This window comes from Ixodes scapularis, unplaced genomic scaffold (genome assembly GCF_016920785.2).
Source record: "Ixodes scapularis isolate PalLabHiFi unplaced genomic scaffold, ASM1692078v2 PGA_scaffold13__105_contigs__length_92229423, whole genome shotgun sequence".
Classification (NCBI taxonomy): Eukaryota; Metazoa; Arthropoda; class Arachnida; order Ixodida; family Ixodidae; genus Ixodes; species Ixodes scapularis.
Genome location: NW_024609839.1, coordinates 80,096,169 through 80,240,347, shown reverse-complemented (window position 1 = coordinate 80,240,347; position 144,179 = coordinate 80,096,169). Strand labels below are relative to the sequence as shown.

Genomic DNA, 144,179 nt, shown 5'->3' with positions numbered 1-144,179 from the left:
TGATGAAAGGGAGGCGGCTGATTGGTCCGGCAAGCGCGTAGCTTCCACCGCAATGTTAGCTTAGGGCTAAAGGGATTAAGTGAGGTCCGGTGTCGTGTGACGTGCGCTTGGGCCCTGGTGACGCGCTGCGGGGGCCCGGTTATGGTGGCTAGTAGCCCGGTGACGCGCTGCGGGGTCCGCGGATGTATCACAGTGAAAAGGCGGAGAGTTTACGAAGGGAAGGAGGTACGAAATAGTCCGCTATGTTTTGCAAATTTTCGTAGCGAAAGTCAGGCTTCTGACTTTCTACCTTTGTTCTTTTGGCCCACTGAACGATGTGCTATTAGTAAAATCCCAATATAAATTGATTTACTCCAGCCAAAAATTCGTTTCATGGGTCCTTTAACAGACAGGGATAAAAACACGCTGCTTCCTTCAGTGTAGCGCGCGTGCGGCCCCGGACATTTAAGGGCATCACAGACCTGTTATTGCTCTGTTTCGTGTGGCTAGGAGCCGCTTGTCCCTCTGAGAAGGGTGCAAGGAGCAGAGAACCACGCATCTACTTAATAAACTAGAGTCTCGTTCGTTATCAGAAATAACCAGACAAATTCCTCCACCAACTAAGAACGGACATGCACCACCATCAAGAATCAAGAAAGAGCTCTTAATCTCTCTACCCTCCCAGACATTTAAAATGCGGCACACCGTTGTGAATGCGCCCACCATATCCGAAAACACTGCCCCTTGGAAGAAGAATTGGGTTGTGTGTGTGTTTATACAGCCTAGAACTTGGTCTGCCTCACAGGGGCGACGAGTCTCCCAGCTGTAGATGAGAAATTTAGCCAGTGCGGTACAGCCGCTAGCCTGGGGTCTTTAACGTGCATCACGCAGTAGTGATACACGACCGCACGCCGGTACGATGCTCATCCAGATCGAAACGGGCAGGGGTGGGGTCTTTAACGTGCATCAGAACCCAGGATCCCTGGGTTCTGCAGCGCGAGCTTTCGCTCCACGTGCTCCGAGCTGGTGTGCGCTAGACCACTCGGCCACCGACCGCGCCTGATCGCAGCCGACCCCGAAATCACACAGAACAAAAGCAAAACGTTCTCTTCTTTTTTTTTATTCTTTTTTTTTAACCAGCAACTACGCGAAGGACTCACGGCTACAGCCACAACTGCTACAGCACGTCCGCCATTGCCTACGCCGAAATGTTTACATTCACGACCTCCCCCACCGAGGAGGCGAAGCTTAGATAACCTCCTCTCCCACCTTCACATATCCATTTCCATGCGCAGAAGGCCGAAATGCGACCACTTGCAAGGCGCATATTAACTATGAGTAAACGAACTTTACGAAGCTTCAGCTAGGCTTCACTGCGGAACGATTGGCTGTCTTCTGGCTTCACAGGGACCAAAATGGCCAAACAAGTGCCAGATTCAGGTTTCACTGCCGGTTCTTTGGTTCATATGGGGCAACTTTGACTCAAGACTGGCGCTTTGGCAGTTACGTGGCGAGCCAGAAGAAGGCCATAGTACTGTCAAAGAAAGAGTACTCTGGCACCCACTAACCTTTTAGAGCAAAAACGCATTAGGCACAAGTTAGGCAACCAGAGGATTGCCAAGTTTGTGCAAAGTTAGGCCTTTCTCTGGCGTCCTACCTGCAGGTGGTTGCCAGTTTTCTTGGAGCTTCGTTTGAGGTAACGCTCTTTCGTCATCCGGACATCTTAAAACAGCCGGCGGCGGGCCAAAACGATATCGTGAATCGTGACAAACGCGAAGAGCTTCCGCCCCGCGCCAGGCACCAAAATGGCAGCGCCTACACGCGAAAAAGAAAATAGAGTGCCCATACTCTAAGCGTAGCATTTCATCGGGTCACATTTTCCAGAAATATGTGCCTAAAGCGACACGGACACATCTTTCAGGAAGGCGTACCCACGTTGCATCCACGCTGTCCTAAATGTTTATTCTTTAGTTTGTTTCCCGTCTTAACAACCTGTTGTATCTGTCTGTCCCTCGACGCTGAGGGTATTAAAAAAAAAAACGATAAAAGTAAACATAACGGCGATTTTTTTTTTTTCGTGCTGTATATTTTGTTTATGTTGACTAGGGGGCGAAATGTTTTAACGTGAAACGTTCTTTCGCTAGGTGTTCGGCATTTCGTGAAGCCCAGGTAAAAGCGTGGCCGCGAGGCTCGACTGTGATTGGTTTAGCAGGTGGGAGGGCAGGAGTAAGGTGTTCGATGCTGATTGGTTAACGGGGAGGTCATGTGTTCAGTGGGATAGGAGAGGAGTAGTGAGGTAGGCGAGGACGATATCGACCACCTGTTTGCCCTGAGGGAGAGGATCTCGAGAGTTTGAACAGCTCTGGAAGATCGCCAGCTTTATCACCCCGATCAGCAGTAGTATCGCTTCATCCTAGGGACAACTATCAAGTGTATAGACCTTTCCATCGCTTATCACTCTGGCGAAAAATGCTGAGTCAGTGAGCTGTGGACGCATGCGCAGTGTCTGATCAGCAGAGGAACAGCGCTTGCTGTTCCTCTGCTGATCGTACTCCAATCAACCCTCCTTCGTGCTCTACCTCCTCTCCTGTGTGGCTACCTAGAAGTTCACTGACTGCAGGTCCAGATTTCAGTGACGTCACACCAATGACGTCACAAATCAGTAAACAAAGAGGATAAAACGCCACAAAACTAAATAGAATGAAGGCGATATTTTTACTTTTTTTGTTAACCAGCCAACGCTAAAATATCGAAGTTACTATCGAGACCGGTTATAACGAAGTCGGTTATAACGAAATAGCTGCTACAGCGAAGCGATCACGATTTTCCATTCCTTTTTGCCCTTCGTTATAACCGAAGTCGGTTATAGCAAAATAGCTGATATAGCGAAGTGATTTACGATTTTCGTTGACTTCGATATATAACCCGTCTCGACAGTACAGTGTTTTCTTAATATATTGTTGATGCAGCTCTTTTAACTGCGTCGTGTCACCTTACCTCCACGCACGCTAAATTCTCGAGAACCAAGGTACACACAAGACTCGGAGATAAATTAATTCAGTAAATCGTTTTTTTTTTTTTTTTTTTTCTTAAAGAGGGAGTTGTTAAAACTTAGAGAATATTAAAACCTAAAAGAGGAAATTAGGTCTACACTTTGTCTCACCTTAAGATGAAACTCAGCGGTGAGTACACGAGCCAGCCTCATCAATCCAATTCAAGACGCCCACATCAAATGACATTGCGGTCCATCACGCTGCCACACACAGAGCCTCCGGTCACGTGTCACTGTCTCGACGCTCCATTGGCGCGGACGACTCGTAGCCTTCCCGGCAGTCCACCGCAGCGCCTGTAGAAATATACAGAGTTCGCTGCCCGAACGTGGCCTCGTATACGCATTTATAGAAAGCTTTGCAATCGCTCCTTAATTCCTCGAACAGCAGCGACCAAATCCGAGCAAGTTGAGCAAACACGAGAGTGTCGAAACGACATTTTAAAATGGTAAAGTAAGATAAACTGACACGCGAGGGTTTTTTTAATCCCGTAATTTCATTTATTTATCAAACCGGGCGTCCTCGAAAGAAAATTGAGCGCGTCCCGTAACCCGGCGCAGTGCATCGAGAGCGAAGCTTGAGGAGTCTTTAGAAATAAAATATTAATATATATATATTTTTGTTAGCTTGCCTTTTATTAATTTTTTAACCGTTATTTTACGATTAAAAAAAAAAGTTCGCTCGCAGTTTTTCAGTTGTAATCTGAAAGGTACTGAAGAAGCGAACGAATATCAAACTCTCCTTTTGCGCTCGCTCTCTCCCCCCCCCCCCCCCCCCCCCCCTTTCTTAAATATGAATACGTGTGTTTTTAATCCGCAAATGTACGTAGCGCGAGATTTTAGTTTTGCATTTCTGGGAACATTTTTTTTTTTAATAATCTTTCTTTTTTATTACTACGATTAATGTTTGTTCCGTCTCGATTAAAAACTAAATCGGCTCCGCGAAATATGTGTCAACAAAAGGATTGAATCAGGGTACTCGAGGTCAACGAGGTTTTCGTGTTCCGCTGATACATCACACTTTTTTCCCGCGGTCTCGCCATAGAGATTTTTTTTTTTTTCATATTTTACTTCTTTTTTTTTTTTTTCTAAACTCACATACGTATACGCGTTTTGGCACTCATAAATACACTTCCACCAATGTCAACTCACGGCTCTTCCGCCTCTTTCGTGTTTGTTTTTGTTATTATTATTATTATAATCCTTACAAAACTGTACAGTCTGCGCAACCAATTTCTTGTTTGTTTGTTTGCTACTTCTCTTTTTTTATAAGCCGAAAACGCGAAAACATACATTTATTAATGTAAGCATCTAAGCATATAATTTAGGTTATGTTTGTAATAAGAGGAGTCTTGAGCTCAAATGACAGCTAAAGTTCAATAAAGCAAAAACAAAGCAAAAATGTTTCCGGCTGCATTCTTACGGGGACTATCATACTCAGTCGCTACATGCACTCGAAGTAATGGAGGCTGACTAAATTGGATATGCCGCCACAATCAGTGTCAATGAAGTAAAACAAAAACACTAATTTAAAATGCAACGTTATACTTCAAACAAAATCGCCAATATTACACTAGTTCGTAAGTAAAAAGCGTTCGTATTTCCCGTCCCATGAAGCACTAATTCTTAAAACTATGTTGTTACACTTCAAGAACCAGACGTTGATCCTCTTCTATGACTCTATAATTATTGAAGTAAAGAAATATAATTCTACACCTAAATCATGTCAATTAATTATAAAGTTAATCGAACATCAATGAAATTGTGAAAAAAAATTTAAAACCTCCTTTCCATAAAAAAAATATGTTACATGTTTTATATTTTTACGTTTTTTCTCGATAGAAATTGGAACCAAAATAATTTGATGCTTGTTCAATAATCTCAGTTAAAGAAGATTTAGAAAGAGGGATCGCCTCGTTTTTACTTTAACGTTAATCCTCGCGGCCTTAAAGCCGCAATCAAACTTCTCCCTGCAAACAAAAAAAAACAAAAAAACACGGTGTTCGTTGCAAGACATGATGATATAATTATCTACGAGCATATCTCAAGCATGTCTGAAGCATGTTTTGCTTGATACACATGAATTCTTCGAACACGTGTGTGGACAATGTTTACGTGACCAACAAGGCAGGACCGCGCCTTACAAAGGACGAAGCACGGCTCGCAGATTGTCTTGAGACTGTTTTTTGTCCGCCGTATATTAGCAGTCTGACCCTGGGTATACCCGTCGTATATCCCGTGCAGGTAAACCACTCCCGGGCGAAGAAGACCTTCCGGGAGAGGAAAAGAGCGGAATTCGCTCTAAAGGCCGCCGGCGGATGGAGTCGTTCCAACGAGTCAACAATGACGGCACTACATCGGGCCGCCACCGCCGCAATCACGGCCACTGTTCGGCCCTCTCGACCAGAAAATCCCGGAGCCATCGACGAAACAAGCAGCCATAGAGCCCCGAACATAAATCAAACGCGCTGCGTTATCGATCCGACAGACGCCAACAGGTGAATTACGACCGACCTCCTCTCCCAAACGTGATCAAGAAGACACGTGGTCTCACAGCAGACGCGAGAGAGAAAGAAGAAAGAGAGAAATAAAAGCAAAACCGAAACAAAACAAAAATGGCGCTCCTCCTCGCCGGCGGCAAAAGCGCGAGCGGCATCACCATCAGCGCCGATGACGTACCACCGCGCGTCGACCAATGACGAAGCCGCTAATGAACCCGTCCGTTGTAGTCCGCTTGTTCGAAAATGTGTGTATCGGTCGTAACGATGTGAGCATGCCGGTATTTAAAATACGAGAGGAGGATCCTTCGTGACGTCAGTCACGCCAGACACGATCCCGCTAGAGCCACTAAAAGGGGTATAGGCTTCGGCTATGGGCACGATTCTCTTGTGGGCGCCGCCATTTTGGTGCATAAAGCTCAGGAGAGAGGAGAAAGGAAACGCGTTTCCTGTGATTTAAGATAAAACTTCAGAGAACCGGCAACCATAATTTTAAACGTCAAGACGGCTGAAGTGGCGTTACTCTGAATCCTAACTTATTATAGTGTCTCGAGATCCCGTTAAGCTCGTTGTTATTAGGGGTGTCGCGAACCTGCGGGTGTTCGAACTTGAACAAGTTCGACTTTCTCAAACTTGTGTCCCCGCGCCGAAATTATCGTGCTGCACGGAACACGTGGCCCATCTACTGCGGAGGCACCATAGTCTTCTGTTGCAGGTCGAGAAAATGGGGACAAGACCCTCCCGCAAAGCTCTCTGCAAGTCACGATTGGTAGTTCCCTCCTCTCCATTCGCATCCTCTCCAGCGTTCGCTGTGCTCAAGTGGTAAGAGTGAAAGACTTTGTGGGAGGAGGTTGTGCCGATTTTCTTAACCTAAAACAGTCAATGCGGAGCCCAAGTTCGTCTGCTTCTTTTGCAAGGCCTGCGGTGACGTCAGAAAAGCGCCGAGCTCTGATTGGTTCAGATTGAAGGATAGCGGCTAGACCTCAAAGCACGCTTCCTTGAGGCCTACCCGCTATCCTTTCATCAGAGCCAATCAGAGTTTGGCGTTCTGACGTCATCGCAGCCCCTGCAAGAAAAGCAGGCGAACTTCCGGTCTGCATGGACGCACCCCTGAAGCAGACAAACTTCCCGCCGTTTAAGCCTTTCAACATCAAATTTGACACTAAATACCACCAGGTGGGCACGTGATAGGGCACGCGATTTGTTGGAGGATCTATTGAGATGGCGCCAGGGCCACTTGGTGCAAGCGTGGAATGCGATCCTAGATGGGAGTCGATCGAATTGACCGATCGATATTCTAGGGTAAGGGTTGAGCCGTTTAAAGATATGGGGAAAACTTTTTACGTTAGTGCGCGATCACTGATTCGCACGAGCGAAAAAGAAACACGCTCCCTTATTAAAAGTTTAGAACTTGAAAGGTTAGAAATGTGTACTCTACTTTTCATATTATTATTATTCACACGCGAATATAAGGAGAAAAATTTAGTATTTAAAGTAAAAAAAAAAGCAAAAAGAAACAAAATTAGCAGGTATACACGATATTAGGCTCGAAATGTTTTTCAGGACAAGTATCTTTTTTTTTTTCTCTCCCCGATGGAACTTGAAATCCTCTGGTTAATCATGCGAACAAATTCTACCACACGAGATTTTCACACAGGAATAATAATAAGGCTGAAAGAATAACAGCAAAACAGCTAGAGAGCTGGAGGAATCCTGAATCTTCGCACTACTTAGCCCCCTTCCCCCTTTCTCCCCCCAACCCGATGCTTTCTGAACCGAGGAATATAATTGCTGTAATTTATGCGGCTCTTTTCCACGAGCAGAATAATAAAAAAAAAAAGAAATGATGGATGCGTAAGAGACGTCTCTTCTTGGTTGGACGGCCGCTTCCGCCGTCTGGCGGGTGCGCATAGAGACATACAAAACATAGTATTTGGTGCCGACGCGGTGGCACGGGACGTACCTTGAAATAAAATAAATGGCATATATGTTGTTTTTTTTTGTTTTTTTCAGGCGCATGTTAATTTGATCACACTATCATAAAAAAGAAAACACGGTGAGTTGATGGATGGAGACGGTTGAATTCTTTTAATCGGGCGGCCGCTTGCGCCATCTAGCCAAAGCTTTAAATTTCACCGATTAAGTAATTGAAACGAACTAATAACTTATTGCCACTAACTGACAGCGGCTCGTAACTATGACAATTGCTGTCATTTTTACACCTTAAGCTGCCTGGTCACACACCAGCGAAATTCTGCGTTATCCAAGGTGAACTCATTATGCGGTACACTAGCGCGAAAGTCAATCACATATAAGCAAAGTGATGAGTGACCGAAATTTTGTAGAAGGGCCATGTACAGCGACTGAGAAAGGCTACCGCCTGTCTCTTCTCTAACATTGACTTCCGCTTACAATTAGTGTCCCGTCCCGTAGCTCAACGAATGATGAGGCGGAACATCCGTTTAGACCTCGCAATAAAGACTGCGCTGTGGCATTACGCAATGCAAAGCGTCATGCTTGCATTGCGTAATGCCGCAGCACTGACTTAATTTTGAGGTCTAAACAGATGTTCCGCCTCATCATTCGCTGAGATGGTTTCGTAGAACGCAGAGATTGGCTATTCGAGTGTTCTGCGAGTAAGGCATTTCTTAGAGTGTACTTACACATTCGAGAGTCGACTGGGAAACGCAAGAAATTTTCATCCTCCCTTAAATTACACTGAGAAGGGCAAATGCCCCGAGTTGGTCCTTTCTGTCGACATTTTCGTCGAAACGTGCCGCGTTCGATGGAGACGTAGAAGTGCAAAGCGAAGCTTTGACAGCGGGAGCTAGTACGAGATTTGCCGTCAACTTGAGGGCCGTCAACTTCTGCGTACCTGCGTGATTCTCAACCTGCTAACGCTAATGCACCACAAGACCTTCACTGGCATGAAAGTTCATGCCGCTGCCAGGAAAACTGCTAACCGGAGGGAGAAACAGCTAAGGTAGCTGATGTCTGACGGCACATGATGACGGAGGGGGGGGGGGGGACAGAAAAGTTGCAGCATACAGTGGTAGACGGATTTATTAAAGCGAAAGCCTTGCATGTCTCATCGTTCAGTCGACCTTCAAAGTCCTTGAGCAAAAACACGTCGGCGACTCGAAAAGTACCAAAACGCTTACGCGACCACTCAGGGGATGACTAAGCGAATTAAGATGATGACTCAGCACATTGTAAAAAATGACTCAGTACATTAGGAGGGATGACTCAGCGAGTGAATCATGTGACTATCTTTAATGCATCGGCGCTAACCTAACCTAACCTAACCTAACATAAGAGACTCTGGGAATTTTGACTCTGAATGTTTCCTGAATACCCTACTTATGTTCTGGCCCTATTTATTGTAATTGCGGACGCTATTTGTAGAGCATACACCTCTTGAACTTTCAAATGCATTTTTTTCGTTTTGAAACTTTGGGTTGTCATTACAGTTTGAGCAATCAGGTTTTGATACTTAGAATCTTCTCATCGCAATAATATTTTGATGTATTATCTTGAGGATACGTAGAGTGCCGATATCTATTTGAAATTGCAATATCTTAAATATGGCATTGCAAATTTTAACAAACTTTCAGAGGGCTTTGAAAAAGAAGCTTCTTTATTGCGTCTTTATTTTTTTATTAAATTAATGATATGTACACAGCTTTTGGCTAGATACTGGCACTCTACACTTCGTAAAGGCATATTTCGACATGAACGTTACAAAAAAAAAATGACGGTGCCTAGATGTCCGAGCAAAGAAACCTTTCTATGTACTTGTTTCTGCCTGTGAACGCAAAACTATATACGCTACATTAAATCGAATAACTGTGTTCAAAACATATGACAAAATCTTCATAACTATCGAAAGTTTAATTATTTTACAGCAAACAAAATAAAGTGTCCCCGACCCGCGTCTTCGCTTAAAATGAACTTCACCTGTTGGTGAACCGCCCTGTATATATGTCCGCGGTCTGCTGTCTCTATAAGCTCTTCAAGAATAAAAAAAAAAAAGAACAAACATTGGAAAAATAACTACTACACTGTAACGTGTACAAAAACACGAACATCGACGATAGTTAAAAAAATATACCTTAAAAAAATGAGGAGCAAGAAATGAATGCATTACTATACTCTCTCGACTTCAAAGGATACAGGGGGCAGCCGCAACGTATGTGCACCAGTCGCTCTTTCGGCCCGGAGAAGATTAGATGTTGGGCCTGCGCTCAATTGCAATCCCTTTCTCTTTTCTTTCTTTTCTTTTTTCATTGTTTGGAGCACAGCCATCAAAACATGATACTTGGCAAGCACTCCGCGCTCTTTCCGCCTCGCTCCTTTTCCTCGGCTTCCCCATTTTCTCCCTAGCTCCCTTTCCCTTGTTAGGAACTGTGCAACAATTTCGGTGCTTTGCTTAAAAAGTTTGGGAGGTTGTGCCTCGACCTTTTCGAAGTGAAGAACAAAAAACCGCTTTTACCTGCATGTCCTAGTTTTTTGTTTTGTTTTTTAATTGACAAATATTGCGGTATTTGGCACCTCTCAACTCCTTCACCATCTTCCCAGTCACGTGCGCTGTGAGGTGAAAGGTGGACGCGCGGGATTTCGGTGAAGATCTCTCTCTTAAAAGCCATCAGTGAGTAGCGAGAACTCAGCCGCTCGCGACCACGTGACCACGTGCTTGCGCAGCGCGGTCAACAAGCCGAAAGGAGAAAAGTGCCAACGCGCTCGTCCGGGTCGGGTCATCCCCGTCCGGCTCTGCCCCCGCCCCTTTCCGGCTTCTGGTGGCTTGTTTAGGTGTTAAAAGCGCTAAAAACAACGGTTTAACCTCTAAACATGTTCAACCAACTAGCCCAAGTCCAAACCGTTCTGGTGGCTGTTCGCGGTAGTAGATAGAGCTGACGGTGTTGTTGACCTCGGATAGATGGCGCCACTAAAACTCCCTATAATAAAAGTTCTGTCGTTGATGCCGGGTTTTTGGCGTGTTTATATTTATGTCGGAACGACGAGATTTATAGAAAAATCACCTTTTATCGAGCAGGTGTTTGCAAAACTTGCTATCCTTTTACAAGTCCCCTTTGACGTCACGCCGTGTGGTTCTCATGGCCGCCGCTCGCGGCTGCACGTCGGCAGATATTCTACTCTTTGCCTCGCGATTACGCCGAGGAATCACAACATTTCGAAGGAAGGAGATGTGTTTTCTATCTCTTGTGACAAGATAAACAATAACAAAAGTAGAAGATGCGAATTCTTTCAACGTTAAAATCGTTCCGCAGCTCCTTTAAAGCAAACCGTCACCCGTTTCTTCGGTGGTTAGCGGTACAAGTGACTTGCACGTGGTGTCGTCGCATCACGCTGGTAGTCCTTCCTGCTGAAGAGAAAAACAAATTTGATGGTGCGAAATGTACGTTCCAGAAGGTAAGCGCTCAGCAGCAAGATCACCTCAATGGCCGTTCATGAAAATGAATCAACTGGCCCAACTCACCATTTTGTTCATGTGACGGCCATGTAAAGCATGTACGACGTTACTACGGGGATTCGTGAGACGACAACGCTAGCGGTGGTGATAAAATGCGAAATGTGAGCCCGTGACGTTACCTGGATCAGGAGATACTAAAGGAAAACATCGTTTTTTATGAACCCATGTCCACCTGAGCCTAATACTCATCAAACCGAAATTTCAAGCTGGAAACCTGTATCCTATATTTCACTGAAAAAAAAAATTGTCAGTAAGAAAGACGATGTAGTTTTCTTTCTTCCTGACAAATTATCTGACTGAAATAAATTCTGCAGGCGCCTATAATATCAAGTTTCGGTTTGATGAATATTAAAACTTTAAAAAAATCGGCTCACAAAAAAAAAAAAATTTGTTTTTTCTATTTTTTGATTTAGGTCAGGTCATGTGCACGAACTTTCGCATTTTATAACCACCGCAAGAGTCAAATTTTCGCAGATTTTCAGCTTTGTGTGACGCGTACTTTCTCTAAGCGGGCCGGAAAGCTAAGTTGCATTTTCTTGATCGATGCTGGTAGATTAGATCAGTTGTGGAACTCCTATGGAACTCGTCCCCTCCAGCCTGCCTACTGCGGAGCCTACCGTCGTTTGAAGCGCCATCTGGAATTTCATTCCAAAGCTGCATTCCATAGAATACACTCCAGTTACCATGGCAGCCGTCCACAAAACAGTGGCGCGTCGTACGACGGGAGGGGGACCGCGGGAGGAGAGGGGGTATTGCTCGTGGAAGCAGAGTCTATAGCAGTTCCGTAACTGAGTTGATCTACTAACGTTGACCATGTATGACATGACTCTGGTGGTTCCAATCCCTGCAGATGAATATTTACTGCTCAGACGTGCCGTTTGCCACATTTACAGCGATAGCTTCATATGGACACTCTGCACGCCCCTTGCTTGCTCGTGTTGGTGCTGGCCGCACCGTAGTAAGGTTATGAGAGGCAGTACCAATAACGGAGCACAGCTGTTTGTTTGACGTCATAGATCTCGCGACCAATGATGTTTCGCCGCGCGAAGCGGGGAAAGGGGGAGGGGGGTATAAGCAGTGCGCTAACGTTGTCCTCTCCCCCCTTTCTCTTTTCCTCCACTCCGTAGGGTGAGAACAGAGTATTAATGCTATCGCACCTTCATCGTAGTTGACGGAATCTCTAAGCCAAGCAATTTATTTTAAATCGTCGCTATACAGCAAGTGTTTTTGTTTTTAATGCTGTCTGTGTCCTGGAGGCCACTGCAGTCTAAGAGTGAAACCCTCTCTAGTGGCGGGTTTGTGCGTGTGTGTGTGTGTGACCTTGCAGAATTTAAAATAGGATCACGCTGTATTGTGTAGCCCCAGCGACGACACCGAGAAAGATGCTGCGAAAACAAAATTTAAACAAAATAGCACTCAATCATCTATATTTGGCATTTCACATGGCTGCACTCCTCACATTTGAGAAAAGCTGCCGGTCTTAACAGCCTTTAAATGTGAACTCCTCCTGAGCATGCTCTGTAAAGAGCATACGCAAATATGGCGTCCGGTCAATACTCCTTATACTTGCACACGGAAATATAAAAATGCACATTCTATTGAAAAGAACCCTTCACCCTTGTTGTGTTTGGGGCGCTTTCAGCCCTTCAAACCTCTTCAGACCCCTCACCTTTTAAACCCCTTCAGCCCTCTAGCCCTTCGGACCTTTTAGCCTTTCATACCTAATCAGCCTCTCAAAGTTCAAATGAGTGTGAACTATAGACCAAAGATTCAGCTGTTTGAAACGCAATTGGAAGTTTACTTTAGAGATTGTGTTTTAAATGCATGTGTAAACTTAGACGATAAGGACCAACATACTCAGACCCGGGCTCGAGTAAAGCCCCTTCATGTTTCAAAAGTAGCGCAAGGTGCGTCGATGCACGAGGCACGTGCAACCTGCAGCCCTTGAGAAGAAGATCATGGCGGCAGAGCGCAGCACTGAGCTAGATTTTAGACGCCATGTTCTTTCCAGAAGTGGCGCGCGGCACGTGTCTAGAGCATTTCCACAACAATAAATGGCGCCACTTTTCCCAGGATAGAGGGGCTTTAGGCTCGAGCAGCTCTAGACAGAAGCGACCAGACCACACAGCGGCAACCGAGTTCCTTGTCGCCAAATATCTTTTGAGGTACTCACAATGCCGCTGAGAAAATTCTGAGGTGTACGGTAGTGCAACTCCTAAAACCGAGCGGGTGAACCACAAACACACATATAAACGCGCACGCAATCAGCAGCACGCTTATCGAAAACTACGAACGCGAAACCAATATCCGCCGCCGTTAACGAAATCCTGAGCACGGTCAAGGTGTCAATCATCCCTGGTGCTGTCGCGGTGGCCTCCCCGGCGTCTTTTCCGCTCGTTAGACGAGCTTCTGAAGCCGTGCGGACCAATAGTTGCAAGAAACTGGGACTGAAAGATCTTTTCTTTTATGCGCACACTGAGCTGCTTTAGGAGATATATCTACGCGTGGGACGGGAAGTCGACATTGATCGACCGTTCGTTGCGGCCGTCCTATTCAAAAGTGTCAAGTGGTTTCCTCGACGCATATATCATTGACGGTTACGTGATCTCTCACAGACCCGTTAAACCTATTTTGGTAGGCCATGTGATTTTCCGATAAAAGGTTTTCACAGGAACCCCACGCCTCTCAAAGAACTGTCGGACCTCTCACATCCTCCAAAAATTCTTGAAGGGTGTGAGAATGAAATTCAGACCTCTTAGAAAACTTTGATGGACATCTCAAACCTTTCAGAAAATATTGAAGGGTACGTCAATACATCTTAGAAATAGTGGTAGGTTCCACAGGCGGATTTTCAATTAGAATACACTTTGAAGTAGAGATGTAAGTATTCTAACTTTTGTCGATCCTGGCGATCGATGTCTAACCTCGAGGTTCAAACGGTTCACCAAACCTTCGGCTTTTTGGGCAAATTCGACGAAGTTCGACTTTTGAACATTATTGCTCGACTTTTACACAAACGTCGTAAATTTTATTGGGTATAAATACATAACTGTCTTAATTATTTATTTTGTGTTTACCTTTCTCCACCAGTTTGTTTGATCTCGTTTATCATTTACGCACATGTGCATATAGTCGAATTTTAGTCGAATCTTTCTCGAATATTCGGTCATAGTTTCGAAGAAGTCGAAAACGGTCGAACTCAAACTTCCTCAAGGTCATGAGATCTCTACTTGCACCTTAGAAGCCTGCGAGCCAAGAACACACACAAACACCTTCTTTCGCCCAAACACACAGCCACTAGGGTGCGCGCACACATGCACACACACGCACACAAGCAAAGACCCAAACACAAGAAGCTACATGCGCGTGCATGGAACAGATACGTCACGCGCAGCGCGTGGGGCTCCCACTCTCCCAGCTAAATGAAGTTACTCGTTCACTTTGAGCGGATGATAAGGTATCATCTTCAATTAATTGCAAGTCGCCAGGTCAAGATAAGAATTAATCACCAAACGCGATAATAAAAGGTGGTAGGAAGAGGGGTATAATACACCGAGAGAAACTAAACGTGCCTCCCTTTTTTCAGATTTTTAGGGAACAAAAAGACCAAAAAAAGGGGGAGGGGGCGCATCTGTAAAAGGTACCGCTCCAATTTGGAAACCTAGCGCGTAGAAATTTGATTAATGGTGCCGGGAAGTGGGGAAGGGGGGGGGGGGGGGGTTGGGGAGGAGCAAAGAATCGAAAAAAATACTCTCGTGAATAAAAATAAAAGGGATCCGATAGAAAATATTTTGACAAGGTTGACGACAATTGCGGTCGACGTAAAAGCGGCCCAAGAGCTTGCGTGGTAAAAATAATAAATAATAAAAGTTTTATTTTTGAAGCAAAGAACAAATCCAGAAGATAAAAAAGGTATAACAAAGAGTCGCGTCCTAAAATGAAATTGAATTGCCCTCTTTGACGTGGACGCCCTTTTGACGTTTCGATAGAAGAAAAAAACGGGGGGGGGGGGGGGGGGGGGGGGGAGAGGGGACGCTGGCACGAGTATTTTTCGAGTGGATTCGGCTACCTAAATGATCCTTACAAAAAAGAAAGGAAAAGGAACATGTTTTGGACAGAGCCATGAAAACACACAAGAAAATAAAACTCAAACTCAAAAAACAAAACGGATGATTCGAGAAGAAAAAAAAAATAGTAAGGGAAGGAGGAAGTCAGCGCACGCATCTCAGGAATCCAGCGACTGTCTATATTCTCCTCGTTTGATTCCTATATGTATTTCTTTATGCATTTCTTTATCTATTTCTTACGATGAAATGAACGCTGTCTCAAAAAAGATATCTCAACGTCAGTCAATGTGATCTTGGCGACAGAAACTTCTACAAATATGTGATATACGTCTCGGGGAAAAAAAAAAAAAAAAGAAAGTCGAGCTCCGTTTTCTAAATGATGCCCATATTTGATTTCAAACTCTAAAATTTTGAAATCCGAAGCGAATGTGTCTGCCCTTCTCTCTCTCTCACTCTCTCTCTCTTTCTTTCTTTCTTTATCTTCGTCGACCCTTTTTTTTACCCCCCCCCCCCCCCTTTCAAAAAAAAAATTGAAGAATGCTGACGACGGAAAGCTTAAAACAAACAAAAATTTAGTAAAAATTTCACATTAAAAAAATTAAAAAATAACTATGCGCGCAGAAACTGAGGAGACGACAGCGTGCCCTGAGGTCAGAACGTCGAGCTATGATTGGATCGATTAGTGGGTAGACCTAAAGCTATAGCTGCCTTTGTCTCCACTGCACTCGTCGAATGCGTTCGAATGCGAGAGCCGAACGCCGGACGCCGGCGTTCCACGTTGTAAAGCGTTCGACTGCGTCTAGAGCACAAAGCTGTGGCGGCAGGTTCGCTCGCCAGCCTTATCGAGCGAATCGAATGTTCACACCACCTCGAGGGTCAAAGGACGAAGCCGTGAAAGTAGGTTCGAAAACACGCGGCGAAAAAATCGCCATTATAGACGTACGGTTCTACGGAGGGATGTGACCATCTACGTTCACTATTTCACGCGCTAACAGTTCACTCGCGTGGCGTCGCGTTCGGACAACACCATCGAGATAGAAAAGCCCTAGTGCGAAGCTGAATTTTTTATGTCACTTGGTGAGGGCCAGCGCTGGGCACATATTCAAAACGTGCGAAAACACAGTAGCGTCGCGGCGCGGATCCTAGCAGAACCATTTCGCATAGACCACAGCCGGACTGGTATGCAGAGCGCAAGTTGGTCAGCTTCTTTTGGAGGGGCTGTGGTTAAATCAAAAGGCCGAGCTCTGACTGGCTCTGATTGAAGGATAGCGGGTAGACCTCAAAGCAAGCTACCCACCATCCCTCAATCGGAGCCAATCAAAGGTCGCCGTTCTGACGTCACCACAACGCATAGACATCCTGTGTAGCAGCCAAGATTTCTAATCAGTGTCGGCTTACCTGAGCACAGTGCTGTACAAAACGTTCCGGAACAGAATCAACGCTCATATTTATTTATTTTTTTTTACGCAAGATTTGGAACTTGACAACACAGATCCCCTCTCTGCGGCGGCTAAAAGCGCCACGATCATCTCAATCTCAGTACGTCTACTCGATTCGCTATAGGCTAAGGTGTGCTGCCGTCGTTGCCGCCCACAACCGCGGGACACACGATTGAAGTTTGAACCCGAGCTCCGAGCAACTTATGACAGAAAACGCATACAGAGCAACGCTGGGCGTGGGTAAGTTTCGAACGTCAAGGTGCCAAGCGTTTACTCCAGAGCGAGATTGAGAAACACGGCCCCGCGGGAAGACGAAGACGCGGCGGAAATGCTGCGGGCGCATTAGAATGCGGAGGGCAAGTTCGTCTGCTTCTTGCTCAGAAGGTTGCGGTGACGTCAGGGCGCCAAGCTCCGAATGGCCCAATAGGAAGAATAGTGGATATACCTCAAGGTAGCTAGCATGGAGGTCCACCCACTATCCTTCCAATCAGAACCAATCAGAGCTCGGGGTTCTGACGTCACCGCCACTCCTCTGTAAGAGGCAGTACTTCACTGTGCGACGCAACGTCCACCCTGTCACCTAGTGGCGCTGCCAACCAGCTGCCAAGGCGAACCGGCGCGCCCCCTATAGGTGTCGCACGATCGCAATTGGACGTATAAAGACGCCATCATGACGTCATCTGGACGTTACCGTAACATCGCCCATGGCGCCATGATGTAAGAGCGTGATGTCGTGACGTCACGTGACGCCATGGTCATGTGACATTATGACATCGCGTGACGTCGCACGCAGAGAGCGCGGGCCTAGCTCATTTACCATATGCTATGCGCGCCCCTGCCCTTAGCTGTGTTCTTTGAGAACGTTGAGACCCCCTGCTTGAATAAATATCTTGTGAACTAACAACTTGATTGAAAAAAAAAACATATTTCGTCTTGAAATAAGGAAGTGCAATTAGAAGTTTCGTTATCTTTTAGCTCGTAGTGCCGTCGTACTGTTACAGATCGGCCCTTGTCTTAGAGGACCACTCTAATTTGCACGAGAAACTTCTCTGGAAGACCTTCGCCTGGCTAAGAGCGAGGACGCAAGTCGTGCGGGAAGGTGAGCCTAATATGTAAGCAGCGCACGACAACAGGTCACGACAAGAAACGCCTTTTCACACCGCGGGGACAAAGAAAGACTAAGTAAATTTGTGCCCGAGGCGTCCCCGTCTCCTCTTTAAAATTTCTGGCGGCTGTAACGATATTCAAAGTCAACACCGAAGCAGACGCGTGCACACACGCAAACAGGTAGCCTCGGAGAAAACTAAAAACACAAGCGACGAGGGCGCCGCAATTACCTAGCGGCGGACAGAAACAAAAGTTGCCAGAGGGGGCGCTCGCTTCGCAGGTTTCGCTCGCTGCGCGTCGCTTCGTTCTCTTAGAGCGCTCTCCGTGCCCCAAAAATTAATGCTCGAAACTCAATTAGTTGTTGGATCCTCGAGTGAAGTTTTGCTTCCAAGCAACACCTCTTTTTTTTTTTTTTTTTTTTCTGCTATTGTGCGCTTTATCGTCTGCTCGTTGCCGCATCGGAAATTGCCGAGGGGTGTTGAAAGAATCCTGTTCTGTTGACGGATCTTGTTTTCTCGGTAAACACGCTAGCGGGCGACTTCGAAAACATGGCGCGGGAAGAACGCGGAAGTGTCGGCAAGGATTGAAAACGACATAACGCGGTTGCCTCTCGGTGAGGATAAATTACAGTGGGGTTGAAAAAGGTACCAACTCGTTTAAACCGACAGCCGAAATGGATTACACAGTATAAGGCACATACATTTTTAGAACGGTGCAGCTGGGTGGTGGTTCTTGCTTTGGGGAAAAAAAGATTTCCATAAAAGGTTACAAAATAGAAATTGAAATGTTCCGATGAAGGAAGCTATGTAGATGAACCTATTTCTTGAGACGAGGAAAAGTTCCGTTTGTGGGATTTTCATTCTGTTTTAGAAAACGATAATAAGAATAATTGCTCGTTTTGTTGAAATTGCTGTTGGTTTCAATGATTTGTACCAATATTGTTGATTGTCTGTTTTTTTTTCTCCAAAGAACATGTTTGGCCCCTACACACTGGATACCTCTATCTACTGTCATAACACGTGTTTGCTTGTAAACTATGAGTTTGTGTATAAAAAATTTATATTTCTATAGTGACTAGCATATGAATATTTTTTAATTGCAGTCAAGTAGTAGTGCGTAACATTTCACAGCGATTTTGTCATTGTAGCATTTAAACGTCGTCATATCATCCTTTTTCATTGTTGTACTTTATGTAGTAAGCGCAATACTGCAGTCGCTGCCACTATAGGTACGACTTCCGTCGCAATCAGAAAACAAAATCACCAGTAGAGTAAGCAAACAACTCATGACTCCTGAACAGGCTGAGGTTTTCTTCCCGGAAATATTAATACTTGTCCAAACAGACGCAACGGTTTTCCGAAAGGGGAGGAAGAGACAAATGGGGAAAGGAGACGCGAAAGAAGGTAGACCATGAACAGGAAATGAAAGGAGGAGACAAGCTGGGGAAAAAGAAGACGGGAAAAGGGGAGAGGGATGAGGGTAAGAGGAGAGGGGAGAGAAAAGGGAAGGAAGCACTCGAAGAGGGGAGGTGTAAAGAGAGAGAGATGGCTTTGAAGAAAGGGGAAAATGTCGGTCATTATTAGAGAAAATGAAAGGGCACACACAAAGAAGGGAGAGAGAAAAGGGACGAACGAAAATGGAAAAGGGCAAGGGCGAGGGCAGGGGACAAAGCGAACGACGACTTGGGAGGTTGGAGCGGAAGGGGAAACTCAAAGGATTGGATGAAGAGAAGGAAGGTGTAAAAAAGGGGAGACGAGAGAGGAAGAAGGAAGAAAGAAGAGGGGGTGTCGGAGAGGGGAAAAGAGGAGGTGGGGAGCGAGACGTTGCCATGACGACCGGCGGCAATCGTCGCGATGTCGGGCTCCAAAATCGCCCATCAGAACAACTCCCCTGTCCGACCATATTCGCAATCGAGTGGGACACAAGCGATCCTCCGCCGTCTCGCATCGTGCCGGCGATGTGTCTGCTCCAAATGACGCTGGCGAGCGGCGCGGAATAAGCAGTCGAGAATAACGGCGCGAAGCGAGTCGGGAGGGTCGGGGGGGAGGTCGGGGAATGCGGAAATGCTTGCCGTTGAGGGGAGGGGATAAATGGTAGTGTCGAGAAAATGGAATCGTAAAAATACTACGGGAAGAAGTTGTCACTGTGCGCAGAAAGTTTACTTTTACATATGTAATCTGGAAAGACACTTCCGGAGGACATGTGCCCTCTAATATTATATTTTGTTGGATGCCAAAACATACTACCTCTTTTGTAGTACTAATACTAGTACTACCACTACTACTACTGCCACTACCATTACTAGCAATAATACTACTACTATTGCTACTATCACTACTACTACGAATACCACTACCACTTCTACTAGATCTATACTACTATTACCACCACCACTAATAGCACTACTATTACTACCACTATTAGCAATACTACTACCAGCACCACTAAGAAGAATGAGGATGCTTTTATTTCCCTTTGTAATTTATTCAGAAAGGTAAAAACAAGGACAAAAAGATACACTGTATTATTGTTTCGTAATATAACAGAAAATTTCCGGAAAACTTCGATCAACATAAGCAAACGGTTCCGTTAGATTAAAATACAGAAAAGCTTATCGGTTAAAAAGCAGGGCTTATGTCAAGAACACCAAGTTTTGGTAAAAACACAGTCTAAAGATACTTGTATTATCGGTAAACAAAAAAGTTTTACTACACTAAAAAAACGTCGTTTTTCTTTAAACAAACACTGTACAAAACGTTTCGTTATTTGTAAGAAAAGAGACCTTCTGTTATTCCCACATCCCAAACATTTTTGGCGAATAAACAGGTTAAACAAAGTCAGATTTCTGTGAAAATACAGCACTTTCCTCATTCCTGCAAAACCGATTATCAATAAATCAGTAAGCGAAGTCGTAGCTGAAAGAAATTATTTCACGAATGAATGTTTCTTCGCGAGACATGGCAATTATTGTGCAATGTCATAACGAATTTCAAAATATGCGTTCATCAAACTTTTTTTTTTTCTTTTTTACTCTAACTTTCGATATTGCACTTAAATGGTTATCTAGGATAATTTCTCGAATATTTCTTCATTTATATTTTACTTATTTATTTTTGCGGCACTCGATACTAAGGCAGCTTTCCCCCACTCTGCCCCTTAACCGGAAAGTTTGGAGACCCCCGACCTACATAACAGTCACACAGATAGTTGCGGCACGTCACGCCGAAGTCGTTGGTCATCGGCGTCGCGTTCAAGCACCGTGTGGTGCGTGAACAAAAGCGTACGGAACAAAGCAGACGACTGACCATTTCGTTGCAAACGCTTTTGTTTCAGTTTCGTTCCGTAGCGCGGGAAAGCCTGTCTGCCTATACACGAGCTCTTGGCATTGACAAGTGCCGCCGGAGACTGACACTCGAGGCCGCTGTTCGTGCAGAGAGTACTTCTCGGAGCGCGCGCGAGTGACTCCTTCGCGCTCCGTGACGTCACGTCCACAAACAAGATGGCTGCGCTGACAAAAACGTCGTCGAGACAAAGTGCGCTCCCGGACCGCTGCCCCATTTTCAGTTGGATCGTGCCTAAACCAGCAGGTGAAAAACGATTTGATTTCAAAGCCAAGAAAACAATGAGCCTTCCGGAAGAAGTTTGTTCGTGCATCTCGCCTGAAAACGATATTCATCTACCAAACGGTAGCGCACCGATAACTCAGCGACGGAAAAGTGGTCGAGATGAGAAAACGGTGGGGCCGCTGCCCTTTTTCGAGCGTTTAGCCCAGCGAATGAAGATACCACGATTGGACAGCCGCGCTGCAAGACGGAACCACTAAACCTCGCCAAGCTTGAGGTATTCCTGCGTCGACAAGCGGGTTCGAGAATGTTATCTTTCATTTAAATCTGAACAGCACGCAAGGTCGATAAATAGATCGGTCAAGGTACCTTTCCGCATAATATCTGCTCGAAGCGAGTCTTCAAACCTTTCAGGTATATTTAAATATTTGCACAAACTTCCTGACGACACCGATTTTGATTTTTTTTTTTTTTTTTTTTTTTGTCTTTAAATATGTTCTTTGGCGCTCCACAGAGTCTTCAATTAATTTATCTTCGAAATAATTTCGACTCTTGCCACACGTATCCATGAGATGCCGGGTTCGTCACAACCCTGCGGTCGGAAGTGACTTGTGCGGCTCGTCGATAGTTTCGGTGTGTCGCGCTCTCGTACGCTCTGCTCCGTTTAGTTGCTGGCTCGGAGAATGAAACTCGGAGCGTCGGAGAAGGAGTAAAGGAGCGCGAACTTAACGCGCCCAGTGCTACAACGGCATTTTGTTATCGGATATCTTTCTCTTCTTTTTTTTTTTTTTTTTCAGATAGCGCGTGCAGTGCGCATGGGGTACTACGAAAACCTTAAGTATTTGTTGTTTGTTGTTAAAGGGGCACTCAAGTGGATTCAGAGTTTGTCTACTAATTGTCATAACTGAATCTGTGGGCTCTAAAGGCCCGTTCACACTCTTGCGACCTCTTAAACCTGGGTGCCTGGGTTCCTTAAAACTTCTTAAACCAGAGAACACACTGGCGCCATCTATTGGGAAGCAGTGTAAACTCGGCGGCCCGGCATATTTTTTTTTTTTTTTATTTCTCGCGCATTATCCTTTTTTTCTTGGCTCGAAAAACTTTTGTCAATGTTATAAACGAGCCTTTCTATGGGTATTACGCACATTTGACCTCGAAAATCCCGCAAAACCTTCGCTCTTGTGAAATGCAGTTCCAGGGTCACCGCATAGATGGCGCCACAATGTCAGGTGTTCCCTCATTCTAAAAACATTTAAGAAGTTTTAAGAAATCTCTTCTCTCTCAGTCGTACTCGGTCGCAAGAGTGTGAACGGGCCTTAAGCTTCACAAAAAACCCAAAATTACATTTTTGATTTCCCTATTCAAAAACCAATCAGACCGGTTTCCTGCGCCGTGGCGCAGAACACTCGGGGGCGCCACCGGACGGTAAGTCAGCAGGGGAGGGCACGCGACAGCCACTCACGAATAACGGCTTCCCGGCGAACTGAATTTTCGAATACGCGCGCCTTCAAAAATTTAGTCCGCCGGGAAGCCGTCACTCGTGATTGGCTATCGCGTACCTTCCCCTGCCGCCTTCCCGTCCGGTGATGCCCCCTGGTGTTCTGTTCCACGGCGCAGAAAACCGATCTTTGATTGGATTTTTAAAAGGGAAATTGGCCGCCCTTGAATGTAATTTCATGTTTTTTTTTAAGGGTGCTCAGAGCCCGTAGATTGAGTTATGATAACAAGTAGACCATCTCGGAATCAACTTGAGTGCTGCTTTAATGCGCCCAGTGCTACGACGGCATTTTCTTACCAAAGATCTTCGCTTTATTTATTTATTTTTTTTTTTTTAGACAGTGCGCGTGCAGTGCGCATTGGGTATTACAAAACCCTAAGTATTTGTTGTCTATTGTTACTAGTTATTGTTAATCTTGGGGCGTAGCTTTGTGGTAACGTTCCTTCGCACCCGGCGGACCCGGGTTCGTTTCCCGTAGGCGGCGGGCAAAGTTGTTCAAGTATTTCTTAACGTCGACGACGGACACCCTTCGCCCCACTACGCCAACTATAGCATCGACCACAACTACAACTACACTCTAAAAAAAGGGGGAGGAGAAATGGAGGAGAACCATATTTTGCTCCCTTTCGTCAAAGGAAGGGAATCAAGTTGCTCCCTTTCCTCCATTTCACCAATTTACGTTTCAGCGCCGTCTGGTGGCGTGTGAAAAAGGGACGAAATCTCCTCCGTGTTCGCAGCGGCAGCGGCGGTAGAACAGTGTGAACTGCCCCAATGATTCAAACGCCAACCTTTCGTGATATTTTTCAAGTTTCGAAAGGAGGTAGAGAAGACTTGCATACGCTATGGAAATGCCCAGGCCCCAGCTTTGTCAGAATAAAACGGGAGGTTCAGATGACAAACAATTTAGCGTTCGCGGTTTACAATGGATCGATAGAGGAGTACGGTGTACACATACAAAAATGTGAGAATGATTTCTCCTTTTGTGGTTTATTCGTAGCCCATTGCAATTATCCGTAAGTGCGTGTTATTTACGGCAATACACGGGTAGTTTGATTCTAAATCGAACATATTTTATTTTTTCATATAAAAAGAGGGTATCAAGGTTACATTAAAGTCGACTCTGCCCTGTGTGGTTTGGAGCTCGGAGGGCGTTAGATGGGAGAATATTCGTCGCGCTAATTGAATAATTATCTAAAATCGAATAATGTTTATAGCATCTAATAGAAATCCACGTCAATTGTCCATTTAAACATAATTCATCAAATTAATATTAACAGTTAATAATTTGTTTTAGTTAATTAATCTACTATGGCTTTTATGAAGGCGCCGGATTAAAAGATGTCAACTATACACTATAAAATTTTCAAAGAAATATTACGTAGGAGTAATATTTGGTCAGCCTATACGTGTTTATGCGACAAATGTCGCAGTCACCGGCCAAGTCTAATTCAATAATAAGGCTGCCATTTATAACGATCGGGTGAACGCAGTATGTTTGATTGGTTTGGCTGTCGTGTTGCTGTTTTTTGTGTGTATTTCCGTATATATGGTGAGTTCATTGTATCATATTTTGTCAGCTTTTCTGAGTATTTACATCATGAACAGCGAAGTAAATACCAGGGGCACAGTTCGTTGTAAAACTTTTTTCATAAGCTTAAAAAAACAGATTGTTTTTTTCTGTTTTTTTTTAACAACTTCCAAAACAAAAACACGTTTATTTTACGAAATTCTGATATTTCTAAGAAAATAAACTCTCTTTTCACAAACTTCCAGAACTGAAATTCGCTTTTTTTTTTACAAACACTGGTATTTTTTTTTATTTTTGAGAGCAGGACCTGTTTTTCTGCTAGGCTGGTAACAGAAATTCAGTCATTTTACAGAAAGGACAAAAACCGAAAAGATTATTTTTTAACAAAAATTACGGAAACAGAGAAAGAGACGAAAATAGATAATTTCTGGCAAGAGAGCTGCCAAGCTTTTTCTGTTGTTGTTGTTGTTGTTGTTTTTTTACTTTTTTTTTTACAGTGTATCGCTGCAAGCCCGGTAACCCCAGAGGAAGGGGAAGGGACGGACAAGCACAAGACTACCAAGTTTTATTTCATTTCATTCATTCATTGGTTTATTTTGATTTGTTTATTTTCTGTGCTCATGAACAGCTTGACGCCTTGGTAATGATGCACAACAAAATGTTTACAGATTAGTTACAAAAGTCTTAAAAGCTACAAAATTTGGGTTAAAAACATCAATATCCGCTCCCCTGAGGGTATTGTAGAAGTGTTGAATACGGGTAATGGGACTGGTTTGAATGATGTGATTAACATGGAAAGTTGGAGAAACCCGCAAAACTCGACTCGGAAGGTGAATATTAATAGCAGATGTGAGATCTGGGCAATCAATTAATCCATGAATACATTTATACAGGCAAACAAAATCGCGCTTCCGCCGTCTGAAACTCAAAGTAGGGCATTTGCATCGTTCCAAGTGTCTCGCATAAGAATAATAAACAGCACGACCAATGTAACGAAACAATTAAAAAAAAACGCTTTTGAACATTTTTAATCATCTCTTGGCTCGTAGAACTAATACAATTCCAGACTACAGAGGAAAACTCCAACTTGGTCCGGATTAACGAGAAATATAACCGAATAATAGAGGTTGATGTGGAGAACTCACGCGTGTTTCTAGAAATTACTCCCAGCCTACGCAAAGAGCCATTTATAAGGATGTTAACATGTACAGTAAAGTATAACGAAGAGTCCATGTATACACCAAGATCACGCGTGCACTGAACTCTTCGTAGAGGATCATTGCCAATCTGGTAACAAAAGTTAATTTTTTCTACCTTTCTAGACAAAGACATAATTACGGTTTTAGAAGGATTGAGCGTTAGCATGTTCTGACGACACCAATTCCACACACGCCTAACATCCTCCATAAGTTATTCACAGTCTTCCAAGGATATGATCTGCCTAAACAAGTGAACATTATCTGCATATTGCAAGACGACCGAATTGCGAACAATCAAGCTCAAATCATTAATAAAAACATTAAAAAAGATCGGCCCTTGTAGCACACCCCAAAGAAGAAACATAAGGCCGGGAGTGATGTCCAAGAACACGAATGGTCTACTAGGTCAAAAACCTTAGAGAGATCAAAATATACAACGTCTACCTGTCCACGTTGACACACAGTAGGCGAAACAAAATTTAAAAAAGGCACCAGATTTGTCTCAACAGACCTTCCACGCATGAAGCCGTGTTGTGAAGGGCTTATCTTATGTTTCAGAAAGTTTGAATTGCGCTCAAATCAAACAATTTCATAGACCTTAGCAAAGGGAGATAGTAACGACACAGGTGTGTAATTTTTTATGTCATCCGTTCTGCCATTCTTACGTACTGGCACAGTAATAGAGTACTTCCACAGGGAAGGAAATGTAAGGCTCTGGCAACGACAAGTTAAAAATATACGTTAAGACGGGCGCAAAAATATAGGAGCATCCTTTAATAATTAAGCTTGGATTGCCGTCAAATGCTACTGATAACTTCGGCTTCCGTTTCCTGATAGCAAGTTCAATATCAGTAATTTCAAAAGATAGAATTGACAGGTGATCACCGGCATTATCGCTGACGCCAAGCACAGGCAGTGCAGTTTGGCCGCAAGAATAAACCGAAGAAAAATAACTCGCGAATGCATTTTTGACACATCTTCGGTCTCAGACAGTATATCACCTAACGAGTCAGCTTTGTTTATTGATGACGAAGTTGTAGTTGTGCGATCCTTTACATATCGCCAGAAAAGCATTGGGTCACGATTTGAGCTGCGCTCTACTGAATCATGGTGCAATATTTTATCACGCTTCAACAATGTCTTAGCTAGCGCACGCGACTCTGAAAATTTTAGGTATTAAAAAGAGGAATTCGCAACCTTATATTTCCTATGATAATGCCATTTTTTTTTTCTTAGAACTGACCTAAGCTCCTTGGAGTACCAATGCGGATAACGACTTGTGCAAAGACGCTTTTTGGGAACGAACTTTTCAAGATCATCTACGATATAGTTTGTAAACACTTCAACGGCACGATTTACATCGGTCATACTATACATGGAAGCCCAATCTGCATTATCTAAATGTTGATAAAGGCCAAAGTAATCGCCTCTTGAGAAAGCAAGCGACTCACGGTTTTTGTGCTTTACTTTCCCCACAGAAATTATAAAGGAAACAGAAAAAGAAACGTGCCAAACCTCCGGTAAAACAAGCGGATTGGAAACAGACATCAGGCTGTCGATAGGAAACCTGGCCAAGGCCAGATCGAGCACATGTCCTGCTGAGTTATGAAGACCGTTCATTTGGGTAAATCCGAGAAAGTTAAGAAATGAAAAAAGGGCCTTCGTTTTAAATGATGCACTATGAGCAGACAGTGCAGGGTGTACCAAATTCCGGTTTATTTCAGGAATATTGAAATCACCAAGTATGAGTATACGATGTTGATCTTCATCCAATTTATCCCCCAGCATATCTAATTGGTCAGAAAACGTAGATCCGTCGAAATTAGGAGGAAAATAAAAAGTCCCTATAAGCAAGCTATTGTTATCGCGAAGACGTATTTCAATCCAAACGGACTCGCACTCGAATTCGAGATTAAACCGGCGAATAGTCCTTAAATATTTCTTAAAGGGGCGGTGCAACAATTTGCGGACTTTGGCTAATTAATTGCGGGAATTGATCCCGGCCACATATAAAACGAAGGATCGAAAACTATTCTTTCCTGCTTGCCCTAGTTTTCATTTAAAAAAATCAAAGAAATTGGTATCTCTGGCACCCCTCAACTCAACATTGAAGCGGCACCAGCTTCGCCTGTGACGTCATTCGGAGTGGCGTTGGTTTCCGGTTGGGTGCTTCTGGCTCCCGTGTCCCCAGCGCTCGCCGGCTCGCCAGGCTCGCCGCTCTCCCGTCGATTCCCGGCCAACATGGCAGCATGGGCGGACGGCCTGAGCGACGTCGAGCGCAAGATGCTTGCGTATAGTAAGTCGGTTGGATTGTGCGGCGGGCAGTCGAAGTCGAGGTCGAGACACCAGGAACAATAACGATACCACAATACTACGGACCACGACCAACGCACTCCGTCGAACGAGGGAAAGACAAAACGTCCGGGTTGCTCGTGTAACCGCCGTAGGCGCCTCGGGCGTCGACGGATGACGGTGACGGCAGGTTTGGTTGACTTGCGGTAGATGGCGCCACAAATCTATTAGAGCCAATATTAGGCTTTTGAAGCGTTTCCGCATGCCTGAACAACAAGATTTTTTAAACTTCACCTTAAATCAAGCTTACAATTGCCTAACACTATCACTTACAAAAACCACTCCGAGTGACGTCGCACCACAGGTTCCATTTGCGGCCACCATGTGGCCGCAGGTTGGGAAAAAAAGTGTTTTTTATTTTGCGATTACGCAGCGAAATAGAGGTATTTTGGGGTATGGTGGCACTTTTTCTCTTACTTATGCCGAAGTAAACAATATAAAAAATCCAAGCTGCACATTCGTTCAGTGTTAAAATCATTGCACCGCCCCTTTAACTGCTATTAGTACTCCACCACCGAATTTAACGGAAAGTTTTTCGTAATCTCGATCCCGACGAAACACTACGTATTCGGGAGGGAAATAGTCCAGGGATGCAAATGGGCTATTTAACCAAGTTTCACTTAAAGAAATGATATCATAATCACCTAGAACAACGTTATTGAAAGAAAAATAGGAGCCTTCGTACGCAGGCCGCGGACGTTTTCATGTTTTTAGTCTAAGCAGTACATGGGCACATTCGCAACCCCCCCCCCCCCTTTTTTTTTCTTTTTTTGTTACCAGAAAAACAAAAGCAAATTGTCCATAATGTGAGTCGTCAACAATAAAGATACAAAAAGTCCGTATATTTACCAAGTTCGTTCCCGAAAATCTTGTATCCAGAGAGACTCATGTTAACGAGATATGACTGTATTTTGACACGACGCATTTTTAGACGAGGAACGACGCAATGCGATGCGATGCGCAAGCCAGCTGATTTTACACAGAAATAAAAGCGGAAAGTCCTCTTACGTGTGGAACATTCATGTTTGGTCCAGTAAATGAAACTTTCTAGCTAATAAGTTATGTCCTTTCTTTACCTATTGTCGTATGTTCGTGCCCGGACGCCCAAACAATAGGTTGTAGATTATTTTGCACTCTTTAAACGTTGCGATTAACGTTAGCTGGTATTCTGATAGTGATGATGCCTATGATAAGAACAAGAATAAGAACATTGCATCGCAAGAATGGAAAAAAGAAGGGGGGGGGGGGGGAGTTTTACACGTTTGATTTACATTACACCTTATTTATCCTCTTCCTATTGTTATCTGATCTGCCATTATCGCTGTAGACAATAAATTTTGCCAGAGCAATACAACCGCTAGCCCTAATCTTTAACGTGCATCACGCAGTAGTGATACTCGTTTGCTTGCCGGTACAACGGTCATCGAGTTCAAAACAGGCAGGGGTGGACATTGAACCCAGGGTCACTGGGTTCTGCAGCGCGAGAAATACTTCTATCCCAAGATTCATGAAATGTGTGCAAACTGCGGAATGGTATGGTTTTTTTAAGTGTTACTAATATGTTCACGAGTCTAATAGATTCGTAAGGTGAAAAAATAAAAGTTATTATTGTATTATTGTATTGACAAGTGACTTTACTGAGGCTGCGCTGCACCTTGTTTGGGGTAGGGGACCCATGGTCATCTGTTTTATTCACATTTCGTCTTCGTCACTCCTTCAAATGACTGCTAAATACAAATACATACAGAACTAAAAAAAAAACTGATAATCGTTCCATATTTAGAAAGACTTCTTCCATATTTAGCAAGTACTTCTTGAACATGCCATTCATAAACATATTTTAGAATTTTTCGACGAAAATGCTGTTTTGACAAAAAAAAAAAAAAACTCGCAAGGTTTTAGGCATGGTTATTCTACAAGCGCACAGTTAGTTCAAATGACACGATTTTGCGTCAACTATAAACCTAAACAATCAAATCAATGTTTTTTTTTGTTTTTTTTTTGTTTTTTTGCGGGGGGTTGGGGGTAGGGGGAGGGGGATTTTGCGAAGGCCTTTGACCATCTCGCATAGGAAGTTAGCCACAAAGTTACGGGATATTCTAAAAAAATTATCAGCTACTCAATTGGATTGTAGCACACCTTTCTAGCAAACAACAGAACGTGGATTATAAGGTTCCGTGCTTTCGGCGTTTATTTATTTTTTTTTTTTTTCGAGTTTGGAGGTATTGTTTTTGGTGTTTATTTTTTTTCTCGCAAATTCTGTGTTCTTGTAATTGTAGTTATGTTAACTTAACGAATCTGTGAATTGGTTAAGTTAACCAATTTACACACAAAAAAAGACCCAAATCAGCGGGAAAAAATAACGCCTTTATAAAACACCCCTGAAATGCGAAAAAAAAAAAAAAAACACGGAAAAAACGGAAACATAATTATAATAATACTTATTCTGATAAGCTACTTGTAGATTCAGGCTTCCATAGGAATCAATTTCGGGACCTCTTTTATTTTTGTTTTTCCTTAATGAAATTGTGCATGATTTTTTTCGTAAAAGTGAGATTATTTGCAGATGATTGCGTGCTTTATTATGAAGTGCACGATTCTAGTGAGCAACCAAGGTCTGGATTTCATTGTGAAGTGGTGCCGCTCTCTTGGCAGATGTGCATAAATTCTGATAAAATTGTTGCAATGTCAATAACTCGCATAAGGAATCCCCCAAGTTATACATATATAGAGATAACCAGAGCCTTTCAGAGAGATTTCAGAATAAAAATATCTATGACTTTGGATAACCAACAATTTAAGCTGGAGCAGTACATTGATTACGTTTCATTAAATTGTCTTCGCAAGTTATTATTAGTTAAAAATAACTTTAAATATTTTACCTCGGACACTATAAAATACAAGCCTATAAAACTGTTTTGAACCATGGTTAAAAGCGCCAATAACACGAACACAAGAGAGAAGGCAAACAGGGGCGCGTCTGATCGTCCTTTTAGCGCTTTTAACCATGGTTCAAAACGTTCATCACCAACTAGCACAACAACAAGTACTTTTAGAGTATATAAAACTATTATTTGGCCGATCTTGCAATATGCAAACGTTGTTTGGAATCGGTTTAGAAAACTAAACATAGCGTAATTAGATAGGGTTCGAAATAAAGCTGTAAAGTTTATTTTTAAGATGTCTGTGAGGACATTTATTTATTATTTATTTTTATTTATTAAAAATAAATTAGTACACCCTAAGAAAAAAGGGAGCGAAAAGGTAGCAACGGCGCGGTTTTCTCCCTCTACTGACGCGCCTCTAAACGGTCACTAGAGGAACGAGAAGTTTTTCTCCTTCTCCAGGCCGGCGGGACAAAGCTTTCGCCCTCTAGACTCATCTTCTTTCGGTTTTGTTTTTCGAGTTCGTCGCGCGCGTTGTTGAGTTGATTGGGCTTCAGCGGCAGCGAAGACCGCCTGTAATTTCGTCTGCTAGTCCAAACGTTCCGAAGATCTCGGTTGCACTGACGTTTTTACCACTAATTTTGCCATACGAGTAAACGAAGCCGTTAAAAACAACGAAGTTCTGGAGCGCAGTGCCAGCAGCGCTACGTACAATGAAAAATTTGCTCTTTTCGAATTTGCTCTTTTGAGAGCGGTTTTTGATTTCGCGAATGGTTTACCACTCCTTTGTGATGTGTGGTTAACGAAGGAATTGCGGCTCGAGGAATAGCAAAAGGTAAGACGTAAAGTACGCGAAGTAACTGGGTATCGGTTGTCTCCGTTTAACATCGCAGGTGCTGACGACGAGAAGACTAAGTAACTGCTTTCGAAGCGCAAGTTTCTTTACCTGCGGGGGAAGCTGGCTTCGGAAATAAATACGGTTCGCGGAAAGCTCTTGTTACGTTTTTATTTGCTGCTCCTCTCGCCTCGTAAAATAGACGTAGCCTCCTCGTTAAGCCTTATTGAGCTCGATTTGCTCGATTCGGGGCCGCCATAATGAGATGCAGGCGACGGAGGAACTTTGCTCCCCTGCTTTAGGGACGAAAGTTTCTCCCTCTCTGAAGGAACATAGGTTACAAGAGCGTAAGGAGGACTATAGAGACTATTTTTCTAAGAGTGAAAGGGCGATCATCGCCGCGGGGCAATAAAAGCAGCTGATTTCTCTGAACAAAATATATAATAATGACATGTAAAAAAACATATTGTTATGCACTTTTACGTTTTTGTTTAGATCGATCTTTTTTACGATCGAAACAAATTGCCACGATGACGGTACAGCGCGATATTTCTTTCCATTGAATATTGAGCGGGTAAACTTAACGTGATCATTGACTCGTCACAACGTGAGATGTTAATTCGGTTCTATTTCCGAATTCCCACCGCTCCGTTTTGCTTTAGCCATCCCTGTTTGGGCAATAGAAAACGCACGAAAGACTTGAAAACCCTGCTTTCCACACTAACTGTTTGATTTCTTAACGCTTCATGTTGTAGCTTGTAACGCGCGTGGCACGTTTTGTAGTGATCACTGCAGTCAGCCGTGAAATTAATTTACGTGCTAAAAGCTACCGATGCGAAAGCGTGTGTCAGCTACTTATTTATTAGCTAAGTAAAGCATGCAAAAGGTGCCGATCGTGTTTCTTTTTATGTCGGCAGTATTTATTCTAAGAAGTAAAACGTCATTTTGCTAGCATTGAATTAGAATGTAATGCCGGGTCGTGTCTGGAAAACTTGAGATAGTTGAGACTGGCTAACTGGCTGATACCGACCCCATTTAAAGGTTCCACCCGAAGAACGTAGGTGGTTTGCCTCCTAAGAAAGTCTGTGAATAAAGAAAGCGACTGCTCAAACAAGCCTGTGAAGATAGCCACTCCACTCAGCCAACCTCAACGCATAACAAAAGACTGGACCACGCTGACCATCCCATAATTTTTTGTTTAAGTCACTGGACCAATATGCTATTTAATAAAATAGCATCAAAAGAACAACGATCGCATATCACGCGCCTTTCATCTAAAGATTCATCTAAAGATTCTTATAGACGGAATGCCTTTCCTTGTGAGATATGAATCCTGGTCAAGTTGCGAATATTATGTCTATAATTCCTCAAAAACTCTTCTGAATGTCATCTAGTCGAGGATACGCTTTCTTCTCGAGGTACTAAAAATATACTAAAAATATAAAAAATAGTGCTTCGGAGACAGTGACGCCGAAACCGGGAGAAGGGGGCGAACCGCACCCCCGCCCCGACCCGGTTCGACCCCCATCATAAAACTTCTTCCGACGCCATTGCTTTGATATAATAATCAAAGTTCAATAAATGAATAGTCAATGTAAGCAATAACCACAAAAATAGATAGGTTAGTTTTCTGTAACCGCAGCAAATATTTAAATATTAGTTGTTTTTGTCATAGTCTCTCGGTTTCTAGAAACTATTACTATATTTCCACGCTTCTTCTTCAGACACGTTTCCCGCAACTAAAACATTACTTGGTAGCTGATGTGACCAATCAGACAGTGTCAAAAGAGCACCATCATGGTGTTCGTCATGTTGCTGCTCGCATTCAATCATCGCTGAACCAATCATAAACAGAAATGGCCTTTGACTTCAGGTTTTGACGCAGCTTGTCAGTCTTTTTACCTCCGGCTGCGTCTGGGCATAAATTGAAACGAAGTATAGACGAATCAGCGCGAAACATATCGAAGTGTCAGCTCGCGCCACCTATCGCTTTTGCGGTGATCCTTCCCGTGGCTAAGCGCCTTTTGCGAAAACGTTTCCTAGACTTCCCGTCAGATGGCAGAACTATCCTGCGCGACGCCCTTGTGCGTTGGTTCGGGTTCGATGTGCTCCCAGCAAAATGTAATTTGCGCCAGTCAGTCGCGCGTCGGTCAATCATCAAGAATAAAAATTGATGTTGCGCGAAGAAAGGGTGAAAATATTGGCACGAGCGTGTACGAGTTTCATATTTTACGCGAGGTTTGGGAAAATAAAACAAAATTGGACGAGCACAGGGGTTTCCCCAAAAATTGAAGTTAAGGTGTGCCTGAATTTTTAGGGAGGGGGGGGAGGGGGGGGGGGGGGGGGGGGCATTGAGATTAGAGGAATCGTTGTCAATTAAGGGGGTGCCTTCAGAAAAACAAGGGGAGTGTACACCCCCCCCCCCCCCTCCCCTAGACCCCTAGGTGGAGTGTAGGGAAATCACTGGACGAGCAGACAAAACGTCAGTTGCGTCTGCAACGCTTTGTCCCCAGTTTAGGCCAAATTATGGACGGCCTCTCTCTAACATAAGCCAAATTTGTCTTTCGTTAAACTATGGTGCCTGGAACGGGTCCCAGACTCGTGTTTTCACCGCGTCCAAAAGAAGTGGTCCCTCGATTTCCGCCTGATGACGTCATACAAGTGTCATGCTGTCGCCAGTGGCGATCCTGGCGGCGTCCCGACACCTGCGCTAGAAGTAGCAGACGCCTGTTCTGCAGCATGTCGCTCTACAGTCGGGCAGTCCACGGAAGCTTCGGCAGCCAGAAGTTGGGACGCCTTGACGACAGCGACACTCGCGTTCGGTCGTGCTACTCGCAGCTTTTCGTTAACATTTCTACGACCAACCGCCAGGATCGCGACATGCAACAGCATGACGCTTCGGCTTCTATGGCGTCATTTGTTGCATCTTCGGGGCCAGTTCTGATGTACGGACAGCACAGGAAGACGCGCTCTACACTCTAAAGAAAAATGGTGTCGTCTTACACCCCTTTGTCCCATATAATGCACCCCAAACATTCAGTTCGACGTACAGCGACCTATAGTCGAGCAGACGGCCCCAACTTTTACGAGGGGCTTGATAACGGTGCGACATAACTAAAGTACGCATCAAAGACCACATAAACAAAACACTGAGGTTTTGCACTAAACAAAAAAAAAAGCTTTTTTTTTTTTTTTTTGTAGTCAGTAGCACGTACATTAACTATTTTAATAAGTTGTACCATACGGCTATTAGGCCTCCCGTGAAAGTTGGTAGCGTCGATTTGATGGCAGTGCGCTGTACGTCGAAATGAACCTTTGGGGTGTCTTATATGGGACAAAAAGTGTAAATATAAACCTTTATTATTTTTTTTTTTTGGAGTACAGCATTATAGTTAAACGAGAGTCCAATTTGTTATTCGTCAAATCGGAGTCAAACTTGCTCGCGTCGGCAGATCGAGTTCTGCTTTCGTTCCACACGCTAACGAATTGTGAAGTGCAGCTAGCACACTTGGAGTTGACCTTTGAAAGACGAAAAAAGAACCCCACTTATGTTTCAGCTTTCATCTATCCTATACATATAGGCTATTTCATGTCCCGGTTGCAGTGATTTCCCTACACCCTCCCCCCCCCCCCCCCTAGGGGGGTGGACACCCCCCTTTTGTTTTTCTGAAGACCCTCCCCCCTTAATTAGCAAAGAGTCCTCCATTCTCAATGCCCCCCCCCCCCCCCTTCCCGATCTCCCCCCCCCCCCCCCCCCCCTAAAAATTTGGACCCCAGCAATCATTTTAATTCCTGTTGAAAAACCCCTGCCCAGTTTTGTGTTCGTTTGCGATTTCGAAACGCTCAGCGATAAGAAAGACGACCGCTCTTCGTGGAACTAATAATTGGAATACGTTTGCGAAAACCTGCGCTCGTTTCAACTTAATATTTTACATAAAAAAAAAAAAAGGAACGAGGAGCAAATTAAACGAAAAAAAAACAACCGCATCTCCACGTGGTGAATGATGTTGATTGGGGCGAAGCTCTGGTGCTGCTTGTCTGCGTAGACGCCGAGTCACAGCATGCCGAGCCTTTCGTTCGTTTTCATCCATGTAAGAAAGAGAATGTGTGGTATGGAACGTGGTTATAAACGCATTTGAGCATTTGACCGCAGCGTGACATGGATGAAAACGAACGAAAGGCCCGGCATGCTGCGGCTCAGCGTCTACGCAGACGAGCACCACCATGGCTTCGCCCCAAATCAACATCATTCACCACCTGGAGATGCGGTTGTTTTTTTGTTGTTTTTGTTGTTGTTGTTTTTTTGCCCTACACGAGCACGTGCACCACCCGACGCCGGACATCGGACGAACATACGGACATGGCTAGCCCCTAAGGAGCTTCGCCCCTAAAAATCGGAAGTGTGCAGAGGTTTGCTGAGAGGGAGCGGTGGCGTGCTTGTTGATAAACATGCACCGGTGAGAGGAGAGCGATACGAGTTTCTCAGATATATACCAACTAATGTCTCACGATCACGTCCCGCACTGCGATTCCTGACGTCAAGGCGACAGAACGGGACACGCATAGACACTTCGCTTTTGACAAACCTGCTCCCGCGCATACACATATCACTAATCTTGAAATGTAGAGCGCGGTAATGCGTTCCTGTTGACAGAATGACACGTATAACGTCAGATTCTAGATCAGCGCCTAATAAACATAAATCGCGGACGTGCGGTGAAATACGGCCTGTCAAAATCCCTTCTTAAAGAAAGAAATTATTTCAAGAAATTAACAAAAAATTACGAGTTCCGTTGCGTGTATTTTTAAACCCAACTTAAAGAAATTTAAATAAAAAAAGAGGGACGGCGGCGAGACCGAGACCAGTTTTCTCTGTGCTTTCGTAAAGGTTTATCACGTGAGTCAACCAGCAACACCGGTGCACTTTTTTTTTACCACCCTACCGAAAAGAAAATAATCAGTGTTATATAATTTGTCTAATATACCTGTCAGACCTTATATTCGAGAAGGATATAACATTTGATATAATCACATAAAAGCTTGTGTAAAGTAAGAAATATGCCAACTCAATATCGTTGCATGGCAAATTTAAGGACAATAAATCTTTTTATTACTGTTCCGTTTCCCCAATAAAGGGTATTTTCTCCAGTAACAGATATGAAAATGTAACACGAGCTAAGAGTTCGACGTTGGCCCTCAAATGTTCACGGACTGCGTTTTATGATGAAACAACCTTCGTTTATATAATGACATCGTTAAAAATAAATTCTAGAATTATTATTCAAGCACGTTTTCTTTCTTTTTTTTTTTTTTTTCCTTTTTCTTTGCTCTTTTTTTTTCAATTTTTGCGGTTTAACATTAGAACAGCTCGAAGAAACATGGAGACCTCGGTACCGCGTGCCAAGAAAACAATTTCTCCTCGCTTTCTTCCGTTAAATTCCTCCGAGACGCCGATTGCCACGATACACGTTGCTGCAGCAGAAAGACCCGTCTAGACTATAAGAGCAAACACGTCTTCCACGTAGATTAAGTCGAAGGTTATATAGGCAAAAGAACTGCGCACATTCTGAACGGCATGCAGTGCCTATCCACGGGTATAAGTATTGAATAATGCCGCGGTGCGAATGCGTTCAACGAGGACGCTGACGGACGTACACGTGGTATAGTTGGGTTAGTTGCATAACGCGGGAAGCTTCGCGCACGTAGAATTTGAGGGCGTCCTTCGCCGACAAAAAAGCCGAACTGCCAATCCGGAAGCAGCAAAAAGCGCGAATGGCGCCGGAAAAGGAACTCGATCCCAGACTGCCTCGCGCACCGACGCTACACCCGACCGACGCTGATGCTTACATCGTCCGCTCGCCGTTTGGTCGGCTACGTTAGGCTTAGGTTATCTAGGGTGGTCCAAGTCACCAGGCTCGATCTAAAATGGACCGTAAAAATCGACGCCTGCACGTAGCAATCTAAACTTTTCGTCAAAGTTATATTTCACAGGTCGGTTTTTTCTGGTAAAATTACAAAGCGTAGTTCTCTTCCTGTAAAACATAAGGCCAAGAAACTTGCCAGGGTCAACGGCGGGCAGCGACGCAGACGACAGGGGTTCAGTAGCGGGGTGTGTTTGATGTTCGTAATGATAGGTGGCGTCGAGAGCAGCGTCTGGTAATGTAGCCGACAAGCGAAAGAAAGCAGACGACACGCAGACGAAATCCGTTGGCAGCAAACGCGCCGTCGTTATGATAACGCTTTTTTTTTTTTTTACTTTAAGTTTTGCTTTTATTGTCCACATTTATTTTTTAACGAAAGGTAGATTTCAAAAAGATTATGTTCATCTCAATAAGTCACGGCTGTCGCGAGCCGTCGCGACAAGGAGGTAGCGCCATCTATCAATACGAACGCCAAACACTCCCCGCTACTAAACCCCTGTCGTCTGCATCGCTGCCCGCCGTAGAACCTGGCAAGTTTCTTGGCCTTATTTTTTACAGAAAGAGAACTACGCGTAGTAATTTTACAAGAGAAACCCGACCTGCGAAAGACACCGTTGACGAAAAGTTTAGGTTGCTACGTGCAGGCGTCGATTTTTACGGTCCATTTTAGATCGAGCCTGGTGACTTGGACCACCCTATACGTCTGCTCCGTGCCCGTGGTCTGCTTCGTCTGCCCGCTGTCACGGCTGGCTTTCCATGCGATCGGCGCACCAAAAGAGGTTTAGATGCGCACACGCATTCTCATCACCACGGAAGGCCACCAACGCGCGTGCTGTAAGCAGGGCTAACCTACGGCTTTGTTTATAGTGTTGCGTATAGCAGCAAACACAATCGCTGCGCGTTTGCGTTAGCATTGCGTGCTCCACGCTACGCATGCGCGTCGTCGCCATTCGCCAATCGAAAACGCAGTTCGGTGTGGAAGGCGCAGGAACGGTGTGGAGCGTGCAACGCTAACGCAAAACCCGCTATTCTCAGTGTTCGTGCCACGGCGCCTGATATATGCTCGCTTTCCGAAAGCCGCGCTATGGCGATTCGCTCTAGACAGTGACTTTAGGAGAAGGCTATCGGCGTGGGTGTCATGGCGTCCGCCACACGCCGACTTCCTATGTGGAGCGCAAGTTCGTCTGCTTCCTGCACAGAGGTTGCGATGATGTCAGAATGCCAAGCTCTTATTGGCTGATTGAAAAAAAAATAAAAAATAGTGTCTAGACCTCAAGGCATCTAGCACTGAGGTCTACTCACTATCCTTCTGATCAGAGCCAATCATAACTCATCGTCGTTCTGACGTCACTGCAACCCCTGCGCGAGGAGCAGACGACTTGCTTTCCGCATACTGACCATGCAAGTTCTGGGCTCCGAATCTGACCTGTTCGACACCGATTCGGTGGACGTCCCCATGCAAATGTGGTGCAAACAATAGCGTCGCCATGGCATTGCCGTGGCCACACGGTTGCTTGCCCTATATTTACACGGCGGCGAAGATTAACCGAGTTTTATAAGTAACAGTGAGTGGGCAGGCGAACTGGTGATAATTCATCGTAATGTACACACTTGAGACTGTGGCGCGGAAAAATTTAGAAACTTTCAGGTCGAAGAAAAAGACATCAGTAGGAAGAGCGTCGAAAGATTGAAGGGACACTCTGTGACTACGCCTGCTACCGTATACACTTGGCTCCACATATGGAGAATACAGACGCCACCTCCAGCCGTTTATACCCTCCTCGATAACAAGGTTCATTGAAACCGGAAGTCATCCTTGACGGTTCTTCCTGCGACCGCCACTCCATCTTTCGGTTTTGTGCGGAAAATAAGTAGATTTAATTTAAGCAAAAGAAAAATAAAGCGAAAAAAAACGAAAACAAAAACATGTTGCAGGCTGCGTTTCTTCTCAGTTTACACAGGTGGGACACGTCCTTGTGGCACGGTGGTTTGTATAGTATATGCCACAGCACCCAACTCTCTCGCGGCGTTAACAATAGACTATAGCGTTCCGAGCATGACGCCTGGCTTCGTTGCGGTTTGGTTTCGAAATCCGCGTTTCATCCCACTATGTCCGGGCCGCGGCAAAGAACCCAAGAAGTCCCCCGCGTGGTTCCTCCATGAAGCACAGCCACGACGCCGCCGTTCCTTCCGGGAAGGTATTCTTGGACGAGACTTCGCGATGTCCAAACGTAACGTGAGAAAGAAACCATAGAAACCGGCGCTGGGATATGCGCGGACGCCAACACGTGCTCTTCACGTTAGAAACAAACAGACGTCAAATGCGCTAAAAAAAAGACAAACAAAAAGACTTAACTGCGTCTGCTTTCTGGCAAAGCGCATGCACGCCGATTGACGGGGCTGAAATATACTTACAGTCTAAACAAAAATAATTTTAAAAAAAACGGTCAGCGCTTTGACATTGAGCATGTATCATCATGCTCACTGTCGCAACGCAAGCAGTCTTCTTTTTTTTTGGTCTATAGACCTTTCCACCGCTTATCGCGCAGGCGAAACATGTCGTCGAGTCGCTGGGCTGTGGACGCATATGCGCAGCGTCTCATATTTCGCGGAAGGGAGCTGCGGCGCAGGCTCAGATCGAACGCCTTCCACAGTCCAGTGGACAAAGATATATGGCAGCACCCAGAAGGCGATTATTCGAAAGGTCGACACTCCGTTTCACTTTAAAAGTCAGCCGACTTTACGATCCGAAAGAGTCAACCGAGCGGCGCCAAAGATGCTTCGTCATGGTTAGGTTAGGTTAGCTTTAGGTTTAAGGTTTAGTTACGTTAGGTTAGGTTTAAGCCTGGATCACACTGCGTATACATCATACAAAAAAACAGTTTTAACACAGTTTCCAACGCGAGTCTCCGCGAGATGCGTGCTTCGAATGCCGCATGGCAATGAGTTCAAGGAGGAAACTTGGCACGCGGCATTCGAACCACGGATATTGCGGTGACTCGTCTATGCAGACTTATACATAATATATGATGTATAAGCAGTGTGACCCCGGCTTTAGAGGTAAGTTTAGGCCTGGTTAGGTTAGGTTAGGTTTAGGTCAAGCTGAGGGTTAGGTTGGGTTCTTTTAGAATTAGGGGTAGGTTAGGTTAGGTAGGAAAAGGAAAAAGGTTATTAGGTTTAGGGTTAGGTTAGGTTAGTTTAGGTTAGGCAGGCAAAAAAAAGAAAGCGCTAGTTTGCGGCGCATCCACCGTGAGTGATTGGTTTGGTCGGCGATATCTAAAGCGAGTATGGACGTGTTTTCAGCTTCGTCATTCAACGAGGTCCTTCCCTAATAAACGCTCGAGATTTCTTTGAGCGTAATTATACGGTGCAGGCGTGCTAATTACGTGAGATGTAGAGACTCACGGGACGATTTTCCTTCAGCACCGCGTTGAAGGCTTCAGAGCGCCGTGCTTCTTGCGAGTAAGAACAGGTACCGTCACGGAACTGGTAACTGGTTCAGGTTCGCGGCCTCTCGTTGATTTACAGTTTATAAGATCAGTGACTGGGTTGTGTGATTGCCACGCATCTATATGGCGCGTGCTCTCCTAACATTTTTCTGCGCGTTCTGCGTGAACGAAATAAATTAACATATTTCGCGTGGTATATTTAGGTTTCTAATGAAAGCGGAAAAAAATAGTCTTCGTCGGACTTGTCTAACGGGAGAACAATTTAGAAAATAAATAACGCACCAACACTTTTGTGCGCACTGATGCGCCTCAAAAAGTGTGACCACCTGGTGAAAATATGAATGTTTGAGGCAAAACCTCTAAAAAACCGGAACTTGTGTTTACTTATTAGTCTGCACAGTTGAAGCAATTGACTATAGGTTAGCGGAAAAAAAAATAGCTGCAATGACGCATATGGCTTGTTACACTTCACAGCACACCTTATTTACGACGCGACAGATGGGGGAGGTAAGCACATATTATATATATATAGCATCACACAGCATGCACATAACTTCTGCGCATGCGCGATGCTACGCCCCAAGCTTCTTGGGGGACGCAAAGCATTGCGGTACCCTTTTCTAGAACTTTCTAATATCTTCACAACATTAACTGGAACGGTGATTGCAATGAAGATGACTCACACATCTCACCGTCCAGAGTTAGGCGATAAAAAAGCCGGCCTGAACAAACCAGAACAAAAAACAAACAAAAATAGAACACGTGGTTTCAGATCACGATGGTATGGCAAATAAACATCACACGGTCCCATACAATCTATCTGGGTCGTTCGTGACAGATCTTACCCCAGGATAAGACATCCGGAGAAAGGGCGTACATCCCCAAGGACGTGTCCTCGCGCAAGGACGTCCCTGGTGGCTGCACCCTGACTAACGTTGTCGTCGAGCCGGTCTTGATACGAGCGAAGGGCAAGGACGGACAAACTGATTAGTATCGTCGGAAAGCAAGCAACGTAGTCCCCAATTGAGATCATTAGGCACAGCGCGTACTAGACTGCGTCTCACCCTACGATACATTAGGGCCCGAAGGCTGGCGAGCGGAGCACTACCTCAGAAAAGCTTGCATCCGCATTGCGAAAGAGTGCGCGAGAGAAATTCCGAAACGCAGAGTACGAAGAACACTAATCTTACGCGTAAGGTTCTCTGGGGTGATCGCGCTATTTTACATTGATGAAGTACATGGTATTTAGTTTCCTAAACATTCATGTCATATTTCGTTAACATGTCAACTGTTTGGAGAAGTTGGGGGGCGCGCAGGGCACACTGACATAAAGTAGTTTCGTCTTAGCCATAACAATCCAAGTCAATCCAATCTTTGTGTATACGTACTCGCACCTGTATTTCCCTTCCGCACGTGGTCCGTACATACGCTCCCATGTCGAACACTCAATCCGACTCATCTTCGTGTCTAAATGGCCACTGATTCTGATCCCGGCTTCTCTTCGCCACATCGCTTCCAGACGGTATTTAACCCCTTCAGTAGTCTTCAGTAGTAGCAAGCAGACGAAGCCGCCGCGAGGTCTCGATAAGCAGGCGAAAAACTCGCCTCCGCGTGACGCGTCTTGGCGCACTGATATGCAGCGACGGAGCATATATTCCACGTGGTTTCTAACAGGCTCATGATTGGACCCGGCGGCCTGTAGCATTGGGCTTTAGTCCATCGCAAGATGAGACGGCCTTCGTGTAAGTGGAGGTATATTTTTACGGCAACGCCCAGTCAAACAGGGGAGGTCTTCTAACCCTCCTTGTAGTGAGCCCATTAGAGGGGTGAGGTGTACATACGGCAACTGGGCCGAACTCGTGACGTATGATTATAAGGAGAGAAACCGAGGGAGATGAGGAGATGAGCGAGCGCGGGAACGTCAGAGCGCCTAACTCTGGTTGGGAGGACTGTTCCTCTACCCACTGTTCGAACACCTAGTCCCTGAGCAAGGAGCGGACGACGGTCTTGTTCGCTCTCATTGGAGGGGAGATAGTGGGTAGAGAACAGGGATGGGCAAAATACATGCAAATATGTATCGAAATACAAATACAAAATACTTCGTCAAAAATGTATTTAATTACAAATCTAATTACTTTTCCAAAAAAGCATTTAAGTGCAAGATACAAATACAACCAAATGTATTTGGTCTCCTCCAAATACTTTGCCAAATACATTCCTCAAACTTTGCGTCAGCGACTTCAGGGCACCTGCAACGGGTTTCTGGGTATCTCATTTTAATTTTGCATCACACACTCGGGAGTTAGTGTGCGAGGCTCTAGTAACGTAATAGAAATATAATCACAAAAAATGTAATCAGCTTGGACGCAATAGGTGAAAAAAGTACAGTGCTCCAAGCAGCTTTTATTGTCGATTACATTTTCGTATAGACCAACAAAGAACCGAGACGACCAAGACGCGCAGCACTAGCTAGAGAAATTTTCGTTGTTGCAATTCGCACCAGTTACGAAAATCTGGACGACCCGCGCACTTAGAATGGCAAAAATATGGATGGAAATCAGGCTGGCAAGCATCATAAGTTGTCACAGGCACTTATTTAGCCAGTCTGCCTGTGAACGTTGATTTCGTCACTATTCTTGCCCTGGACTAGCACCGTAATCACAAAGTCACTAAACGCTTGTGCTTGATTAAGGGACACTGCACTCGGTGCAGAACGTAGTTTTCTTCCTGCTCTGGACACGTCTTAGGATGAGCAAAATGAGTCGTGACAATAAATTTGAGGGATGTATTTTCGCCCACAAAATTGTATTTAATTACAATTGTATTTGAAATACACACGTTTTAGTATTTAAATACAAACGTCAAATACATTAACCAATTTGTATTTAAATACAAATGCAAAATACACGAAGTATTTGAAATACGTATTTCAAATACTTGTATTTGAAATGCTGCCCATCCCTGGTAGAGAAAAAGGCAGCGAGCCTTTTCCGTTTACCCACTAATCCTCCCAATCAGAGCCCAACACTCCGAAGTCACTGCGCGCTCTCGTCTGCAGTCCTTCAATTTCCCTTAGGTACTAACAGAACAAAAGTCGCACGGGGTCTTTTTCGGATGCCCACGGGCTGCAGCACGCGCTGTTGACACCGCGATGTCACGCGGTCATGTGACACTCCATCCGCGAGCGAAACAAGAAATATCACACTCCGCCGGGAGCGCTGGCGGTAGAAGGAAAACAAAATTGCAAGGTGTACCAGATAAAGCGTGCTACGATTAACCGCGGCAGCTGCTGCATTTCGGGAAGGCATGTTGAAGGAGATTTGCCTTTAGCCAGTGTGTTGTACAACGTTTGCAATACGTTTTTTGCTTTCAGTTGTGTTGATAAGGGGGGACGTGTGTGTGGAGATGTATGCTTTAGGTGGAACGATTGTGCTAGATGTTGCGTGTGCTAAAAAAAAAAAAACTTTTTTTTTTTTTGGGGGGGGGGGGGGGGAGGAACTGAAACGCTTCTTTGAAACGAGAGCGCGCTTGACCGTGCCTGCGGTCAAAGAAGTGAAAATATGTTCGCGAGCTGTTCTGTAGAGGTGCAGAGACAACGAGAACGGAACCTGGGCGGCTGCAGTGGGGAGCATACCTCGGCAAACCTCACTCATGAGGGCCCTTACTCACCCTCATCTTCACAGGTGAGGTGAGGGAGTTTCTGAACCAGGAAAATTCATGAGTGTGAGGGTGAGTGAGGGCTGCGAGGACCGTGAGGGCTGTGAGGACCATGAGTGCATGAGGGGCATGAGTGCGTGAGGGCGGTGAGTGCGTGAGGGGCGTGAAGGCCATGAGTGCGTGAGGTGCGTGAGGGTGGTGAGTGCGTGAAGGCCGTGAGGGCGGCGAGTGCGTGAGGGTTGTGAGTGCGTGAAGGCCGTGAGGGCGGTGAGTGCGTGAGGGACGTGAGGGCCATGAGTGCGTGAGAAACATGGGTGCGTGAGGGGCATGGGTGCGTTAGGGCCGTGAGAGCGGTAAGTTCGTAAAGGGCGCGAGAGCGGTGAGGGGCGTGAGGGCCATGACTACGTGAGGGGTATCAGTGTGTGAGGGCCGTAAGGGCCGTGAGGGCGATGAGTGCGTGAGAGGCATAAGGGCCATAAGTGCGCGAGGGGCGTGAGGGGTGTGAGTGCGTAAGGGCCGTGAGGGCGGTGAGTGCGTGAGGGGCGTGAGGGCCATGAGTGCGTGAGGGGCGTAAGGGTCATGAGTGCGTAAGGAGCGTGAGGGCGGTGAGTGCGTGAGGGGCGTGAGGGCCATGAATGCGTGAGGGCCGTGAGGTTCAGTGAGGGTCAGTGTAGGGTTGAAGGTGAGTGTTTTTGTCCTGGGCAAAGCACGCTAAAAATTGGTCATCCTTAGCTCACTGATGTTTTACATTTACGTATTTTTCTTCAGATTTTTCTTGAAAGGATAAAAAAATGTTTGTCCCACCTCGTTAAGGAACAGTCAATGGCACAACTGTTGTCCTGGTTTTCTTTCTTCAGATAAACGTACGAGTTATTCATCCCGATTGTAGCATCATTAAAAAAATAAGGGCGGTTTTGAACTCATTGGCCTACTCGAATTTTACGAGCTTGATAAAATCAGCAGCACCATGTTTTACTATTTGTATAATTACGATGTAGGAGTGAATGCTCCCAGGACATAAAGTGTGGTCGACTATGAATCTTTACAGAGTTGGTCCAAACAGAAATGTTACATAGTGAAGAGGCACATAGTTTGAAAGAATAACATGAATTAAAAAAAAAAAAAAACTTTCAGCCTTTCCATTCTGGTGAAGAAGGAAGACCAGCGGAGCTGTACAATGGAAAGTAATGGCCGGCCGCAAGTCGGCAAGCCAGAGTGGAAAGGCTGCCGCCATCTATGAGCGACGGCGACAACCAGATACGCAGCTTGCCGCCGTCGCTCATAGATGGCGGTAGGTGTCCAGAGTTCGGCACCTTCATTTCTTTGCGGGGGACACGATCCTGGGGAAACAAGCCCTTAACAGCTCCGCTGTTAAAAGGAAAAAAACCCAATCATTGCACATAATGAACATTAAAAAAAAAAAAAGGAACATGGGCAAGCCTCCAGTGGAAACTGTCTTGTCGAAAAAGTTTTGTCAACGGGTCATTCTGTTAAGATCGTGCGTTTTAACTGACTAAAAGTTTGATCGACCACTCGCTTCAGCGACAGCCACATGAGACTGACTTAGATGTCATGCGATGAACATAATGTCCATTTTTCGATCTCTTATCCGCGAATGAAGAAATCAGCTTTCTGGGTCAAGTTATAATTGCCGTCAATAAAACACAACCTTAGGGTCATCGCCAATATTCTGGGACTATGCATTACATTTTGCCCTGCTTTCCACAAACCGCCGAGAATAGTAACACTTGCAGTGCTGATCATGAACGTTCAGAAACGGACGTTCTAATGCCCGTAAAACTAAAATAAAAACCCCAAAGGCTTTCAAATGTAGATGAAGGAGTGAAACATCAAAGCTAAATAATTTTTATTTTTATTTCTTCTCGATCAATACAGCACATTCCATACTCCAAGGAATCGATGGTGCAGCTACTGAACTATAAAAAAAGAGATTTGCCCAATGTTTGATTCTGGAGAATCGATATGTTTGAATTACTTACTGTAATGGTTAAAAGAAGACAGACACAGGAGCGTTGTTTCGTACTGGAAATCATAAATTAAACTGATTAATGTTTCAACTTTGCAGCCTGACATCGACAGTACGGAGAGGAAAATGCAGGTTCAGGAAAAAGGAAAAGAAGGATTGTTGGATTATCGGTGGCGCCGAATCCCGCCAGCCAAAACCGTCAAAAAAAAAAAATTAATGCGATTTGCCGTGAAAGTGTCTGCTAAGAGTAAAGCACTCTGAGCACAGCATCGCTCTCGCCGACACCTTTTCGTCCTGTTTTATTTTCACAGACCATTGCTTCCCCAATAGTTTTTTCTCTTAAATAATAACGGAAACTTGCACTTTTCTTTTTTTTTTTTTTTTGGTCGCGTATGAAGCACTGCACCGCGTTCGAAAACAAGCGATCACGCCATACCGCAATGGCCCGCACTTGCAGAGTACCGAATTCCATTCAGTCCGCTTACCGGAAGTGAATCCCGCAGAATCCTGTTCCGATTGGCTGGTTTAGCCCGTGGCGGAAGTGATATGACGGCCTTTTTTGAGGATGGGCCCAAAACAACAAATAAACGTGTAAAAAGCGTTTCCGCGTTACCACGGGTGGGAACTCTGCATGCATGGGCATGAATGATTTAGGATCGAACGGAAGGTGCTTTAATTTTCTTTTTTTAATATTCAGTAGCCACTAATCTGGTTCGCCGAAGAAGATTGCCGGCTAGTTTTCTCGCTCCGGTTGCTCTGGTGCTGCGTTTCAGACTCTACGCTACAGACGCTAAGCCTAACACTCGACTTGTATCTGGGGTGCTATGTTGCGCTTTTTGCACTCCCAGGAGACTTGGAAGAAGGAAGTGACGTCAACGACTAGAGCAAACGCAGATTGGATGTTGACAGAAGAAAACAAAATCAACATCCAATCTGCATTTGCTGCGTTGATGACGTCACTTCCCTCTCCCTAGTCTCCTGAGAGTGCAAAAAGCGCAACATAGCCAACCTGTTTCGAGCCGAAAGAGAGATACAGAGACTGAGACAGCGAGGAGCAAGTCACGCACCGCTCGTGGCGAACGCAAGAACTTTAATAATAATATTTAAAAAAAAAATGAAAGCCGCTTACAACTCCCTGTAACGCCGAATTGGAGCGCAGCTCTTGAGGAGGAGGAGGGAAGGGCACTGGGGGGGGGGGTTAAACTAACCAGGGGGGGGGGTCACGTGACCCCCAATGCCGATGATGTCATCACTGACGTCACTGATGACGTCATCAGTGACGATGACGATGCGGGTACCGATGACGTCATTAGTGACGTCACTGATGACTTCACCAGTGATGATGACGATGACGATGCGATTGTCGGTGACGTCATCAGTGACGTCGCTGATGACGTCATCAGTGATGATGACGATGACGATGCCGATGTCGGTGACGACATCAGTGACGTCACTGATGACGCCATCAGTGATGATGACGATGACGATGCGGATGTCGGTAACGTCATCAGTGATGATGACGATGACGATGCGGATGCCGGTGACGTCATCAGTGATGATGACGATGACGATGTGGATGCCGGTGACGTCATCAGTGATGATGACGATGACGATGTGGATGCTGGTGACGTCATCAGTGATGATGACGATGACGATGTGGATGCCGGTGACGTCATTAGTGATGATGACGATGACGATGTGGATGCCGATGACGTCATCAGTGATGATGACGATGACAATATGGATGCCGGTGACGTCATCAGTGATGACGATGACGATGTGGATGCCGGTGACGTCATCAGTGATGATGACGATGACGATGTGGATGCCGGTGACGTCATCAGTGATGATGACGATGACGATGCGGATGCCGGTGACGTCATCAGTGATGATGACGATGACGATGTGGATACCGGTGACGTCATCAGTGATGATGACGATGACGATGTGGATGCCGATGACATCAGTGATGATGACGATGTGGATGCCGATGACGTCATCAGTGATGATGACGATGACGATGTGGATGCCGGTGACGTCATCAGTGACGATGACGTCATCGGGGGGTCACGCGACATCGGCGGGGGTCACGTGACCTCGGGGGGTCACGTGACCTCGAGGAGGGGGTCACGTGACCTCAGGGGAGTCACGTGACTTCGGGGGGTCACGTGACCCCCCACGAGGTCACGTGACCCCGGTGGGGGGCTCGCGCGGTGCATTATGGGACATTTCCCATGATGCACCGCGCGGTTACGCCGACGGCGACGGCGACGGCGACGGCGACGCCGCTCAAGCCGGAAACGGGCCCCTAAGAGCTGCGCTCTAAAACAGTATCGCCACAGACCAGGGAAAGTTGATTGAAGAGCTCGCACGAGAACGAACACTACAGTGTACGCGCTTCGCTCCGATCGCACACGGCAGCGCCATATTGGGTTTGAGCTCAACTGGTGCGCCGCGACTCGGTCCTGAAACGAAGCTCGGGAGTTTCGGTACTCTAAGAACATTCAGTAACTAAAAAAAAAAAAAAAAATGGTCAACGTGCAGGCGAGCTGGTGTTTATTCATCATGATGTCTAAACCCCAAGACTGAGAACGAAACTTGAATATATCTTAGAATAAAGAGAAGATGACAGCGGACAAGCGTTGAGACGCTCGTCTGTCCACCATTCTTTTTTTTTTTTTTAAGATGTCTTTAAGCTTCCTTCCCTGTTTCAGGGTTTAAACAAGATGATTAATTCAGTGACTCTATCCCGCGCGAGGAGCACGTGACATGAACGTGCTCCTCAGTGGCTGGACGCCCTCTCGAGTGCTTCTCGCCGCGAATAGGTCATTCCACTTAGTGTACTCTGAGGGCGGCGCCATTTTGTTACTTCCGGGCATTTCGATGAATTCGGCGGGGGAAAAGAGGAAGGGCACGCACCGATCCCGATAGCAGACGACAGGCAGGCCGTTTTTTTTTTTTTTAACGTTTGAGCAGTAAGTACCATAGCCTCCTCTATACTGACAAAGCCTGGCAGATCGTCACGTGACGCGGCCGCCGAAAGTGAAAAGGTAGAACGACAGACGAGTCGTGTAACGGGCACCCCGCTGCGGCGAGACGCCCAAACACACTTCTCCCGAGCGGTGCAATGTCTGCTCGTGCTTCTCGCGTTCCTCGGGCGACCGCTTCTTTTCTCGTCGGGTTTGAAAACCATGCTTCGGTCGTCGCCGCTGCAAAAGCTGTGCACTGATTACCAGACTACCCGGGAAATGCTCTGTGCTACCAGATACTCGCGCTCCAAATCTGCGACCGGGCACTCTATGGCTCCGTCATCAAACTGCCAGGCTTGGTGAGTGCAGAGGAGGCTATGGCAGTACCCGTGGGCTGCACGTCGGCTGTGTACCGCACAGCTAACTGCTCGCTCGCTGCTGCTGCTGTGAAGCGATTCGCGTTTCTAGAACGTTTATGAATACTCGAAGTTCAGGCAGGTGTGCTCTGTTGATTTGTTTCATAAAATGATTAGCTAGCGTAAATTAATTCGGTCGCTTCAATAACAACAGACAGCGTTTGCTGGCTCTTACGTTCGCGATACGCAGTAGAATAGCGTACGCTAACTAGCTGCTCCGACCGATTTCACTTGTGCGTTCCGCAAACTTTGCCGAGTCAACATATCGCATGATCTTGTTGATTCAATTCGCCAGAGCCGTAGAATTCCGCGTGTTTACAGCCTCACCATGATCCTAAAAATATATATTGAAAATAAAAACGTTTCCAATCATCTTATTTCAAATTAAGCCAAGCCAAAGCTGCCTGGTCAAGCGCGCTTTTCTGCGGGGTACGTAGGCTACGAGTACGTATAGCCAAATTCGATCACGAAGCCTTCGCCAATCGTCCCGTGGAAACTGTACCTATTATCGACGCTATTGCGGGAAGAAATCTACGACCTACTGATGTCCAGTGCATGGCGACAACTTGGGCAATTCTTTTTTAAAAGGTCGTTCGTCCATCGGCGATGAACTGCGCGAAGAGGCTTAGCGTTGAGCAGATGGATGCGTTCACGAACACTGCGAGCGGTAAACATCTTCACACTCCTTCAGCTGCACGCGTCGATCTGACCCAACAGCGATAGTCCCGGAAAGAATTGCTAAGCTGAAAACCGTGTCATTTCACGTAACACTGAACTTCCCGAACACCACGTCGCCCAAGGTGCTCCAGTCAAGGAGGCCGCCACCTTGAAACTGGAGCCCTCGCTAGGCCCAATATCTCTCGAGAGCTTCCCGCAAAGTCCGCTAACCCGCAACGCAAAATTCCCAGCGTTGCGTGCGACCGCAATACACTAGCGGCTCGTCCCTCTTATGCGTTGTGCGCATGAGCACTCCTGACCCGCAATTTCTGTGCGTACGCAAAGCTTTTGCGTACGGTCCACTAAAACTGTCTAATGACCTCAACCGGCAGTACTACCCTTAACCGCTGCGTCCATTGCGCCAGAAGTAATATAATCCTGATTGTACAGTTATGACTCCTGAGTTCGGGACAGCATAGTTTCCGTAGAATGCATTGTTATTCGGGCATACTTATTCCCCGGTGGCATCTGTGGCCGTGTGGGCTAACGCGTCTCAGCTCGGAGCGTGGAACGAAAACTTGCGCTACAGGACGTCCCGGGTTTGATACCCACCCCTTGCCCAATTTGATGTGCATGAGTTTCGTGCCGGCACGCGTTCGTGTAATCACTAGTGCGTGGTGCACGTTATAAATCCCAGGTTAGCGGTTGTATTGCACTGGCTAAATTTCTCCCCAACATGTAAAAGACAAGTCACCGTTGAGACGTAGGCGGTCTAAACATAAAAGCAACACGAATATTAAACGTTTTCTTTCTAGCTTGTAGGTAGGATACGTGGGCCCTCAAGTTATGACCAAAAGTTGTTAGGTCCCCAAATGGAGAAGTCACAGGTGGTGACATCAGGGATTTGGTAACCGATCTGAGTTCCCGAAGGACACAAAATTCAAAATAAAATATCCTTTGATTCACACCAACATCTAAGAGGAGGGGGAAAAAGGCGACTCATGTCGCCTGGCTAGGTCCCATCGACCTGTACTGTTCAAACGCCCAACAAAAATAATAAAAACGTTAATACATTCAAATTTTGAAAGGATACAAAATTCTATTTAACATTCCACAAAAAAGATGCAACTTCTACAATTATGTACAATAATGCACTGCATGTAGGATTCCGTGTTTTGGGAGTTCATTTCTCGCGAAATTCGGAAAATGTTTTTCGGAGTATATTTTTTTGCCGAATATTCGGAGTTTATCGGAGTTTAATTTTGCTAGATTCTCAATTCTCCGAAGTAGGGAGTTTATATTTGCTCTAACCAAATTTTCCAGATTAAAAATAAAAATATATATTAACCGGCGGTTATAACCCTGGCCTAGATTTTTAAGAACGGACGTGCACCACATTATATTGGCGCCATTGCCTCGAGTAATACTAACTGTCCCACGACAAATTTCGAAAAAAGACTCATTCAAATGACTGATCTCCTTGACGCAGTCGTTGGAAAGCTTGTTTTCTTTTTATCCTATTCTACCGCTTCTTCCTGCGGCTGCACGGGCTGGAGTTGTGAAATAGAAGCCTCAGCTGCCTCTCCTAGGAAATCTATGAGTTCATAGCTTTCACGTTCATTAAATAGCAGCCCTACCTTCCTCTAAAAAGTTCAATCTGGAAAACAAAAACAGTGGATTGTGTCGCGATCCAGGATTCCAATGCCCTGTTGTCCTGAACGAACCCTGATGGGATAAAACGGCGAACCTTTTTTGGTCAATACTACGAGACTTTTAAGAACCTGGGGAGGCCTCTCCTGATGACGGCTGAACCTGCGCTCCGACCAAACTTATTCATAGAAAAATGATTTTTTCTTCTTCTTGGCCATTGTGACCTCCGAAGTCGGAGTTTTTAGCTGCCTCTCCTAGGAAATCTATGAGTTCATAGCTTTCACGTTCATTAAATAGCAGCCCTACCTTCCTCTAAAAAGTTAAATCTGGAAAACAAAAACAGTGGATTGTGTCGTGATCCAGGATTCCAATGCCCTGTTGTCCTGAACGAACCCTGATGGGATAAAACGGCGAACCTTTTTTGGTCAATACTACGAGACTTTTAAGAACCTGGGGAGGCCTCTCCCGATGACGGCTGAACCTGCGCTCCGACCAAACTTATTCATAGAAAAATGATTTTTTCTTCTTCTTGGCCAATGTGACCTCCGAAGTCGGAGTTTTTGGGGTGCATTTGAATTTAAGAAAATTTTACCGGCGAGTGTTTTACGGATTTTATCGGATTTATCCGAAAACACGCAACCCTAACTATACTAGGTGCGATCAAAAAGTTTCGGGACTCATATTGTAGCATAAAAAGGAAGAAGAGCACAGTGATGCGCGCGCAGCAGTCGAAGGAAGGGACCTTGGTGTCCGCTTACACCAAAGGGTGTCGCTCTGCGAACATTTGGAGCTGCGCTACACGAGGTTTCGTGACCACGTGCTCGGGAACAATGGCGATTTCACCATAAACAGCAAACAGGGGCGAGAGCGAGCATCAAATCTGCGTCGAACTCGGCAAATATAAAAAAGATACCTTTTTGAAATAATTCAGCAGGCTTGTGCCAAAAAGCAGTGAGTTTTGCGAGGAGTTGTGAGTGGCAGAACATCTATGTAATTCGAAGACCTTATGCGCCCTCTCCTTGACTTCAGTAAAGTTCTGCATACTTGAAGCGCGGGTGGCATTCAAAACACATCGCGCACCTCACTGGTTTTTAACATAAGCCTTCCAAATCATTTCAGAGGTCCCCGTTCTAGACTTGCCGTGCTTGACGTAAAATTCAAGTTCGCTCCCGCTTTGGTTTGCAGTCTATGGTGAGATCGCCATTATGCTCGTGCATGTGGTCAAACAAACTCGTGTAGCGCAGTTCCAAATGTTCCCAGAACGAGGCCCTTAGGTATGGTGATACACAAGGGCCCCCCGCATCACTGTACTGCCTTCTCTTTTTACGCCACAAAATCAGCCCCGGAACATTTTGATTACATCTAGAGCTATTTCAATATTTTATGGTAAAGCTATGCGGTATATGATTTTTAAATTATTATTTTTTATGTGTGTATTGTTTTGGCGCTATAAATCATTGACATTGTTTCTGGGTAGGTGTTAAATAGTTGCAAAATTTGATGAGATATTCTTTGTGTACCGTAGATCGTTCGTGCTCTTCAGTGATAGTAACGCATGTGGAGTAATATCTATGCTGCTGTTGCGTTCGTATATGTGTAGTGTATGGATTGGGGATCTGATCAATCCCACGTGGCTTGCTCAATTACCGCAGATTAGGCCATTACAGTTTTGCTATGAACAAATATAATATTCACAGGCCACACTCTAAGGACTGAACCAAGTGCCGATGTTCTAGGATAGCAAAGATAATTGCATGGAATTGTTCACAGTAGGGGTACACTTATCTATTATCTGATAAGATATAAATATAATCCACATTTTAAGACGGTATACGAAAGTGCACACTCTCAAATGACCGGTCACACATTCTTCACAGCACTCAATTTTACGCGGGCATTTCCTTAAATAAGTTACAATCATTAAAAAAATGAAAGACGTTTACAATTCTCTGTAATGCCGAATTAGAGCGCAGCTTTTGAGGAGGAGGAGGGGAGGGTACAGAGGGGAGGGTCACGCGACGTCACGTGCGACGACACGAAAGTAAACTTTTCCGCTAAATGTGGCGGGAAATTTTTCCGCTAGATTTAGCGGAAAATTTTACTGTCGTGACGTCACACGTGATGTGACGTCTGACGTCAGACATGGCGTCACGTCTGACGTCACGAGGGTAAAAATTAGCGGAAAAATTGAGCGCAAAAAATTCCCCGCCACGTTTAGCGGGAAAATAGTGCCCTCGTGGCGTCACACGTGACGTCACGTGTTACGTCATTATGGTAAACGTCCCATAAGGCAACACGCGGTTACCCCGACCTCGACGCCGTTCAAGCTGGAAACGGGCACCGCGCTCTAAAAATGAATTCCGTTATCGCCAGCTACGGGTTCGGTCACAATCGAGTCTCGACCGAGCCGTCAACGTACAGTGCCCCGCGCGCGTGCCAACTGCTGAACGTCTGGACCACCGTGCCAAGGGCATCGCCTTCGCTCTCGCTTAACTCAATGCCATCAGGCTGCATATCAACGCATGCCTTCCGTCGACTCACCCGACTCGTCCCGCCTCAAACACTAAAACTCTCTCCAATCGTTGGGCTTGTCGTTTACAGCGATAGCCGTTACGAGCTCTTCCCACGGCTGGAAATGACGTTCGTCGTTTATGCTGCAGTTGTTGATGTTGTAGCTTTAGTTGTTGATGTTGTAGTTGGCGCAGTAGGGTGTCCGTAGTAGAGCGTAGTAGGGTGAAAAAGATAATCCGCCGCCCGCGGGAATCGAACCCGTGTCCTCTCTGCGTGCGAAACGGAGGCGGTACCATAAAGCTATGCCGCAGCTTTTTCTTTCTTTTTATTGTTATATTTTAACAATGAACAAAGAACAACAATGCACGATACATTTCACTTGAGCATGCAAAATAATATATAGAGCAAAGTCGACGTTAGTGAAGATGACGATGAAACGCCGCCTGCAAGGTCGTGAGAGGCGGTGAGAATTGTTAAATTTTTTTGGTCATCGACAGCTTCAAAAAGGCCAGCAACCACTCCAGTTATATAAGCCTATTTTCTGGTTACACAGCTGCTATCAAGTTCACATTCTCAATGAAATAATACCTTGCTGAACGAGCATCCCGATGCGCATAACAAACTGTCATCCTACGTCTCCAAATAGAATGCAGTCCCAGTAGAAATAGGAAGTCAAATAGGAAAAACGACGCCCCCCCCCCCCCCCCCCCCACAGACAAGAAACGTATTCCACGAGCCGTGAGCGGTAAGTCTTTCTGTAATGCGTTGTAGCACATCCCAGGACAGGATGGCACCTCAGAAGTCAAGAACATGTGCTCCACGACCTTCGGTCTCTTGCGCAAAAAAACAATCCTGGCTCCATGGTACAGACGTGCCCTTTTCCTTAACAACGTCTTTACTGGCAGCGTGTTGGTGTTCAGTTTAAAATAAAAGGTTTTCATCGATCCGCGAACTGGCATCCTTTTCACGCGGGAAAGCACATCATGGCCAGTGCTGTTAGAGAACAAAGAGCGATACAGTGGGACGCGAAAAAGGCATTCAACAAGATCTCGCGTCAGACACTTTCGTGTGACAGAGCTTAAGTACTCTCTTGAAATCCACATGAAGAAATTGCTATTCACAAACAACTTCTGCAAATCAGCCCGTTACTTTGCCTTCACATGTGTCGCACTTTGAAACAATGAACTCGGGTAGCTCTCTGAACAACCATACTTGGATGACAGTTCTCAGAAAAGGGTCAGCCTGGTCTCGCCAAAAGAAAAACCGCGAAACCAGCTGTCATATAAACAAATGCGACAAACTAAGTTTCCCCGACGTCACGCGGCAAAAAAAAAGTTATCTCGTCTAGATTTTTTTTTTTTTTTTTTTTTTTTATGTAGATCTCTATAAGACACGGCCATCGCGCGGTGCATGCGTCGTAAATTGACTAATATGGAAGTTTGGGTTAGTTGGTATTTCATGGTTAAAAATTAAAACAGCGCAAGGACACGGACAAGAACAAGAAGGTAGACGAACAAGGCGCTGACTCGTCAGCGCATATAGTTCGTCTACCTTCTTGTTCTTGTCCGTGTCCTTGCGCTGTTTTAATTTTTAAGCGTTGTAAATACACACGAGAGCAGTGTAGAACTTGTAACAAGTACCAAATCTTTGCAACAAAGAATGAATTCCACATTGTTGCCCGTGCGATGATAGAAAAATCCTGGCCACCCCACTTCGCGGCTTTAAGACTCATCTCCTCTGTTTTGTTACACCAGAGCTCGTTGCTTTCGCGGTAGTTATTCAAAGGCCCTCCCAAGTATACACCGGGCTCTGTGGACCACTGAACACTTTCAAACACACTTGGAGTCGCGTTCCAGTGGCCGTGCCGGATCCCCAAGCATTTCGCCCAGTTCACAGCACAGGCCGTTTGGGCGCAGAATGCTTGAGCTGAACAGCCGCTGAGACGCTCTCGCTATCGCTATAAAAAAACGCAACATCACCTGCGCACGATAATATTTTAACATCACAAGCATTTAAAGAGAAACCCCGTGTGTTCTCACTCTTAATGGCAATTATGCAGTAGGGCTGAAGAACTATAGCGAACAACATCGGGGAAAGGGGACACCCTGGCCGACAGAGGATAACACAGAATTACGGTCAGTTACTTGTTTGTTAATTACAAGACTAGTGATGCCGTTACTATAGGCCATCTTGACTCCATCAAAAATCATTTTGCCCACGCCAACATGGTTTAAAATGCAAAAAAAATAACATCATGGGACACTCGAACAGAAGCTTTTTTCAATATCGGTTTGCAACAGATCAACTTTCCGGAAATCAGCATCAGATAGTTCCAACATGCTACGCGCATCATGAATGTTACTCATAATCGTACGTCCCTTGATACCGCACGTTTGATGTTCTCCCACCAGATCCCGAATCACCGATTGCATTTTTCTCGCACGGAGTTTCATTAGAATCTTATAGTCCGTATTAGCTAGTGTACTCGGCCGGTAATTTGTCACATTACGGAGTTTAAGAGGGTCAGCTACGTCACAACCTCAATAACCCACTCTATACCTTAAGCTTCTGCAGTACACGATGCCCCGTGCCCGCGCTCTCCGGAGAAAAACAAATAGCTGGTAACGAAATGCTGCCTTTGCACTGTCAATTCCAAGAGCTCGTGCCAAAAGAGCCGCTTTCGCGGGCTCCAATAAAAAAAAAAAAAAGAAAAGAATAGAAGAAAAACAATTTAAAAACGTTTACAACTCCCTGTAATGCCGAATTAGAGCGCAGCTCTTAAGGAGGAGGAGGGAAGGGTACGGAGGGGAGAGTATGCCCCTCCTCCTCATCCGTACCCTCTCCTTTTCCCTCCTCATCTACTCCTCCGGTGTTCTTCGCCTCCTCCTCTCCTCCTCCTCGTCCTGCTGCCCCTTGTACGTGACGTCATCAGATCACGCTGAGGGTCCTTCCTAATTGTTCTTGCCAATAATAATTTTTCTTTTTTTTTAAATCGGTGTTGCAAAGTTTTGGTGCAGTGGTTACACCCTCAGTAGTAATGCCGCCACAATGGCCGCGGATGCGACTTCGCTGCAAGTCATACAGCAAACCGAAGTAATAAAAGGGCCCAAAATGTTCCCGATCCGTTTCACCACCTCGCTGACCTTCACCGCCTATCAAAGTTCCCAAGAAACGTAGTTTAGTTACATCCGAATATTCGTTCCCGTCTGCGAGAAGGGCCACACGCGAACAAGCGTCCCCGAACGATAACAATGCCGCGCAAATAAGCTAAACCTCCCTCAACCAGCACTCATTCATCTTTCGGGTCGTCGTGCACACCGTGGGCACTCCAATCAAGAGGCCATACATTTCGCTGGACCGGGTTTGCGGGCTGGCCTAACCAATACCACCTCACCTAGAAGACAAGGCCAGCCCATGACGTCATTGTTTGTGGATCCCGGATCCGTTGTAGGCGGCAAAACACAGTCGAAGCTCTCGACCAGGGTGAGCCGCAAAACGCCGGACGCGTGCACGATGGCGTTGCCGTGCGCGAGCGTCGCGCTCGTTTTAAGACGCTGCAACCGGACACGCTGACGCGAGCTAGACGGTGTTGCGTGAATTCACTAGTGATGAAGAGGGGGCGGCAGGCTTTGTGTCCTGGGTGGTACTGACCTAACACCCCTTGCCTCGAAAGCAAATACACAATAAAAAGTACAAACTAACGCTCGCACTAAAAAATAACAACATAAAAAAAAAAAACGGCAACATAAAAAAATTGTGACTGCTATTTAATTTACGCAGCCCGTGTGTACGAAAAAAAAAGCTGGTTAAGGAATTCGCAGAAATTCTGCCTGGCTTGAGTCAACCATAGGAGAGGGGGCGCCGACGCTCGCGGTCAAAGCACGCGTTTACAATTTAATGCGTAAAAAAAAAAAAAGTAAATAAAGTGTAACTTAACTTGGGCATAACACTGTCTCTCGGAAGTTTGTGCCGTTTGTATGGGAGCGCGCTAACATACATTCGCAGAAGAGAGGCACTAAATTAAGCGAATTAAAGAAAAAAAAGAATGACAAGTAAAATCAATTGCACGTTGAAGCGCCGCCTACGAAAACCCGAATGTAAAACTCGAATCCGCGCAACACCGCTGCAACGTCGACGGGGGCCCAACGGTTGCGCCGTGCGAACAAAAGGCAAACAATCAAAGGAGAGATGGCACGCCAAGACAGAAGAAAAAAAAAAAGAAATAGAAAGCGCAAATCATTCCCGCCGGAGTCAAGGCCGTCCAAGGGAGAGAAAGCCGACAGACTCCGTGGGCCAGCGTGCCAAAAGAACAATTTCGGATATCGTAAGAAAAAGCCGCCTATTAGAACAACCGGACAATATCACACGTCCCTGGAAAAGTTTGTGAGCAAAACAAAAAAACGTTAATAGACTTTTTTTTTTTTTTTAATTCAGATTTCTGTGTGGTGATTGTTAGAAGGTCAGAACCGCTGCACAATAACTGTGTTCACATCTAACAAAAAAATATTGTGTTGTCAGGGATGGTCAGTATATCAAATACAAGTATTTGAAATGCGTATTTAAAATTGAGTGTTTTGTATTTACTATATAAATAATACGCATAGGGGAATGTATTTGTGAATTGTATTTAAATATTTGAAATTTAATATGTAATACTTCAAATACTGCCCAGATACAAATTTGGGCACTGTTCCTCGCAGCTATTCGGCGCTCTTTGCGACGGGAGTCATGTGCAGAGAGTATGAACCTTGCTGCGCTTTACTCATAATAAACATCGAAGAAAGAAAGGAAGAGTAGAAAAAGGAATGAACATGATGTGGTACAATTAATTTTCCGTAGACTGAGTTATTTTTTTAGAAGTCGCGTTAACGGCATGTTGCTTGGAAAGGATTTCTTGCTTCATTTGAAATCTTGGTATTAAACTAATGCTGAATTTATTGTATGTTGTGACGTTCGACAGCTGTATCTCACAACAAGTTTTTTTTTTTTTTAGAGCTCAATTTTTTATACGCGTTTGATTCTTGGTATATATTATATAACATTGAGCACTCTTTATATAAACACGGTCTTTTTTTTCCCCCTGGGTTAAAGGTCACAGACGTCAGACTAACGAAACGAAATGTATTTGCAAAAGTATTTGGAGATTATCAGATACTGTCGTTGTATTTGTGTCTTGTATTTAAATACTTTTCTCACAAATGTATTTCGATTTGTAATTAAATACATTGTTGTCAAAGTATTTTGTGCTTACAACAGTCGCATGTATGTTTAGACAACAGGAAGTTAGTCTGCCTCGACTCAGATGAGTGGCCCTTTGAGGTAGATGAGAAATTTAGCCAGTGTGGTGATACACAACCGCACGCCGGTTCGATACTCATCCAGATCGAAACGGGCAGGAGGGGGGGGGGGGGGGGGGGGGGGAGGGAGAGGAAGGGGGATATTGAACCCAGGACCTCTGGGTTCTCAGCACTAGCTTTCGCTCCACCAGCTCCGAGCTAAGGTGCGTTAGCACGCAATGGCAATATAAGAGTACACAGTACAGGCATAAAAGGAAGTTGCTAAAAGCGCTTGACATACCTTCTAAGTGCTCGTAGCTTCTAAGTTCTTCCATGGTTTCGTCTTAACCCATTGCTGCTCGTTCGTTAGGAAGAAGGAACGGTGAATCTCCGGTTCCTCGACACAATTTTCCCCACTCCCCACACACAAAACTTATAAGGCATTGACCGTCACAATCACTGTAAACACTCTCGATGACGAAAGACAAAAGCGACAACCAAATCTCGTGTCTCGCATCCGCATATCCAGTGAACTTCTACGTCGCAAATCTACTGTCTCGCCTTTCTTTACCGCCAGTTAGCCGTCTAGCGTCTGATAAAGTTGCATCGTCACGTCGCATAAGCTTCCTTTTTTTTATTTTGGGATATTTCTAGTAGCCACTACCTACGACACTCTTCCATCTTCGCAGCTTCTAAACACGCAACAAATACGACGACGCAAAAAGAAAAAAAAAAAAGAACGTAGTGAACCCGGGCAATCTGACGAGCTAGCATCGTCATCATTGCCACAGGCGCTCGGTGGCGGATACTTCCTACTAGCCCTCCACGCTTGGCCTAGGTTCTGTGACGCAGCTAACGTGACAATATGAAGTTCGCAGGTTTTACGTTTCTATAAGACGTTGGGTAAAAACGACACCGCGAAACAAGCGAGTCATAGTCGACGAGCCCACCAAGCAGCGCCCATAGCCCCATAGCCTCCTCTCTACTCACAAAACCTGGCAGTTTGACGACGGAGCCATAGAGTGCCCGGTCGCAGATTTGGGGCGCGAGGATCTGGTAGCACAGAGCATCGAAGAGCCATTTCTCGGGGAACCCGGATGTCAGCGCACAGGTTTTGCACCGGCGAGGACCCGAAACTCGCTTGTTCGCTCGGGAGAAGTGTGTTTCGGCGTCTCGACGCAGCGGGGCGCCAGTCACGTGGCTCTCCTACGCTCATTGTTGTTTGAGGCGAGGACGGGTGTTCTGCGAACCAGAACATACAGAGCGAAGTACCGGGAAATGGATACAGTGTGCACTGCTTGTGGAGAGGAGGACGAGACGGCTGAGCACTTGATACTCTACTGTAAAGGGCTTCATCCTATGCCTACCGAAGACAACATAGATTTAATAAAGTCATTGGGTTTTAGAGACAGCGAAGGGAGAGTGGATTTCAAGACTGTAGATATTACCAACCAAAGCTTAAGTGAATGGTGGCAGAAAGCGAGAGAAAACTAGGTATTTTCTTATTAACTGATGGCAAGGGGGTTTTTATAGCCTCACTTTCTTTGCAGTGCGGAGTGAATATAGATTTTACATTTAAATATTTAAAGCTTAAATGGTAAAACAAAATGGCTAGTTGGAGTAAGCTACCACCCGATCCAAAGGGCTCAGCCGGATTCATCCATCCATCCATCCATCCTCTCATCCGTTGCTTGCCGCTCCACCTTTTCCATTTCGACGGCCGCTTTTCGTGGTGATCTGCCAGGCTATGTATTAACCTTCTAGTGCGACCAAACGCATCCTGACATTGCAGTTTTAATACAGTATATATATTTTTTGTGTGTGCGTGCGTGTTTGTGTGCGCGTGCGCGTGCGTGTCTTTGTGTGTGTGTGTGTGTGTCTGTACGGATCAGCTATGAACAAAGGACTGGCTTTCACAAAGGGGTCTATAATAATTCAATTTCCATCAACGCGGGTAGAAATCGACTGAGAGAAGGAGACGATGACCGCTCGGGCACGTTGGAACACCGAGCTCGATCGGAGGCTCTAAATCTAAACACCTGTCAAAAACGTTCGCGAGAAATTCGACTGCTGTGATTGGCCGGTGTCAAGGTCAAGCACGGCGCTAGCCAATCACGGCCGCCGAATTCCTCGCCGACTTTTTCTCCGAGTGCCCAGATTAGAGTCCCGCGTTGGAATGATCAATGGGCAGACCGTAAAGCAAGCTGGCCTTTGTCTCCATGCTCGCTCCTCGAACGGGTCCGAAGGCGAACACCAAACGCCGGACGCCGGCATTCGTTGTTCGAACGCGCTCGAACACTTAGTAGAGACAAAGGCAGCTAGCTTTGCTTACGTTTACCCACTAAGAGCTCTGGTCAGAGCTCTCCCTCAGTTTCTGAGGGCATAGGAGCACGTATATCAAACGAGCGACGCCCGCACTTTCCAGACATCGGTAGTGTCGGTTACCTCGTGGGCACGCTCGAGGAGTTCGAAGAGGTCAACTGCATTGAAGTCGTGGGCGGGCACCAGGGTATGCGGCCGGCCCCAAGAAGTGGTCCCTACCCGTGACCTTGCACGAGGCTAAAACCCGCGATGCCGTCAGAGCGTAAGTGAGGCATAAGAAAACCCAGCGAGGTGATTAATAGTGCGCCCACCTGTAGCCATAACCATCCACTGCCCTCGACTGGAGAAAATTCCTAGGAAGACCACCACCATTCGGTGGATAACTCCGTCGGCAGTTGTGTGGCTGCGCAATTTTACATGTTATGTTCATAGGCAGGCGCCCTTGTCTGTCGTTATGCTATTATAGTAGTACTCCTTGAGTATGTGCGTTCGCCCAAAGTCATAGTTTGTGTAGCCAACATTTGTTTTTTTCAATCAGGCTTGTACAGATTGATTCATATTTTTTTTTCTCCCGGATAAACACCGATTGAGGCCGTGACATGCGGATAAACGCTGGCGACCCCAAATTTAATAAATGATGATACCGCAGTGAAAAATGAAGCGCCTACAGCTCGCACGGCACCATTTTATAAGAAGTGGAATTGAGAAATTGACGTTTAGTGACTTCATTACAATAGTCATTTTGGCGATTAGAGCACTTGCAGTGTACATGGTAATATATTTCACACCTTAAGCGGCGTAAAAGGCTTGCTCATACGTCTTAAGACCATCGCCACACCCTTTAATTACACATCTTTCACAAAAGCGCATGGCTATAGCTTTCCGGGATATTTCGTAAAATAAAAAGTTTTCGAGGAAATATCAAAATTCGAATTGATTTGCGTTCGATGACACACAATTAATTGCTGCCTTTGAGAACATTACGATTTTTTGTCAAGAAGAGCAAGAATTTATAATTTTGTAAATGCAACCTCTAAACTTCAATGAAAACAGAACAAGAAAACGGTAGAGCCGTGGAATAAAAGCTATACGGCTCCAAAACTTTAATTAGTGCTTAATATTATTTTATGACGGCCGTCTAAAATATTCCAGGTGAACATTATGATATTTGTTGTTCATATCAAATTCTCATTTCAGAGAATTTAGCAAGGCGCGGCTGTCCAAGAAAGTTGGGTGTGCTCCCCCTTTTTTTAAAGAAAAAATAGCTGTAAAAAGGGAGAGTAATGCCTGAATCACATAGTGCGATGTTACTTGCGATTTCGCAATTGCGACGTCCCTTCTGCGAAAGAAAGAAACGCAGCGGAATCCGTGCTACCCAACGTCGCATCTGCGAAATCGCAAACATCATAATAGTGCCGCGCGCCAAGTCGGCAAGCGCCATGTGAATCTGGCTTCCCGCACCCTTTCATTTAGGTTATATCAGTGACTGCGTACAATCATTTCCCCCGTATCAAACCACCAATGCGTTTCATTAGAAGGTAGAGTCCACAAACCTGATTAATTACGTAAATATATAAGTCTAATAACGTAAAAAAAAAAACATTTTAGCAAAAAAGCGAAAAACAATTCTTGCAGTTGTCGGTATAAGCAGCTGGTCACAAGTCTTAACTCCCGAAGTTGTGAGTGCTTCGCGGTGTCTGCACGTGTGGTGCTTGTTACATGTAAACGGCTGGTGCATGAAAAGAGTAGCAGATAAAACCACAAGTGCGCACCTGGAACAACCTAATGGGTGTTCTTAGCACCCTTGATTGGTGTGAGAAACCGACATGTCTCGCTAAACGTGTAAAACACTTTACTGTATAAAACTAGCAAGATTTCACATACTACAACCGCGTGATGTCACTCAAGCATCATAGGTTGGCAGTGGGACTGTGCTAGCCAGATTTTCCCCTGCAGGGGATACATCAGACGCCATTAAAAACAACCTGACTCACCGCTCTGTATATACATTTACACGTCAGTACACATCGGTGTACTGACACACTTACATGTCGGTATACAGATCGGTACAGCAATACACTGTAGCGACGTGCATGCGTGATACATATAAAAATCATTGGGTTGTGTGTATGTTTATACAGCCTAGAACTCAGTCTGCGTCAACGGGCGACTTGTCTCCCAGCTGTAGATGAGAAGTTTAACCAGTGCAGTACAACCCGTGCACGACGCAGTAGTGATACACGACCGGACGCCGGTACGTTGCTCCTTGAGCTCGAAACGGGCAAGGGTGGGGACTGAGCCCAGGATTCCTGGGTTCTGCAGAGAGAGCTTTCACTCCACGTGCTCCGAGCTAATGTACGCTAGCCCGCTCGGCCACCGATCCCCCCCCCCCCCCTCCCCTCCCTTCGTGATAGACTTTAAAAGAGCTATGAAACTATTTTTCTACTTTCACTAAAAGCTACTCAGAATCACTCTCTTACGTTAATAACTTAATGAACTTCCTTAGTTTTTCTTTCTAGAGGACGGCAGTCACCACAAAAATATTCGAGAAATATGAGCATCGTTCTTCCCCTCTACTCGGAGCCAGAACAAGCGGCCACGTGGCCGCCTGTTCTGGCTCCGAGTTATACCCCTATATCGGCTTCCCATGCGGTACCGATAGAGGCATAATATTTTTAATTGATTTATCTACCTCAACCTAATTTGTTTATGTATATGCCGCCAACGTTAATCAAAGCCAAGCGCTGGAGTTGCCAAAGTAGAAAACGCGTGCTGAGCTCCAGGTATTGTTAGAGTTGGGCTATTCTCATCACCGCAGTGGTTCGACACGACGAGCCACTATACCCGAGTGTCCGCCGAGGCATTGATAGTTACGAGTCGAAGTCGAGTGCTCACGCAGTTCTCGTGTCCAATCCATGAGCCGAGCTCGACTGTCGTCAGGCGGCTGGTTTCGATACCACAAGTATACGTCACCAAGCTTTGCGAACGCAAGACTGAAAGGAATATTCCCCTTTGATCCTCGCAATTTCACCGCGGTAAAGAATCTTCTGAATCAGTAGCGATCTGTGCGAGTATACTTGGGCCAGACTAGGGCCAGTACTCCTCTGCAAAGTCATGATCATTCCAACCCGATATCGTTTCATGACCCCTTTAAGGACCTCAGACAGCAGTGGTACTGCAATGTCTAAATGCCTCGTGTACAGCGGAGGCATTAGACACCCACTATGGCTGACTAGGGTGCCTTCATGTGCGCTTCGCTTAGGGTGGTAACATCTGACTCTTTTGTTCCCGATGCTTTTCTTTCCTTCGCGTCTGCCGTCACGACCTCTTGGGATTGACAGTGCTACGGCGGTATTTTGTTATCGGCTATTTCTTTGTATCTTTTGGGAGAGCGCGTGCGGTCGGTATCCGGTACTACAAAGAATGCCATCACCATAAGCAGAAGAACATCGAGGCACCCTAGAGCTGACTAGAGTCACTGGATCTTGAGAAAGCCGCGCCATTGCCATCCCTGCCTGCTAGCCGAACACAAACCAATACTAACACAGAAAATACCAAAACCTCGCAAGGCAAGGTCTCCATTGATATGGCAATCGCCATTTCGGCCCCTTCACATCTTCGAAGCTTCGAGAGGGTCGTTCTAATCCAGTCGCACCAAGGTCACCATTTAGCATCATCGCACTGAAGGCGTTCCTCGTCAATATAAGCGTCTTTGGCACTGTGAATGCAATCAAACTGTCAATCATGTCCACCTCCATGGATCTCTTACAGTTATATTGTTCGTGTTGAGTATTTTAAAACAGGAAACTTATTTTTAAATGCCTCCAAGCACCGGTGGTACGAAGATGTCCGCTTGTTTCTCCGGTGTGAGGACAGCAAACTTTCGCTATACCAGAAACATTTCTGTAAAGCTACCCGTCACCAGCGAATTTAGATCGGCTCACCAAGAATGGAGAGGTCAAGGAGAAATTGCTCATTTCATGAGCCAAAATGGCGACCAAACGGGGAGCTTGGCGCTATTTTCCTACGATCCAGTTACTTTAGGGCCGACTAATTTCCATATTGCATTGTGTGTTTGTTTAGACGGCGGGAAGCTTGCAAATGTGGCCAGTGCAGTATACCACTGCTAGCCTGGCTTCTTTAACGTGCACCACGCGGTACACTGATACACGCCCGCACACCGGTACGACGCTCATCCAGATGAAAACGGGCAGGGGTGGGGATTGCACCCAGGGGCCACGACAGCTGGGTTATGCTATACGGAGAGCAAGTCGTCTGCTTCTCGTCTCGCGCAGGAGTTTCGGTGACGCCTAGAACAACGGCGAGCTGCGCATGCGCGGACGCGTCACGCAATCCGGTTTGGACGCAGACGCGGTGTGTAGAACGCGGACTTGTTTGTAGACAGGGTGTCAGTGCATACGAATTGCCGTAACGAACTTGGGTTTATTTTGATCCAAGGATCGGTCGCGTACACACAAACGGAAAGGCCGCTTAATATAGACCTTTTCATTTTAGTAGTTGCCTCACCGGCGGATAGAGGGCGCTGATGCACTCGGTGCCATTAGGTTGCTTCAATTTGGTTGGTTTCGGTTTCAACGTGAACGCGGCTATGGTGCTGTTTTACGTTCTTTTTGCGTAATTTTGTGATACGATTATTTTCTTGTAGCACACAACCAATGAAACAGTGGTATTGAGCCACTTTGAGGACGACGAGGTGTATTTGAGCCTAAATCGCGGGCTTTTTTTTACGAACTCTTTTGATGTATCTGATTATGGTCGGTTGCGAAACTCCTGACTGATGTACAGGGAAGATTACCATCGTCTACGGCCGTGCCCGATGACCACCAGTTTCCAGAAAAAGAAACTAATGAAGAGACTAACATGTGAATATGAAGAAGCATATCGACAGCTTGATTAGCAATCTGCTGAATCAGCCAGAACAGATGAAATCGCGAGTTTACTACTCACTGTTTGGTTTTTGTGGGCACCCAACCTTTAGAGAACTTTGCAAACTAAAAACGTATCATGTAATGACGCAGATAATTGATGTAACTAAAAGATTGGTCTCGGCCTCTTAAAAAAAAAAATTCAGTACTTAAGCATGTTTTGACAGGCCGAGTAGGAAGTTTCTTATATTAACAACCCTGCGAAAGTACTCATAAGCAGCATTTCGCGAAAGTGATCCTTGGAAATAAATTAATTTTATATTAACAGTTGCTTACTCAAGATATGATATGTCACAGGCCCGTCAAGTTAAATCTGACATTTGTCTTTCGTAAAATTGGTCAAATAAAATTAAAGGATGCAGAAGGAGAAATACCTGGGAAAGTTTGGCTAAATTGTAGCGCTAGGCAACACTTCACAGACCTGTGTGAACAAATATTTCTTTGTTTGAACAGATTCGCTTCGTAAATTTCGGCGTCGCCAGCCACCAAAAGTAAAGCTCTATTCGCCATCGACAATCCTGGACTCAAGTAATTGTTATGCAAACGGCTTCTCTTTTTTTCTTTGCGTTAAATATTGCGGATTTTAGATACTGGCAAAAAGTAAAACAGCGTACGCAAAAAAAGCGTCGAAATTATTACGCATATCCCGAACCCAAAACACGTTTTCAATTAGCAAATAGAAACGACTTTATATCTTTGTGCACGCTATTCCAAAACTCGCTACTATTGTCGTTGCAGTTTCTTACGCGGGAAGTCTCAACTGGTTATCTAAATATAATCAATAAATCACTTAAATGACTGTCGAAATGGGAGCGAGCACGGTATACAATTTCTTAATCTTTATAAGCAAACCGACCAACCGAATGTCTACGTCGCAAAAAAGGAATGGGAACCTCATACAGATGTAGGAGTGATATAAGGAACAAACAAATCGCCTGATGTTGACGTACCATTACTTCTAGCCTCAGATAAAACACAAGTTAAACGTTCGTTGTCTATCTCCGCCGCGAGTTTCGTCAGATAATCAAAAGAAACAGATTTCGATATATTCTAAATACAAAGAACGATACTTTCAGGAAATACAGATAGTCTCCTTGCGCTGACTATTCTTGACGCCTTCCGATCCTAAATACACGATATAAATATACGCGCTTCTTACTGAAAATGTTCCACCACTATTAGTAAAGCAACCTTAATTGTCATAAGGACCTTTGAACCCTCGTGATGTCTTAGTCGTCGAGTAGACGTATCGGGCTACAGTTTCCGAAGTCAGACAAGAAAGCGCGGCGAAACGCGACGAAAAACACGATTACAACGCATCCGCCAAGGCTCAGTGGGGAGAGCGGAGCAGCAACTTGAAGCAACCTAATGGCTGCCGCGTCACGTGATTCCAAGATGGCAGCGCCCATGCGGAGGAGGATGAAAAGAGTCGCAATAACCGGCGGGCGCAGAACACGAGGCAAAGGGAGAAAACAAGAGGTGAAAGGGGAGGCAGAGAGTGTGAGTAAAGAGAGAGAAAGAGAAGGACAGAGATTGTGGCTTCGAGAAAGAGAGGGAAGAAGTTTCGGGAGAGCGCGAACAAAAAAACCGCTCTCCGCTTTCGGCGTATAAACCGGGCCGCCTTTTCCTCGTGTCAGAGAGAAGAGCTCGACGCGTCCGTCGAATCAGTCGAGAGAGTGTGTGTGCGGGGAGACGGCGACTTTTGTGTGAGAGACATTTTTGCAAACAAAGAAGGCCTTCCGACTGTCATGGTGTTCTCGTCAACGTCAGGGACGCTAAGACTCTCCGTCTTAGCGGTGTTCCTGGTCATGTTGCTGGATGAGCCTTCGACTGCCTCCGTGTTCGGTGAGTTCTTGTCTCGAAATAACTGTCGCGGCGAGCCATTTCCAAATCCCTTAGGCCGCGAGTGACAACGCAAATGCATCACAAAAAAAAAAAAAAAAAGACAGTCGGCAACGATGGACCGAGACGTGTTTCTTCCTTGTGTGACGGTCCTTTACATTGATCCGACATAACCTGCTTGCAGACGTGTTGGAAGCGTACAATTGTTTAAACATGCATCGAACATTCTTGATTCGTGTCCACGGACACTCCTGTCATCATGTCCGCGCAGAAACTCCGTGTCTCCCTGTAGGATATATGGGCAGAGTGACTGCGCGGCTTTGGAACCCATAGTTCCGCATGGACGACAAGTGTACCGATCCATTTTTGTTTCGTCCGGCGACAACTTATAGATGGACCTTTTCCAAATACCGACGGCACCAGGCGGTGGCTGCACGAACTAAAAATCGAGGGAGTGACCTACCTGCGCTACCAATCGATAATGAGAGCTACGCTACCAGTTGCTTCGCTCTCTGAGCAGCGTCGCGTGCCCAACGCGACTTTAAAGAGGGTAATCCGTAGCGTCCACCCAAACGTCGTGTTTTTCTTTCCGTCCACTTTCTTTTTTTGTGTAACACAATTATATATATGCTGCAATTACGTGTTCTACTCGTCGATTTACAGCCTCATTCCGAATTTCCTCGATGTTTTCGTGCCGATTTCCACCGCTTGGCATCGGGCGCTCGCGCGTGCGCAGAACGCTTCTCGGAAAAGGTCCATTTACTTCAACTTCGGACAAACTTCCGCAGTATAACTTGTTCTCAAGCAACTTGTTTTTTGGGGTGGTAGTCGATTATGTTTGATCGTATGAAACTGTTGTTAAGAACGGGAATTTAACCTGAGCATGATAGACTTCGCAAAATACCGTGTTTTTATTACGGGCGATTTTAACCTGCCTGGTGTGAATTGGGACACTGGTATCATAAACTCGTCCAACTCAGAGGTGCGAAGAAAAGCGAATGATTTATCTCAGCTCGTGAACTACTTGGAACTATACCAAAAAAAATTTTCTTGTGAACTACAAAGGCAACGTGTTGGATTTGTTCCTTACAAATGATAACGAATGTGTACTACAACAAGCTAGCGCCCCACTTGTCCCTGTTGACACCTGGCATGTCCCGTTTGAAGTAGATTTGAGTATAGCTGATAACCAAGGTACAGCATGTCCGCAAGCGACTGCTTTTTCTTATGCAAAGGGGAATTACCTGGAGCTTTACGAGTTTCTTGCGAACACAGATTGGTCAGTCATTACATCAGGTAAAGATGACGTAGATAAACAAGTACTAATGCTTAGAGACCTAGTGACATCAGCTATGAAGATGTTCATTCCGGCTTACGTACATGGTGTCACAAATCACTACCCTTTTTGGTTTTCCCACGAATTGAAACATAAAAGGAGGAAAAAGCTACGTTATCACAGACATTACAAGCTGACTAATAATCTGTTCTGGTACGAAAAGTTCAAGTCGGAGCGAGCTTTAGCGAAGCGTCTTTATCGTCGGGACCTCCGAAGCCACACTCAAAGTGTTGAATCAAGCCTAAAGCAAAACCCGCAAAGTCTTTGGAAGTATACCAGGAACTTCTCGAATAAAAAGAAAACGGCACAGAAGATAACACTATCTAACGGTTCGGAACATATCAGCAGTCCGAGCGACGTCTGTCAAGCGTTTGCAGATTTCTTTTCTGGTGTTTTTGATTCCACGGGAAATACGTCTCAAACTTGCACACTGCCAGACCAGGAAAACGCATACTTATCAATTCCCGAGCTCAGCATTGACGACGTTTTTGCGGCGATTCGGGCGTTACCACCTAAGAAATCGACTGGAGCCGACGGAATTCCTTTGTTTATAGTGAAAGGGTGCGGTGACGTGTTAGCTCCGATTTTAACTTTTGTATTTAATCGGTCGTTGAAAGATAGGCTTTTTCCAACTGCATGGAAGTACTCTCTAGTTGTGCCAATATTCAAAGATGGGTCGGCACTAACTGTCACTAATTATCGTCCAATTTCACTGATCTGTTCGTTTGCCAAGGTGTTCGAAAAGACCATGCATTGTCATATCATGCATTTTTTTTCCAGACGTATAAACGTGCAACAACATGGTTTTATGCCAAATCGTTGTGTGGAAACAAACTTAATAGCGTTTATGGAATTTGTGGGTGCCAAACTAGGGTCGAAGCAGCAGGTCGACGCAATTTACTTTGATTTTAAAAAAGCATTTGACCTAGTGAGCCATTCACTGCTAGTTAAGAAACTTGCGTCCTATGGTATCTCCTTACCACTTTGCGAATGGATTCAGAGCTATCTGCATGACAGATGGAATTCTGTTTCATACGGTGGTGCACAATCAACCGCGTACCTCTCCAAATCGGGAGTCCCGCAGGGTTCTAGCCTATCGCCTCTGCTTTTCAACATCTTCGTGAACGATATTTGCTCATGCATAAATCACTCGGAAATGTTACAATTTGCCGATGACGTTAAGCTTTTCCGAGCTATTGTGCACATTTCTGAGTGCAATAAACTACAGCAAGATATTACAGCATTGGCAGACTGGTGCAAGGACAACAAGTTGGTTCTCAACCCTGCTAAAACAAAAGTCATATCTTTTTCGAGAAAACATTTCTTTAACACCTTTGACTACACTTTGAACAAGTGCTCGATTGAGCGCGTCTCAGTTGTACGTGATCTAGGAGTTTTCTTGGACAGTGAATTTAAATTCTCTGATCATGTGGCATACTTGAGCAATACATGTTACCGTACTTTGGGCGCAATTACCAGAATGACTCGAAACTTTAGAGGATATTCTTGCGTTTTGCATTTGTGCCGATCCCTCATCCTGTCTAAACTGGATTTCTCTAGCGTTGTTTGGAATCGTTTAAACCAGACAAACTCGAATGAACTTGAAAATGTACAGAAGAAGTTTGTTCGACTACTTTACGATCGTTATTTTAACAGGCGAATTTATTTCAGCCATGAGCAATTGTTGAAGATTTTAAACCTGCATTGCCTCTCCGAAAGGAGGCAGGCACGAGACTTTTTATTTTTACACAAATGTCTTCACGGTTTCATAGATTGCCCCAAGCTAACCTCATCCGTACTCATTGCTGTACCTGGCAGGTCTCTTCGCTCCCATCGTGTTTTCGGTTCCTCTGATCCAAAAAGCTTAAGACCCATGGAGCGTATCCAGTATAATTTTAACAGGTCAAATGTCGCAAACACGCTCGAAGTAGACATCTTTTTGCGGGAAAGTTTTAGTTTGCGGTCTCTGCTAGTGCTTTTATAATGTGACGCCCTCTTGTATCAGTCTTTTTGGCAAACAGTGTTGTTTTCAACTTTATCCACTTTTCTCATTTACATTTATATTTCACGTTTTTGTTTGTTCAAATTATGTATGCGTTTGCGTGCATCTTTTTTATGCAAAACTGCATGTAGGTGTCAACGGTGCACCCTTATGTAGGCCTATGGGCTGTTTAGGGGCACCGGAAAAGTACAATAAATAAATAAATAACATGATGGCATATGAATCTTGGCCAAACGGTCGCAGTTCCGAAGTTTCCTAGCAGCATTTTCTATTTTCCTCCAATTCCTTTTAACATAGCAGTCTCCATCTTTGTGAGGGCCGACCACTACGAAACAGAATCGAGTGATTCAGTTTCACAGACACAGCATCGTTTCTGCTGTGTCTGTGAGTGATGTGTCTGTGTTGGCCATACGCCAACGCGCATCCCAGGAACGCGGAGAACGGAAGAGCGCGCACAGCGGCCCGGGGGTGGAGACGTTCAAGGGTTGTTTCGCCGTATGATGCAAGAATAGCATCCGCTGGCGCCGGGCACCGAGGACGTGCTCCATGGGGGATGCATGCTCGTGAGAACACGGGACACTCGATGCTTGGAGCGGACCGGAGACAGACGCGCAGCACGCCCTTCTTTCATGTATTTTCTGCAGCCTCATTTTATGAATGTTCACTGACAACATAAGGTTGAACGTAACAGTTTCATAAGCAGAGGTCCGTTGAATATTGATGTACCGAAGAAGTATTGAACACTGAAGTACTCTTGGAAGTTTTTAATAAATATAGAAGAGCATTTCTCAACAATCAGGGTGTGAACACACTCTGCAAGCGCAGCGTTCCATGGCGAGAAATTTCGGTTTCTTAGTGGTAAGGCGGCAGCTCTTGTGATCTATTCTAACGGTTCGTTCTTCTTAGGACTGTATTTTGTAATAAAACGTTAGACTACTCCGTAAATGCCATATGGTAAAAGGAACCAAGCCAAGACTATGAAGAGAATAAAAGTGGCGCCTCTATCGGTCGCTCTTTTTAAGAGTGAATTCGTAATGGGGATCGATCTCTACCTAACGGTCACTGCAACCGCTCTCACGTCATCCGTACTCTCACGTCACATCTTTCACGCTTATACCAACATGGCGCAGGGTTTTCTCCAGAGCAGACCCCTACATCGTGTCGAGTCAGGTTATATAATGGCAGCGTCTGAAATTATATCCCCAAATATGCTGTTTTTATTTGTTTTGTTTTTTCAGCAACGGAACAAAGAAAAAGCATTTATTGATTTGGACCTCGATACCCTCACTGTCCAAATAAGTCCCTCACGAAATCGGGCGTCAACTAAAAGCTACCGCACCAACTATCCGGAGCCGCTACAGTGTCGGCGTGCACTCTGACAATCTATGCGAGGCGCAAGTTCGTCTGCTTGTTTTGCAGGAGTTGCGGTGACGTCAGAAAGATGCCCAGCTCTGATTGGCTCTGATTAAAGGTCTACCCACAATCCTACAATCACAGCCAATCGGAGCTCGGCGTCTTTGTGACGTCACCGCTTGCACTCCTGCAAAACAAGCAGACGAACTTGCGCTCCGCATTGGACACGAACGCTACGTCAGTGTTCGGGGTGGAGACGGTCGAATTCAGTCACAAGCTCTGAGATGGAAGTGATTACCAAATCAATGGATGGACGGTATTGGCTAAACCCTTTGTATGGAGTGGTAGCTTGCGCCACCTAGGTTGGGAATATATATATTCGTCCCCTTTTATTTTATTTTTTTAATTCGCAACCATCAATGTTGCTTGATGGGGTTCTATAAATGAAACATTGCATTGCTTTGTTGTTGTTGTTTTCGCTCGGATATTTGTGTTCTCAGGCGCACGATTAGGCTAACAAAAACAAATCGGTATCCCGAAGCGACTGACCCCGCAGTAGCCGATGATTTTACTTTCGTTCGATGCTATTAGCCCGCCCCTGTAGTCATTTCCTTATAAACGACGCGTGCCGCAAGAGCTGCGGTGAGCCCGCTCGCCCGAGCCAATCTATAGAGGAACGAGATCCACAGCCGCTTTGCATAAATATGCCTGCCCGCGCGCATTGACAGGCATGGGAGTCAGTGCCGAGCCACCGAGTGTCGTGCAATGCTTTTTCCTCGTTTTTCTTGTTGTGCCAATATAGTTTGATACACCGAAATTCGTTATGCAGAGAACGAGTTTGAAAAGCAACGCACCCCATTCGTTCTCCATTTCAATTTTGTAATGTTCTCTCTGATGGGCGTTGCAAAAATAGTTATTTTGAGTGCGACTTTTACGTGCGCACTGCTTTGCGACGCATCCAGGAACTCAATAGTGTTCCTTGCTTCAATCTGTTCACATATTCGAAGGTCCGGACGGATGCAGTCGCGCATGTTTCGGTGGTAATTTGTCTTCAACTTAAAAGAAATCGACAACAAAAAAGTATCTTATTATTTGCTCGACGGGTTTTCTTCGAATACGGTGAAATAAAACCCTGCAAACTAACCACGCGGCTTTTTTTTTTTTTTATGAAAGCGCATTTTATTAGTCTGTGTAACTGAAGCGTGTGTCATGAAAAAGCAGAGAGTGCTGGTATCTTTTCAAAATAAAGAAATCTTTGATCCAAAACATGTGCCACAAATTGAACTGCCTATTTAAAAAAAAAAAAATGGGAAAGGAGTTATTGTTGCGAGAGATGGTGTTTGTGGGTACCGAAAAGGAAATATTGCCAAATTATCGAATCAATTAGTTATTCTTAGCCTAATCAACGCAGCGAATTTTACTGCCCATAAAAACGACTAAGCGAAGCATAACAGGATTAACGACGCATTGCTGGTACGCATGATTACATAATCCAAATCAAATCAAAATCAAATCAGTTTATTTTCACCTTGTACAAAGATGAAGGAGTTGTGGAAAAAAGCTGAAATGTGGCGAACACTCGAAGCAGTGACACAAAACTTTTAGATTTAGCCCCCCCCCCCCCCCCTTTTTTTTTCCAAAAAAATTTTGTCTTTTCTCAGGTTGGTTTACCGTCCCTGTTTTTCTACCAGTATTATTGACCTAAGCTCTATTCGAAGTTGCTACGCCTCCAGCACGCGCAAGTTGGTTCTCCCCAGGCCTTGGCGGCGTGTGCGCCGAATCGCCATCGAAGGTTCGAGCTTGAGGCGGTGCGTCTACGGGGTTCCTAGACTGTCACCAACCATACCTATAGTATTATGGTCGAGGATTAATAATATCCAGCAAGCGCATTAGTGCATATAACACTGCACTCTTACCCTAGCTTTCCGCCTTCTCGGTACGCTAGTTTGAGTGATGGTTAAGCCGCTCTCTAATGATTGTTTCGACCTCATCAGTGCTGTCGCTATTAGTCCTCTTAATATAAAATAAAAGACTAAATACATTTTTGGTGCCTATATATATATATTTTTTTTTTTATTTTATTTTTACCGCCCAGTTGTCGACATAACTGTAGGGCGGTGCATATTTCGCTATGTTTAGTTAGGTACATTACAAAAAAAGGGAATGCTTTATCTACCTAAAATATACATATAATCGTAAGGTTGCAGAGGTACCCGTTAACATCTCTCCCATACGTGATATGTCACCCAATTCCATTCCCTTCCTTCGAAGCAGTTTCAAAGCCCTGGCCCAAGTATATATAGCAACACGAGAAAAGGATCCCACGCACCCTAAAAGCCGGGGTCACGACTAATCACACATCAAACAAAAAAAAAACACCATACCACAAAACGCGGAGTTTCTCCGCGGACAAACTCCGCGGACATGATGACAGATTTATCCGCGGACACGTCTCACGCACTTTGTACATATACTTAACGCCTCAGACAGTATAGACAGTTTTAGGGAACCGTTTTTGCCGGTACGATTTAAGCATGCGCGAGTCTTCTGTGGCAGCGCATGCGCAGTGCGCACCGTGTCGGATGGGCAAAAACGGTTCCCTAAAGCTCTCTACTCCCTGCAGACCGTTTTGTGTAGGACGTATTAGCAGATGGGAGAAACCGGTCGGCCGCAATCTCTCTACGTAGATAGTGGGCGATCGGTTCCCCGACTGTTTCCCGCCGAAAAGTGGATAAACGGAACGTTTCAGATAAGAGTGTGTGGACCCCGGTATAGGGTCACGTGGGACCCAGGCAGTGTTGTAGGCGTTACCGAAACAGGGTAGTGACGAAATGCGTGCCTGGTTAGTTTCAAATAAAAGGAACGCGTTACTCACCTACGTCCCGCAAAAAAAAAAAGAAAAAAACGCGTTACTTTTTCTGATCAAAAGTAACGTGCGTTACTCTCGCGTTACTTTTTATTAATTCATGTTTTACTTTTTTGACGTTAGAGGAATACTACGCTACCGAAAGACTAACGCGTTACCGGTAACTCCGTTACCTGTAGCACGTTACTGGCAACACTTGGCCGGGGTCCTCTGACCCACACAAATATTAGAATTACGAATAATTACTCCACCTTCTCCCGCAGTCGACGAAGAAAGAAAGAAAAAAAAGGCACCTCCACATAAAAAAGTAACCCCGTTAATCCTGTCCTATTACCAGACGGCATTAGCCCAAAGCGACAGGTTCGCGAGGCTCGTCCGAGCACCACTTCCTCTTACAGCGAAGAACCTCGTACAACGAATAACCTCTTACAACGAAGAACGACCGACACGAGCTTCCCAATAACGCAGTCGAGCAAACAGGGACCGCCGAAAAAAAAAAAAAAAGAAAGGAACGAAGTAAATATTAATAAAGACCGCAAAGAGACGTTTGCCTACATTCAGAACCGCATCGCCGAGGCGCCGGCGCGCGTTTTCTTCGTCGACGAAAAAAGTGGGTCCTGCACGAAGCTCGACTTTCGCTTTGGTCGTGGATGTATAAGGTGGCGGTGTACTTTGTATAACGATGCGGAGAAAGTAGTCTGCGTGTTTCATATAACGGATGTGATGGCAAAAAAAAAAAACAAAAAAAAAAACGCCTTTTAATATTTTTTTACGTGTGTTTGTTTCTTACTACTCGCATCGTTCCTTTTGCGTGCGTGATCGTATTTCTGAATCGTCGATGACATTTCGACGGTGGGGAGGTCTTTTTTCATCGTGATGAATCGTTGCAACACTTTACAAGAAGGGAGAAACTATGTGTATTTGGAACGGATGCCATTTGGCGGCCACTGTACACGAAAACGTACACTTTGGAATGGCTGGACCTCCATTTATTGGCGACGAGATGTTTCGATGGCGCCACCTATGGGCAGACAATGCACTAAGTAACCGTACGATGCGATTTTCAGTTATTGGACATCGTTCGTTCGCATCTAGGACAATTGGTAATTGTTCCCTTATTTAAAAAAAAAAAAAAATGCAAGGCGTGCTTGCTTCTCTTTTTTTTTTTTTACTGCATCGCAGCCTTTTAATTTACTTTCGATAAATACCACATTTAAGAGATGCTCAAAAATAAACCTACTGAATACAATTTTCTTCTTAAAGCGTGGCACTTGAAATGTAGCTTTTTTTTTGTCACTAAGCCAACGATTGTGTCGTGGCCCACGGTCGTGGTTCTTAGATTTTTTTATTGTTTACCCTTTCTGGTTCTAATTCTGATGAAACTATGGAGGCTCTCGTAAAAAATTTGATTTGCAGTCACCAAAATGTAAGAGGACATGCGATAATTTCCGTTGTCCACGCGCACACTGCTGCGTTTCATGGCGATACACTTTTTTTTTTTATACATGAACTTTTTTAAAGAATGCAGAAATTCGGCGTAACATTTACAACAATTGTCGGTCATGGTCCAACAAATTGGAGTAATTGGTTCGTATGTTTTTTCGGTGCTTGTATGCTCAGGGTTGATATTGATTGACAGCTCTCACGAAAAAGCATGCCATATTCATTGCACAATTGTTTGGAGGTTCACAGAAGTAAAACAAATACACACGGTCGGAATTCACAGCAAGTGTACGAGGTATTTTTTTTTTCCAAGACCTTATTGTAGATGTTCGAGTTCTCAATTAAAAATGTAATTTCGCACTTTTTTTGTGTGTGTTTTTTGTTGTTGTTCTTTTTTTAGGCAGCGCGAGTAAAGTTTTTGGCACTTCTTTTAGAATTAACGACAGTCAATACAAATAAAAAAGCACATTCCGCTAGCACAAAATGGCGCCATTCAGTCCCGTCTTCTGCGGCGCGCCGTCCATTCGCTTCCTAAATCCTGCACCGTCACGCAGTCGGCGCTTCAAAGAATGTCGCTACTTGTAGGAACCTCCTATCCAGGGACTTTAAGCGCGACGGGTCATTTTTGCGCTTCTCGCTTCGTGATTGGTTCTTCGTCGTTCTGATCGCCGAGAGCCGCAATTTCATTGGCCGAGGAGCCACAAGGTTCTCGGGACGCGCCACGCCTTGTATTTCTTAGACTCTCAGTAAATGGTCTTGCGGCAGTCGGTTTTCGTATAGAGAAAACCGAAAATGACCAACAAAGTAATGTGGTGGTTATGAGCTTCAGCTACTCCCGTACAATTCATGCTTTGTATACGACATGCAGATGGCAAACACGTCAGCTTACGGAGCAGGAGCATATGCACGCGTAAAGCTGTGGGTTACGTAACTTTTGCCAGACGCAGCATTTTACAACTTACGATGTGTCATAATGAACGAAAGACAAGGTTATGTCACCCCCCCCCCCCCCCCCCCACCCCCACCGGAATGAAAATCCTAAGTAAAACGGCAGGCCGCAAGAAAGACAAGTGTTACTATACGTGAAGTGTGACTACAAGCGACGTGACAGTAAACGGAGTCGACTAGACAAAAACAAGCGAAAGTGACCTCTGCACCCGACCTTAAAAACTCGCCGCTGGTCAGGCCGAACTGGCTCTCGCTCGCTTGTCGGGTTCACATTTCAACAACGCCGGATGATAGCTTTCCTTTTTTCATTTTTTTTTTGCTACTTACTAGCTATAAATAAAAGTTAAATGGGAAGGGAAATGGAGCATACACGTATTTCAATGTGGCACAATATTATTTTTTTGCTGTTTTCTTAATCTCGTTTTCAAAAAAAAAAAAAAAAAAGTCCTCCCCCACCGCTTTGGAATTTGGTTTCGCGTCGATGGAGTTCAGAGGCCGAGGAGGATACAACCTTAGAAAGTCACGTCCGTTTATTGAGTACACGTGGCGGCGGCTTCGAGACAAGCTGCGACTTCATAGCTGCGTTGTTACTATACGCGAATGAATATCATGGACGACGGCAGAAATGGGTGCTGGAAATTAGGGTCGGCGGTGAAAAAACTATTGCTTGTTTCTGAAGTACCGTTAAAAAGCGTGCAGCACGGAGCCCGACAATTCGGCACAAATATAATCTTGAGCAGAGAACGTAGAACCTCGGATACAACATATTTTTATCATCAAACTTTTTTTTAAATAATTATAGACGCACACGTACGCTGCACACTTAAATGGTTCGATGAACAGCAAAGTACATATTTTGTTTTACTCCACATTCGGTCTATGTATTAGGTAATAATGTACGCTACCTGGCATTACTGTTAGCCTGCGTCAATAGAAATATTTTTCTGCATATTTTATCGTATAATCTTATGTTATATCGAATCAGGCACGCAGCCATGATATTGTGTGTGTGTGTGGGGGGGGGGGGGGGGGGGGGGGGCATTACAAAATGCTGTATGAGGGGGAGGGGGAGAGGTGACTTAGCGAAAAGGAAAATTTCGGGAAGGGGAATGAGGCGCCCCCCCCCCCCCCCCCCCCCCCCCCCCTCCCCAAACCTGGTTACGTGCCTGTATCGAATCAAATATTCCTTTTTCTATCATAAGTTCATGACTAGGGTTCCGAGTTTTCGGTGCGTACCGACAAACACAGAAAATTAACCCCCCGAGGCGGTTTTCTCTGAATCGGTAAAAAACGATAAACCCCGAATTTAAGCTGTCCTTAAATATATATATATATATAGAAAAAGACAATCTTCACTAGAAGAAATCTTCTACCCTAGTTTCTTGTTCTCGTTGACCCGGAACACAGCCGCACTGAACTGTTATTGTGGTTGTTCCTTTCTATCGAAACTATATTCCTTGCCCCGCTCTCTTCTCTCATCTTTACCCAATACTGGAAAAAAATATTATAAATTATATTATTTTCTCCCGTAATTATAGAGTCGCTTAACAACACAAGTCCGATAAACACCGATTTCTCTTCGCCATTAAAATTAGACCCCGAAAACTACCGATTGAAAGGTGGGAAATAAACACGGATAAATAACCCTCGAATTTGAAGAAAGATAAACACCGAAAACACGGAACCCTTATTCACGACTTACGTATGAAGCTACCCTACGTATACGCTACGTCCTCTCCTTCAATATGTATCTTACGAGTCAAAATGGCCGCCTGATGACTTTCACCCGTTCGCAAACATATCTACGATGTCGGTGAAATCAAGGCGACCATCAATGTTCATTTACTCGCCGAGTCGCTCCTTCGAAGAACACGCTGTACGGCTAAGAGTCCCCCACGGCCACAGTCGTTAATGGGAACAAACGGAGGCGGGCCTATCACGCACTCCACGAAGACAAATTGGCCATCTAACGTCAACCGACCATGGAAGACAACGCGTTGGGGAAAAAAAAAAAAAAAAAAAAAAAAGATCTTTTCGAGGACACCGAGAGATTTCCGCAGGCATGCCGGAAGAGTCATGCATGCAGGCGTGCGATTTAGAACAGGTTGCGGTGGGCCCAGAAGCTTTTTCAACGTACGTTAACGAGGGTAGCCTTTGCGTGATATACTTTGTTATGTAACATCCGCCTCCCCGCGACGCGAGCAGAGAAGTCCAGTTACGGCTTTGGAAAGCGAAAAAACTGTGTCCAGTGAGAAGGCACGAAAAGTGCTCTAATGTTTATGTAACATCCTTCCGGAATTCCAAGTAACGCGGTACTCGTATTTACCGATAAAAGTGTGAGAAAAGAGAGAGAGAGAGAGAGACGCAGGCAAATTGGTGAACTAACTATAATAATAAACTTGTGACTGGGAACAAATGTAAGAAACGTGCAATCACACTTACACACACAGGGTGCTCTGTACTGCCCGGTCGTTGCTCGAGCATTCTAACTCATATCGCTGGCCACTGTACAACAATTTACACCAGGAACTTGGAAACGGAGGGCGGTGACACGAATGCCAAACTTTCGGCTTGAGATTCTTCCCTCTGTCCCAACGGTGGTTCTCAAATTTTATCGTACTGTTCGCCAGGCACTGGCAGAACTCATTCCCGCATTCCTCTATATCACGCGGACAAGAAAAACGAAACTCAACAAACACACCGAAACACCCTTTTTTTTTCAATTTTATTTAGTTTAGAAATAGCGAGCCATATTTTGAACGTATTCTTTTTGAATTTCGGTAACAGATAACCTACTCCCTTTTTAAAAAAAGTAAAAAATAACCGTGTTCAATCGCTCCTTTTTCTTTTTTTAGTCACGTGTACATGTATGCACTGTTCCTTGATTATGATATGCTTAGTACAGCGGTACAGGATTTGTTTCAGTGTACAGCAATATGTTTTATTTGTTTTGTTTAGATACTCGGAAGCACATTGAACGACACCGCTTGTGGTTGGTCCAACCCATCGGCATCCACGCAATCGCGGCCCCAAACCCTACAACATTTGCTAAACAGTAATTTTTGTTTTACCTTACGACTTCCTAAATTTGACTTTAAAATACCGCGGTAATTTGTTTCTACAGAACTTCACGCTAAACAAATCGCTACTGACTGTTAAAAACAAAATTAAAAAAAATAGTTATACGGTTAGCCATTGACCGCTTCCTATGGCAGAAATGTGACGACAACCGGTTTTGTTTTGATTGCTTTACACCGGGACCTGTCAAAAGACTCTGGGACCAGAGTGCCTGGAGCATCACGTGACGGATATTCCATTGTTCCGTCTAATGACGTGCCGCGTGAGGTTCGTCCATTATAAGACTCGCTGTTTCGATGGCCCATTGGCGCTGAGGTCACAGTCTCGAACAAATGAACGATTAGAGTAAACCCTGACGAATGGCCCGCGCTAAAGCCATCACGCCGTCTCTACTCGCACGCACGTATAAACGGTCTCGCGAGTGAATAGCATTGGCTTAAAGCGCACTAAGACCCTGAACGTCGAAGAAAAGAGAGATAGCGTTGAGAAGAAGAAAAGCAGCTAAAATGGCTGCCCTAAGCGCAATCAGTGCCAAGATAAATTTGGAATCAGGTCGGATAAAACCGGACAACACCGGATACAACGAGATCCATTCGGGTGCAGCTGGATCCAACCGGATTTGCTATCAGGTGCATTCAAAAGATGAGCAAGACGAGACTGAAAAAATAAAGGCAAAAGAGAAAAAAAAGTTATTCTTTGCTCGACACCACTTCGACGCGAACGTGAGTTCGATAATGTCGCTCCGAGCGACCGGCACGTATACTTGCGAATGTCGTCTTCATCGATGCCATTCCGACGCCAGCACGCCGTGACACAGTAATCGCCTAATGTTAAACTTTGAAAGCAGTCTCAATTAGCACGAAACTTTTCCACTTTGTTTCACGGTAACTTGGCAAAAGGTGAACGCTGTGCTCGGGTTCAGTCAGAGCGACGAAGCGAGGCACGAGAGAGCCCTTCCGAAAGTACAGGGAGGAGAGCGTAAACCAAGCAGTCGGCGAAGAGGGAAGGGGGGGACACCCCTCGTGCCGAGACCCTCTTGTGTGTCCCCGACGTAGCGTCATTAAATTATTTTTACAAAATCAGCTTTCCTCTTTCTCTCCCTCTTTCCGGCGCGTAGCTTCTACAGCACTGAGCGCAAGTGGTGAGATAATCACGTGTTTCGTGTTTCCCTCCGACGCGCTGATTGGCCCGCTGGGACCGTATCCTTCGCCGCTTGCCAAGTTACGGTGTGAGGCAAACTGCAGTTAAGAAGAGGTACGAGGGTCACGTGTCCTTCCACGACGGCTATTGTGACACCCCTATATTGCCAACTCGACGCTTTCGATGAAATGAGATCAAATACGTACGTGCGTGCCAGATATTCGAACAGGTTTGCTTTCAGCCCCAAGCTTGCCGACCTTCAGAAAACAACCGCGTTATGTGACAACGCTTTACGGAGAACCTGGACTTTTTTTTCTTCTTATTTCTGGATCTCAATTAAAGATTCCGAAAGCTCGTATGTTACCGATCATTCGGAGAGCGTACATTACAAAACGGCACGAAGAAAAATAGTCAACGCCTTCGGTCATATATCAACAGCCGAGTCGTCACCCTCACTATCACGCCGCGCATCGAATCATTCGATTCACGGTAATATCTCGTTTCCTCCCGCTTAATATTCTATCCGACAGTGCGAGACACGAGGGAACAGAACTTGTCGATGTTTCACCCCTGCAGTGTGGTAAGAACTTACACGATGCGTAGGCACCCAGTGCGCGCAAGTTTAAAAGGCAAACCGGATTTCATTGCCCTTGTTTAAAAACAACAACAAACAGTAGGGAAGGTGATCGGCCTTGAACCGGCTTCGCGCTCATTGGAATAAACATACTGTTAAAGGTTTGAGACAGGACGTCTGTAAAAGTAGATGGGTGACAGGGTGTGGGAAAATACACCGCAGTTCAGAGAGAGCACGTGGAGTGAAAGCTCGCTTTGTAGAACCTCGGGATTCTGAGTTCGATCCTCATCCGCGTCCGTTCACATCTGGATAGGCATCGTACCGGCGTGCGATCATGCATCACTACTGCGTTATGCACGTTAAAAACCTTCGAGATAGCAATGGATAAATCTCTCATCAACATCGAAGACACCATACGGCCATTGGGGCTGACTACCTTCCCGCTGTTGATAACACACAACATTATTACTTTAACACTTTTACAATTACACAAGTACCGTAAAGTGTGCGAAATACATGCGAAAAACCGGGTTGTTTAAGCCACACTGGTGTTCGTGCATGAAGTGTCTACAAACACCGCTGCGTATTTTTAGTCATGCACTATCCATCTGTTAGGAACCGGAGCAAGCAGTTCGCCTCTGCTCCTAAATAAATTGATGTTCCCCACTCCAGAGAAGGTGACGGCAGTCAGCGGAAGAGACGCCTACGGCCTGTTCAAGGGTGCAGCGAAACCTGACGAAACAAAGTAACGGGGGATTAAATGCACGACGCTGGCGTAGCGAATGTCCCTATACCACAACTACGATCGGCGGCGTCGACGATATAGTTCCCAAATTGCCCACCAGATGTGTCTCACGTCTGCCCCGAATGAACCACGTGTCTTGCGAGCCCTGACGTATCACGTGGACGACCCCAGCAGGCCCAACACCTCCCAGATGACAAAGTCGTATAGCACGGATAGAGATGTCGTCATCGGCGAAGGTCAACGATGGCCACCGATTGGGGCACGACGATTGCGTCAACGTTCGGCTCGAACTTGACTCGAATCCGAGCGCCGACGCAGCACTCGTTTCCAATCTGTGTCCAGACTCCAGCGTTGGCCTTTTCCGGTGACTCGAAAACGTCAGCCCTACGGCCACGTCTTGTAGGCGGCGTTGGCGTGGCACCCACTCTTTGCTGCTTGAGCCATATACCACGGCGCCTGAAACGCGGCTCCCAGTGGTGTGTTCACCGCGTCCCAAAAGGTGGTCCCTCGATTTCCATCTGACGACGCCATAGAGGTGTTATGGTGTCGCCGACCGCGATTCTGGCGGTGTCACAACAGCGGTGCATGGATGTGGCAGACGCCCGTTCTGCTGCAGGTTGGCCTTCAGCTTTACAGTGCACGGAAGCTGCTGCAGTTACGAGTCGTGACGCCGCGACGACAGCGACGCTCGCGCTCTCTAGCGCTTCCTTCTATAAACTTCCACACCCAACCACCAGGATCGCGACATCCGAAAGCACGACACTCCGGCTTGTGTGACGTCATTTATTGCTGCCGTGTCGAGACCCCTTCCGATGCATGGGCGGAATATAAAACGATACACACACCAGTCCAAGACCCGTCTCAAGCACCGTAGTTCTAAAGTCTGTGGAAAAAACAAAAACAAAAACAAGTCTTCAGTTTTATGCTAGAAGGTTTTGCGGAGAGCAAGTTCGTCTGCTTCTTTTTGCAGGGGTTGTGGTGACGTCCACACGCGGAGCTCTAATTGGCTCTGACTGAAGTTTAGTGGGTAGTTCTCGAAGCAAGCTGCGTTGAGGTCTACCCACTTTCCGATCGGAGTCAACCAGGGCTCGAAGTTCTGACGCCACCACAACCCCTGCAAAAAGAAGCAGACGAACTTGCTCTCCGCGTATAGTATACGACTCAGCGTTCCAAGTCAAATCCAAAACTTCGTCTGGGTTCAACGTCTCTCAAAGCGAAAGCAACAACTCCACGAGCGCAGAGGAGTTTGAGTATACAGCCGCAGCTTCATGGCGGCCAATTGCGTGCGTAAAGTAATATACAGAAGGGGGGAAAAGAAACACAGAAAAGTGAAAGAAGGGGTCGTCCTCCGCCTTTTGGGGCCAAAAGACGCGTCTGAACAAACTTCCGCCGCATATGCATTTCACACCGCGGTGCCATCGGACGCCTTCTATACTCTTCGGCGTGGGCGTCCCACTCTGAGGCCGCTGACTCAGCCTCTGCGAAGCCTAGCCCACGCTCTTGTGCAAACGTTTCAGTCGGATATATGGGAAGGACGGCACTAACGGGAATTCGAAGCGAACCACATCGTATCGCGTGTTGCGTCAGATATAAGCGTGCTTTTGAGCTGTTCTTTCTCGTTTATCGAGCCGAAACCGCGATTGAAATGGGAAAAGTCCTTAAAAGAGGAGCGCGTGGGGAGGAAGAAGAGCTATATTTCTTCGAACGCTACGTGTATAATTCCGGCACGATTAATTAGCCAAATGTATACGGACATACTTTTAACTCGCTACGCTTCGGAAGCTAGTCCGGCCACAGTGGATAAAGAAACCGTTTCGCCGGGACGCCAGTCTGGCAACCGTGGGCACGCCTTAGCGAGGGTTCACTATCTGCCGGTATCCCCACGCCAGTAGCCCGACGGCGGCACCCTAGAGGCCGTACCTGCGAACGCCTATACGCATAGGCACTAACAACCTAAAGACATTCGTAAGTAATACGAGGTCGAGGACTCTGCAAAAGCTCCAATGTGCACTCTCAGAAAAAAAGGTGTATTATTACACCCCTTGTCCCATATAATACACCCCAAAACTTCAATTCGACGTACAGCGCCCCATAATTGAACAGGCGGCCCCAAAATTTATGAGGGGCTTGATAGCCGTGTGGTACAACTTATTAAGATAGCTGATGTAGGTATTATTGAGTACAGAAAAGGTTATAGGAGTTTTCTTGGCCGTACTGCAAAAGCTCTGTGTTTTCTTTATTTGGTCTTTGATACGTACTTTAGCAATTTAATAAGTTATATCGCACCGTTATCAAGCCCCTGGTAAAATTTGGTGCCGTCTGTTCAACTATACGGCGCTGTACGTCGAAACGAAGTTTTGGGGTGTATTATATGGGACAAAAGGGTGTAAGGTGATACCCTTTTTTTTTAGAGTGTGAGAGGGGGGGGGGGGTCGCACTAGATGGACACAAAACCAATACTCCGTTTGCGCCTAAACGTTACCCCATTCTCATAGAACGGAACACGACCGAAGACGATGGATCGATTTCCCCATTTAGAGAAGGTCTCATGACGCGAGGCGCGATCTGAAACGGCTGGCTTTCGGTTGCACTTTATCTGCGTATAAAATTGTTTCCTCCACTGCATGAAAAACTTCAATCGCTCAAAAACTAAATCGTGCCTGATCGCAGAATTTCATAAACTTTGACCGCTTAACAAAGGCAAGGCGTGGCGAGTTTCAAGCGTCCAATTACTTCTCCGCAGCCAATCAGGTTGTGACATTAACCAATAAGAATGACGGAGAACGAAGCGAGACTCGTGAAAACGCGATGCGAAGCGCATTGCAAGTTCGTCTGCTTCCTTTGCAGGAGTTGCAGTGACGTCAGAATGACGCCGAGCTATGATTGGCTCTGATTAAAGGATAGTGGGTAGACCTCGAGGTCTACTTAAGGAACACTTTCTTGGGCGTGGTGAACACACCACTCGGAGACGCGTTTCAGGCGCCATATTGTATAAAACCTCAAGCAGCTGCAGAGAGTGGGTGGCATGCCAACACCGCCTAGAAGACAAGGCCGTAGCGCTGACAATTTTGCGTCACCAGCGAAGAGATGCTGGTCACCTTAGGTCGGTGTCATTCTGTCGATTCACGCCTGACCGTGTATACTTTCGTAATTAAGCACCGCGTCACGGGAGCCGAAATCTTGCGGCTGGTCTGTGTAGATCGTCTGATAGTCGAATTTGCTAAGGCGTGCTGCCCATGGTTGCCAGATTGATGTAAGCATTTTCGAAGCGTTTCCAGCCCATGGGTGTCATACTAGTTTTCGAAGTGCGACTGCTTGCAAATCCGTCTGCTAAGCTGTCCTCCTCACAATAACCTTTAGTTGCCTCGGAAGGCTTTTACCTGCACAGGCTTTTTGATAACTAGACTACTGTTGAGTTTATCGTGTGCACCATTCCAAAAGAATGAGAAAAAAAAATGGTCACGGGTCATTAGACATAAAACTAGAGTAAATTGACAAATTAATTTAATAACCAAAAGGAACTAACCGAATGTGCCTTACGTGTATGAATTCCGTTCCAGACTCTTTCAATTCCCTTTTTATTGTTGTCTTACTTCTTTCTCTAGACGTTGAAAATATAAGCTGACGCAGGGGCTCGGCAAACCAAAGCTCAACATAAACCACTGAAACTTCTTTCTCTGGGATCCAAAATAAGGCTAGTTCAAAAAGCTTAACGAACGCCATGCGCAGCCTTAAAAGGTCGAAATACCTCGAGCAGTAAGACGGCGCTTAAACAAAATAAAAACAAAAAAGATATGCCCACAAAAATATAAAAGAAGGATAAACAAACCGAGCAAGAAAGAGAGAGAGAAAGGATATGACGACACATATATTTCAAATAAACACATAAAAACAAGCTCGGAAAAAAAAAAGGGGGGGGGGGGGGGGGGTTGCGCAGCCGCCCCCAGTTCGTGCACATCTCCTTCCAGCCTTCCAGATTCGTCGCCCCCAAAACGACAGGCTTCGAAACCAGCGCAAATAAAGCCAGAGAAAACACACACGCCGGAAGAAAAAAAAAAGCCGCATGCCTGCAACGACCGGCACAGACACAAAAGCCGTGTCCCACGCCGCGCCTCATTTGTGATTCAAAGACGTAACCCCCCCCCTTACTGAGGCGACGGGGCTTCGAGAAAATAATTCTGAGCGCATCCCTTGTAACTGAGCCTTCCTTCCCTCTAGACACATACACACAAACACACACACACGCCCGGGCGCACACACGCGCAAAGGCACGTACAAACACGCACGCATACACGGACACACACGCAGACAGACACACATACACGCAACTTCTCTGCACAAACAAACATGCACGCACACACATGGAAACACACACACACGTACGCAGCAAACACGCAAATAAACAGGCACATGACACCGCACGTGCTACGGAGGATATAAAAACAAAAAAGACGCAAAAAAAAATCACGACGATTTTAATAGCGCATGTTTCCTTTAGCTCGTTGTTTGTGCGACAATCTATCTTGATTTTGGCTTGGCTTTTGTGCACGCTTGCATCATTTGAGGAATGAATGTCTCGCCGCGAATCGCTTCTCGCTGTCGCTCCCTTCTTTCTCGGCGGAATACATCCCCGTCCTGTCTCTTCGAGCCTGGTAGCCATAATTTTAATCTCGCTTTCTAAAGATCTATGTGCAAGATCGCCATGTATTTATGCCATCGCTGTTACCCGGACGGACAACCCTTCTTCCATATTTAATCTTTCTCGTAAACTACAAGAAGGTTGACGCGAAGAAAAGAACAAGGAAGGGAAGTCACGTTTTGAGAGATAAATAAACTCACACACACAAAAAAAAATATAATAAGAAAGTGAGAGCCAACGCACGACGAGCGGCATGACGGTGTACATTTTGTCGCTGATTGATTGGCTTGGTCAAATCGTACGCTCGGCTGCGCTCTGATTTAGAGTGAAACGGAGTACAGATAAATAAACATAATAAAAAAATGGCGCACTGGGCTTGCTATTGCTCGGTGTTGCAAACATCTGCGAGGTATTGCGCATAATCCCCTTTATGTTCTTGTCTTTAGTTTTATAGTTCGCCAATGGTCACGCCTCAAACGCACTCGATTCCAGTTTTCCTCAGTCACTTCTAACCGTTTTGTTTCTTTTTTTTTTGTCTGTTTTTGATATACTATTAAACCATTTTGAATATAACTACAGCCATTTAGTGTAAGCTACCGTTTTTGGTTGTTCAAAAGCAACCCATTCTTTCCCGCGTTATCCAGCTTTATCTTCTTCTTATCTGCCGTTTATATTTTTTTTTTCTCTCTCTCTTTCTATATTGATTTTTATGATTATTTTAATATCCCTCTTCGTGATTTTCTTCCTTTCATTCTCTCTGGTTGTATCTTGATCTCGCTTTCGTCACTGGCAGCTTAAAGGAACTGTGAAAGCTAAGGTAAATAATTTTAGACTGGGATTTTTTTTTTTTTTTTTTTTTACTACTCGCATATCGTTTTGTGGGCCAAGAAAGAAAAAGAAAGCACGCATTTGGCTAGAAAGCCAAATGCGTGCTTTTAGGTACGAAAATTTAAAAATATTGCCGACTATTTTGTAGCTCCTCTCCTTCAAAACGGTCTTCGCCCTTTCACCGTGACGCATCCGAGGTACGCAAGCACATCAGCCCATACGGACCGCAAGTTCGTCTGCTTCTTGCACAGGGGTTGCAATGATGTCAAAACGCCGAGCTCTGATTGGCTGACCGAAAAAGAGAGTGGGTAGACCTTAAGGCATCCATCATTGAGGTTTAACCACTCTCATTTCTATCACAGCCAATCAGAGCCCGCGGCGTCGCAATGACGTCACCGCAACTCCTCCCCAAGAAGCAGACGACTCGCTCTCCGAATACCCCAGCTCTCGCGCTGTACGCGAGCACCGCGCGTGACTCAGACGTACGCGCTCGTCGACGACCAATCCGTCGACGCACATTTGAATACGCGTTCGCGATCAATTAGTGCCGTGACGGAACTTGTATCGTCACTCGCCAACGTCAAGTTCCACGGCGTGCTTGAAAAAATACGGTGGAAGCTTTGGGAGTCATCGCATGAAACACTACGTCATGACCACGTGATTACTACTTCCGCTTTTGAGTCGAGGAGGAGAGCCGAAGAAGAAGTTGAACGGGCGTTTCACGGTCCCTTTAAAAGGGCCGTAGAGGCCGGTCCAGGGCATTCATTATTTATCCATGTACCCAATGAGGGAGCTTCATTAAAGGGACACAGACAGGGTATTTATGGTGGCCGAGGTTTTTATTTCTACATGACATATGAAAGCCCAACTACCCAGAATACGATTTGCGGCTCTAAATTCGTTTTCTTTCCACCGGAAAATCGCCCATCGAGAACTGGCCGGTTTGAGTCGCGCTCATTCTCTTCTCCGTGGTCACGTGCCGTTTTCTATGGTTTAGACACAACCACCAAAGATAATCAAAGCCGCGGGTCATCGAAGGCACATACTCAATACAAAAAAATAGACAAAAATTATGATACCCATTTTTTGTGGCTTCTAGAACGCTGCAAATACGTTGATTAAAAAAAAAAAAAAAACCTACAGTTACGTGATTTTTGGTAACTTTCTCCTCTTCTATATTTCTTCTTCCTTCTCAGTCCAGTTTCGGTTTCGGTTTCGAGCAGTTGCGTATTTGAAAATACACGTGACGCTGTAGCACAATATTGATTGTTGGGGGGCGTCAGTATCCCCTTAACACCCCGAATCACGAAGCGAGAATATTGTACATAATAACCCGCACCCCGAGTTTCTTAACTTGTCTGCGATTATAATAACGACGTCTGCGAGTTCAGCGCACGCAATTTATCCGCGCACAATAATCGGAAAGCGTGCCTATCAGTGTGTTGGCGTCTAAAGGGGGAATAGGCCTTGCTTTCGAAGTGGTCCTGGTGTACAGCCGACGGGGCCGGAATCGAAGGCAATGCACCTGAAAACAAAAGAGCGTATCCGCGTAGACTTTGAGGTAAGTGGTCGCTTAACTCTCTCCTAGATGACGGGATATCTTTGAAAAAAAAAAAGTGTCTTATCGTTCCAAAAATGGAGCGCTATCGGGCCCGCCGAAAGCGAAGGAAAAGCCGGCGGAAAGTTTACGCCAGAGACGAAGAATATATATCCGAAAGGCCACGCCGCATCGTCGCTTCCCTTAACGATAACACTGGCACGTGAACCCGAAAACAAATAGGGGACAATATGCAAGATGTCTGCGCGGAATATGCACCTTCTAAGCAAAAAAGTGCAAGGGGGAAAAAAACACAAAAAACTCGAGTCAGTTCGGAAATCTCACTTTTTGGCGCCACTGTTAATATGAAACAAAGTGTAGCGGCATTGTGGGCCAATATCGCTTTCAATCAAATAGAGCTGCAGCACTCATGGCGTTCGCGGTCCAAGAAAAAAAAAATGTCACGGTTTATAGCGACTTTTTTTCCAGTGTTGGAGCATATAGCCTCCTTAATGCTCACAAAACCTGGCAGTTCGACGACGGAGCCTTAGAGTGCCCGGTCGCAGATTTGGAGCACGACGATCTGATAGCAGAGAGCATCAAAGAGCCATTTCTCGGGGAACCTGAACGTAAGCGCGCAGCTTTTGCAGCGGCGAGGACCCCGAAACACACTTGTTCGCTCGGGAGAACTGTGTTTCGGCGTCTCGCCGCAGCGGGGCGCCAGTCACGTGGCTCTCCTCTCATCCGTTGTCTGCCGCTTCACCTTTTTTTCGGCGGCCGCTTCTCGTGGCGATCTGCCAGGCCTTGTCAGTATATATAGGAGGCTATGGTTGTAGCTATTGGGATAATGCTAAGCTATTCGATTCCAAGTGATATTCGCATGCCCATAACAGTGCTTCATAGCGGTCACACAAAAGTTTAGGAATGCTTGCGAAATAAGTAACGTCTGAAAAAAAGAAAGAACAGCGCCAAGGTCAAATTGTTACCCGACAATTTGAGGAGCGAACTCCTTCGACGCCAACATTAATCAAGCGTTGCTCTGTCCTTGCTGCGGAACCGAAATTCTTCGGGCGGATTATTTTCCGTACAATATAACGCCCATGAATTCGCTTCGCATCTGAAAGCGGGTTCGGCACAACAAAGCGTTTTTTGGAATATATATATATATATATATATATATAATAGTCGCCACTGCGCAGGCGCCGGCGAGCCCACACCGCGTTTTAGTTTGGCACAAGGCGACAGTGCTATTTCTTTGCCTGCGCAAAGGTTCGGGGTACGCTTTTCTAAAACTGCCTAGCGTCTGTGACAAGTGTGCTAGATTTCGCAGTCACGTTAATTCTCGCCATGTGCAACTGTATTAAAAAAAAAAAAAAAAAAAAAAGTCTGAGGCCCACATTAAACAGTTTCTTATGCAAGACGCGTGGTGGCACTCGCTTCGCCGTAGTTGAGTCACATGGATCGTAATGTTTAGAAGCGTTACTAATAAAGTTATTAAATGGCCGATGAGCAGCCGGAAAGAAAAAAACTCACATAATGAGACCCTCTTCCTTCCTGCGAGAGTACCTCGGAGACCCGCCCCTGTGGGGAGAGGTGCGCAGAAGGGTGCGAAAGGTAACAGAAAGAAGGAAACCGGGAACTGGTTTTCTGCCCGGCAGAAGACGATTCTGTAGGTCGGCCTTTAGCCTAAATATTTCGTATGTTAAGTAGTGATTAACTCTTGATGTTAACAACACTGGCTAGGTTGCGCAAGCATCCGCCCGAGTAAATAAACCCACGACGTGGCGATTCCAGGGCCTTTTGTCATCGTTCCGCAACCAATGAGACTGCGGCATTAGTCGATAAGAACAACCAATCACAAAGCAAGAAGCGTGGAGATAATAATTTCATACCCTGCGTTTTAATCTTTTAGTGACTATAAACACTTCAACGGGTGCTGGTAGGTATTGAGCGTGACGTCAAACCGTTAAAAGTAACTGGCAAAGAAACAAACAAAAACGCCCAGCTAAAAAAAAAAAAAAAAAGAAAAGAAAGAAAATATACGAACAACAGCAACCAGGCTTCTAAGAAGACGATTCTGTCCGTCCTTGCTGCAGAGCGGCGGAGAGGTAAAGACCTTGAGCCGTAGCGCTCACAAAAGGTATACGTCCGGCACGGAAGCACCAAAACAGGTAGTCGTAATAAAATAAAAGCTAGCCGCATCCGCTGTGCCCTTTCCGCAAAACAAAACAACCGAATATCTGTTTTCAAACAAACGATAGACATAATGACAGGGATTCGAGCCAAGAAGCTATTCTGTCTCTTTCCACCTTCTTACAGTTGCACGATCGGCGAATTATGAAAGATACAATCACCTTCCTAAAAATGAAAAGATAGATAAAGACAGGAAAAAAAATAAACCAAATGAAGCAAAGAACAAATCTTCTTAAGTATCATATTGAACGTTGCCGAGATTTCACGCAGTATTTCCGTAGGCAGCAGGGTATACACACATGTTCTTTGTAGTTCTTGAACTGTCTCAAAGAACGGTCGTTGTTTATGGCCCGAGAAAATTACTGTTCTTCGTCCGTGTCCAAGAGCTGCAACTATGGCAGTGCTATGGCTGTTGTTGTTAGAGAAACACGCTTTGTGGCCTTCGTGGTACGGTCACGCGATCGAAAGCGATGACATAAATACTACAAAATCCGGAAGCGATACGCTCCACCGAAGAAGCTGAAACTGTCTCGCCAGTGTTTATTCATTTATTTTATTTATTTGGTACATTCCTCGCCCAGTGGGCATTACAGTAAAAAAAAAAAAGAGGGGGGGGGGGGGGGCAGGTTGTAAAAACTGTCTATATATAAATTGGGCGCAACAACAACTATTGAACAGTATAAAAAAACAGTAAGTCACAACAATAACATTAATTCATCATAAAATGAGCGTGCAGTGGGATTGATACCAAGCCATCGGAAGCACATTCCAATCATAAGTTTACCGCGAAAAAAAAAAGTATTTTAGTAAGTCAATGCACGAAGAAAGTCCTCGGATCTTCTTATTGTTATTGGCTCTACGTGAAACGTACTGAGGAGCAAGGGTGTGTTATTTATAATTGTCTATACCGATGTTGCCAAACTGAAGATTCTACAGGAATTTTAGGCGAAGAATTTTCGCCTTAGTTCCAGGGTTTTTTTTTTTTTTTTTTCCACCGGAGTGCGAGCTTAATTTTGGAGATGATATCGCCAAAATTATAGTTACTTGAAACATATATGTAGCGGCGTGGTTCTGGACCCTTGTTCAGAAGTAAAGTCCTGCAAACAATGTTGTGTAAACGTTAAATGTTGTGTAAACGACCTTATGTTCGGATGTCGTAGTTCCGTGACCGAAACGTATGACACTTAGTTCGCAATCTTGAAAGCACGCCCTCAATAAAAAAAAAAAAAAGAGTAATCCTAAAAAGGGCTAAATCTCGCGGCACTAGTCACTTTCTTTATTCGAAGACGACATGGCTGACTTTCTGTCTGTCTCGAATCTCCTGGCTGTTGGCGTATGATTCCAATACCGCCGAATCTAAAATATGAAGGGACACCTTGGGACCGTTTTCCTACATGCTCATGCGGAAGCCATTAACAGACGTTTGAAACATCCTTGCACAACTAATGAACCTCAAAGCCTCCCAATTCACTTGCTCGACAAGTTGTTAGAAGGTCCGTCAAAAACACTGGAGACGAGAATCTACACACAATGCAATGAGCGTACGCGACGTCTATCTCGTATATGTATTCCTTTTCGCCTCTTAAAATATAGAGGTACATAACTCAAAATAAATCAAGCAAAATAGGACGGCTACTCGTGCCGACAGGAACTGTTGCTGCGTTAAAGCAAAGGCAAACTTTCGGTTGGATATCTTCTTCTCTTGGAAGCGCTACACTTTGCAATACTTCCTTCTAGAATATTATATTCCCCCTCTTCACCTGGTGATTTCTCCAGCTTTGGGTTTGGACAGCCGGCTGGTGCCGGCTGTGGAGAGCTAATAGGAGGCTTATATATAAAAACCGGAAACACGTAAAACGCAAAACATGCAAAGCAGACTCAGAGATACATGTGTTAAGTGGTCGGTGTTAATATTAAATGGCGTTGTCCACGTGTCTATCGAAAAAGAACTTTCATATATGATTTGTTTAGTGAACTTATCACAGCCTTTATCAATTTTCAATGTTTTTTAAATGATGTTATAGGTCTCACATGACTATTAGAAACATTCATATCATTTTGTTCTTCACTGGGTACATGCGCATTTGTGATGCATTGCGACGAGCGTTAAAGGCATCACGTTCGCAAACGCACTGTCCTGGACGAGTTACTTCTTTACAGGTGGCTTATTCAACAAACATTTATGTCATGTTCAAGTGTAAACGTCGCGAAAAAAAAACTTCCTGAATGTTTCAAAACCTTCCTGGTGACGTGTTCATTTGCTCTAGTAGAACATTCCTTACTTTTTGTGTTCAGTTCGTGATGCAATTTATATGCGCTTGAAAAAAAAAACACCTAGAACTACCGGGTAAAACAAACAAATACATACGCATAATGGTACCATTACAATAGTAATTATAATAGTAATGTATCGATGATTTCATTGAAAAGTACACAATCAACGAGAAAGGATAGCTATCGTGACAGTTCCGCGTACTTACACTTTAAAAAAAAGGGTGTTGCCGTACACCTTTTTGTCCCATATAATGCACTTCAAAGCTTCAATTCGACGTACAGCGCACTATTGTCGAACAGACGGCCCCAAATTTTACGAGGGGCTTGCAGCTAAAATATGTATCAACATGAAAGAAAGAAAACACTGAGGTTTTGCAATAAAACAAAAAAAAAAAAAAGTTTTTTTTTTTGTTTTTTTTTTTGTAATCAGTAACACGTAAATTAGCTATTTTAATAAGTTGTACCACACGGCTATCAAGCCCCTTGTGAAAGTTAGTACCGTCAGATTGACGTCAGTGCGCTGGACGTTGAACTGAATTTCTGGGGGTGTCTTATATGGGACAAAGGATGTAATAATACACCCTTTTTTCTGAGAGTGTACTGTATGCTATTCTATTACACGTCCGGGTATTACAAGTAATCCTTTACCGTGAGTACGATAAGCAACTTTCATATTACCATCCTTCTCGTATCCAGATGTAGTTCAACTTCATGTTAAGTTTGTTTTCCTATAAAGGCAATGTGATAGCAGTTTATTTATGGAATGCAGAACACCAGCCATAAAACAGTCACCGGCAAGGCAACGAACCTGCACCGTCCGACTGAAAAGTGACCCTTCGAAAGCATCAACAAGAACAACAACAACAACAGTGGTGGTGATATCAGAAGATCTACGCAGTATTGTACGGAACGGCGTTCCAAGGAACGGCGTTCCTGGAACGCGTTCCTTTTAGGAGGAACGAAGGAACGCCGCCGTTTCATTTTGCATCGCTGGAACTGGAACGGGAACGCGTTACATTTTTGCTGGAACGGAAAGAGTAACGGCGTTCCTTTTTTTCGTCCAGTGGGGTGATTTTTATTTTATTTCTAACAGGGAAAGTATGAAAGTACAAACACAATATCTTTACGAAGTGCAGGACCTCGTTAACTTTTTGGCTACTAATCTTATGGATTATTTTGTGTGGTCCTCGCTTGCTAACAGTTTCGGGTGCAGGAGAGCTGATGGGAGTCGATATATTTTTGAGTGCCCGAAACTGCGGCACAAAAAGCAAAACTTTTAGTCGTAGGAAAAGACAAAGAAAGAGGGTTGTTTCAAACTCAGCTACTTTCTTTGGTTCCACGAATCCTCATACACCCAGAAATTTTATTGCGACTACAGCCATTTTTGAACTTCAATAACGAGACCTACAATTACAACAAGATCACAGATTGCGAGATATCGGACTCACCCTTGTATCCCGAACATTATTCACTTAAAAGATGCAAAAAAAAATAGCCTTGATTCCTTCTCTTGTCCCCCAGCTTCAAACTGAACAACAAATTTAACCTTCCCAACCAAGTATTTGTAGCTTTCAATACTGACTTTCCAGAAGCTTTACCCTCTCCTTCACTTGCTTGTCTTGCGGACAGCAACAAGGAGAAGCAACTGTTGTCAAGTTCTAACACGGGACTCTGTTAAATTGAAGCGTGTGAGGTTGTTGTAAAATGCTAGTGCAACCTTGGGTAAAAGTACATTAAATTTGGCTCGTCTGAATTGTCCACTACAAACATGGACATGGTTAATAGCTGGGATTTTTAACATGCATATATCAACAAATAAAACCCTACTTCCGCGTGTTTTCTACTCCTGGTGCCCTTCCATCCCGACATGCAAACTCGTATGTTGACTATTAATGGGATAGATAAAAAAACTCTGATTGATTTAACTAAATATGGTAATTAGCAAAAATACAAATGTAACGTATATGTAACGATACGTTCCATTTTTGAAACTGTAACGGGAACGAGTTCCTTTTTCACATATGGAACTTGTAACGGGAACGCGTTCCAAAACTCAGAAGGAACGAGGAACGAGCTTTCGTTCCTTTTTTTGAGGAACGTGTACAACACTGGATCTACGCAACCACTCCAACCAGTTGCGTGCTGCTACGGAAACCTTTGCTAACAATAGCCACGAGCCCATTCGAAAATGACAGCTTGGAGACCGGTCTGCTCTTGAGAGTGTCAGACAGGCCAAGGCGATTCGCCCGTAAAACAAAGAAGACCCCTTTCGTTACTATTTAAGACGTCCTCGCAAGGATATTCTCCAGGACAATGACCTTCATTCAAATTGCAGAAAGACTCGGCATTGCGCTACAGGAATGTCGCCGCAGTTCTTTTTTTTTTTCCTTCGGAGCGGGTGCTTTGGTGACGTTAGGTCAAATCGACTGCGGGGAACGAGACGAAGAGTACACACAGAGACGAGTCCTCGTAGCCTTACAGCAAGCCTCGCTCGTCAATTTATGGGTATATAACTTACACGTGCTTTTAGGCGTACAACTTACACACACTTTCAGTATGGACACCTTTGTTGCCAGACTGGATCGACGCGCGGACCGCGCCGCTAAAATACGAAGTACACTGAAACTATATTAAAAGATACTAAAAACATTGAAAATACGCCAAAAATACACATTGAGTTTCGTGTTTTTTCTTGTTCAGAAAAGTAGAAAATTAGCAATATGATTTTGAATTGCTTTTTACCAAGGGTTATTTCAATATTCGCCTGATGTTTGCTGCCACCTTGGTTTACTTGGTTGTGGAACGCGTTGTGAAGATGCGCAGTAGCTCTCATCAGCAGAATCTTGACGCTTCACTTATAGTGACTCGGCACTTTCTGCCCGTGTAATAAGAGCTGGAAAAGCTGGAAAAGTTGATGGGTAAGGGCGCCCGGAAAGCGCATCCGACTGGCGTGTTTAACGTCCTGTTCCACCCACACAAAAAGTGGCTCCCGAAGTGGCCCCATACAACGTCACAGAAGCCGGACTCATGCTGTTGGATGTCGCGATCCTGACGGTTGGTGGCAGAAGCTCCTGCAAGAAGAGTACGAGCAGACGCGGGTGTCGCTGTCGTCGCGGCGTCTCAACTACCGGCTGCCAAAGTTTCCGTGGGCTCAAACTGGAGAGCGACCTGCAGCAGAGCAGGCTACTACCACACACACAACCGCTGCTGTGACGCCGCCAGGTTCGTGGCCGGCGGCAGCGTGACAATTGTATGACGTCATCAGGTGTAAATCGATCGAGGGACGCATTTTTTTAAGGCGGTAAACACACCTGTCGGAAACGCATTCCAGGCACCATAGCGATGGTGTCCGGACGGAATGACCGGAAACACTTTAGTGGTGTAGCTGACGTTTTAGTATGCGGAAAATCTAAGGTCCATGATGTTTTCTTTTTTAGCGAGGCGTCGGCAACAGCAAGCTGTGTAGCTTCCATAAGGTGCATTTTTTAGTTTCTATCAGCTTGTTTATGCATGCTATTCTCGTTCGTAAGTGTTGTGAAAGCTCACCGGGAGGATATCGTAAGACGAATAACTTCAGCCATCTTTGTATGCAAAGATGAACGCAGAAAACCTCGAACTTTCCCATTCATTGCAGAGAGTCCGTGCACACGATATACCCGATTCAGAACGTTCGTGTGATGTAAGAAGGTACGGACGTGCAGACAAACTGTATGTGTCGAAAATACGACCCTTTCAACGGGTCCTGGTCGTAAATAAATGGCTGAGATTCGGAGACAAGAGCCTGCAATCCGGTTTTCACTTTCCCCGTCTGCGCTTCCTTCCTGCCCTGCCCCCCTCCCCCCCGGGAGATTGGGATCGTCGAGGAATGACTCCTCGCGCTCCTTCTCTTGCACCGTAAGATTAGAAGATTTCGCCCGGTGTCTTTTGATATAAATACGAAACGAAGCAAGGTGGCTAATCCTCCTTAACGTGGTAGTGCGTGTATACTTTAGGCGAGCTGAAGTAACGTCGCTCGTAGACCTTCAAGACTGGAAGCATCAGGGGGTTGTTAAGTTGCCATCGATCAATAACCTGTATGTGCTTCCTGAGGAGGGGCAAGGAGACCCATTTTTTCGGAATTCATTTATTTAAGGAATACCGCGGCTCACACATGTGGACCTTACGAAGTGCGGGGAATAAAAAAAAGTTAGTTTGTTTTAGCACACTATCTCGCGTCAGATGTAATCACGTCTACAAAGCCGTCAAGTGAGGTAAGGGTCACAATTTCACTTGATGGTGAGCTCCATTCAATAACTGTCATTTAACATATTAATGATATATGTTTTTCCTTACCGCATGTAAGTTGTAAACGGCAGAGCCATAGCGTACAAAAAATAGAACAATGAGCTTTTTTTTTCTTCCTAATGAAACTGAAACTGGCATCAATCACAGATTTTTTTTTCTTTAACGATATATATATCACAGAAAAAGACCTTGTTTGTTCGAATTGCAGTGAGGTTATATGGCCGTTTATGTGTGATATTCAATGTTGCTCGAAGACGTTTGTGCCATTCTGATGTACTACCGAAAAAATGAACTAGCTACCCCTACTGTCTTTTTTTTTTTTTATTGCAGCCACATAAACGAGTACCTAACTAAAAGCAACATGGCACTCTTTTTTTTTTTTTTTTTTTACATTACCAAGTAATAATTCATCTTTGAACAACCTCGAGACTGAGGGAAACTCGAAATTTTTTGAAGATGAAGTGTTAGCAGCTCGCTTCTTTTGGTATTTTATCAGTGATAGCATATACATTGATGATCAGAATACTCCTATACTGTCTTCTATAAAGAACACTCCTACATTGGCCCAGATTTGTTTCTGTTTCGTTCGATTAATAACTGTGGGGATCTCAAGCATCCTTCGTAATCCTCACCTCCTACCCAAACTCAAAATGAAATTTCAACACTCAAACTAGCTAATCCTAATTAGATTTCAAATGACCACCTAAAGCGGCCGTATGTACTGCAGGCATAGACCAAAGCAGCACATGGAACACCAACTCTCTACTGATCCTGGAGAAACCGGATGACATAGACTACAGCTTGGTCTACCCTTATATTATACGGCGTTGAGAGAGATCAAGCGTGACCTTCAGGCTTCAGCATGACCAAACCCGAACGCTGAACTATACCCCGATCAAACAGTTAGAGACCACACGTGACTTGTCGACCAGCCGCAGCCTTGAACTTTACCTCCCAGCTTTTCCAAGAGTTTTCCCCCTTCCCCTCCTTCCCGTCCGATTTCGTGAACGCCTCTTCGAAAAGTTACTGACATGAATTGGCAGAGAGGTGAAGCCGCGCGTGCAATCTGGTTTCCTTTTATTTTCTTAACGTGTATTGGAAGGGGACGCCGAAGAGAAAGTGTTCGTTTCAAAAACCTGCTGCCAATCGCAGAAAAAAAAAAAAAAAGCTTCGCCATCAACTTTATAGCAACCGAACAAAACACGACGAGCCGAATCTCTGGATGAGGGTTGTGCCTCCTTCCCTCCCGTCTCCAGACACTCATGTTCTAGTATGTTCCAAGAACAACACCAACATAGAGCCTCTTGAGAAGGCCCTCTAACAAGTAGCCCGCATCCCTTACTCTCGCGCAGTTGCGGCAACTTATGGCAGGTTTCATACAAGCGCTGCGCCTAAAACTAAGCAAAAACATAATAAAAAAACAAAGATGAACAGAACGCGCAAAAAAGACAAGGCAAAAGAGTGAGCACGTCAACCTTAGACACGTCCTAAGGGTCTTCTGCTTCTCCTCGCCGTAGCCTTCTAACCAGAGGGTGAAACCAGTCGAGGAGCCTTCTCGCTCGCTTTCTGGTATTGCTGTTTGTCTTTTTTTTATTTTTTTTTCTTCTCCAAGCAAGAACTCGTGCTTGCTCTAGAGACCGGCTCTTAGCCACCTGAGGAATCCGCTCAGTGGGTCATGAACCCGTACGACGGGACCCCCCCGGTCCGACGACGAGAAAAACACACCGTTTTATCTATGCCTTCTGCTTCTTATTCTTCTTTGTCTTGTTAGCCCGCGCTTCGCCGTCGCTTGCTGATTCACCCCTGACTGTTTTCTATGTGTGTGTGTGGTGTGTTATGTACCTGCCGCTGGCTCGCCTTCTAGCACGAGTAGGATGATGTCTTCCACGATGGTTTCGCACGGTCGCCTGGTCTTGGGCTGTGCCATACCCGCGTGATTCCCCTGGCGGTGTCAGGAGGTTAAGTAGGGTTGTCCGCACCGTGCGTTGACGCACGTCGTGTCTGAGGTAGTTTGAGCAACCAGCTTGTGGCGCCCCCCTCTGGGGGATTCCGGTGGACATCGTGTATGCGTCTGCAGTGAAGGAATTTGGGCGTCTTTCGAGACAGATTCTTGAGGCGGATGCCCTAAAGATGCCTTATGCAGTGGCTCTGGATGACTACGGAGGTCCGACGCTCCGGCATTCCGTAAGGGTCACTGCTGTTGGCGAGTCAAGCGACTCGTAGCCGGCATCAAGTGGTCAAGAGAAAACATGACGGTGCTTTAAGTGGGTATAGGTGTGCTGTATGATAGCGAATTCTACTTGAATAGTTAAAATGGTGAAAGAGCATGTGGTTGCTAAAGTGGACCGAAGTAGCACACGCGGTATTCCTAATCTAGGATAGGAATGGGCGTAGTGCGTGACCCCTATGAAGCTAAAATGGGTTGGCCACATTGTGCTGCTTGGGTCGGTTGGAAATTCCTCGCTGGCACCTCACAGACAGTCTGAACTGACAAGGGCACTGGCGCGAGCGTGTGGATTTGAAAAGTGCCTTTGTTTGAGCACGAACAAAGGCATTCGGCTGAGCTATGGGCTCACGGGTCTGCTCATTTGCCTGCACTGTAGACATATGTGAGTATAAGAAGCAAATTAAAGTACGCATGCGACTTGGTCAAAACCTTGTCACTTCTGAAAGATCGCTGGTACAACTACCGATCATGGGGATTAAGGACATCATGCACCAAAACACACTTCACTTCATTTTCTTCGGAAAAAGAAGAGTCATTAGCCTCGTAAACACCATCTAAATTTATATGGAATAAAATGATCGCGAACATTGCCAATACAAGCGGAGCGTACAGTGCCTGCTTCATCAGAGTATTTCTGCTTCTGCGTTTAAAAATGTTCCAACACTATTAAAATTTTGCAATATAAAACGTAATAGGCTACAGCGGCAAGTTACACCCATCAAAAACTTCAACTTTACTTAGTGGATTATTTACGAGAAAGGTACTCGATATAGTACACTGGAGAGAGGTACTCGGCCTGTACTGGTGATGAGACCCTTAAACAATTTAATTTAAATGTGACAATCACAAGTAACCGGTCAAATTCGTTTTTAAAGGGTTTCACCATTAGCTAGTGAGTGTTCTGCCGATTGAAAAGCTTTCAAAGTCAACCCTTTTGTACTTCTATCATTAAACTTTTATAGACCTATACTACGATATATTCTCATAAAAAAATCTGGAAGGGGTTTCAGCAGTCCAGGAATGCGATCAATAAAACAACAAAAAAAGCTGATGAACCAAAGCCAAAACACAGTAAATATACGATCATGTATATTCTTCCTATGTAGAAGCATTCTAGGGGTCGTTAGGCAAAAATTAATTACTTATTTGTTTCGTGCCGACGTTTTTCGGTTGTTTTAGTTGTACAGGTACAGCATTTCCTTTCAATGTGATACTAATACCGATATAATTGTAAAGGTGTAATTCACTGTACAAAACCGCGGTACTAACTGCAGTCCAAGACTGTAAATTCCCCGAACCAGTATAAATGACACCCTTTTCTTCTTTTGAATATTAAATTGATATAACAAAAAGAAAATTGAAGCGCTACAATCTTTTGGATGGAATTTACGCACATATAAATAGTTCTGAAAAAGACCTTTTTCTAAATTTCTCATTCCCCCAGGTGAGTACTGCTTGTGTAGTTACACGCTCTGGGCGTGCTGGCGTCTGCAACGACGTGCACTCCTCAACTTTTAATTTACATTTTTTAATTCGAGTGGAATTTTTTTAAATATATACAAATAGAAAAGAGCTTGCAGCACGTGTGCCCTATACACGTTCCGGGCATTCTCATCCGTGCTTGGATAATTTGGCAAGAACGTCTGTTCCCGAGACACGGCTCTTGGGCAAAAGGCAAGGCCATCAAAGGCGCACGCGCAGAAATGCAGTTCGGCAAAAAAAAAAAAAAAAAATACTTCGATAGCAATTTATTATTTGCGTAAGAAAACCAGTTTTCCAAGCCTTCAACTCGCAACCCGTAGCTATTATCCACAACATTTCATGACGGTGCCCAGTGCGGAACCACTGCTAGCTCGTTCTCTTTAACGTATACGTCACACAGTAGTGACGCGCGACCGCACGCCGTATTATGCAATGCTCATCCAGATCGAAACGGGCAGGGATTAAACCTGCAGGATCACCATGGGTTCTGCGGTGCGAGCTTTCGCTCCATGTGCTCGCGGAGCTGCGGGAAGCTTTCACACTCGACCAGCGATCCCTCTCCATTCGCGCTGTCTAAACATCCATAAAACAACTTAATTACTTACATATATACCTCAGAAACGTGACTCATATTGACCGATGACGCGTACCGAACATTCCCGCCTAAATGAAACAAAACTAAGTAAAAATACAGAAAGAAACGTCGGACGGTATGTGATGGTGCGTCGAACCGCGCGTCTATTCAAACGACGAAAGATTTCCTCGCGCGCGTGATGCGCCTTTGGAATTCCGGAAGATATCACCGGCGGAAAACAGAACCGCCTATAACGTGCCAAGCCGAGTAGCTATAGGCTTCGCTGTACCTTAGGATGGACCGCGAAGGACGCTAGACGAGGCATTGAAGCCAATTCAATGCCGAGTCGGTGTGGACGTGCCCTCCGAGAGAGACGGAGCGATACGCGTGACGCGTAGTATATATAGTCACGTGACAAATAATGCGCTAAAAGCCCCCCCCCCCCCCCCCCCCCAATACCACCTTTCTACATTCATAAAACACTTCGCAAAGTATACTTAACTCTTTTTTTCTTTTTCAGTTTACTGATATTATAGTACACACAAACTTTTAGTCTACACAGCTTAAGCGCCGGATAGGGTCGACAGGCGGACCGCACCGCTGAAATACCAAGTGTACTAAAGGTGTATTAAAACTATAGTTCAGACATTCAAAGTGCAGTAAAGAAGGAAGTACAAAATGAGACACCAAAAATATATGAAAAGTACAGATCGGATATTGAAAGTACGCTAAAAAGATATACAGCGTATACGTTTTTGTTTTAAGTACAAAATTAGTATACTTATTTTTTGTAAGCAGTGATAGAGTGCAGGCGAGCTGGTAATTAATTGACATCTTGTAAACCCTGAGATGGGGATCGTTGTGTTGTGTTGTGTTCGTCCGTTTTTCTATCGTTACTCATCTCAGGGTTTACAAGATGTCACTTATTTTTGTATTTTTTTTTTATCGAAGGTTTACGGAGCAAACTCCAAATACGCAAAAAGTAGATAATTATAGTTCAGATATTGAAAAGTATACTAAATATATCTTAAGTGTACTTATTTCTTTCTTGAGAAAAGTGCAAATACTTATTTTTTTACCAAGGGTTAACAGCGCTAAATTGGCTGGGATGGCTCGGATACCGTTCGCTGCGGTTCATCCCAAGGCGAGACTGCGTTCGAGACCCCCGAGTCCGTTATCCTCCATCATTAAGCAACCTCGAGCACATCGGGGAGAAAAGAAACCTGGAAGTCGTCCAGATGTTGACGTAACCCGTTATCTTAAGGTCGTCGTCGTCGTGGTCGTCGTCAGCACGCTAGAACGACGACGACGACGCTGGAGGCACGTGCTATAAAACTGCCAACCGCGTTACGCTTGTATACAGTTTCGAGAGCCAAGCACGCGCTGGGTCCTCAAAGAACCGTATGCAACCTTAAAAGAACGGCTATACAATGCGTGTGTGGCTGCTTGTGTGTGCTTATTTTTTGCTCAGTCTTGGAGGGGGTGGTAAGGTTGGGGAAGGAAGTTCACGAGCAGGTTAACGTCGCGGACGGGTGTGATTCCGCAGAAAAAGCTGTCTGTCACTTCCCTAAACGTGAGGCATATTTTTTTTTTCCTATATATTCTTTTCCATAAAACAAAGTCGCCCTTGGGAGCTGATCCTCCCCCTCCTTTTTATTTACATCTGCCAGAGAAGAAGAAAAAAATTTATTGGACGTAGATCATACTCAGCGCAACGCACATAAAATAAATTTATACGAATGCGTTCAATAAACATTTGAGAACATGTAAGATAAGTTTATGTCGGCCTTGTCTAATGTATAGAGATTTTATGTTGATACGTTTATTTAATAATTATAGATACAATTTTTCCCTCTTCACTAGGGTATAGTTTCTACAATATTTGGTTGTCAGAGGAAACAAATCTGCTTTTGTGCGTTCAAATGTGTACTTCTTTTGGTTGTTGTTGTTTTTTTAGAGAGCAATAGCGAATCAATGATCTTAAACAGGTATCTTAGGCCACCACACGAAGGGAGAAATCATAACGCTGCGCAAAAAAGTTTTTTTTTTTTTTTTTTTTTTTACTCCTGTTTCTGAGGTGAAAACGAGTACTGGCAACTTTAACACCCCGCAATCCATCCGTTTTCCCCTATTTCACATTTCGACCGCCAAGACTCGCCAGATTTTTGCCACGCACTTGCATATGCGGCCTATCTCGTTCCTATCCTTCACGTCTCTCCTGCCAGGTGGCGTCACCTCCATTGAGATTGCTAAATAGAGCGGCAACAGGCCCTTCTCGTAGGAACGTCAAATTCAGCAACCTTGCTGGACACTTGTAATTTCCGAATAAGCTTTCGTTTCGTTTCAGCTTAGAATAATCAGAGTCCTCACCAACACGCTACTGGTCACGAAACCTCTCCCTAACGCCATGGGAGAGCTTGATATACGCGACCACGCGCGGCGCTGTAGCACTGACAAGGAGGCTACGAGCCGCCAATTCTAGCCAGCACCGCTAAAAGTCTGAAAACCATGAAAGCGGTGTCGGAAGTTCGGACCTCTGGAGCATTATCCAATATAATATCATTCTTCGTTCCTCTTCTTGCCTCAAAATGATTTCTCAATACCGCTATCACCGTCAAACTTCAGCGCCGCAAGTAACGTCATCAAGTATAGTTACACTGTGAAACCGTACGCTCCATGGCCTGGAATTTTTTAAGGCACTAATTTGGTTTAATACAAACGAGGAAAAAAAGCGTATCTCTAGGTTTTGTTTTTGATATCACTATATTATGACGGGTATGACGGCATAAAATGATCAATTACAGGCATAAATAAATATCGATTTAAGGGAAATAGTGCCGCCCCTGGCGGCAGATTTTGATCCTGTACCAAACTCTCGCCGACGTTTCATGACTAGTAGCGTAGGGTTCTGGTATAAGCATACCTCAATTTGCATGCTTTCATCAACCCAGGTTTTTTTGTTTTTAAGTCATGATGTTTAATTTTGAAGACAAAGTAGACGCGATGTGAAAGAGTGGACAGGCAGCGTTTTTTAAAAGTTGTCTGTGCACTTTCTTCTGCCCCTTCCTCTCTGTCTTCTAGCTTCCTTCCCAGTCGCAGGTCTTGAACGTCGTGATTAATACGCACCAGTTCGCCTGCCCTTTGACCATTTTCGGGTTTTGTTTGCTTGCCACAAAAGGCCGAACTAAGAAAAAAAAGCAAGAGTGCTGTCGCTAAAAAATCGCTTATACATAAAGCAAACACATATTCGCCTATGTTCGTATCATCCCTCAATATTACATATAATTATTCCTCTCGTAGCTTTCTTTTTTTTTTCTCATTCATCTCTAATTGCAGCAATTTTATCAATGCGATATAATACAGACACGCACAAGCACACACACACACACGCGAACACACACACACACACACACACACACACACACACACACACACACTAATTTCCTTTGGTTAGATTTGCACTAGCATAACACCGCATTACTCCCAATCACTGCCCATAATAGAGCTGTTAGTTCGTTAAACATCCCAAAAGATAAATAGCACCGTACGTAGCAATTTGCATGAGATTTTGCCCAGAGAGTAAAAAGGATACCGGGCTTAGACGGGAACTTGGAGCTTCCTAAGTGCTTTCGGCACTCTTCCAGAGAGCTTTCACTTTTCTTTTGGGAATCATTTTCTTACCTGCATTCGCAAACATCTTCTCTAGCTTTTTCTGAGACCGAAGCATTGAAAGGAAAATTAAGTCGAAGGACGTCGTCCAAATGTCAAACGGCAACTCCAGCAAAAAAAAGAAACGAGGTCTTATTCCCCCGCAAGTCGGTAAAAAACAAAGCAGAAACGAATAAAAATCGCAGTCGCACAATTAGGTATTCGTCACGTAAATCCGTCGAAGCTGAAACCCAAGGGCGTTCGTATGCTGCCGTAAAACATCACCCGCCTTTTTTTCCAACCACGCAATCTGTTGTCCGATCTAGCCGTCTCTGTGAATCGCTAGTCACATTGCGTGCCATCTGGTGGCGGTGGAGAGCAAGCACTACGACATCGCTGGACTCATTTGTCGGAAGCTCACGCGAGCCGCGGGGAACGATTAACAGTGTAGACACGACGTTCCAGTTGCATCTGATAACGTGAAATCGACGCCGGCGATTTCACGGCGCTAAATTATCCGGAAGCAGTTACTGCTGTCACAAGGCACGGCTTGAAACGAAAACCAAAACGTCGTACGTCAGTACCCGGGATAAATTAAAAAAAAAAAAAAAAAAAAACAGAAAGTAAGAGAAGTTTAAAGGAAATACTAAATACGAAGTTTTAGTTATCAATAGTCCCTCACAATGTTGGAAAAGCAGGGCCTGGGAGTTCCGATCATCTTATTACCGTCCCGCAGCCAATAAAAATGCGGGATTATCCGTTACGTATGCCGAAGGACGAATCCAGAACCAGGAAGCCCGAAGATAGTAAGCCGCATCCTGCAGTTTCGAAGGTGTCTGCCACTACAAGTATATAATCGCCTAGCCTTTCGCACCACGAATCTAGCGGGCAGTTTTTGCCCTGCTCGAATCACAACTCATCGACAAATCAGGTTGCTGGTCACCCTCGAGAGGAACGCATAGGGCAGCAGGTCTATCTAGATCACAAGAACCGCAGTAACGGTGATTGGACGTCCTCCAGCAGCTGATAATATGCAGCATGAACTGGCCGACCACAGCCGCAGCAAACCAGATGGTTACAGTTCACTGTCCGTCCCTGCAGTGTGTTTCGTTGCGTATTCAGTTTATCTTTCTAAAACACACTTCTAGATTCCAAACTACTATTTATAATGTAGGCTTCCTCCTTACAATAAAGACACATCTATCTCAAGACGTCATCTTAGAAAACTCATGATGATGGCTTTCCACGTGGGACTCTGAAGACGTGTTATACAGTGTACCTATGTTCGCAGGACCTAACAGGAGAAAGACGATGAATCGCTGCACCACAATAGCACCCATCAGTCAGTCATGACCCCGGTATTTTATGAATATCACAATACTACGGGTGTGACGACGATGGTGACGTCAAGTACGTGACCCGAATTGTATCGAGATGCTTCCGTCCGAAGCAATAAACTATCCACAGGACGCGTGTATAGGGTTGCAGGCGGAGTCCCGCTTACGGTCTTCTTTTTTTTTTTCGTCATTTTACGACGACGCGCTGTTTATTACCATCACGACGCTCGCATAAGCTACTTCAGGCACACGAGAAACGCCGTAGCTCACTGCACAAAGATATGACGTATGTAAGCGACTCGGTCGCAACTATAAGTCGGTAAGAGGAGAGGCTTCTCCCAGAAATACCTTTGCTTGCCGCGATTAAAGGTCTCTTCCTCTCCACTCGCCCCTCCTCCAGCGTCAAAACCTCGTATATACCAAACCCGTAGTGCTTAATTTTCCGCGTCGCCAAAAGAAAGTCAACGCGGGTCAGAGATTGGACTGGACACGCGAGCGCTGCCGGTCAACGTTTCTCTGGAACTCGCGTTCTATCAGAAACACGCGACCCCAAGCCGAACGCTCACCGAGCCCACGTGCCCGTTTCTAAAGAAGCCTCGGTCCAAACATCCTTTGGAACGCAAAGCTCAGGGCTCAGTCTTCCAAACTCTTTGACAATTCGAGAGGTAGTGGAGCTCGTGAGAAGTAAATGGAGTAGCGAGGGTCCAGATCGAGTGTTCCAGCTCGTACTGTCCGGGAGCGTACCAGGACAATCCCCAAGAGCACGTAGGTCACAATGCCAATACATCCCACAAAGGACAGTCTGAAGACACGATCTGAGGTCTGGTTTTGTTCCTTGTCTGACGGTCCTGACGGTCCTTGCTTAGATGCGTGTCCACAGACACCTCTGTCATCGTGCCTGCAACGGACGCCGTGTCCTTTGTATGATGTCCGAGCAGTGCGACCGCCGCTGGCTTAACCAGTCGATGCTATACCTCTTTCCCGTGTCAAATAAACACGTCTCCGAAAGCGCGTGGACCGGGAGAGAGACCGTATATACGACGAATGCGCAGTTCGAACCAGTCCGTATATGCGGCGGTCTCCCGGAATGCGGTCTCGTCCGCCCGGGGATGACGCTTGCCCTCCCCCACACGCTCTGTACGCCCTTGGATGTCCCAGGCTGGAAAACATGACCCCGATGTGCCGCCGCCGCTGCCGCCAGTGTTCTGGGGGAGGGGGATTCATTGTTCGGTTAGGCGCACACTCCATCTCATGAGCGCACTGTGGGCTCGCTGTTATTACGCTGACGCGCCCCTTGCATGATGATGCATGGTTGCCATCGCTCATTTTCTCGTTTGTTTGTTTGTTTCTGTCGGTTTTTTGGATATGTAGCAGATCGGGATACTTTCTCGAAGCATCTCGAGTGTTGGCGGATACACCTTTGCCGGCGCTTACCACACCTAGGCGAAAAAATGGTGAGTCATCGTGCAGTGGACGCGTGCGCGACGTCGAATCCAATTAGCGTTCCACAGCGCAGTAGGTAAAAATGGCAGCGTGCAGAGAACGGCTATTGGAATGGTCTTATAGAGCCCGATTCCTCAAAGTGGTCAGTATGCAGTATACGCCAGTCGAGCTTAAGGTACAGAAAGTCTAAAGACTGTTCGTTGTTCCTGCGTATCGCAGGGTGGATGAAGTGCCTGTCCACAGATGCTCTCAGCTGGCTTCAGCATAGGTGCTGTTGTGCTTCAAGTTGATTATCAATTCCTTCGAGAGAAAATATAAAATAAAAATAAGGGGCAATCATTATTTATGCTATCCGGAATTCTTCGTGTAGACTTCTATAGATTTCGGAATATGATTCCTCGGCAACGTGAATGCAGAGTTTGTCTCCCAAGGCCGGCTACATTGCCAAGTCCTCTTTCGTCGTATCGCGTTTAATTTTATTTTGCAAACTGATCACGAGGGACGTGTATTTTTTTTTTTTTTTGTGCTACTTCAAACATTGCCTTTTCCAGCTCACAATTCCTCCCGTGTATCCCATAATAATTTACTAGCTCGTCGTTCCTTTCAAACTTTTTGGTCTAGTGAACAGTTCGAATAAATAATTCGGTAACGTGTATCATAATAATTACGCATAGTGCCTCACATTATAATATAATAATGCTTTTGCACCACTCATAGTCAATATCAGTGACAAAAGGAGCTCGTCTTGTCACTGGCATGGACGCAGTCTCCAAAAGGCGAGTTCTGCAGCGGCTCGAGACTGCCGCATTCCAAGAGCTCGCCGATAGTACCTTGGCCAAGGACGAAATTTATCTTTTGACCGTAACAACAACGGTCTGAGAAGTGAACACCTGGCAAATCTGTTGCGTGGAATTCTAGAATCAATAGCTGTTCCGGAATTGTTATCGATTACTCTTTTTCAAGTAAGATGTACAAGACTGCTTACAACTATTGCCTTTAAAGAATATCGCATGGCAGGTGTGACTTTCCTTGCCATAGACAAGTTAATTTTCGTAGTATTGTACATAGTAATCTTATCTCTGAAGATATAGTTTATACGCAATAAATACGATCGCAGAAATGCTTGGAAATAAAACACGAAGATAAAAAGAGCATCCGTAAATAATCTTGAAACTGAGAGTATATAGTATTAAAGCGAGACTACAATACGAACTCTGAACTAGCAAAGAGATACAAAAGAAAAGTCTATCAAAACTTCCCCCGATAGCTTTACAGGTCATGCGGGACGGAATACCGCCAGAGCCCAACCCACGCCCACGCCATCCGGCCATAGCGGAAGAATGTAGACCTGCCAATGCGGTGCCGGCCCACAAGGTGAACCCGAGCAGCTCGTTTCACAAAGGCGCCTAGCTAAAGATCACGTAATCGCCATCCCTCAAAGAACAGCTTTGTCGTCGACCAGTCGCTGTGAACTCGAATCCGCTCACACATAAAGAAACAAAAAGAAAAGGTCATAAAGAAGACCGGACCAGTTTTGCACATCAAAGGGAAGTGAACCGCCACAAGGCGCGTCCTTGCAGAGCCTTCGCGGTGGACAGCGCACGTCCAGGAATGAACGAGAGTGAGTCGTCTTCCCTTTTCTCAAAGACGTAGCTTCGGGTCTGGTCCATTCTTCCCATTGTGTCGTTCGTCGGTTGTCGTCAAGAGTGCGCAGCGATGCGTCTTCCTGGGCGTCTACTCACGGAACCTGTCCAGCGGGGAGCACGCAGTCTCCAGAAGGCGAGTTTTGCGGCGGCCCGTCGAGACTGCCGCATTCCAAGAGCTCGCCGATAGTACCTTGGCCAAGCCGGCATTCCAAGCCCTGGACAATTACGGCGGGAACCCCTTTAATTCGGCCGTGGCCGAGGGACGCGCTGTGTTTTATGAAGCGGAGGCGGCCTTGAGTGCCTTGTCGTTCCTTCTGGCTTCCTCCTTGGAGACTGTCAAGGTACACCCGTGGTGAAGTTCTCTTAGCCTGTTTACATTGTCCTTAGTTAGGAGATATTTTTAGGATTGAAAACCCTGACCGCGGTGTCTTGGAAACTTTATTTTGACCATGCTGATTAATCGAAGCTATCGTATTGTTTCGCGTTTTATTTTTTAAGATATGGATGTGCTTGTCAAAGTGCAGAATCATAATGGTAATGCTAATGGATAACATGGAGCGGTAACGTGCCAACATTCGAGTTGCTATATTTTGAAAGATTAAATGAAGAACCTGTTTTCAGAAATGATCCCCTCGGTATCTAGAAAAATGTACGTCAGAACAATGCTCTCTTAAACACATAACGCTGATAACAATGATTGACCTCCTGCTCCCATAGAGGTCCCTAAGGCAACCTTGAAAGCAGCTATACCGAGACCTCTTGGCATGGACAAAGCCAGCACTGAAACTTAAGAGTTGATCTCAAATGGTAATGCAGTCTGCAGATTATCATTTAGCCTCAACCTCAAAACTGTCCAGACATTGAAAGGGGATAATATTTTAATAAACCAGACCCATGTTTTACTTGAGAAACTGTACGTAATACAGAAAAACTTACAGAAACTCTTATAAGACCGAAAACACAGGCATCAAAGCACATCACGGTCGTTGACTATCCCCAGTATTTAGTACAAACTAGCTCCAAGGACTTGAAGAGTCCTTGGAACTAGTTTGGAGCTTGGAGCTTGGGGTTTGAAGAGTCCAAGGTCTCTTCAAACCAAGTGTACAAGCCATCGAACACTTTAAATCCCCTCTAGCACCTCATTCTTCCATTTTTAAAACCTCGAAATGCGGTACATGTCATATACCGGCATGCTTCCGGCTAAATTTAAACTAATCAATCGCTTTATAATCGAGTATTAAAGCAGCACCCAAAAGTCGGAAATAATCTAAACTTAAAGGAAGACCGTTTTTTTAAATCAAAACAAGAATTCATCCTTATTGCTACCGATAATTCTCCTCAGTGAAGAGCAAAACCTTGCCAGATCGACGCACCGCCCTAGAGTGAAATCTTCAATAAAGATCGGTTTCAACAAGTGGTTCAATCAGGACGCAGGTCACACATTTCACGTAAACAATCTTCACTAAAAATCTCCTGACAAAAAAAAAATGAAAAAAAAAAACAAAAAAAAAACGAGATGCTCTCAAACACGAAACTGGGAAATAAAGGAGAGACGAAGGCGCCTTTTTTTCTGGGATTACCATAACGCGTTTAGAAGTTTATACAATTCCTCGACCCGAGGAAACAGCCTCGGCCGCTCTGCAGAGGAATCTCGCAGCCTTGTACGACACAAGGTCATAGGTTCGAACCCGTTCGCGGAACGCAGCGGGCGAAACTGCACTAAAACATCGAAAGGCGCTTGGGTCGTCCCCAAACAACAACCTCGTCGATAGCGAGGCCGTAGTGCTAATTTTTCTTTTTTTTTTTTTTTGCGTAACCCAAGAGAGGCCAACGCGGGTTGCTGATTGAGCACGAGTGCCGCGTCAGCGTTCGGCCGGGTTTCGCGTCTAATCAGCAAGAACCCGAGTCTCAACCGAATGCTGACGCAGTGCTCGTGTCCAATCAACCCCCCGCGTTGGGCCTATTATATAGGTGCCGTCGAAAATACAGCAATACGGTCGTGCCTTCTGCAAGGATTTGCCTCAAGTCGCTTCCCTGCCACCCTCCGAGTCTAATGGCAACTACTCACGCGTCTGAACCGCGTATGGGTAGATCGCGTGGGAAGCTCCGCAGAAAAATATAATAGCTAGCGACCAACTTCGCTGCCAGTTTGTCCTCTACATAACCGCACGGTTTACCACATCCAGTCAAGTCCAGCTAGCCGGGCAAACTTGCTCTGCGAATCGCACAAGCGGTATGGTCGAGATCAAGACCAAGGATATAGGTTGGGTGTCTCATTTATTAACTCATTATAATAGAACAAAAAGATTTCATGAATGTATATATTATACACCAACGCGCTGTTTACAAACAAGCCCGCGTTTGCCCATACAAGGTGTGGGCACCGTGCGTGCGCAGAAACTAGATTCGCGTGAGATGTAGATGGATGGATGGGTGCTAACGGCTGTACCCTTTAGAACGGGCGGTAAGTTGCGCCATCTAGCCTAAAACTTAAAAACCGAAAACATGATTTCTGCCTTCGCGTCTGCGCATACGCAGGGCTGACAACAGCGTCAGGTACGTCAGAGAGTCGAGTTTGTGCGCAATAAAACACTATTCTCAAACCTATCAAAGACGAGAGAAAGGTAATGCCAAACACGCGTATGCTTACTTTTGGTAAACAAAGGTTTAGCATTCGCTACATTTTGTGACGTGTTCTGTAACTGACGTCAGCAAGACCAGCCCTCCCGTATACGATTTATACAATTTAGGAACGACCCGCCAGGCATTTATGATCATTTCAGTACGATGAAGAAAATGACCAAATCACGCCCTAATTCACCTAACAAAACCGGTAAGCACCTCGACTGCAAACGAACAACGATTGTTACCGTACTGCTGCATTAAACGGTTGGCCTTTTCCTTTTCTCTAAATCAAGCACGCAACAAAGTGCAGATCGCAATAGCCTCGATTGTTTACCCACCGGAACTGAAACTTTTTCTTCCATTACACGCGCGCGCTCATTACAAACACACACACATAAAAATATTTAAAAAAAAAAACAACTCGACTTCGCAGTGCAGCACGGGTGAGCCAGCAACACGTGCTGGCCTTACCACCTGACCCCAACAAGAACAACAACAACAAAAACTAAACCTGTAAAGTTTTCCCGATCAGCTCCGATATCTCGGTCACCGCCGCGAAGACGCCGCCGCTGTCGGCAAAACACGTCCAACCCCAGCAAGGCCGAAATGATGCAGGCATTCTACACAACCATGTATTTAAAAAAAAGGAAGAACAGAATCCTTTTACCATGGACCGCAGCGAAAGCTAGGATCAACAAACAGGCGTCATGGTGTGCTGCCCTCCTAACTTCGGCAAGCCAGGAGCCCCGCCGCGCTGGACCAATCAGTACTCACAACATTCAGGACACGTCATTATGACGTACTATATATCGCGGTGCCAGATTGGCTGGACAGGCTCGTAGCTTTGGCTATGGTCCATGTTAGGAAGTTGTAAAAAGAGCGAGCGAAAGGCAGGCAACGAGGTTGTGCGCCCCTTCTGCGCTAAGGGGGGGGACCTTCCGCGATGGCTGGCCCTGACCTCTGGCCCTGAGCAGATGCATCGACACTGAATGCCGTGGGCCGAACGAGCGAGTGAGCGCATCTTGCCGTCGGCGTGGGTCCCTGCAGGCGCTCGCGCGCAGGGGTCTTTGGAGCGGAGTAAAAAACGCACAGCAGCACCGTACGCGGATGTGCCGGAGGACGAACCAGGAAAAGGACATCATCGTCGTCTGCGTGCACACCAGGGGCGAAAGCGGGGAAGAGCTAGCCGGCGCGCACGACCACGCAGCGATCCCCGGAACATGCAGACATCGACGAACGAGAAAAGGCCAGAAGGACACAGTTCCGTGTCGTCCCGTGCCAGAAAGACCCGAAACAAATCTATTCTTTCTTTTTTTTTTTTTTTTTTTTTGTTTTGTTCGGTGTGGAGCGTTGAGTTTCCTTGAATTCGGTACAGGTCCCATCTTTCCGTCAAGACTACACACCTTTCAATACACTTATCACTCGTGCGAAAAATTATGAGTCTCTGAGCTGTCAACGCAGGCTTGGTGTCTGATATTCTTCAGAAGATTGCAGGCATGTTCAGAGCGCAGATAGTACGGTCTTAATAGAACTCGAGTAGTTGAAGTTGTTTTGTATTTGCGAGTGTACTTTCCATTCAGACTACAGGTACATTTTGTGTAGACTCGAAGGGTGCCCTACTGAAAAAACACTTTTAGTATACTAAATATGCTTATAATGTGTCGCTTTTTACCAAATAATAATAATAATGTTGCTTGTGTGTTTATACAGCCGGAAGTTAGTCAGCCCCAATGGGTGCATGTCTGCTGTCTCAGCTGCAGATGAGAAGTTTAACCAGTGCAGTACAACCGCTAGCCTGGAGTCCTTAATGTGTACCACGCAGTAGTGATACACGACCGCACGCCGGTACGATGCTCATCCAGATCGAAACGGGCAGGGGTGGGGATTGAACCCAGTATCCCTGGGTTCTGCAGAGAGAGCTTCCGCGGTTTTTACCAAGGGTGGTTTTAAGAAACAACTGCAAAATCGTCTTACTTGACTTTGTAGCGCGTGCTGGTGTTTGAGCTGTGCAGTTTGCTGCACATATGAAATATCCCCTCCCCCCAAAAAAAATATATTGAAAAGAAAAAAGGACATTGCGAATGTTTCTGCAACTAACTTCGGTCTGGCTTAACGCTGTAGAGGACCGATTTGACCGGTGCAGTATACCTGACAACCTGGGTTAAGCATCAGACGCGAGTATACTATGCTCATGCACCCATAGCGAAGCGTTCCTCAACGACGTCAAAACAGAACTGCAGCCTCTTTACCGTCACTATATTGTCACCATGCAACAGTTCATGAAACGTAGGGTGTATCGTATTTTGCTTCACCCTTCCTGTTTCGTGATTTGATCTTCGGCGTTCGAAACGGCTAATCCCGCATTCTGATTGACTGTGAGCGATAATAAGATGCTCAGGAATCACTTCCTTTTCATGAACTGTCATTGACTACAGCCACAGCAACATTTGAGGCAGTGACAAAACATACCGCTGATGTTGGGACTACTTCAGACTGAATGCGTTTCTCTTCCAATTTTATAAAGTAACTCTAATTGAACCGAGTGAAGAAGAAACGAAAGTTACAGTTAATGAACTGTCATTGTACTTTAAAAAATATGCAGTTATACCAAATATGTGTCACATAACACTTACTTGGATGCGTTTAACAGGTTAGGATCCGGCTTCGTTTGCTTGTGTATTACAGTTGAGAAGAAATCCGACGTGTTTGAAAAGGTTCCCGTGCTGTGCCAACACCTTCTAAGAATCACGGCCTGCGCGCTTAATCCATGACGTCATGGTGGCTAGTCCAATGCGCGTAAAAGTGACTGAGCCGGCTGGGCTTGGCAGTGCGGGCGTGCTGGCTACGTGTCCCGTAGCTTCGAATAGAGGGGTTTGTACGATTCGTATTTACGCGTGCATGACGAGGGGCTATAGTTAATAAATTGACAGGTTTTTTTAATAGTTTTTATTTTAAAGGAAAGTTCTGAGTTCTAGGCTTCGTGTATCGAATAACAACGAGCGAAAACGATACTCATGGTAAATATTGCCGAGAATGCCCACGCCACAAACATTTCATTGACCTTTATGAAACCAAATGAAAGACTGGTCTGCAATCACAAATATTTCAATTTGGAATACCTTCGATGTTACCTTTAGTCCTGTCATCTCAAAAATAAATTTTCTTAATGAAGGGCTCATGCAAGTGTTGCGCAGATCCCTGTAAAAATAGACTGAAAAATAAGCATCTTCATGCCAATTTTCTTTTTGTGCCAAATTCAGTCAATTTTATTGTGATGGTAAACAAAGATTAATTATGGCCTCCCCATTAAAATTATAATGCGTAAAAGAGAGGGTATGCTGAAGTGATTTTTTTCTGGTAGCCAATAAACGGGTTTGATTCAATCGCACCTAAATAAACTGCAAAAGTTGATACCTGAGAACAGGCAATCATATTTTTTACCATTTTAATTGAAACTGGCAAGATGAATGCGGGATAAAACTCCAATCAATGCTACAGCTGCTCAGATATCTAGGGAATACACGTGTATGTGATATAAGGTTATGTCGATGTCATCGCTATTTGCTTTCTAAAATTCTAACAAAAATATTGTGGATGTATGATGCAACTAGAGTGAATGAGTATGATCTAGAAAAAATACTAAAGGTTGTGTTGTGTCTGAACTAAAACGGGGACAATAAATAAAAAGTAAGAATAACGGCACAAAGGGTTTTTTGTATATTTTTATCACTTTTTATGAAAGGTGAACACAGATAACAATATTCTGAGCTCTCATCCTAAACCAACGAAATGTTTCAAAACGCTTCCGAAAACCACTATACCTCCTTGAGAATACAGAAAATAGCGGAGTGGTTCAGCACTTCATTATACAGGGGGTGTAGTTTCAGTATGGAAGTGCAGAGATAAAATAAAATTGCGAAAACGGCTTGACATACCTTCATTGGTCGTCCGCTGTGTAGAACAAATTGAAAATCTTCGGTTCCCGGGGCTTCAATTACCCCAAGCCCCCGCCCACAAACACTAATAAAACATTGGCCCTCACATTCGCTGTAAACGCTTTCGACGACGAGAGACAAGGCGAAAACCAAAGCCCGCGTGTCTGCCTCCATATACATCCAGCGAACTTAGTGTGCGTCTCAAATCCACCGTCGCGCTTCTCTTTGCCTGAGGGCCATCTGGCGTCCGCAAAAGTTGCACCATCACCGTCGCGTAAACTTCTTTCTTTTTTTGTATTTCTTTATTTATTAGCGTCAAATGTGCAACGTCACGGCGCTCATCGGCTTTGTGCGTTTCTTTTTATCACTGACCAAAAAAACAAATCACGCTTGTTTGTGCCTGATTGGTTTAGTCGGAAATATACTTCGTTTCACCCCAAGTCCAGACGCGGCCCATGCCGCGAACTCACGAAACCGATCGGTCAGCATCAAAAGCCTACAATCATGGAGGTGTCCGATATGTTTCCGTATACGTGTTGTTCTATATCATCACTGAACAGATCACAAACAGAAAAGGGACCGATGACTTAGTCAGTATCGTTGCATGTGTGCTAGGTGGTGAAGGCTTCCTGTTGACTGACTCTCGACGCAATTGGCTTAGGCAACACCACCTAGATACTGATAGGGCATGCCTACCAACGTCACACTAAAGGCCTGATAACGGGCACAGCTACTGTTGATTCGCTCCCTCTTTCGCATTTGTTATCGTATTCGCGTGACTTCGTTGGCGCGGTCAATGGTCAGCGGCGTCCGGGCAGACAGGAAACTCGTCTGCTACTTGCATAGAGGTGCGATGATGTCAGAACGCTGAGCTCTTATCGGCCGATTGAAAGACAAAATAGTGAGTATACCTAGAGCTAGCATTGAGGTCTACCCACTATCCCTTCAATCAAAACCAATCGGAGCTTAGCGTCATTCTGACTTCACCGCTACTCCTGCGAAAGAAGCAGATGACTTGCTCTCTGCATAGGGTTACGTTTAGTGTTGTGTAGAGGGAACAGTTCTAAGGTCTTCATGTAGGTGGTGTCGGCCTAGGTGCTGTGACGTAGCTAACGCCACAAAATGAAACACGCAAACTTCAGTTTGTAGCAGTTGGTTGCGCTGGCCTAGCTCCGCCCTCGGCTCCCACGTCTGGAGTAATTTCTCCATCTAGATCTCGAGGTCACTGCAGAAGTGAACTCACCGGACCGTCCTATCGTATACTTACATCCGCAAACGATATCGGGGTACGTTTTCCATCTGATAACAGCGCGCAAAATGAGGTTGTTGACTCTCAAACTTTAAAATCGCAAAAGCGTTTATTTCTCCCTTTCTTTCTAATTGCAGGAAGTTAGCAGCTTTTTTTAAGTTTGTGGTTGCCGTACCGGCAAAACAATGATTTTTTTTTTCTTTTAGGAGGAAGGTTATACATTTTTGTTTTCGGGAGCAGCCTTGCACAAAAGAATACAAGGAACCTGCAACGCGAGCAAATAGCAATACCAGAAAATAAGAAATTTAACAAACACTTGACGACCAAGTCCGGCGACTCCCTCGATGAAAAAGAAAGCGAATAAGTATTCTAATTTTTGTACTTTACTTTTATGAAACAAACAAAACACTAACTTGATGTATATTTTTTTTTCTCGTAAACTTTCAATATCAGAATTACGGTTAATATGCTTTTTGCTGTACTTCGAATATTACAGGTGCGGTCACCGCGTCGACCCGGTCTGGCTACTAAGGTGGTCAATATACACAATCCGTAAACTAGAAATACACTTCAAGTGTACTTTCCAAAATGCCTCATAAATGTGCAAACATAAAATATACTTTTAGTGCTTTGCTTTGTACCATCGGTAGTTTTCAGTCCAGCCCACAGGCGTGACGTATGCCCGTTGGCTGGAGTCGAGAAGAAACAGTAGCGCGGCACCCAAGCTCTTGAGTATTCACACCGCGATGCACGCGCGTGGCTGGAGGAATGGCCGCGGAATCAACCGCGGGTGAAAGGTGATGGTCAAGGATCACCTCGTTTTGTGCCTCGCGGTGGTGGCGGCGAGCAAAAAAAAAAAAAAACGGCGCAGTGATCAAGCGCCTTGTTCACTTCCTATACTCTAGGCGCTTCCGGTCACGCTGGCAAGTGTTCGAGGAGCAATGCGTGATTTGTTATTCCGGAGAAATTCCGGGATAATAAGGCATGCCTCGTTGAAGCGGCGCCGGCCGGCGTGCAAGTGTACAGTAATGCGCGTTTGTATCCGTTGCCACGTTCATTTCTCTCACAACTTTGCTTTAAAAAAAAAAAAAAAGTACTTGGAAGATTCTTTAACGCCTCAATATCTCTTTTAACTCGTGAAGAACGGTTTCGCCTCAAATAGAATCGCACCCTTGCGCTCTAAAAGGCAGCTGGACGATGAAGAATTCTTTCGCATAAAAAAAAAAAACATGTTTAAAAGAACCCGTTATAACTGCAGCAATACTTAAAAAAAAAAAAAAAAAAAAAAAAAAAAAACAAGCTGGAGGTGATTCATGGTAATGAAACCCGAGACTTCTGTGTTCCTGAGTCTCGGGTTTTATTACCATGAACCTCTATAGGTTTTTCAAGAAGACCTCTTTTAGGGTGCAAAATATGGACAGTTTTAGGGTGCAAAATATGGACAAGATGAAGAACACCTAAAAATCCTTTTACGACCAGATATTTTTTTTTTATTAGCATCAAGTTTTTTTTCGTGATTTTTTTTTTTTTTTTTTGCGTTGTTAACTTATTGGGAAAGGGTAAATACTAAGATAGGCTAGAGGTGAACAGGACGACGCTATATACAAAACGATGTACTCTAAAACGGCGTTCTATGAAAATGGTTCGTTCATATAAACACCTTACATAAATTATAAAGAGAATTTTACTGCGATTCACAATTCTAGCTGGCATATTAAATTACCAACGTCCAAAGATTGCGCTAGTCCAGATTATAAATTCAAAAACTGCATACCTGCCTTGCAACAAAGGTGTTTTAAAGCTGCAAAAAAGAATCGAATAATTTAAGGTACGCCGCGTTTTCTGCTAAGAAAAACAAAACGTACATTGGAATCACATCTTTATTTATTTTTTTCTTTGTGAAGTTAGGTTATATATATTTTTGGTGCGCGCAATCTTGTGTTTCACGAAAATAATACAGTAATACAAAACCAATAATTCGGGAGCGTCCATAACGCGCGTCGAAAACTGCGGCTTTGGAATGTTCCACACAGCGTCCTCATAATATGATTGTATAGCTTGTAGTAATTTTTCAGCAACCTCACTGGAAAGAGGAATAATGTATGAGGTAATTTATGCATAATAATACTCAAACAGCAATTAATGTTTTTTTTTGTTGTTTTTTGTTTTCTTGTGCAACAATTTGCTGTCACTTGTATTTTTATGAGTGTAATCAGGCTTTAGCAACGGGTGTGTTTTGCCGGTGTTCTGCTCAAAATTAGATTAAGACTTTGGTTTATTGTGGCTTTGTGTTGCTCAAGCAGCTATGCCTATAAGATGCGCCTGATTTAGACTTTAGTATTGCGGCTGAATAAACATCTGAAAAAACTAAGGCGTAACATTTTTATTTTGAATGTATCGTTAATTGAATTACTTTTAGTAGATAATACGCATGCTTCAAGACTGTTCACAAAACTTAAACATTTGATTTATAAGGACCATTAAATTAATTATTCTGGTTTCGAACGTTACAAGCGGCGTATCACGCTGTGGGACGCAAGAAAACTATGCATCATAATGTTTCCCAATTTCGGGGTTTAAACATCAAGATTAATACGCACCAGCTTGCCTGCACGTTGACGTTTTTTTATTTTAACTATGCACAAAGAAAGTGAGGGAGATGAGGCTACCGCTTTTGAATATTCTTTTGTCTTTTGTTTTTTGACAGTAAGTGCCAGGGGCTAAAAGTGAAATGAATGGCTGGAACCACGTCCACAACGAGAAGAGTGGTTTCCTTTGGGGAACCACTGTTCCCGTTTCATCTAAAATCCGTCCACAGGCGATCACGCTTATCCATTATTCACCGCCATATCAACTAACATGACGCACGTTATATCGCAAAAGCTTCTAGCAACCCGTACCGTAGCAGGAGTGCCACAATGCAACGATGCAATGCAATGTCCAGCTTAACGTAATAACCTCAAGATAACACAAGCGTCTCTCACAGGCACGCCTACTAACGCTCAGAAAACCGTCACTCGGCCACAAATTGGGTCAACATCGCAAACGGCTAAGCAACACGGCAGAAGAAGAAAAACAAAAAGGCGGAACACCGCTCCAAGATGCATTCTTTGAGACGCACCGCCAGCAACAGCAACAACATCAGCTCTTCGAAACGAACACGAACGATAAAAGACGACGACGACGAACGGTTCTAGACAACGGATTGACGCCTCACGATTCGCGAAGGGACAGAGACGCGCGAACGGGCACTTCAGCTTGGGCGACGATGACGATTGAGCAGCAGGGAAGGAAGGAGAGGCGCTACCAGTTCATGACAACGCGTCGGGGCTTTCGCTAGACCCCTGATGGACGCCATAGAGGTCATTGGGGTCGCGTACCCCTTTCCCGCGTACTGTCGTCCGCGTTCCGGAAACCAACTGTGGCTTTCTCAATCCGCCGCGGGTCGCCGCGAGTTCACACGGGCGGATAAATAAGAACAACGACAATAGAAGCAGCAAAGCAAACCGAAGCGAATAACGGGACCTGTAGGGGGAGTTGGAAGGCTCGCGCGCCGTTAACCAACAATGGTGATGCAGCCTTCATGGCCTGAGCTGTGTCACTATGCAGGAACCAGATTCCTGGCAGAGGTCGTACGAACCAGATTTCCTGGTTTTCGAGTTTTAAAATTAGACGCGCGTTAATTTAACTGCCCATTCAACTACTGTTGAGACGCCTGCGTTATCCGTCCTTTTGTTGTTCTATATAGTGTTTCTTTTTGTTCCTCTGTTGTTGCTGTTTTTTTGTTTTTTTTTGTCCTGAGTTAGGGGTACAGTCATTACGAGATTTAGGGTGACATAAAGTCTCTGTGTTTTTTTGTTTTTTTTTTCTAACGAACGACTTTTATAATGAATTATATTTTGGCGTTATGTGAGCTCTCAGGGAGAAACAGTCAAAACGGTGCAAAAAAAAAAGGCAGCTGACACGTTTTGTGGGCAAGGAAAGGTGTATAAAGCCCGACCCCAGAAGCCTTTTTCTGGAAATGTCTTAAACAGCTGCAGTAACTTCCTTCTAGAGACGTCTACAGACCGTACGAGCTGTTCTAGAAAATATGGTCCGTTCAAAAAGTAAATAAGAGAAAGGAAGGGCGCCTCTTTCGGATGGCGAGCCTCGCAACACGCTCTCGCTGCCTTCCGCCGTGCTTTTTTCTGGCCGCGCGCGCAGCACGCTCGAAGCTCACGAGACCTCCACGTCGTCCTCCTTCGGAACTTTACTTATGGTCAATGACAGGATTGGAACGGAAGGAAGGTCTTTCGGTTGTCCAACGTCCAGAGCGAGCTTCCTGCCTTCAATGAACGCGTCGACGTCTCGAGAACTTCGAGCGTGCACGCGCAGCCAAAGCACGGTGGAAGGCGACGACGGGGTGCGCCGGAGGCCGCAGGCATCCGAAAGAGGCGTTCTGCTGTTTTTATCCTGTCTGCGACTACAATGCGTCCTGTAGCCTTCGACGCGAGGAGCTAAAAAAACAAACGCACGTCTTATATTTATGTATTTATTGATTTATGTATTGAAACACCTTAAAGGACCCTTCAAAAAAGCCGTTGCTTAAGGAAAAAAAAATACAAATCGCGCGAGAAAAAAAGAAAAAAAGAGATTTCGACAAAACGTTATATAGACATAACTTGAACGTCAACAAAACCTGCGAACACTGTACTCGCCCCAAAAGAAAATACACAACAAAACTAAACATAAGGCAACAATGTACAAACAGTTTGTCACCAAAACACACAAAAAAGGCTAAAAACAACAACAACAACAACAACAAACCGGGACTTGCAGTTTTTAAGGAAGCCATCGAAGCGTGACAAGTGTCCACACATTCCCCGCGAAACCCGTATATACGCATAACAAACACACGTCTGCGCAACGGACACGCGAGGCGGGGATTTGAGAATGTGCCCATTCCGCGGACGCAGAGCCGCCAAAACGCTCGCACTTACGGCCATATGTGTTTACGAGGCTATGCACTGCGCTGCCCGACCGCCGCTTGCAGGTAGTGCGCCGACGGCCGGGACGTAAAAAGGGGGTCATTTTGGGCCACGCGCCACGTAACCCGATGCCCGTCCAACAGAAGTGACGCCGTCTTAATCTCTTATTTGTGTGAAAAGAAATAATATATATATATATATATTTCCTAGCCAATATTCGAAGACACGTGGATAGGATTTCCTGGACTTTTTTTCTTTTGTGTTTTAGCGTGTCGGCTTGTAGCGGACACAGATCAGACATGGGTAAATTACTTTCAAAATGTCATTTAATTACAATTACAATTACTTAGCTCCCAAAGTAGTTTAACTACAATTACAATTACTACTACGCAAAAGTAGTTCATTGCAATTACAAATTACTTTTTAGAAGTAATGCAATTACTTTACAATTACTTATTTCTGCGAGTTACCCACCTTGGGCCATATAACTGTAAAGAAGTTATATGGCCGCTGTATAAATGTCACGCATTGTACTTTCTTTTTATGCAATTTTTTAAATGGATTATAGAACTTAATAGTTTGGAGTGATGAACTCCTGCGTTCTTATATTCTCAAAAATAAAAATAAATGGCGACAAAATTCACAGGTGCGAAGTGAATCTCCTTAGAGCTTATGCAAATGGTATCCAAGTCAAACCAACAAAAAAATTAACTTAAAAATAATACAAGGAAAAAAATATGCGACAGTACTGGTATCATAAAACTCACGTAAAATGGCTAATAAGAGAAACTTGTAAACGACGTCAAACATTTAAAGAATACGAGAACTTACGAAAGCATTTCAGCCACGATGATTCGCTGCCTCTCCCTATCTGTGGACTTGTAACATGCCGGATGTGGGTAACCGTAGCACGCAAACTGTGGTTACTTCCACAAAACTAGTGTCACAATAGCAGCAACTCTATTGCCAGGGATTCTGGGTTCATTCAGTGCACGGGAACACCCGAAAAGCTCCTGAGATAGATAATAAATTTAGGATCGTCATGTAGCTAATCATTAGGATAGCAATGATTGTATCAATGTTATGCGTCTCATAAAGAAAACTGATTTGAATTTAGCATGGCAAGAACAACCTCGAAAAATTCGGGATACGCTGTAAACAACTTTATTTTCGCGAATCGCCTACAATTCGCGAAAAATAAGTCCCGCGAGCAATTCCGGTAAAATGTAAACACATTGGAATCTATATTGCGTCGCAAAAATTAGAATCCGCGATTTATTCCAAAACTGCGGCCTCTTGGACACCTCGATTTCATGATTTACTTGAGCGTGTTTCAGCAGAAAGATATAGACGAGCCAGTATTATTTTTTTTTATAACTGTAAGTATTATTGAAAGTGACAAAAAAGTTGCCTACCTGCAAATGTTTCCGCAAACTGGAGGTCGCCTTTCGGTTTGTTGAATTTGTTTTCAGAGACGGTGCAGAGAATTTGCACCTCACGATTACATTTTTTTACGTTGCTGCTAACCTGTTTAAAGAATTTTTCGTAACAAGGCCCCGGCAGCCTTTCCTTTTCCATAATAGATAAGACTGTTGCAGGTTCTCAATGCAAAGCAGAACTGCGTGCCTCGGGACGGTTTCACAGGCCAGGACGAGAGGACAACGCGTGGGGGGTCACGATAGAGGTGTAAAAGCAAAGTACAAGCCAAGCCCTCTATATATATAAAAAAAAGCCTTCAACTAACAACAAATGTAAAAACAAGATCCCTACAGTCTAAAGCCGCGGTTTGTAGGTTTTGGAATCTCATCCAATCAGGCTGACAAACGGTTGAAAGGGTTTGGTAGAGCGAGCACTAAATGATTAAGATTTATACAAAAAGGTAGACGAGGATTGGGAGAAGGAAGAGCAGTGTAGCAACAACAGTTGGAAGTAAGGCAGGGTGAGTCGTGTTAATGAGACCTGCTGTTTCTTTGCTTCTTCGCCTCGATGAAAGGGTAGCACGACTTACTGTTAGTGGTACCAACATACGAGATAGAGGAGAAGGACGTCAAAAACTCATAAAGAAAAGAGAATAATTTCATGAACAAAAAAATCCCCAAACTTGACTGAAATATGTAAGCGTATGTGCTAGCGGCGAAGGCACGCAAGGAGAGCCTCGAATCTCCCCGCCTCGACCGGATGATGTGATCGGAGCCAACCAGCTCGACTTCGACCCCCGATGCCCCCGTGTGGGAATGAGAAAAAAGAAAGACGTACCCCTAGAAACAGGAGCAACAGGATGCGAACGAGACGAAGAGTCAGATTCAACTACGACAGGAACGAAAACGGACGCAAACGTAACCCTCATTTATTAAATTATCTCTCAAATTCTTCATTAAATTGTTTTACAGTCTACAAAATCCTTCATTCCGTTCTATCCCAGCCTCTCTTTCCCATCCTTCTTTTCCCTCTTTTTGAGCAGGTTGGGAGACACTGTCTCCCCTGTCGCTTTGGCTGTGCTGTCGTCTCCGTGGCCAGGGGGGAAAAGCGCCGCCGCCGCAAAATCTTACAAAAGTAATTGTAATTGTGCCTGAAATTTAGCAATTACTGACGATAGAAAGTAATTAAATTACAATTACAATTCCTTTTAGCCAAAAGTAATTATTACAATTACAAATTACCAGAAAAAGTAATTAAATTACAGTAATTTAATTACTGTAATTTAATTACTACCCAAGTATGACACAGATACATGTATGCGGATACTTTTTTTCTTCTTTTTAGAGTTAACTACTCTTACCACAATTACGACATTCCAGAAATTCAATTTAAACGAAGATCGTTTCGATGGATTAAAATTTTGGCGCCTCAGTTTTTGTTATGTTGACCGAGCACATTCATCGGTGTTTCCTCGATAAATACACAAAAAAACAACGTAACAAAAAACCCTTAATGTAGGCATGATTTCAGGTTGTATGACCATCTACAGGAACATCACAACACTAAAGCCGGGATCATACTGCTCATACATTATACAAAAGACAGTTTGCATACAGATTCGAGTGCGATTCACCGCAAGATCCGTGCTTCGAATGCCGCATGGCAGTGAGTTCAAGGAGAAAGCTTGGCAGGCGGCATTCGAACCACGGATACTGCAGTGACTCGTGTTTCCAGACTGTCGTTTGTGTGGTGTATGAGCCGTGTAACCCCGGCTTTACACGAGAGTACGGGAAACACACACACACACACAAATATATATATATATATATATATATATAAACGAATATGTGCAGATGAATGAACCGTACTTAATCCAATGAATTAAAGAATCCAAGTTTTTCAGGAACCCGCCGAAAGCCAAAAAATGGCGGAGCCAGGATTTGGCTTTCGGCGGGTTCCTGAAAAACTTGGATTCTTTAATTCATTGGATTAAGTACGGTTCATTCATCTGCACATATTCGTTTATATCCCCCTCGGAGACCACGTACGATGACGTGAAGTGCCCGTGTTGTATATATATATATATATATATATATATATATATATATATATATATATATATATATAGTTACGATACGACCACTCGAAATCAAGTAACCCTGATACTAACCGAGCGATAGGCATCAGTGTGAGCAAACAAAGAATCATTACAATGAAACTTAGTTAAAAGAAGACTACAATTCTAACCACGAGAGGCATCAATAAATAAAATAAACTTTCCGCTCTATATTTTTTGTTTCGTTAAAGGGAATTTTTATGCCAATAATAAAAGAGCATAAATTTTTCATCAACTCGTTCGTGACAAGGGTTATCAAGCAGTACAAATATAAGCAAACGGATTCAAATACAATTTCCCCCTCACACAATTAATGAGTAAAATCAATTGCGGCATAAAACTGTAAACCTTCCGCCGCTCGACGGGTTTTTGATGCGATCAGATCAGCAAAGAGCAGTTCCTATAGCGCAATATTTTATGTTAAAACATATAGACCCCTTTCAAAAACGTGGCAACTCTGTGCGCCAGTAGCAACAGTGTGCGCGTTCTCTATGGTGAAGTAATGCCGTTTCTTCTTTGGCATGGTAAATGCAAGTAACCCTGTTCTGTTTCCCATCGCCCGCTGGGAAAATAACCTTGCTAGCGTACCTTTATTAAGTGAAGAGAGGATTCCGGAGTTTTACTCTAGCAGGTATGCAGCAGAATGCTGCTTCGATTCAAGCTACAACTTCAGCGTCGAGTAATACGTGGTCCCATCGACGTTGACGACAACAAACAGCTCCAAGCGAAGGTCCCACTTTTTCTTTGCCTTCATACGGCTGTTTTTTCGGCCGTTGTGTAACTGCAATAACGCTGAAACTTAGGCCAATTTGTACAGCTTTATTGTTCCAGACATTCCTTTTCCAAAGAAGGCTGGCTGTCGGCGTCAGCCGGTGCATGTTGCTTCTTTTGTTTTTCCTCGACTTGTGAGCAGGAGGAATTGAGACCTATCGCTGGTGAGGCGGTTTCCTCTGGGACTTGGACTTCCGGAACGGGAAAAACTGATGGCACAGCAAATTCCCGCAGCAGGCGATGGCCACTTGCGACATTTGTGAAAAAGTCTGTCTTTAGGAAGTGGAGCGAGCAGACTCTGGTGAACTACGAGACCTTGGAAACATGTGGTATGAAACCTGAAAACAAAGAAGCTGTTATCATGATGTGTCTGCAAGTCATTTTTGAAGTCCACAAAGTGTCTAGTCCACTAAACTTGCAGAGAAAAAGACGCCCTCAAGGGGAACTTAATGCGGTGCTGTCGCAATACTGCATGACATTATAATGTAAAATGGTGTTAGTGGATGCGTTAGTAACATAACCAAGATCTAAAAAGAAACGCAACTGCAAAACGCAGTTTTCTTTTTCTGTGCGTTTGGCACGTGTAGTTCGTTAAAGAGCAGAAAACGTTAGCAGGACTGATACGCGAATTTGACGCCCGTTTCGTTTAGCCACGCCAACGGTATCTGTCTATTGAGCAACACGAAGTACGAATGAAATAACAACGTAGCGTATTAAGCAACTGCATGCAAAATCGCGAGGCTGGCCAAACTTCAGCGCCGGTGCGCCGGGTGAAACCAACGTTCGTTTATCCGCGTCAGACGCATCTAACAACAATAGTAAAAAAAAACGCAAAGCGGTATAATGCAGCGTTGATATATTATCCGTTAATCAAATGCGAATTCGTGAAATTATCCAAACGGCTGCGGCGCGGACGATGCAATGTGTATATAACCGCAATATTTCCGTCCGGATTTGTCGGTATATCCACATTGCGTGCAGACCAGGACACAGCAGTGTGTTGGCCTCTTTGCTGACACTCTGCAGCGCATGAACTCTTCCCAAAACAACAGGTGAAGCGCCTAAAGGCCCGTTCACACTCTTGCGACCGAGTACGACTGAGAGAGACGAGATCTCTCACAACTTCTTAAATGTTTCTAGAATGAGGGAACACACTGACATTGTGGCGCCACCTATTCGGTGACCCTAGAACTGCATTTCACAAAAGCGAAGGTTTTGCGGGATTTCCGAGGTCAAATGTGCGTAATACCCATAGAAAGGCTCGTTTATAACATTGACAAAAGCTTTTCGAGCCAAAAAAGAAAGGATATTGCGCGAGAAATAAAAAAAAATATGCCGGACCGCCGAGTTTACACTGCTTCCCAATAGATGGCGCCAGTGTGTTCTCTGGTTTAAGAAGTTTTAAGGAACCCAGGTTTAAAGGTCGCAAGCAGTCGCAAGAGTATGAACGGGCCTTAAAGCTCGATTGGCGCACAGCCAGGTTGTGGCCCGCTTTCCTTCACCATGGCACGCAAGACACTGGCCGCCTCGGTGTTGCCATGGTTACCATGCCGAGACACACGGTTGCAGGGTTTCCAGCCGCAGTGTCCTTTAAACAAACAGAAACAAGAAAAATCAAAAAGACAAAGTAATAAGCATTCGAACATATGACATTGAAAGCAGCACCTCCCACAACTTTGTTTTGTATACTTTTGGGGTAGTGACAAACCCATCGCCGTCACTAGAGACCAAACCGGTTTTTAAGCCTTTTGCGACTTCTTAGGACCAGCTCCACTGCAGCACATCCGGTCCTAAGAAGTCGCAAAAGGCTTAAAAACCGGTCTGGTCTGTCTCTCTCGGTCTTACTCGGTCGCAAGAGTGTGAACGGGCCTTTACTTCCGGATCCTATCAGGCCACACCGTTGTTCCTTGCGTGCCAAATAAGGTCATCTCTCGATTTTTTTCTTTTACTAATTGAATGTTTTTTTTGTTTGGTTTTTTTAATTATCGCAACACGGAACAGCTTGAATCATAAAACCTCAGTGCAGGAGTCTCATAGCCCCCGGACACACACAGACAACGGGAACGACCATCACGCAATACAACCATTAGGAAACAAAACACACTTTCGTACATATTTGTATACGGTTCTCATTCCAAGTAATCAAATTACTGGTAATAGATTATTTTTGGGAGTACTTTTAAGCTTATTTTATTACATTTAGAAGGAAGTAATCGCAAGCGAAATCTCATTACTTTTGGAAGTACTAAAATTACTTTTAACCGTTACTATTTTTTCCTCCCCTTTCTAATGGCGCTTTTTTGTTTCTGCAAATTTCCTATACGAAAGAATCCTCGAACCAAGTCTTCGACAGGAAGATGATCTTCAAAAATTGGTGGATTGCGAAGAGAAGCAGTTTGTAATACGCTGATTCTAATCCAGTGACGGGCAGTAACAAATACCTGTTTTCAAACCGGCAGAAATAGCTGCCGTTGTGTAAATCCGAAGTAATCGGAACAATAACGGTTATAGTTCTTTAAGTGACGGTCAATTACCTTTACTCTCAAGTAATCGTGTAATCTAATAGAAAATGTTTTATTCAACAGTAATTAATTGTAATTGCAATCGATTCTATACTCTTTTTCAAGTAACGTACGTGTACAAAACTAATGTTAAAATGCTTGCCGCTCGCCTTGCCCTTCGTTTCTGGAGTTGTCTGCGACCATATACTGTCCAGACCGGTTATAACGAAGTCGGTTATAACGGAATGGCGGATATAGCGAAGAGATTTCCAATTCCCGTTGACTTCGCTATAACCGGTCTCGACAGTACACCTTTTCCACAAGGGGGCCGCCATCTTGAATGTCGCTACTTCCGGTATGGGCGAAAACATTGTTTCGCCGTCGCCGCTCCAGTAGAATGTAAGCGTAACCGCCACCCATTCTCGTCTTGCCTCACCTCTATTTTATTACTATTTGCAGGTCGAAATGTTTCATTATTTCTTTCGCCGCCCATACCGGATACGTCCACTAGATAGCTAAAAATAAAACTTAAAAAAGAAACAACAACAACAAAAAAATCTTGCAGCTCTGTGTTTGCGCGAATGCGTGACATTGTTCCAAAAGCGAGCCCTCTGACAATTCCGAGCGACACAAGTATATATATATAGGAAGCGACTTCACGCAAATTCTCACGCATAAGGAGTCGCCTCGAACAGGTTATGCCCGAGAACAAGGGGAAACGTTATAATGGCGGAACTGGGAAAAGAAAATAATTACAACAATAATAAGTGGCAGACTCTTTTCTCCGCGAATAACCGGGAATAGCTTTGCAGGCAGTTTCCGGAGGGAGAGAGAGGGGTGGATTCCTTGAGCCCAAGCAAGACCAAGTCGCTTTCGTCTCGCCTCTGAACTGAAGAGAACACAGGTCACTGAAAAGAAGGGGGGTGATTTCTTTTTCGTTGCAGAGAAGTTTGTACCGCCCTTGGTAAACAAATGTAGCCGCCTTCTTCGCGTGAAGTCACACCTCAGCAGTTGTAGGTCCAAAGCAGTGTAGCATCCGGTGGCCCGTTGTCGTTATGGCTTGATATCAGAAGTTGACATTCTTAACTCAAGGTGCGGCTCATTATATCCACGCTTCTTGTTTCGGCGTTCTAAGGCGTTCTAAGTCGCTGGCTAAATTGCTACAGCGGTGGCACTATGTTCCGTTAAACCTTGTGTCCGAGCGGGTTCAAAAGCGAGTTGCAACGCAAACACAAACGCACAGAGTAAAAAACGCGATGTCAATAGGTTCACTGGCAGCCATAGCTATATGCACGACTGCCGAGCGGGTGTTGATGGCAAGCTTTCATGGTTCTTTTGCGACGTGCATTCCACACCATCAAGGTTGCCGGTCTTGGCAGCCTATTAATGTGAGCTCGTTCCGAGCATGCGCTCTAAACAGCGCCCCCAACAAAGACATCCAGTGAAAACGACACCTTCAACAAACTTTGCGCACACCAGCTCGGAGCACGTGGAGCGAAAGCTCGCGCTGCAGGACCCTGAGATATCATGGGTTCAGTCCCCAATCCTGTCCGTTTCGATCTGGATGAGCATCGTACCGGCTTGCGGGCGTGTACACTGTGTTAAAAACCCCAGGCTATCAGTGGTACTACGCTGGCTAAATTTCACATCTACAATGTAAAGCAGTGTCGCCGCTTCTCAAAGGCAGACCGACTATAAGCTGTAGAAAACAAACGTCTTTTCATCTGTTTCTTTTTACATGTCGACTTAAAACGAAAATATATTTAGAACTCAGTTACGAAGAAGACACGGCCGGCCACTTCATTATCCTCATAATTAAAAATACAAAACATAAATGCTAATAATATTAAACTCGATGTAAGAAGAAGAAAAACGGCCACGACTCTGCACCAACGGACGGAAGCGCGACCCCACGCAATAGAGGAGCCACAAAGGCCACAAAACACAAAAAACAAACTCAAGAAACGGAGGGAGAAGAACACGAGGAATGTGTACACACACGCACACGCCGCGCATATACGCGGGAGGAACAGGGACATGGAAACTTTGAGGCCAATGGTACCCCGGAAGGAGCAATAATTTCTCGCCGTTTTTTCTCTTTGCTTCTCTGACGTAACTCGCCCGCGGCGGTTCTATTGATGACATAGAGTGTGGCCACGGCGGCGGTGGCGAAGGCGGTTAGAGAACAACAATTACGCATCGCGTGGACGTCGGTGCGTGCAAACGTTGTTCAATCGCGCAGCGTCTCTCCGCCGGAGCTCAGGGAAGACCATCACGGACAGAAAGGTCGTTCCGGCGGGACTCTAATGGTCATCAGGGTCCGGAGACTCTCCCCGCCGGACGTGTGCTGCCTTCCGTCGTGCGGCTTCCAGCGTGTGGACACGCGTCGCTTTCGAGTAGGGGGCAGTCGTATCTATACACTTACGATGTTCTCTGTCACGCTAGAGCAAGAAAACCGTTTGAAATTACCAAAGCCGCAGCCCCCACATGACCATACGTCATACAAGGGACGCGGTGTTTGAAGCATATTTGGTTCATATGTATGTCTGCTTCGAAGTTTTCTGCAGACAGTTTTTGTTACCGCGAGGTACAAATTGTTGGAGGAACGGGTGTGAGCGCGTGCGGCTTTAGATTGTATACTTCCGTTGAGCCGCTGGTCGGCAGTTGTGCTCCCGCGCCATCATGCTGCCGAAGATCCTTCTACGGAAATCGTTCGACTTCTGTCGTCGAAGACGAGTGACTGTTGTTGAATCGCGCCACCAGGGATAAAAAAAAAAATGGAACCAAGCAGATATGATTGTATTCTGCCTGATATTTAGATATTTGGAAGCACTTCTCTGTTTCTCTCTTGACACTCCCGAAAAAAACTTTCCACGTACTGCCGCCTCCGAGAGGGCGCTCCATATCGTTACTTTTTAGATTAAGTTATAGTTGAAGCACGTGGAGTGAAAAAGCTGGTGTTGCGTGCTAACCAATAAGAACACTGGCTTCTATCCCCACCACTGTCCCGTTTCGATCTGGACGGGCATCATATACCGCGGCCTGCGGTCGTGTATCATCACTACCGCGTGATGCAATAGCTGTCGTATTGCACTGGCCAAATTTGTCACTCACATCGTGTACCAATATGGCGAAAGGGTTTTGCAGATTAACCCCACGCTGTCGAAACATCTAACGACACATTTAACATCTTTCTGACGTTCCGACAAAATTCACTGACCTCTGTCGACTCTCTTGGCTTTCACTGGTTTTCACCGGGCCATGTCGGCATCTACCAATAAACTTGCTCGATGCCCGGCACACAGCGCTCTGAGAACTGGAATCGACCTTGTTCGAAAGAGAGTAGCGATATTCAGATTCAAGCGTTGAAATTTCTCACTGCACCGAAAGAAAACCTAAACAACATCAATCCGCAAAAGCCTTAAAAAATCCTTAAAAAAAATAAAAACTTAGTGAGGTATTGTTATTTGTTACTCGGACAAGAAGTAACCAGAGCACGTGACTCGCGTCTGTTTCAGGAAAGAAACGAAGTCGCTACTTCGTTAATGAAAAGAGTAACGAAATTCAAGTAAATCGCTACTTGTAACGCACTCAAACTGGTTCACACATTTGCATCTGAATCTGATCGACTGCGTTGCAACCGCGAACGACCGCTCACGGCGAGAGAAAGCACTGTCGCCGTCTGTCGGATAGCCCGGGAACCTTTCCAATCTGCGTATATTTTTACGCGTTTGTTTTTCAACGTGGGCTCGAATTAATTTGAACAATGTTATAAACGAAAAATTTTCGTAGAGAGTGCGTAGGTTTCATCTCGCAAATAGTGCAAACCTTTCAGTCTAGCTGCACAACCAATCAGAGCTCGGCGCGCTGACGTCGTCGCACCCTCTCCTCTCCTCCTCTCCCTCGGTTTCTCTCCGTATGCAGAGAGAAAGTTGTCTGCTTCTAGCACAATAATTGCAGTGACATCAGAATGACGCTTTGATTGAAAGGATAGTGAGTAGACTTCAATGATAGACGCCTTTAGGTCTACCCACTATTTTTTTTTTTTTCAATCAGCCAATAAGAGCTCGTTGTCCTGGCATCATCGCGAGTCCTGAAGAAAAGCAGACGAACTTGCGCTCTGTACAGCGACAGCTCGGGGGAGGGAGCTGGCACGAAACGAACTTAGCCCGTCGAACCGAACCAGACTTTTGAGGTCTTCTCCGGGGAGGACCCTCCGAAAGAAGACAAAATGCGTAGCTGCAATTAGCCCAGTTCTGGATTTGCCTCTCGGAATGAAAGGGAAAACGCCAAGAAACAAGAACGAGGCGATAAAATGGTCGCGCGGAGGTCTCCGGGGGCTCACGCTGACCCAGATGGAACGGCAACGAGGGTTCATGTCGTCTGTCTTAGTGCGCCCGGATTTCAGAGTGGTTTCAACCGCTCGATCGGAGTCGTTTGCGATGCCAGCCGCGAGGGGGCGACGAAAGCGTTGAGCGCCTCCCCTCGGCGCATGCGCTCTTCCACCGACTTGCGCAGGAGGCGTCCGCCATTATTTTCCAAACCCTCCCCATGATTTGAGTTGCCCTCTTAAATCTGGGGCTCTCTGGTCTCTCTGCCTCTGTCCTGGCGTTTTGTGTAGACGTGTAGACATGCTGCAGACATCGACGCGACGTACCCTCCATATACTGCTAGAGTGCCCAGATTTGAAAGTGTTTCCAACTGCTCGATCAGAGTCACGTGCTTTGTGGGCCGCGTATTTGCTGGTGGCCGTAGCTGTGAACACTATCAAGATGGCCGCTCTTGGCAACTCATTAATGCCACCTCGTCCTGAGCATGCACTCTAAACAGCACCCACAAGTATGGCGTCCGGAGAATCCTCCCTATAAGGAGTATTCACTGGACGCCATATTTGTGGGTGCTCTCTAGAGCGCATGCTCAGAACGCGCCCCCATTAATAGGCTGCTAAGACCGGCCCTTCTGACGGTGTGGAATGCACGTTGCAAAAGAACCGTGGAAGCTAGCCATCAGCACGCGCTCAGCAGTCGTGCACACAGCTATGGCCGCCAGTGAATACTTCCTATACAACGTCCATCGTCTGCCAGCCTTTCTGCCACGAGCCGCAACACACGCACGCGCACGAGCAACCAAACGTTATGCGTTCCTGAATTGCTCCCTCTCTTAACTCTGGGCTCTCTAGCTTCTGCATACCTGTTCTGCGTACTAAAACTGGATACGGCACGAATCGCAGACTGTGCGAGGCCGGTTGACTTCTGAACTCTGGCCTTATATATAGTTCGTGGCGACTGAATTTTGAATCGCGCTGGTACGTACCTCTCTCGCGCCGCGCAGATGTCAAGGCTTTTGTGGCGCCCGATGCCCGCCGAACTTGAGTGTTAGCCGCCATCATACTACCAGTCTAGCGGGCTGTGTTTGCAAGGTGGTCGATTTGTACGACCGCCGCAATATCGCGCCGCAGTTCTAGGTGCGGAAGACAGTGCAGTTTGGTACTGGTATACGATGAAAACTTTGCGACTTGGTTTCAACAACGAGGAAAGGAGCTTAAAATGCACTGCCTGAGGCTGAAAACAACAACACAAAACGTTCCTACGCCTGGTGTCTGCTCTGTTGCTGTCTTTACCGGAGCATAAAATATTCATAAATTGCTTTTGACACAAGCACACAAAATTTCGTTTTGTCTTATAGCTGATGCTGTCGTAGTTTCTGTATCTACAGAAATTCGCTGCATATTTCACCTATTCTGCAGAAATTATGAATCCTGATTTAGCTTGGTTATTTCTACGATACATAAAAAAAAAATCGCCACGTCAGTCACTGAGTTTCATAGCATCCTTAGTCATAAATGCGGAAACAAAAAAACAAAACGCGTGCACGTATAAATGCTTGAAGAAGTTATAACGAAAAAGCCGCCGATATTTTCCCGGTTCTCTCTAATTTAAGAGGCCATAATCAAAATTAGTGTGGCGGAAAAGTGCTAATTTTTGGCGCACACCCCCGAGTGCCGAAAACTTCACTCCCAACATTACTAATGCGAAAGCATTAACTGTCCCACGGAGCGAAACCGGCGTTGTCTGTAACCATCTGTAGCAGAAAAGCGGCAGCTAAATTCCCATTCCCAATAAAACCGAAAGAAAAGCACAGCCACGCGGATGCATCGTCAGGGAAGCCGTGGAGCCGGCAGGGTTCCCCGCGCATGCGCTGTGGGAAAGCGTGACGTCATCGCCGGAGCGCAATAGGAAGACGCGGCGAGCTGCTTGTAGGGATGCGCTGCGTGCACGAATGCTTTCGCATTCCTACACGTAAGCAATCTTAAGTGTCTTCTTTAATCTATAACACTGTCCGATTTAAGATGTAAAAAAAAATAAAATGAAGCGCCGAGATCGTGTTTATTTTAACAGTGTCGCGCAGATTGCGAGCGCACCTCGGCCAGAGTATAAATCCGACAACTAAAAAAAAAAAAAATGCGTTCACCAGTGCTCAAGAAAAACAAAATACTGTTTTGTCTTTACATGTTGCCAGACAAAAGTGTGTGTTGTGGCATTCAGCCGCGATTCCACTGCTACTATACATCGTCTAAAATGACAGTCTGGAGAGACTCTCTGAAGCGCGTATCTTCCTTGTATGCTGATCCCGTACCATTGGTCGTGCAATAAACTGTCTGCACATTAATGTTCCAAGCGTGTATGAAGCCAACATGGTTCCAACAAGCTTGAGGCGTCTCCTCTGATAATTCCGTCATTATACACGCCTTGCAGCGAACACCGTGTCTTTTGCTCGATGTCCACGAGCAGTGTGCCATATACCCGTCTACCAACGAACCGTGCACCTCTTTCTGCGCAGGTCGCAGCCGCGCCAAGCGGGCATCGCTGGCGGACGACTACGAGTGCGTCTACCCGGACGGACTGTTTGCGGACCCCGAGACCTGCCGGAGGTTCTACATCTGCTCGGCGGGCACCCCGTACAGCCAGACGTGTCCGCCGTCGCTCTACTTCGACGACGTCAAGAAGTTCTGCACCTTCAAGAACAAGGAACTCACCTGCGGACCCGTCGACACCAGTAAGTCCGATTCCGAGGTTACCTGCAATAGATGCCCGGATCGCTAGATATCAGAAGCAATGCTCACGAAGGTTTCCGCGACCTAATGAAATAAAAGGCGAGCAAGAACAAGGAGAAAAAGACGGGACAGGTACTGCCCCGTCATTCACTTGTACGTATAGTCCTTGTCCTTTTGCGATGTCAGTGTTTGTTATGTGTAACCAACTAGCCCGCCAGTTTTTACCGCTTGTGACCGTTCACGACGAGATAACACACTGGCGACATCTATCGGGGAGCCCTGAAATACTGGCGATCTGCGTAAATTTATTAACATTTTACGCGTCATCATTTCACCGTATGCTTGACATCATTCTAGAAATGTTATAAGAAACCATTGCTCGTAGACAGCGCCTAGATTTGACCTCGCAAATACTCAAAAACCTTGGGTTTAGAGATATGTAAAGATCGCAAACGTTTCAGGAGTACCGTATAAATGATACTGTGCCAGTTTCTTTTTCTCGTTTTAAAAATGTGTAAACCAAACCAGCATTTGGTATGACAATTCAATGCACTACGGAAACTCTTAGTTCGTGACCTAGACCTTATATAGAAGAACATCAAGTCTGGAGCTCTTTGGAGCACCAAATATTAAGTCAGTCCAAAGTGTTTGTAAGCACTTTGGAGTACCTGGAATTAAGATGTGGACAACTTTGGAGCACCTTAATATAAATTCGGAATACTTTCAATCATCCATCGGGACGTACCGTATACGTTTTAGAGCGCTTAGGAGACCCTAGCTATAAAATCCAGAGGCACTCTGGAACATCTAATATTAGGTCTGGAGCATTTGAGAATACCCAAACATTAAACACGGAGAACTTTGGCACCCGAAACATGTACAGAGGGTACTTTGGCGTACCTAGCTATTGAATCTAGACCACTTTAAGACACCTTAGTTTGGCTTTCGCAGAACTTTACGGTTACGGCACCTATAATCGGAGACAACTGCATTCTTGAAAATGAGGAGGCGTGCGTGTGCAAAGCCTTAGTCGGTTCTCAAACACGCATGCTCTCGTATACGTTTCTTTCAGCAGCAAATGTACATAGTTTTAGTGTTACGTCAGGCGTCAACCGCGATTTATTGTTTGCTCTCGTATAAATACGAGGGGTGTTCAATAAGTTTTGCCACCTGAGTTGTAATTTTTTTTTTTTTTTTTTATTCCGTGATGCGATTGAAAGATGTTGATTCAAATGAAAGCTCGGAATCTCCTCATTTCCAGGAGCACCAGCGGCGGTGCGCCATAATCAACTGCATGCTGTCGTAAAAAAAAAAAAAAAAAAAATGAAGGCGCTGTTGACGCCACCAACGGCGCACTGAATCGGTAACCTCTTCGTCGGACGCAAACTGTATATATACCCTTCAGATATTCCTGCGTCTTGGAAAACAGCCCCAAGTCTGATGGCGCGAGATCCGGGCTGTAAGGTGGGTGAGGCAAAACATCTTGGATTGGATTCATTAAAAAACAAAAAAAAAACGAAAAAAAAAAAAAAAACGCCCTTATTCTTTTACGACGGTTTGCTGGGACTGGTACACCGGTAACGGAAGTGCATAGCGGAGAAAGAGGATATTTCGAACTTTCGCTGGAATGTAACATATTTCAATTGCATCTCAAAAGAAAAGAAAGAAAAGCTACACCCAGGGGTCAAAACGTATTGAACAGCTTTAGTATATTCGCTGCACAGAGTACAACATTTGTCGCCTCTATTTTGTTCAACAGCGACGACAGCGAAGCCGCCCCCGGACCTCGAGGCTGCACCCAAGTGCGACCCTACCGTGTGCGTGCTCCCGGAGTGCTGGTGCAGCCCGGACGGCACGCTGATACCGGGAGGCCTGGAGCCCAAGGACATCCCGCAGATGATCCTCATGTCGTTCGATGGAGCCATGAACCAGATGAACTACCCGCAGTACCGGTCCCTCCTCAACAAGGAACACCGCAAGAACCCCAACGGATGTCCCATCAAGGCCACCTTCTTCGTCAGTCACGAGTACACGAGCTACTTCTACGTCCAGAAGATGTTCGCTGACGGCCACGAGATGGCGTCCAACAGTGTCAGGTCAGCGTCGCTTTTCCATTTCTTTGCAGAACCGAATAGACCCTTTTTCAAAACCCCGTTTAGCAACACTAGCAGTCGCCATTTCTAGGTGGCGCAATTACCGCGCGATATAAAGCCACGGGTCAAAAAGCGCGTGATTGGATCCGAGTCCTCGCCGAACGCTGACGCAAACCTCGTGTCCAATGGCTGGTCCGAATGCGTGCCCAACCAATGGCAGACTGGAATAGTTGGTGCAGCAGCTACTGGATGGTGCGCAGTTTTGAAAAGCGTCAATTCGGAGAGTCGTTACGCTATTGCTAAATCTAGCTCCAGTACAGTCGGTCTGAATCGTGTCATTAAATAAGACTCAGAGAAACGGCATTTCAGCCATCTTGGAGCTCACTTGCCAGTACCCTGAAGCTGCTATATCTCAAATCGAAGAAAATTATTTTTCCAGCCTCCAGAAATGTTAAAACAGTCCGAAACCGAGCAATACGATATCGCAGGTGCTTTCTAACACAAAGCTCGAGAGCCAAAAAAAAAAAAAAAAAAAGGCGGCGCTTACAAGCAATCCGGGAGTGGGGTGGCCATACGACTAAGTGTAGGTTATTTAGTGTCTAGAAACAAATTCACGGCACAGCAGATAAAAGTTGGGAGTCACTGACCATACTTGTTTCTTGCTAGCCTTCCGTGACATCTCGTCCGCGAATAGGGAGGCCATTTTGGAGACAACAATTTTTGTATGATCTCTCAAATCCGTCCATTCATACATACCACAGACTGCGACCTTGTAAAAACCACTGGAAAAGCGACAGGGGTTCTGTAATATAACTTAAAAAGTCCAGACGTTGTATAGCGAGACTAGTGGCATTTTATAGGTGGAAGCATTTTAAATGCGAGGACGTGTTAAGTTAGCCAACAGCCCCCAACTATTTTTAAAAACTTTTGCTATTGCTTAAAGCGCTGGTTTTGTTCTAAAGCTTCCAGAGTATCCTTAACAGATCACCCACACAGCAAATCCATATATTAAACATTTCATAATAGTACGTAAATAGAGATGACAAAGCAAATAACCAATAAGCAGCAACAGCAATTTCGAGTTGCAGATTGCACAAAGCCTTCTTTTAGTAAGATCTCATCGAGCTAAAACCCGCACTCATACTCTGTACTTTCCAATATTGTGAGATAAAAAAGCTTCTAAAATGAGCTGAGATTCCTTACCTTAACTACCAGGTACTTTTTCCACTATTGAAAGCGTCATTCTGAGTTATATCCCATTTTTACAGTCACAAGGGACCCGAGAGCTGGTGGGCAAAGGCCAAGTACGAGAACTGGACCGAGGAGATGGTGGGCATGCGAGAGATCCTGAACCGCTTCGGCAACGTCTCCAAGGACACCATCCTGGGCATGCGCGCCCCGTACCTCAAGCCCGGCGGCAACGAGATGCTCAACATGATCTACGACTTCGCCTTCGCCTACGACTCGTCCTTCGCCGCCCCACCGAGCAAAGTCCCGCTCTGGCCGTACACGCTTGACTATCGCGTGCCCCACCACTGCGTCAACAAGGGCTGCGCCACCCACGCCTACCCTGGCGTCTGGGAGATCCCGCTAAACACCATGTACGGCGAAGACGGCACCGGAGGACAGTGCGTCCTCGCGGACCAGTGCGTGTTCCCTGCCGACGATGAAGACACCGTTTTTGAGTTCCTTCTGGAGAACTTCCTCCGCCACTACCGCACGAATCGGGCACCGCTGGGTCTCTATTTCCACGTCAACTGGTTCACGGACAAGATGAAGACCAAGGCGCTGCACCGTTTCGTCGATCACGTGCTGAAGAACTACGACAATGCCTGGTTCGTGACCATGCAGCAGGCCCTGCTCTGGATGAGGTCTCCCAAGCGCACCGCCGAACTTCGAGAGTTCGACGCCTGGGGATGCGTCAAGAGGGAACCTTCCTGCAACATCCCGACAACGTGCGCCCTGCAGTTCGGTGACACGGACAACTACGGAGATCTGCGGTACATGGAGACTTGCACGGCCTGCCCGGCCAGATACCCGTGGATCGGGAACTACGCCGGCTCCTACAAGGGCAAGATGATCATGGACCAGGTCGCCGACGAAGAAGGACGGTCACCGCCGTCGTCGACGTCCGCTTCGTCGGAGAGCTTCGAGGACAGCCACAACTCCACCAGCGCCATCTGAATCGGACACGACGACGGGAACACGTAGGGGAAATGCAGGAGGACATTTTCTTTTTTTTCACGTAGCACGACCAGTTTTTCCAAGACCATAATCATAATTTATCGTCTCTCGCGCCGCGCATGTAAGAACTGTGTTCTGTTTCATCTGCCATGTTTTGACCCTCCTTTCATTGTTCGCGTTGTTTGTTTGTTTACTTGTTTTTGCTTGTCGTTGTGTAAAGGCACAAAGACTCGTGGGGCGTCTTTTGCCCGAGGCAGGATCAATAAAAACGTTTTGCTGGCTTTTGTACGCAGGTCCTTTGGAAATAACTGGCTGCCGACTGAAATCAGTGAGTGTTCACGTCAGCTATGTTGCTACGAACAGTCGACCGTCGGCGTTCAGCTCTCGCCTTTTGGCGGCAAGCCGCAAAGATGTGTCCCAGAAGCGGCACACCGCCCCAACAAAGCGGGACGCTCTTGGGTCATGCACACCCATCGCAACGCCAGCATGTTCCTTGTAGAGGTGTCCTTGAACGATTCACCGTTGAGCCGCCGATTTCGGTAGACGGAAGGCTTGACGGCTGCGGTTCGGTGGTC

At 45.2% G+C, this 144,179-nt stretch overlaps 1 protein-coding gene across 1 annotated transcript; it reads left to right on the top strand.

The window, feature by feature from the left end:
* The first annotated feature begins 68,648 nt into the window (after positions 1-68,648).
* On the top strand, positions 68,649-143,892 carry LOC8042799 (chitin deacetylase 1). The gene is made up of 4 exons (XM_002415787.5): positions 68,649-69,096; positions 139,114-139,329; positions 141,087-141,423; positions 142,689-143,892. The coding sequence occupies exons 1-4, from the start codon at positions 69,000-69,002 to the stop codon at positions 143,602-143,604; spliced, it is 1,566 nt and encodes a 521-aa protein (XP_002415832.3). The 5' UTR covers positions 68,649-68,999; the 3' UTR covers positions 143,605-143,892.
* Positions 143,893-144,179: the final 287 nt, after the last annotated feature.

Excerpts from the sequence above, each read along its gene's own strand:
- LOC8042799 (XM_002415787.5), top strand. The coding sequence starts at position 69,000 with ATGGTGTTCTCGTCAACGTCAGGGACGCTAAGACTCTCCGTCTTAGCG. Across the intron at positions 69,097-139,113 it reads TTCGACTGCCTCCGTGTTCG|GTCGCAGCCGCGCCAAGCGG; the intron begins GTGAGTTCTTGT and ends CTTTCTGCGCAG. Across the intron at positions 141,424-142,688 it reads ATGGCGTCCAACAGTGTCAG|TCACAAGGGACCCGAGAGCT; the intron begins GTCAGCGTCGCT and ends CCATTTTTACAG.